The sequence below is a fragment of the Lathamus discolor genome, chromosome 1, assembly GCF_037157495.1.
Source record: "Lathamus discolor isolate bLatDis1 chromosome 1, bLatDis1.hap1, whole genome shotgun sequence".
NCBI lineage: Eukaryota > Metazoa > Chordata > Aves > Psittaciformes > Psittacidae > Lathamus > Lathamus discolor.
In genome coordinates, this window is record NC_088884.1 from 41,292,196 (window position 1) to 41,420,136 (window position 127,941).

General features: G+C 40.0%; 1 protein-coding gene across 6 annotated transcripts; it reads right to left on the bottom strand.

Moving 5' to 3' along the window:
* Nucleotides 1-7,570: 7,570 nt before the first annotated feature.
* On the bottom strand, nucleotides 7,571-114,313 carry KCNC2 (potassium voltage-gated channel subfamily C member 2). Of its 6 annotated transcripts, XM_065665035.1 has the most exons (5): nucleotides 113,591-114,313; nucleotides 17,031-17,961; nucleotides 16,572-16,703; nucleotides 14,490-14,657; nucleotides 10,442-10,578 (listed from the first exon to the last, which is right to left on the bottom strand). In XM_065665035.1, the coding sequence occupies exons 1-5, from the start codon at nucleotides 114,230-114,232 to the stop codon at nucleotides 10,442-10,444; spliced, it is 2,010 nt and encodes a 669-aa protein (XP_065521107.1). In that variant the 5' UTR covers nucleotides 114,233-114,313. The 6 variants fall into 6 exon arrangements, with proteins under 6 accessions (XP_065521109.1, XP_065521107.1, XP_065521111.1 ...); XM_065665037.1 differs by lacking the exons at nucleotides 10,442-10,578; nucleotides 16,572-16,703 and adding an exon at nucleotides 7,571-8,593; XM_065665039.1 differs by lacking the exon at nucleotides 16,572-16,703 and having other exon boundaries at nucleotides 14,490-14,608; nucleotides 17,036-17,961.
* Nucleotides 114,314-127,941: the final 13,628 nt, after the last annotated feature.

The window sequence follows — 127,941 nt, forward strand, 5'->3', positions numbered from 1 at the left end:
CAAAATCAAGAAAAACAAGTGGTGAAAAAAAAGAAAAAAGAATTCTCACCACCAGCCAACTGATGCCCAGTCAGTCCCCAAGCAACAGCAGCCCTGATGAGCTCCCCCTGCCTCCTGTAAGATTTTGCTGCTAAATATGATGGCATATCATGTTATATGGTGGTCTGGGACATCCCTTTTGCCCACTGGGGTCAGCTGTCCCAGCTGTGTCCCATGCCAGGTTCTAGTGCATCCCCAGCCTGCCTGCTGGTAGGGTTGTGTAAAAGGAAGACAAGCACCATTCAGCAATAGCAAAAACATGGGTGCATTATCAACACTGTTTTGTTCTCAGATCTAAAAAGTATCCCATCCAAGCTGCTATGAAGAAAATTAACTCTGTCCCAGCCAAAACCAGTACAATCCCTTGTGCAAAATGTGTAATAACAACTGCATCTCTAGGGGTCTAGAATACATGCTTAGCCCACAGAGATATTTAACAAACTTTGCCTTATGCCTCACTACATTGTTTTGGGCTGGTTGCCGTGACGAATGTACTTTGGTGTCACCTTCACAGTAACTGCACTACATAGAGCATCAGGGAAGGAAGAAATAACCCCATTAGGACCAGAAATGCATCATTTTCCAGCTACTGGGGATACATGTGAGACAAGATAGGGCCAGAAAGAGAGGACCTCGTGGCTGCAGTGACGCCCAGGAGAGAAGGATCTGGCCACTGAGACTGATTTGGGATATCCTGTCTCTAGCCATCATAGCATGGTCCACATCCAACAGATCTCTTGGTTATTGGTGCAGGCAGGCCAGTGCATGGACACGCAGGCCCGCCTCACAGGAGAAAACACGTTCCTCATTAAATCCTGAGGACAAGAGGACACAGATACATGCTACAGAAGCATCAAGGCTCTCACACAACACTGCTTCATGAGCAGACAACACTCCAGCTGACTCACCAAAACCTCTGTCAGGAACTGTGCGGTGTATTGTGCAATGGTGTTACACTTACCCCACATACAGCTGCTGGGTCCCAAACAAGACAGCTGGCTGCAGGGGTGAAATCAGATTCAGGACCCCAAAGGGTGTTGGCAATGTGGTTGGCAATGCAGGTGTAACACCAGAGCTGTGCTCATGGAAGCCCATCCCTGTCCACACTGCTCAGTAGGCTGGGATGGGCTTTTTTACAAAGGCAGGGAATTAAATCATAGTGCCAGCCATAGAGAGATGCTGGCACCTATCAGAAATGCATGCTGAAACCTTTATGGGGAGTCAGACAGCTGCACCCCCTTCCTTTAGCTTAGACATGGTAGCAACAGCCCCACTGAGGCAAAACCAGCCCCCCAAATCACCCCAAGGGCCTGCTGTGAGCTACAGACCATTAATCCGGAACATCTCTCTTGCTAAGTGCATGTTTGCTTGCCCTCCCAGTTGTTACAAAACACCTCACCTGAAAGCAAATAACAGAGTTTGTCTAGTATTTTTAAATAGATGCACACACCAGTTACTGCCTGCAAATTCAAACACAGGTAAGGGAAACAGGCTTCCCAGTAATAAGGGTAGTAGAAGTCTAGAAATTATGCCCTATTTGAAGGGTACTGAGGACTATGAACAAAACTTACTGATGAACAGCATTTATCTACAACTAGAATATATATTTTTTTTCTTGAAGTAAATTCTTATAGTTACCTTCAAGAGATGTTTATTTCCTGACATGAATTTAGCTAATGCACCTGTTTTCATGGTATTTATCTTCAGGTTTGAAGGAAATTTGGCATTACAGTGAGCCTTAGAAAAGCACAGAAAGAATCATGTCAGTATTTGTGATTCTTTTTGATAAATTATGATATATTCAGCACTCCAGTCATGCTGCTCAGTACTGACTGGTAAATCAATAGAGTTCAGTGAGTATGTGGTTGGAAAATCTGATTTCTGAATTTAGTGTCTAAGCAATCATCTCTACCCGTATTTTGGCACGACCCTCAGCACTGTTTGAGTGGTTCCAAAATTTAATGCTCTTGACTGTGGTGGCCATACAAAAGGAACTGCACGGAATTGCAAATTCATCCCAAGCTGGGCTGGACCCAACTGCATAAGGCAACATCTCCAACAAGTTTTAGCCAGCTTCAGAAGGAGACTCAGCCCTGTGCTCTTTTACCCTTGTGATTAAGGTACAATTTCACTTACCTTTTTTTTCCCCTTTGCAGCAGCTCTCATGCAGGCTACAGCTGCACTGTCATGAGGAGCTGGACAAAGGAGGCACGCGGGCAAGTCCTGAATACAGAATGGGCAGAGTTGAGGCCAGGAAAGTTGCAGAAGGCAGAGAGCAGTGAAGACACATGCAAAGAAAACAAAGGAATAATCTACACAGTAGGTTCAGGAGACTTCAGAAGGTGAAAACAAGCAAACAGGTAACACGAACTCTGCTTAAAGCTTCTCAGATAGCCAAATGCTCTTCCAAGAAGTGTGTCTGAGGTGCACCCGCAGCTCACATGGTAGGATGGCTCAGTCAGACGTGTACTTCTTGCTACAAAAGAAAGAGAGAAGCAAGCTTCTGACCCAGTGTGGGGACATGTCAGGCTCACGTACACCTGAGCACCAGCCACCTCCTGCGCGGGATCTGATTGCACACTTCCTTCTTCTTCTGAGAACACAAGCACTGAAAAAGAAACTCTTTCTGGAGCAAGGAAGGGAAAATGTTCATGAGGAAGCCATGGCCCTCAAAGCACCGGGAGAGGCAGACACTGGAGTAGGGACACGCTGCCTCAGTGCTGAGCCTCTGGGTCTGTGCCACGATGGAGGCAGATCAGGCTAGTTTTTCTGACAACAGGCACTTTCAGAGATCAGTTTGACCCATGCTGAAAGAGGTAGCTAAGATATGGATAAAAGCTTGATCCATCTTCTTTAGCTCTGGAGAAACACAAGCAGCTTACCTGAGGTAGGCACCAGGCATGTATGGGACAGAGGTGCTGGTGCACACCCCGCCGGTGAGTTGGGTGGGAAGTGACAATTGCCTTCTCATCCCCGCAACCAGGAGAAGGAGGCTGTACCTTCCAGCTGCAGCATAAAGCCCTGGGCACTCACAAAGGCTCTTCTGCATCCTCCACAGCCGGTGGAGGATGGAGAAAAAGGGCACAGATAAAAGCTGCAGCTGCATATCTTTATGGGTACTCGTACACAAACCAAAATTTGCGACCACTGCAACAAACTGCATTATTATTATTGTTATATTATTACTACTATTATTATTATTTCAGCTGAAATACATTTGAAAACTAAGATGCTGGTGATAAATGTCCTGGAAATGTTCATGACATAAACCAAATTTCCATGACATAAACCAGTTTTTACTTCCCAAGACTTGGGAACCTCGAAAAATCTTGTCCTTGCTTAAGTAAGCTAAGGACAGGTTTGCCATTCATTTCAGTGATGCCATTTCACACTATGAACTTGTTCAGATAATGTCCTGTCCTGAGATATCTCTTCAATAATTACACCTGCACTTATTAAGTTTGTGCATAAATTCTTCTCTGAACTCAGTCCTAGAGCTGCTAAACTCTATAATTACTCCATTAGTTATATATTTAAGCAAATTAATCAAGCTAAAAAGCAGTAAGTAAATAAATTTTGTTGCTGAGATTTACAACCAGAACTAAGGAGTTTCACAGCTGGAAAAGTTACAGTCAATGTCAAGATACTGACATAGGGAAATCTGCATATTTTTATTTCTGGTCGCAGTTATATACAGCAGATTCCATAAGAGCTGGAGAAAACCATGTCCTTCAGTACCCTCCTTTCCAGTGTTTTAGTTCAGTAGAAACCTCATTTTTCATTCTGGCAAAATGCAGAAAGTACTTCTAGACAATAGCATTGTTTTAAGACTTTCAGAGAGCCAAACAGTGCATTATATCAACACTCATAGGCATGCAGAAAATAAGATTTTCATAAACCCTTGGTGCTTTATTTAGCCACAAAGCAAGGACATGCATGTAAGGAACTGCAAATCTATTCTATATTTAGCATCAGCCTAACAGGATAACGTGGCTATGGTTTCCTATTGTCAGATAAACAGAGTTTTGCACTGTTTCACTGCAAAGGCCAAGCTCCTTAAATAAGTTTGATCTTGCTGGTTTTGCAAATAAGCTGTCTTAAGGTCAAGGGAAACAACTTCCACTTTTTTCTTTTGGTAGTTCATTATTTTATGCAGGTCTAATACTGCTCTGAGGAAGCCAACACAAATTAGGCTGCTTTCCCTGTTTTAAAGAATGGGTGCTTGTACCATTCTGCAAGACAAAGATGGATTGCAGCCATCTATTACAGCCTCAGTATTTCCCAAGCAATATCCGTTTCATATTACAATTCATGTTTACAGGACTCACAACCATTCTATAGAGAAAACATTTAACTTAAAATAGTTCTCTCTGACTTGCCCTAGCAACTAATCTCCAAATCCCACTTGAGGAGAAAACTGAGAGCTTCATGTGATATTAAAATGCAGCAACACTCTAACCAGATGCAGAGTATAAAATGAACATATCCTGAAGTTTTGGTATAGCCTAGCTGTGACCCTGCTCTTAAACTGATCTCTGGTCTTCCACCGGCAAATAATACAGGAGATGTTACACTAAATGCATGACATTTTTATGCAAAATTTTCAAAGAGAGTCCACCTCCAATTTCATCTTTTTAAATATCCTCGAATATTGCCATCTGTGAATGTGAAGCTGTGAAAGTATGAATCTGAAATCTGTCAGCTGCGCACCAACATACTCATGAGAAAAAAATGCAAGGCTGAGTTTTGGTGATGAGGTTGCAGAAGGTGGTGAAAGCCAGAAGGCAATAAGAAGCCACATGTAGGCTCAGGGTACTTCCGAAGGCAGCACCGCAGAGCACTGATGCATCTGGCTGGAGCTCACCCCTCATTCCTGCAGAGCCAGCATGTGACAGATCTCCATCTCTGGGGCTGGGAATCAGACACTTCTGCAATTCAACATATCCCAGAGATAATCAGTGAAGCAGGAGGGAAGTGCTGATAATGGCACACCAGCTAGGTAACTAACACAGAACACTAACATCTCATCATTTGCTCATGAGCCAACTCTACTTTAAAATCACCATTAAATAACCCATCTCTTTAAAAATTAAATAAATAACAAGTATTTCCAGGGGGAAATAATGTATTGTAAAAATATTAATATTACCGATAACTTTATCCTCATAGAAACATTTGGGGGTTTTGTAATTTCTTCTTACTCAGTATTCAAAGGCTCTATTATGGAATCATTCAAGCCACTGCTTGTAATACAGCATATTAATATATTAATTTTCTCTTTCTAGTAGCAGTTTTCCATTCCAATTTCCTTTATTTGACTTCTGCATGATTTATTCTGATGATAAAATGCCCTCCTCTTTCATATAGTTAATTCATTCATGACTTTTAAAATTCATATCATCACATTAAATATGTTGGCAAGTTTGCTCATGTCAGATTGGTCCCTTCCCCCTCTAGCTGTCAGTAACCCATTTGAACAGAGGCTTCCTTAAATTTCCTTCCCTTTCAACAGGGTTAATTTAATCCAGACCTTTGGTAAGAGAACTTTTAGGAACAATAATCTTTTCACACATGAAAAGCTCCTTGACACACAGTATTATGCTAATTGTCATTAGCTGCATGCTTCTTAGCAATTCTGGTGCCAGTTTACAGTACATACCTGTAACACTTGTAGTACAGTGCCTCAAAATTTTCTGGAACAGCAAAGTTTTCTCAGTGCTGAATGAGGCTCCGGAAGGACAACAACTGCGTTCAAAGCCCAAAGGTCCCATAATCTGCTCTCTCCACAATACATCACAGCTTCTGATCTCTGCACCAACCCTGCTGTTGCACTAGTTTATCCTTCAGAAAGATGCTCATCTTTGACACTTTGACTTTAAAACTTTAATGGGTGTACAAGCAACAGTCTTTTCGGTAAATTGTCTTAATGGATGCATTGCTTCTAAATTCACTGCTTATTTATCTAGTTTTGACTTCTAACCTTCAAGTCTTATACAAGGATTATATAAGGTTTTGGACTCTTAAAGCAGCCCAGAAATGTCTACAACCACCCTTTGGTGAGTATTTGGTTCTGAAAATAACTACACTCACACAGCACCTTCCTGCTTGACCCAGAACTCTTCCTCCAGATGTAGTTTTGCTTCTGCAGGGCCAAAGTCCTGTGGGGGCTCAGACAGATCTCTGCATAAACACATTGCATTGTGAGGATGTCCTTTACCTACTTATTTTTAAAGGATGGCCAAAAGAGGAAATGAATGTAAATGTGCTGCCCAACCTTCACATAGTGAAGTCTAGGTTCAAAGCCTTCCTCAGTCTGAGAAAGTTAAACCTTGGTGGCCTACCCTTCCTGAAAATGCATTTTCACTCCAACTTGGGCTGAAAATGGGGAAGGAGAGGGCTAGTCTTTGACAGCTGGTGGTTAAACCACCTCTTCCTCCTAGAACAGTCAAATTTGGGTTGTAGCTCCAAGACACATGTATAGTTAACTAACTCACCATCAGTTTGTCCTCCAGATGTGTTTTAAAAGAAAGCATTTAAACATGGGCTTGGTTCTCTATGGGAAAAATAAGTAGCTGCAACCAGGATATTCTGGACTCAAGGTTAACACTCTGTGTCAGTGGAGGTCTACCCAGGCTCTAGCTCCTTACCATCCTGAGGCAGTAGAACATGTCAGACACCATCAGATACCATCCATGTTTTCTACAGTCTTGCCCAACAAAAAGTACCACCTTGTCTGCCTCCCATCTGGGGCTCCTCACCATCCCCATGCAGCACTGAGGAAAGCCAGACAACTCTCACCTGTGTGACTGGAGTTGGCGGTGTGCCTTCTCACTATACGTCTTCTTCATGTAGGTACTGCTCACAGGTCACAGTATAGACAACTTCTAACCTTTGGGCAAAATCAGCACATTAAGCTTTTGTGGCATGTTACTATAATACATTTTCAAAACCTGAACATCTCTTGATCCGGTTTTCTGGAATCTTTCTTACATTTCTCTACATTCCAGCACCTCTTCCAAAATACTGTGGTAACAGCCTCTCAGATCATGTGTACAGCTGTACTAGCTTCCTTACTCCTGTCAGACACTCTGCTCAGTTATTAAGGGATTTCACTAATTGCCCCAAATACAGTACTGGATTAGGAGTTTTAGGCAGCCATTTATCACCTCCTTTTTAGGTTGACTTCACACTGGGATGCAATAAAACTTCAATGAGTATGATAACAGCTAGCCAAATTACAACTTCCACACAAGGTGTGGGGTCATTAACAGGAAGGATGATTTTAAATTGTTTTAGTAGCCAGCTCATGCTAGTTTTTAATTAGCTCCTTATGCACCCCAGGAAACTGGTTTGAGAATTGGGATGGCCAGTGGCACGCAGGGGACCGATACAGCTAAAGAAAGAGCATGAGCCACTTCAGAAGATATGTTCCAAGTTCCTCCCCAGGTCTTTTGCCTTTTATTCTCCAATTCAGGTATTACATTTCCACTGGTTTCCACCAGGATTGTGCATGCACCTTGACATGTTCACAGAAGTTCCACGATACAGAGTTTCACAACTGGGACAGGTCCCTACAATCGGGACACCAGGGTGACATAAACAGATTCTGGAGAATTTCCCACTGAATGGGGTGGAGAGAACATAATTAACCACATCGTAGCACTACAATGCCTCATAATAAACATAGAATAGACTAGATCCATTTATCACAAAAATCACAGAAAATAACTGATCAAAGAATATCTCTTGTATGTAAAATATACATTTGTAAGATATCATTTTAATACACCTTTTATACTTATTGATGTTGGGTTTGCAACACTGAATTTGAAGGGGAAAAAAAAAAAAAAAAACCCAAAATAGACTTGCTGCCAGACTTTTATTTCTCATAATACTTATAGTTTGAGGTAACAATGAAAGACTGTTTGCTGTGAACAAAGTCAGTGATGTTTGTCTGCAGTCACATTTCTGTTATCAAAGTGAAAAGTAAACTTAAAGACTCGGCATGTACACTAGAATTCATACAAATATAGGTCATGGCAAACTGAGGACTTATGCAAACCTATTTTGCTCATATTTGTGACCACTGCAAAATATACCATTATTATGACAGAAGTCAAGACAGATGTACTTTACATCACTATCATTATTAAGAGTGTGTCTTTGTACGATCCACAGCACAGCTTACTGCAGGAACCAGGAAGTGGGAACAGGGGTGTGGGTCTTTGCATGGAGCCTTAGCAATGATGACTTGAATTCAGCTTTCCTTGATATAGATAAAAACTGATATTCCATGCACACACGTTTTATTTACAGCTGACTCATCAACAGTGACTAGTCACCCCTTCCTCTGGCAGCAGTAATTACAAGCAGTCTTTAATCTTCTTTAACAGCTCTACTTCTCATGTAAGTCTCAGTGATCTCCTCAAGGCGCAAGCTGTTTATCAGGGCCCATTCAGCAGCAGCAGTCTCTTTCCAGTACAGTCCTTGGTATGGCTAAATTCCATTGTCCCTTTTTCAGCAGTCAAAAATCCATGATAAATTCTGTACAACACTGTAGTTAATATAACAGCAGCACCAGATATTGTATTAATTCTTTTGCTAAAAGCTGTTTGCAATTATCTCTCTATTGACAGTATTTTACCAAAACTATATCAATGTACATCTCTAAATATCAGAAATGTATACTTTGATAAATACATTATTGTACAATAATTCTGACATGCAGGTCATGCTATTGGGCTAGGCTATATACAGAAGAACATGTTATATGCTCAACAATAAGTTATATTTCTTTCCCTGACAAAAAATAAAACATGACAATCAGGTACTATTCAACAATCTCAAGGATCTCTTAAGATTGTGGTTGTTATGGTCTTTACCATATAGTTCTAACACTATAGTTCAGGGTATTTTTTCCTCACCAGCCCAGAACATCAAATCTGCCATTGCATTGGTCCTGTTGCATAAACAGAGGTTAATATTGAATGAAAAAGCCACTAGAGGAGATACAGTTTCAAAACTGTAACAAATGCTGGTTGCTAGAAGGAAGACTGATGCAATAGGCAACTGGTCAGTACTGTAAAGCCGCTACTAAATCCCACTGGAAAAATCTTCAGAGTGCTCACAAGAGTTAGTCTAGACAATGCTAACTTGCACTTGAAAAATATATATATTTGTGTCTATACACATAAGTATAGTCCATGTGAAAAAAAAAATTAAAAAAAAAAAAAAAAAGAGAAAAGGAGAAAAATGTCCTTAGTTAACCTTAAAAGATGGGGGCATTTTAACAGTATCTCTGTGCTTTATGGAGACAGATGGAAAATACAGTAGACAGGTTGCAAAACAGACAGACAAACAACATACAGGACAAAGCACCTCAAAAAAGACTGACTGAAGAAATTTTTGAAGCTCATGAGCCAGAGGTATAAGTCTGGTCAAAAATCTGACTCGAGAACTATTCCCCTCTTACAGCAGTACAAAACAGCCCCCAATAGTCTTCTCAATTTTACTTGGCACTCAGCCTCTGAAAAGGTTGAAGAACCCTGGAGCAGAGAAATTACTACAGTACCAAGCAGCACTTGCTAGCTTAAAATTGCAAGTCTGGATGGCGTTTACCTTTCTTGCATGTTTTGTGCCTTCCCCAAGCCATTAAGAAAGAGATCTGGCTTCTGCTTGCGTGTAACCAGTAATGACAACCTCTTTGCAGTTATCTGTGTGCAAACAACCGGAGACATTCAGAACTCTGATACAGCAATCCAGTACCGAAGTAAGTTAATCACAAAATAAAGCCATTTATAAACAAGTAGATTGTTAAAAAATAAAGGAAAAGGTTAAACAAAGAAAAACAATCCCACATGCAGACCAGTTTATCAGTGCTTTCATTTCAGCAGGATGGTACAACGTGAGAACACACATCCAGAGCCCTCTGTGGTCTCCACAGTCAGCAACACTGCTTGTCAGGTGATGGAGACAGGATGGTCCATGCAAATGAGCAGACCCTTCACAGCAGACATCTTCAGAATGGATTAGAGTCACAAGAAATGGAAGTTCGATGGAGTGACTGATAATTAGTTGGAAGCACATTATTTTAAGTAATTATCCCTGAAAATATGCTTATTTATTGAATATACTGGCCAACAGCATCCACTAACTGTCCTTTTATTGCCACAGTAAAGCAGGACCATGTAGTAGATAAAAGAAGAATCACTACCTTGGGTAATCTTTAAAAGCCAAGATAAAAATCTTCAGCTACCCAAGTGGCATTTCTTACTACTGACAGTTATTACCATGCAGAAGTTATACCATATTTGTGGAGCCTGTGGTTAATGCTACATTTATTTCCACTATGTGGTAAACAGTATTTGAATTTATACTATGTAGCCGATTGACGCCATCTGCTTTACAAGATGGAAGGGATGGGAGACCGAGAGCGCCTTAGAGGACAAGGTGAGCTGTAGGGTGATGTTACTGGAGACAGTCGCAGAGCATTGCCTGTCAAGCCAGCTATGCTGTTTAAGCTTCGAGATTTTTCATAGCCTTGTATGAGAAAATGCACAGACATCAGTTGAATTCAGCCAAAAAAATAGACAAGACAAACAATACAATGTAATGTAGTCCAAGGAGCTATCTCAGGGAATCTGCCTGCAAAAGAACTCAATGCTGAGATGCATTACTATCAAAAGATAATAATAAATGAAATTGTTTACAAATTGATGCAGCTATTCTTTCCCAGAAAATTCAACAGACTGCTGCACAAGAGGTCTGACCTGCTCTCCCACACCCCATCTTGCACTCAATGTTGCTCTGTTGGCTTCAGCAGGGCTGCATAGAGTGCAGGGTAAAGGATCCCAGCAGCGTTATTGGATGAGCTATCTATCTGGCTATGCGTAATCAAAGCCCCATTAAGACAGACTAAAAAAATTGTTAGAATTATATAATCTCTGCTAAACTCAATTCCTAATAAAGGATATTTTTTCTTCAAAAATAAAGAAAACAAGCCCCAGACAAACTGTATACAGTATGTGTAAATCACTTCTGCAGAGGATTGAATGATAATATGCAAAAGAAGCTCCATCCTCCGAAATATTAACCCTAAGACTTTGTGTCTAATACTAATGTATAATAAAATAGCATATTAAAGTATAATAAGATAGCAGAGTCTGAAATATTTGTAAATGACTCCTGACTGGCAAATTTAAACCACTATATTTGTGCTCCTTCTCCAACCGACTCAAATGAAATAAATGTTATTAGCCCACATAGGTAAGTAGTAAATAATTACGCATCAAATGAGGCAACCACATAATGCTTCACAATTTGGAGAGAACATTGCACTTGCAGAGATTTCTGTTCAAATACACTGTGAGCTCTAGCTATCTACTTTTTGCTGCATATAGATTGTTTTTACCTCATAAATGCTATTCTGTAAAATGACAGAAAAGCATTGCTATTCACTGCATCACTATCTTCATACTCAAGGATCTTTAACAGCACCTGAATAAACCCACTTATGAAGAAAAGGTTCAGTCCATCAGTCTGGAGGGAGATACCAACAAGGAAATACAATGAAGATGGAGCTGGACAGGACCTCACTACTCAAGTACATGGATACTGCTTCACTGTAAGCATAAGTCCCATTGATTTCAATGGCACTACCTATTTGCTTGAAGACAAGTACACATCTAAGCATTTGTCAGTTTAAGACATTCAGGAATAAAATGCTTCCAGTGAAATACTAAGACTTTTCCCACAGAAACTCTAAAATGCCAATGACAATACAGCTCAACATCACACTGGACATTACCAGGCAGAGAGTTGTTAGCAGCTCCAAAACAAAAATCATATTTTATGTTCTTCCCTAATGAGAATTAACATATTTCTTATGTAATGAGAATTGCATACTGCAAAACTATACTTTAAGCAAATGTATAACCTCATGTCTGGTAAAACGTTGTGCAGTGCTCTCTCCAGATTGCAAGGGCAGGCTAGACTGTGATGCTTCACACGCTTCTGATACATTTCAAAAACAGCCTCCAGTTTCTGAGTTTCTATCAGCATTTACACAGATTAGAATCATGTTCGAAAGGGGAACTGAGGGGAAGCACAATGCTAGTGTATACATTTAACCTCCCCTGTAAACATAAAGCTTATAAAAATAAAACAGGTAGACTTTCATTACACAGAAAGTAGGAAAGTATGTTTTAAAAATATTTTTCCTTCAACTTTTCTAACGATAAAAGCAAAGAACTGATACAGGAAGGTGGTAAAGATGACCAGGAACTCCTAAAAAATAAAAACCAGATACACAAGATGAATAGAGGCATGATTCCAAATTGGTACTTTCCAGGTATTTTGGTGGGCTTTGAATCAGCTCCAAATCAGTGTCATCTTAGAGATGGATATAAGGTGCAAATGCAAAAAAGCTTAAAATAAATTATAATTGAACACAACCAAGAAGCAAAAAAGGAATCAAATGAAGGGGAGAAATAAGATGAAAAGCAGTAGACTTGATGTGTGAATTAAATTCAAGTATTCAAAATCATTTGGATGTTGCTTGAAGATGGTTTCTTCTCATGAGCTAACCTTTTAACTCTGTATAAAACAAACTTGAAAGCCAGCGGCTAAAACATTTCAGCCTAGACTAAGGTTATCATCGGAGCCACCAAAGCCAGTCAAAAAGCATATTTCTCATTGAGAAACTGTCAGTTCTGAACTCAAGCCCTATTTTTCCAGTAAAAGTTACGAAAAATTTTCTCTTGAATCTAGATTTTGAAATTAAAATGTTCAGGTGATCCCAGTCTAAAATATGTTTTATTGTTATATAATAAATTATTATTATTATATATGATTGTTACATGTTACATGGTTTTATTGTTATATATTATGTTCCATTTCTTTAGTAGCTGATGGGTAACTTATTATTTCTGATCTGTGCTGTAACATATTATTTCTGATCTGTTATTTCTGATCAGAAACAGTAGATCTGTTTATGATCTACTGCCAAGTGAACAGCACTCAAAACATTCATACTAGTATTCCTAAAAGAAGTCAAGAACCTTACCTTGCAAGATGCCATGGCAATCCGCCTAATGCAGGTGTTCCTGACCTCCTCAAAGACTGGACTCTTACCATTAGAGATATTTTAAATAATCCTAGTTGTTTAGACTACAGTGTAAGACCTACACGCAGTGTAAAGCATCCAAAATCTGTGCAAAAACATGTTTACCACAAAGTCCCATTTAATCTCAGCATTAAATATGGGAATATGTAAACCACAGGAGCATAGAGGCAATCATACTCTTTAGAAATACCATACACATTAGACTCTGGCTGCATGTCTAATTCACAGGCTTAACCTACTGAGCTCATGCTTTTGAAATGTGAAAAGTGCATTTGCAGAATAATACAAGAGAATTTGTCTAGGGTCTATGGCTGGGTGGGACAGCTATGTTTGCTGAACATAAAGCATGGTTAAAAAAAGCAGGGGGACAGGATGGGGAGACAGCAGAAAAATCTCAGCCAGAAGTATTCGTCCAGGGCCACACGGCTACTCTACATGAACCCTGAGGTGAATGACTGCACATAAGCACTCGGGAATGTGAAACTTGTCAGAATGATGCAATTTGCAAAGAAACCAAAGCAATTTTTACCTAAGGAAACTGCAACACTTTTACTGGCACTGCTGATTTTGGGGCTATGCTCTGAGGTTATTAGGTTTGTAGCCACACCATCAGTCACATGGGTGATACATACGAAAACAGAAGGTTTTGCAAACTCTGCCTGGGGAACCCAATCCTACTGAACAGTGAGTAATGAGAATTGAAGAGGCTGAATAACTAGAAAGGCATTTTTAGCACCTTGCAAGATCAAACATTGTTTACTGTAGTTGAATTCTGGCAGCGGTCGACAGTTACCTCTTAGCATCAGTATTACAAAGAGGAAACATTTTGTGGCACTACAAACTCAAACTCTTCTTTGAACAAATCTAAACAGCATCTTATTATATGTTTGTTGTGTTCAGAACAAAAACGTTGCCTACTTCTGACATTTCAACCTTTCAAGTGTAATTTATTCAGCTATATTTTTAATGAGTTATTAAGTGCAGACCAAAATTAATAAATAATTATTTTTTATTTTATCGTGACAAATGGTATTGAGTGATGAGTGGTTGAATGAGCAAGGTCTGAATTGCAGGCTTTTCCATTAAAGATAACAGACAAATGAAGACAAATGAAATGAGGGTCCAACATCAAGCACATTTTGTGAGACTAAAGGAGATGAGTGTTTCTAAAAGGAAAGCAGGAAAAAATTACTAGGAATAAAGAAAAAAGATACATTGTGAGCACAATCTTTCCTTTTAGAGCATTGTGCACATCATTTTACTCTGATTGCTTTTCACAAGCACATTGCTGAGTAACCTTTTATGATCTAATGAAAGAAGTTCATACCTTTCCTGATCCCTCCATCAGTAGCACACGTGTAATCACCTGTGGTCAGTAGGAAACATGTTCCCCCTCTTCTGTTTTTGTCTCTTGTACTAGAGCGTCTGATGGGAGGGAGCCTTTCACCAGGTGAGAGTGGTTGCTCACTTCCTGCACTGTCTTCACCTGATAACACTGGTTAAAGCACCATGCCCATTTACAGACAATAATGAATGAGGAAATGAGACATCACAAAGAGCTTATGCTGAATGCTGGATATTCCCATCACTCAAAAAATAGTTATAAGGTAAATCATTAGAAGAAAACAAGATTGCAATTCACCATTAATCAGTACAAAATGGCAAAAAGTATATTTTCTATTCAAGAACAATGATCTTTTGACTTCCCTGTTCTTTTAAAGCTCATATAAAGTTATATTAAACTAACATGGAATAAGAAATAATCTAATCAAGGCTCAGTTGGTTGCCTATTATGTACTGCAACTTTTCAGGGTACAGTCAGACTTGGATATTTCAAACAAGTATTTACTATATTGGCTATCAATTTTTGCTAAACAAGAGGTCATGTTAGTAATTTTTGCTTAAAATATGTTGCTTATTATAGCTTAAAAGACAACCCCTCCCCAGGAGGGTTAAATTTTCAACATTTGGCACTAAAACCTGTTTAATAACACACTTAGTTTTCATTTCTATACTTCTCGCACTGCTTGTCATCATAAGCACCCAACGTTAAATGCTGTCTTTGGTCTGTAGTTTATTTTGTCAAACAGTAAACTCTTACCTCTCCTGATTTGGCACTCCCAAAGGACTGTCTTTAAAAATGGTCTACTATTTCAGATTCAGGCCACACTTCAATAAAAAATTCTCTGCTCAGAACAGCACATAACAGATAATGGCATGTCATTGACTTTAGCTTTAGCTTTGCATTTAAACCTGAGCAAGTGTTTTTCTGAACTGGTAATGCAAAGGGCTATATTCAGCCTTGAAGTTTTGCACAGAATTCCTAGTGACGCTAATAGCTTTACCAGAAATAAAGCTACAGTGCATGATGTGAATGGTGGCACTACGGAAGAGAAAGTTAGCACTTTAAAATGGCTCCTTTTTGCATATCTCCTTCCTCTCTAACTTCAAGGATTATAACACCTTGTAAATAAAGCTGCAGACACACAAAAGTGTCTCTTTGCTCTAATCATACTGAGCCTTCTCCATGCCGGAATACCTTCAGTGGGACCTGACGGCATGAAAAAGCTGTTATTATTAACACTTTGAAGATATCTGAAAGTGTGTATCACTCAAAGCGCTGTAAAACTAACTATATTCCACCCACAGTGTGAGTCCTTTCAGGAGTTTCCATCCTCCTAAATGTATTTAGGATGCTCAAAAAGCTTTGTTAACTTTGCATACACTCACTTGGAGACTGAAACCCAGCTTCTTTGAACATAAATGCTATTCAGTACCAGAGCAACAGACCAAAGATGGATATTGTTCAAAGACTGATTTTCCAGACTCTATACTTTTTAAAAACTAAATTTCTATTACTGAATGACACCAGACAGGGGTTATGCTCTATTATTCTTTAGTAGCTTTCCAACATTAGTCTACTGACTGGTATGTGAGCTTTGTAATCAGATTGTGCTTGGTTTAAGAATAAATACATTCAAAACCAAACAAAAAATCCTTGCTGCTAAAAAATTTGTTTCAGATATACTGAGAGACAAAATTAATTTGAAGAGATATGGAATACGGGGGCAGAAGCTATCATTTGATATGCATTTTTATAATTACGTGATTAGCACAAAATACTCCTTATCCATCATTTGGAACTCTAACAAATAAGATACAATAGATCATAAACATCAAAACTAATAATGATGATGTTGCTAGGGGCGGTCATTTTCATTTTTCTTGACAAACTTTACATCAGCTGTACTATTATCATTCAATTAATAGTAAATATCATGCAATGTGTCATCTAATACAGACGAAGGAGGTTCGTCTAGCCAGGGAAGCGGAATGCCAAATGGAAAGAAAGCTAGAAATATAATTTCTTCTTATTTCCTTTGAGTGCTGGGCTTTTGATGTAAAGCACCTGCTCCTTTTAAATGACTGCTTCTTTGTAGGATCTTGCTTAACAGGCCACGATGTGGCACGGGCAAAGCTGACACAAGAGACAGACACTGAGGCAAAACACCATGGAGTCCAACAGGGTGGGACACGGTGGCTGCTCAAATAGTCACAGTCATGCAGAAAAAACAAGAAACATCCATATGACGCAACAAACAACGGGCAAAAAAAAAGGTTGATATCATCAGCAGGAAAGCATTCTCAACAGAGCAAGCAAAACTGTATAGACCAGCTACATAGAGGTTTGGGAACATCACTATACCTATTTTATCCTCTATGAGACTGACACACGCAAACACTGGAGGGGAGAAGGGTGGGAGCTACGTCTTCTCCTGGCAGAAAGACTAGCTGCTTTCTGACCCCTACCAAACATACTGGTCTATAAAGTGTTTTCAGAGGACATGCATTTCCAGTGGGGTCCTACCTGATGATCTGTTGTGCTCCATCAGCTGGTTGTCCTTGCCCAGGCAGATGTCACCCTGTGTGCTATTGCAGGCCATGTTCAAGTCTGTCTTGCAGAAGGTGGGCGAGCTGGCTTGAGGAGCAGGAGGGATGTGCTTCTTCCGCTTCCTTGGCAGTTTCTGCTTTGCCATGGCCAAGGAGTAGTACATCCCAAAATTGTTAACTATCACAGGCACCGGCATGGCTATGGTGAGCACCCCCGCCAGAGCACACAGGGCTCCCACCAGCATGCCTGACCAAGTCCGTGGATACATATCCCCATATCCCAGTGTGGTCATGGTGACCACAGCCCACCAGAAGCCAATAGGGATATTCTTGAACTGTGTGTGCTCACTCGCTGACGGGTCATTAGGCTGGGCTCCCACCCTCTCTGCGTAGTAGATCATGGTGGCAAATATCAAAACACCAAGAGCCAGGAATATTATCAGCAGCAAAAATTCATTGGTGCTGGCTCGCAGAGTGTGCCCCAGCACCCTGAGGCCCACAAAGTGCCGGGTGAGCTTGAAGATTCGAAGAATCCTCACGAACCTTACCACCCTGAGGAAACCAAGCACGTCCTTAGCAGCTTTGGAGGAGAGCCCACTCAGGCCTACTTCTAGGTAGAAGGGCAAGATGGCCACAAAGTCAATGATATTCAGGAGGTTTTTGACGAATTCAAGTTTGTTGGGGGAAAAAATAACACGTACTAAAAATTCAAATGTAAACCATACCACACAGACTCCTTCCACATACGTCAGGGCAGGATCTGTCTCGATTTCATACTGTAGCACAGTTTCTGTCCCATTGGTGACCAGCTCAGTTTTGTTTATAATAGTATTGAAAGCCTCATGTGTTTCCAGGCAAAAGGTTGTGATTGAAACTAAGATGAAGAATAAAGAGGCAAAGGCGATGAACTGAAACGAAAAGAGGGAAGAGACATGAGAACCACACAGCTCTTCTCATTAATACTAACAGAGTCAGTGATTATTATAAATCAGTGCATCTTTTACTGATTCATCCCCAAGTGATTCAATTCATATGAATAAAACTTTGCATCTAGGCCAGTGGAGAGCAGCAGGCAGTTCTCATATATAATCTTGGAGCACGAAAAGTCTTGGTGATTCATAAAGTGGAAACAAATTCTTTAATCTGTACTAATTCCATTCAATTGTCAAGGTGCCTTAAAAACAGCCCCCATAGACACCAACCACAGCAAGATTTAAGGCTGTCCACCGCTCACATAGCGGAAAATATGGTTGTCCCTAATGGCCTTGAGGTTATAGTTCAGAAATTCACACCTGGCCTGAAGGGTATCTCAGAGGGTCCTAGGGACTGATCCAAACATCATGCTTCCTTTGGGTTTTCAATGAATCACAAGTGCAGGAAGTTTACTGTGTTACAGGCAGAGTTGGTTGCACAGGCTGTTATGTTCACAGTCATCCACTGCTCGTACTCTTAAGCAGGCCTATCAGTAAACCTAGAAGAACCTCTCTTATTGCAGTGCCAGAGCTCTTTGCCAGTGTGTAAGGATCCACAATCCTGCTATCAAAGTTACAAAGCCAGGACAATCTGAACAAACTGGGAAATACAAATTCAGTTCTATAGAGGCCCGTGAATAGATAAAATACAGTTAAATAACCTGGAGACAGTCCTCACACAGGATTGTTAAGGACTTAAAATCATTTACAGTCTGATCTTCAACTCAGTCATTACAGTCATGCATTGAAGAAAAGAGAATGTCCAGGACAGGATCTCATAAAAATTAACATTGAGACAAACAGCTGGGGGTAATAAACATTCTTATACTCAGTAAAACTTGTCAAATTAACAGGTGCTTTGAGGGCAGTTTTTCCTTTGCTACAATGGTCAACTTCTTTTAAGTGACAATACATTATCACTGTATTAGCATTACAATAGCAATGGTGTGGTACATGAATAGATGATATGTTTAAATCCCTCCCTGAGCAAGGATTTATAACATGTTATCAATGTGTTTATTACTCTGGATTTTCAGCTTAATAGACATCTTATAGCCAGTATTGTTATGGAAAAAACTCTGAAGACTTGAAGATTTTAGAAGGTGTTAGGGGTCCAAAGAGAAAAAAAGATGACTAAATAGGTTTTTGAAAATATCTAGTGTCTATGTACTTCCTCATATTATCTAGCAGCTCAAAATTTTACCATTGCATAAAGAAAAACCCACATGGCAGGAAATTACTAACTCTTTTGGCTTTGGGTTTTTGCAGTTTTAAACTTTTACTTGCTAGTAAAACAAAAACATATGATAGGAATAGCAGAGGTTGAGGCAGGCTCTTCATCCTTTTTAATATTGTTTATTATAGCCAATAAACTTAATGTGTTTTATGCTTCCCTTAATAATACTTAAATATCACTCAGGGTATCACTCTCTTAATCGATTAATTCCCAGCCTTAAACTAAGTACCTTAAAGAAGCCAAGCTAGTAGAAAAAGGTATCATATTCCCTACTACCACCCTAATGGAAAGAGAAGCTTATAGTATGGGTTCTGGTGTTACTGGCAAGAGAAAACATGGCAGCAGGATGCTGGCATGTTACCACACCAAAATCTTAAATCTCAATGAAAAATTCTAGTTACGAGGCAGACAGAACAGCACCCATAAGCAAGAATGGCTCTATTAATGTTACTCTAACCCAGGCTGCAACACTGAGGCAAAACTGATTTGGTGTACATAGGTATCAGTCACCGAATTCAGCACTCAGATTTAGTATTATCTGCCACAGGAGTTCATTTGGGCTGGTGCGATACTGAATGGTTGCATTTTTCTAACACAGACTATTAGCTCAACAACAAAATGTTGTCTCTACAACAGTAGAGAGAATTGCTTTTATTCCGAGGAACAAGTTTAAATTTGCAATGCAGGCCTGGCAAATTTATTACATTTGGACTCACAAGATATATTTATCAAAAACCCCCATATACCTACCTATATCAGAGATTTGCAGTTTGTTTATGGCTTCCTTTCCACAATCAATGAAACACAGTATTACACCAGGCCCCTCCATCACAAATGCTCTAAATCTGTTATCTTTCAGAAAGGACTGACTCAGGGACTGAACTGAACACTTATCATCCAGTCTGAACTTCTCCTCACAAGTCTAGAAAACAATCTGACATTGTCTGGCTGATTTTTACCGGCCAGGCTTTTCTGCCTTTGCACTAACTTCAAAACTGATGCACATTCACAGCTCATTTGCTCCTGGCACCTGACACCAACATACATGAAAAACCCTCAGTCTTGTGTGAAACAACTAGAGTCAGCAAATACAACCAGATTTATATAACCCAAGTGAATTAATCTCAGCAGATCTCTGCAAAACCTCTCCATAACACAGGTAGAGAATTTACCAGACTCTAAGCAACTGGTGGGCTAAGAATGACCCTTGGGAGACTCCTTGAGCATCCTCCAGCATCTTTCTACACAGTGCAGGAAGGAAAAAACAAATAAATCTGTGGAGGTTAAAAATCACTAAAGCTAAATAGCTTGCAATCTGAGTGGGAACTTTTAAAAGATAAAATATTGGGCAGCCTCTTTAACAGTAACACTTTGGCGATTTCAAATTGTGAATATTGTTAGCCTGAAAAGCACAGAGAATTACAGTAAACCTTGCCAAACTAAAATTTACCAACAACTCAGATATAATAAGGGTTAATTGTGCATTCAACCATGCACTGAATCTAATAGGATGTAAATAACTGGCACCTGCTTCCGGGCTGTATTTCAAAAAAAGAGTCCATTCTGGTTCAGATCCTTTCTAAAAAAAATGCCAAATATCAAGGGATTAACTACAGATAGAACTGCCTGACAAGCTATTTATTACTGTTTTGCTCAACATTGATGCTGTGAAAGGCCACAGTGCACTTGGCAAAGCAGATCAAAATTTTTACCTAAATTCAACAGCGCTTTTATTATCCCTAAAGGAAAAAGACAGTCATTTCCAAAATCTGCTGAGTATCCCACTTTGTTATCCTAAAGGCAATCATCTTTCAGAGGTTAGAACAAAGACAAAAAAAAACCCTGTTAATCTGGTCACAGATTTCTTGATAGTTCTGCAATTTCCATTCATAGCAATGTAAAGCAATGAGATGCATACATTTGACCATGCACAGAATAGCGCATACTTCATTGGTTTTGAGCAAAGGCACGCACACAGAAAAATTTATCTTTTGTTGCCTTTTGCTTTAAACTGTAAACTCCTTGGATCAGAACATCCTGGACAGAATTTGCACAGGACCTAACACGATGAAACCGCATACACAAGACAGTGTTATCACAGTAGTCAGAGGGTTCAGAGAACACGCAGGAAGAAAATGCAGTGGTCAATGCAAGAAGGAATATTTTATCAAAGAAAATTGCTTAGAGACGTACTTTAACAAAGATACTTCCTTAGTATTATATTACATAACACCAGGCAATGTGTTGAAAAGACTCTACCATATTTTTCATTAAGACTTGTAATGACAGAAATTAAATGAAGTCATGTGCTAGCCTCACTTTATGCTTTCCGTCTGCTTCATCCTAATTGCATCTTCTCTCATTTTGAGGGTAATGAGCCTTTAAGAACACATCCGGTTTTGTTCATGTGGGCAAGCACCACATTTCAGATAAGTCAATTCAGATCCAAACTCACAGACTTGTCAGCTGGATGTGACCAATCAACTTCTATTCCTCAGTCTTGTTAATGTCCACAATATGTGGGGTACCACACACAAGTTTCTGGGGATTTTGGTTTGGTTTGGTTTTATGAAGCATCCTAATCTAAAAGGACTTAGCCTGATCACCATTTTGGAAAAGTCACAGCAATGAGACCATTTGCTGTTCGAAGCAACATTTCACTGTGAGAAGTTCTGAAAACTTCGGTTTTGATTAGTTACAACACAAATTCAGCCTTAGTATACATTCAAGTAGCTTCACTGACACCCTTTTCTAAACTAAAGATTGTGGCCCAAGCACATCTTGAAATTATCTGGAAAAAAAGTTGAAGAAAAATTTCCAAATAAGATCCAAATAATCACAGTCCTTCTCTCATTTCTTAAAAGTTTGATATTTTTTTAAAATACTTGTTTCATGTTTGTTTCAACAGATGAGAAAAATGATCTTTCTTCATTTAGGTTCTTCTTTTTTTTCCCCTGAGGGACAACACTTTTCTAAGTGAGAGAATGGTTGTACAGACACTCCAGGGCCACCAAATCAGCCTTTTTCAAAATTGAAATTAATACAAATGACATTAATAAAAAGCCATATCTGGTTTTGCCAGAAGTGAGCGGTTAAAAGTTTCAGAAATGTTCAGTATGTAATACAGAGCATGCAGAACATTTCTCTTTAAGTAGTTAAAACTCTCAGTAGGTTACTGATTCTCTTTTTCCACATTTTGACGGCAGTGTACACCCAGTTTTGTCCATGTGTATCGGCATCACATTTCAGACAACGCTGGTACAGATTCCAGCTGCCAGCTTCTCTAGTTGATGGGATCATCAGCCAAACTCTGTTGCTGAGTCCTACTAATGTTCACAGTAAGTGGATTAATCATCTACAACTTGATTTTTAATGAAGCACATAAATCTAAAGTGAGCATCAAATGCCTCCATATAACTTGTTGGAAGTAAAAAACTTTATGATTACTATTTGAATTCAGTGTCCCACTGGGAACAGAGCTGCTCAGAGTTGAAGGTAATTTCAAAAATGACAACAAATTCTTGGATTGCAAATTGAGCAGTCTGTGGAGTATCACAACTTCTGCGCATCCAGTGTCCTGCTTTGACTTTCACATACCTCCTAAACGGCCTTGAAGAAATTAAGGTCACTTTAAGAATCGTGGCTGCGAATGACCTGACAACAGTCTTGTAAGCCATGTCTGTGTTTCACAGTAGGAAAAGGCACCTGGTCAAGAGTACACTGTGGCTCACTTCTAACCCGCATCCAAGTTTCTTTTCCAATGCAAACCCAAATAAAATGGCAACAGAGCTAGAAACTGATCTTCACACTCAGGTGTGTTATTCATAAAATCAAACTAATATTACTCCATATTCAAGCTATGTTTTGTATGTCCATCCTGCACCCTTAAAAGAGGCTATATCTACATATTATTTAGTATTCAAAGATGGACAGGTTATAGTCAGTGAAACACTTAATGCACAGGTAATTGTTGGTAGTCAGTCACCCTTATTTCTTGTTTCATAGTTAACTTTTGAATATAATCTCTCACAATATTTAAGTACTTTCCCAGAAAGAGTCTGCATCACATCGGGATACAATTGGTTGTGGGGTTGGATCTCAACACCTCCTCCTTAAACTCTCCACACTGTGTATATTTTCTAATGTGAGTATTCAATAGCAGCTTTTATGGTTGTGTCAGTTCATTTGTGTTTCGTTCCAGGACTTAGAAGGCTTGCCCTTGACACGCTTGACTACAGAAAAAGGAAAGTACTGAATATTTAATAAGCCCTTGGAAATACAACATTTAATATTCTCTAATGCAGGTACAGAATTGCCTTTGAAGAAAAAAGGTGACAACGCTGCTTTAAATAAGTATCTTCACAGGCACACTACTAGACTTGATACATGCATGTTGCTGGAATTTAAAACAATTAAAAAAAAACAATAATCCTCCCCATCATAGTACTGACGAAAAAGACCGTCACAGAAAAGAAACTGCATTTTATTTCCTAAAGAAACCAGCTTTGATGAGCTTGCTCATGACTAAAACCAGAATCCTGCTTTTGTTACTAAAGATAAACGTTTATTGAACACCTTAGCTTTTCCTGACCAAAACAAGAATGGGGGAGTTTCCACAGCTGAGTTCTTTGCTTTCCCACCAGACCATTCATGCTAATGACAACACTCAAAATGGAGTAACTTTTCCTTTGAATAACAAAATACTCAAAAGGCAGGCAGCTTTTTTTTAAAACATCATACTAATTTTGTAAAATAAAAAAAATATGTCTATACTGTGGAGATTTAAAAATTATTTCCAGTGACGTCTGTTCACATCTGTCAGTTTAAGCCTCTTCTTTTCATAGTTCAGAGTATGACACAAGCCATTTGAAAAAAGTAACTGATTCAGTTTCTTCCTTCTACTAACCCTCTGACCACAAGAAGGAAGCTAATCCATGCATTAAGCTCATCTAATCTCATTGACTACAAAAATTTAGTCAGAGATATTCATTATAAAGCTGTATTTTGCAAATTTTTCTCCATATGTACCCTAAGAATATACTCTTTCTTAGCATAGACTGCTATAAGTGGCTATACTGAAATTAAATATTCTCATCATAAATTTTATGATCTGATATTGACATTTTTATTTTTTTTTCTCTCAAGGTTCAGAAAAGAAAAGGCTTTGTCCCTGTAAATCTTTCATGTATTTGTCCCTTAATATTCTCCGCAAGCCTTTTTTACTCTTCCAGGAATTCAAACCCCAGTTACTTTGTGAAATCCCCCTAGTCCTGTAAGAGTAAGACACAGTCAAACGGGGAACAAAGCCAACATCGCATACTGTTTCCAATCAGTCACAACTAACTTGTGATGCAGATTTTTTTAATCTAGTTTTATAGCTATTTAGTCATATAAAACCAAAGTCTTAAAAAGAGAAATCCCATAAAAATTCCAATAAATTTGAAGGATTTGGGTATTCAATGAAAATACGACTCAACTATGGATGTTACTTAAGCAGAAAAAGAAACTGCATTTGTAAAGTAAATGGCATGCTTCACTCTCATGAGTACAACTAACATTGGAATGAAATCACAGAATTATATACCACTTCCAGCTTTAAAAAGAGTTGTCTGTGGGTTTAGATTTGACAGATTGTTCTCATTTCTGATTTTAACACGATAGATTTTTTCCCTCTCTTTATCTTTCATCTGGATAACAGGAACCTGCTAAAATCATAATGTGATTTTAGAATGAGCTCTTGTGATGACCTTAACTGCATAATTTAATTTTCTGTGGGATGAAATTTAAATATTAATGCTCATTTTACCCAAACCCAACATCTCACCAAAGCGATCATTAGTCTCTTCACAACTCTATTACTCAAAGTTCCTGGTCTTCCTTAGCTATAAGCTCTCCTTGGAAAATTAACATTTTACACACACATACACACAAAAAAAAAGGAAAAGCTGCATATGTTTTTATGGTGTGATGCATTTTCAGTGCATTGCATTTGGGTATACTGAGTAAGATACCAAATACCATGAGCATCTACTAACCAAACTACTGGCATTTAAAATACAAACTCAAGGCAAATATATTCTCAGTTTGCCTCATCAGTCATAAATCATAATCTCTCACATTATCACTCTCCAAAGATTAAGGAATGGATATAGACACAGCATTTTAAATAAATCTTCAAGGGAAAACCAAAAACATGATACATGAAGTATCAGGCACTAAATCCAATTTAATGTCTCTCAGAATTTATAACTCATCCTCCTTCTGCGGGCTAAGGCAGAATGTCAGCATTAAACTGGCTTTTAAATGTCTGCATAAAGATTCAACAGCCCAACTTTAGCATCCTAATTGGGAAACTCTGGCTATTATGGTATCTCAACCAACATCAAGCCACAGTTGGTAGAGTTCTTGCCAATATTTTCATTTTCATCCTATGAAAGGTAAGTCTACTTTTTTCAAATCCCCAGCACAGTTCTTCCTCAATTGTACTCTCTCCTGCTAACATTGTCTGGCTTTCAATTTAACACTTAACATTCTGCTACTATAATTCTACGCATAGTCATATTTGAATGAAAAAATCCATATATCAATATACTTTTACTGATACACTGTTTAAGAAGAGCCTGTAAGTAAAAACTATTCATAGATTCATAGTGCAGGAGTATTTACAGATCAGACTGGCTACCATCTGCATGCAGTAGTGGGAACACAAATATTCTTATGCTTGCTCATTCTTTTCTCATTTATTACAATACTACGAAGCAGTTGTCTTTCATTACGAGCTGGAGCACAAACTAAAAGGCTATGAATGCCTCTTTTCATACGCAGAAATTCAGGTTCACAATTAAGACACTCTAACTCAGCTGTCAGGTAAATCAGCAGTCTGACACCAGTTTGACCCAGATACATACCTACATCTGACTCAACAAATCTTACATCTACATTTTAAAGCAGTTCATAAAGAAAACCAGTTACAAATTACGCTGTATTTTAATTGCATTTGTGATGTATATTTTCCCAAAGGATTCAAAACTGATTTACCAACTTCCCAATATAGACATGTTCTGCTGCTCAGCATGGAAAACTTTTTCTCTTCTGAACAACTAGAAAGAAGAGGTGACAACGCGCTTCAGTGGGGGGGGGTGTGCACACTTCATGCAGTAGGAGTCCCCAGGACAGACCTGACCTGCTGTCCAGGACATTCTCTTGTATGCCACCCCTGGCTGCCTCACACCCAAGAAAATTACTTATTTCCTAAATGACCAGTACTGTTTCCCACCAGACAAATCAAGCCCATCTCACTTTGTTGTCCCATTGAGCAGCCAAGCCAAACGTGGCATGGGGACACAGAACATATTTAACAGTCTGGTCTACCCTCCTGAAGACTCAGCAGAACTGCTTGAAAAGCAATTATGCTGCCTCCAGAAGCTTCCTTTTCCCATCCACTTGAATTTATCAAGCTTGTTTCACTTGCGATCTTTCCAAGCTGTAACTATTGCAGCAGTATTATAGGTTTTACAGCCAGCTGTGCTGATTTTTTTTAACTAGACTTGGCATTTATATTCTAACAATCCTTTTATTTTTTTAAAGGCATCACCAAAACTCACTTTGACCTTGCCTTACTGAAAAGGTCTGCATGGTTACGTGACCTGATAAGCAAAGCACTGCCACTCATTCATTAAACATTGCTATCAATCAGACAGGCAAAATATTTCTAGCAGCTGCAAAAATGCAATGGATGTTCTTCCTAGAGTAAAGGCAAATGTGAGAAAAAGAGAAATTCTCAGTCCATATTCTGGGTCTGGTATCAGACATTCAGAGGCTTCTTATTACTAAAAGAGCATCTTCCAAAATAAGCTAAAATTCTCCAAAGGGCTGGAGATGGCAGATTTTTAAGGTCCCTAATTTACATGCTGAGTTGAATTAGCCTCTCGGTATGCTTTGTTTCCCTTCCCTAGACTAGCTGCTCTTCACACGATTTCAGCAGAGATTAGGCTCTGGGACCTGGCAACTTAAAATACTGTATAGGCAGCATCTTTCTTTATGTGATTGATTTATCATGAAAAGGTTTCATTTGGCTCAATGGGTCAAAACTGGAAAGAAAATATTCAGTATAATACTATTTATTATTAATAGACTTTCACACCCATGCAGACAAATGGAGAAAAGAGAGAAATTCTTAAGAAGACAAATTCATGAAAATTCTATTATAATGTAGTTTGCCTAGTACATAAATCTCATGTCCATTAAAATTACAGAAACATTTTCAGCCCTATCATCTCTGTCTCACTTAAGCACTCAGGCTCATTTATGGCTATTTTTTCTCTCACTCAAAACAAGCCTGATGGCCTAACTCAAAATTATGCTTGGGTGAATTTAGAAAACTTTTAAGATTTTGAAGCTCGACAGCCATTAAGATTTGTAATAGAGCCCATCTTCACTTTCACCAGAGAAGCTTCATAACCAAACCATATAACATTTGTCATCCCAAATTTAATCAAAACATACTAGAATTATGTACAAGTTTTCCAGACCTGTGTCTTTCCTGTACAACATAATAAGACTTCTACTGCAACTGCTGGAATAGGAATTGCTGAACTACTCCTAAAAAATTGAAGGCACAGAGTCATTTCCAAGACACTCAAAAGTGTATGTTGGGCCTTTAAACAGCTTATTACCAGGCCTCTTTTGACTTAAAGCTCTTTCTTCCTTATATTTACACTAATTAAGGAGTATTGATTGAATTTTTCATACGTACACCACAGATGATGGTGGTGGTGTAGGTGTTCACTACCTGCAGCCTAATGAATAGGCTACCAAGACTATGACATTACCTAAATCTTAGCTGGTTGATATGCAAGCCTTAATAATGAACTTCCAATGCAGCAGGTTTTGTGGAGTAATCTAAGTTGAATAAAGGCAAATTATGAATCCAGAAACTGCATCCTATGGCTTCTTATGAGAACTGTCACAGCTGCAATCCCGTAGATAAAACTCCTCTGCCATTTGCACTAGCAAAGTCTCAAGCTCCCTAGTTCTGACATGAAAAACCTCTAGGGAGTACAGATTTTTTCCCCATGTGTCCATAGTTTTGTCTTCTCTGCATTTTAGACTCTATTGTGCCCCTGCCCTGCCATTGTCTCTTCCCTGTCCCTCACTCCCTCTTTCAACCAGCAGCTCTACTCTCAGGTTTACCACTAGATCCCAGACTTCCCTTCTCTCTTCTCAGAAACTTCTTACTTTATTTCTATATCCATGTCCTGTATCTCAAATCACTCCTTATTTTCATATGCAGCTTGCTCTCCAGAGCTGATGCACCTCAACCTCCGCACCTCAACCTCCATCTGAGTCTTCCTCCAGCCTCAGCTTTCACTTCACATGCTACCCTGGCTCTCTGTCCCAGGCTGTTTGCTCAGCCAACCCTCTTCTCCTAGTCCTAATCTCTGTATCTTTCTACCTCTCTTCATGTTTCTGGAGGATCTTCAAGCCCTTCTTCTCTGACATAAATCACAACCACCTTCTTGCTTCCCATCTCCCAGAGCAACTTCATCTTCCTTCTGCTCCAGCACTGATACCATACCATGGTCTCCTGGCTCAGTGACTCTCAGATACCTTTTCTGCTCCCATTCACAGCCTCATCGGGATCTTTATGCCAGTGTGCTCCCCCTGTGTGGTTTATGTGAATTTCATATTTGAATTTGAAGAGCACGTTTCCGTAAACTCATCTGCTTTTTCCAAATGATCTAATGAAAGATATTATTTCTTCCTCCAAACCTGGCCTTATTTTCAGGCTGAAGACTTCCTCCCCCACGAGCTAGATTTCAGGAAAGTAGAAGGGAGCGTAGAATAAATGCTGACCTTAATTAAACAAATCTACTATCTAATAAAATTAGAACAGTTCCTCTTCAGAAGATTTATGCCTTTCTATAGTTAAATCACTGGATGGTCTATAAAATAAAAGCAGTATCTCAGCTTTAAGTTTCTCCTAGGCCAGACAAGAGTGTGTCCTCGGAATCCCTCCACGATCTCACAGGAGCCTCTTAAAAGTCTCCTAAGATTTAAAAAAATCATAATGTTTGAGATACCTAAACTGATCAACTGCGTACCCAAACACTGGTACAGCTGAAAGAGTGATGCACCTGGAGAAGAGTTTGAGGTCAGATGGGTGTTTTTATGAGAGGGGGAATGGTAAGGCTGTAAGCTCCTGTGTGTGATGTATGTGAATATGTTTCAAGCTCACAACAGAATCACATAGATCAAAGCTAAATTTAGAGACAGTGAATTATTCATTGAAACAGTAGTCAGCTAGGCTCAGCTGGACTCTCAGGAACTGAGCACATCACCCCAGACAACACTGTTTTTTCAGATCTATCTTTTGGCTCCATGGTGCAAAAGAATTGCATTGGTCAACCAGTTGCCCAGAATCTTGTTGAAGGTTTTCCTAAAGATAGGTAGGTAAAGAACTATATGTAGCTTACTTCCAGATTTTAATTCATTAAAACTCCATTTACCCCTGTCTCCAATGATGCAGAAGTGATGGTTCAGTTGAACTGAGAAAGGCAATGTAAGAAAGAGAAAAGCCACCAGTACGACAGTTATTAGACTACTCAGACAACTGTGACATTCAGATTTCATTTCTGTCCTGTTCAAAGCAGACACTTGAACTGAGATGAAAGATAGTTCAAGTCCCTCCTCTAGATTCTCGAAGAAGCAGGTTTAAGCATATGAAAAAGATTACACAAGTTTAAAAGAGGGATTATATGACACTGGGCCTGAGATAACAGAGAATTGGACTCGGAGACCCAAAAGGCTCCTCCAGCCCTCTGTCCCCATGAATATTTCCAAATCCAATTTACACAGTTATTTAATACATAGATTATGTTCTAAGCTATTGCCATTGCAAGCATTAGCATTGAAGACACATACAGCACCATTTCAAAAGTATTTCTATTACTTTAATACCATCTGCATTGCCAACATTATTTAGCTTAAACATTCTCTTAGAGATTTACCACCAGTTTGCCCTAGGGACTGACACTAATCCTTATACTCGGGGCTGGAATAATTAGCACAATGACAAATACCAGCGCTGTTGTATACAGACCACCATCCTGCTGAAGATTTCTCTATCCAAGGGCTTGTTATTGGTGAGAGGAACCTGCTAGCAGCAGAGGGGAAATATTTGGGACTTGCCTTGTGAAAACTGAGGAATGAATTTCTGTGTCAAACCTGCCAATTGACCACAGCATATATTTCTTCAGAACCAGGTGCTGAGATGGACAAAAGAATTCATCCCAATGTGTCAGGCTTCAGAAGCACCCTTCCCAACCTGTCGGGGAAAGCTACTGTCTGTCTGCTGCACTTTTGCTTTTTATAACAACTCTGGTCTCTTTTAGAGGTATAACAGCTATTCAGAAAATAAATATCCTTATCTTTTTTCTTGTAAGCCTTAACCCCATTTTTTTTATCTACATTAATAGCTTACTTATGAAAAATCAGTAGTAGAATATACAAAGTGGACCCATTCCCAGAACTTTTTGATTGAATTCCTCACACAAAGGAGCGTGGGAGGAAATATAAACTTAATATAAACATTTAGATGTCCTAGAAGGCTAAAATTCACCTGCAGTAAAGCATCAAGGAATATCAATACTTATCATTTCTGCATCAAAGTCAATATGCCATTGAATTGGCTGGCGCAGTTCTTCCTCCATCCAAGTAGGATTTTGGGCTATCTGAAGGAAAATAACAGTGTTGTCACTGTTGAAATATGCGTATGACGTACCAACAGAGGTCAGCTGCTGGTGGTTTTTACAAAGTAAACCAAAAATTAGCAGGATGCTAGTGGCAACTGTGTTCTTTACAGCCTCCTAATTCCTAACAAAAACACTGTTACACACAAATGATTCTTAACTGAAGACTCTCTGTCTCTTAAGATGTTCAGAATTACAATAACTGCAATAAAACATCACCCTTTATTCAAATAGGGGCTGTGTGCTGTGTCATTTGTTGGGATTTTTTGGGGGGGGGGGCTGTTGACTGAAGCTATGATGAGAGATGGTTCTCACTAAAATAGTCTAATAGTCTACAGTTATTACTTATTATTACTTGCAGTGCGCAGGATTACTTGCCAAGCAACAGCAGAGATGCATTAAGAGAATGCAGACAAATCTGGAAGAGTGGGGGAAACATAAGCAAACTTAAGTGCAACAGAGGGCTCTTTCTGGTTTGCAGCACATGGCAGAGAGAGGTCTTCTTTCTACTCTATTTTAGCAATGAAATACTGCTTCTTCCTTTAGTAAAGGATATGCAACAATGCAAATGTTATGGCAGCTATTCAGGTATTTCCCCTGCCCTCAAAAAAAAAAAAAAAAAAATCATTCATGAGTAAGGTTTACCATGTATGTTATATTCACAATTATGTTTGTGATATATTCCATATTCAGGTCAAACACAAATCACGTCTACATCATGATGTCTGGCCTGCGGTTTTATAGCAGGCAGCTTTGGTGCATGTCTCTCAGTGCAATTATGAGTTTGGCTATTAGGAAGAGGTACAACTGACAGGTGCCAGATGAGGGTGATTCAGGACTTGCATGTGACGAGGGTTTCAGATAAGACTTGCAGGAGGCACCAAGGCTGAAAGCAGCATGCCCACTCAACAAATGGAAGACTATTGCTACAAACGGGATTTTTAGCATTGCAAGACATTTGCCTCGTCATAAATAAAGTCATCTTATTTCACAACAACAGCAGTGACTACTGTCTGCAAATACAGTCCCCCTCTTCTCTAGAGGAAAACAATGAAAAGAAACGTTACTTGCTACATTAAAATTAATAACAATCTTACCTGTATGGAATACTTTTCATCCACCCAGCTCAAGTACTCCAGAATGATCCGTGATACCATATGTACTGTGTGGGCTGAGATTTTGGATCCCAGGAGTTTCTAGTGCTTCCTGATCCTGAGTTCAATTCCATCTCACAATGGCAAGGGCAGGCAGACACCAGGCCACAGCACTGCTCCTGATGTTCCAGCGCCAAATAGCAGGCAGTACCAACTCCAGCAAATTTGAACATTACTGGGAGCATTTTGAAAGGTAGCATAGTGCATGGCATTTAGGGTCTTACACTGACAATTTCTTGTGTGGAGAAGAAGCTCCTGTCTCAGGCCATATGACAGATGCCCTTCAAATCTACACATATATGAATAACACTTTTCTAATAATATCTCCCTTTATGCTGAATGTGAACATGGATATGTTGCCCTATTTATCCAAGACAGTCTTAATACATGAATATGGCACTTATGTCTTTTAAAACTTTCCGTGGCAATGGATTTTCCAACAACACTGAAAACTGTCAAACGTCTTCCTCCCATAAGCCTCAATACATTTTTGGGTGGGAGGACATAAAGAGGCGTTATGCAACCTCTGGAAATAATCCAGTTTGAAAAAAAACATAATGTCTGGTGAACTCTCTTAGCTCTAGCACGTCATTTGTATGCTGCTACTTTAACTTCTAAAATTATGCAATGCAAGAGGTGAAAAGCTGCATTTATTCACAGAAAAACTGTTCATGAAATCTTCATTGGGAATTCCAGTCTCTCCAAGACAGACTTTAATTTCTGCTCTTTCCTGCCTCCCTCCCACAAAAGAGGTTTCCCAACAAAACAGCAGCCAGTAGCTGGGATTAGGATGCTTACAGCAGAAATGAAAGACCATGTTAAAGTCTCTGCTGAGTCAATGCATACCTCAGACTACAGCCCTGGACTGTAGAGTCTACTGTTCCTTGCCTTCCAAAGGACTATGCGACAGACTTCAACACCCCCCAAAATTTCATGAAACAAACCTTTTGTTTTCTATTTAGCTATAATCATGATTCTACCCTGTTTCTCAGTGGGTAAGATTTCCTAATTGCAACACCCCAACATTATCTCTCTTTCTATTCCTCTCCATCTCTTCTTTCTATATCAAGCCCCACCTGAAGTGACAGACAGGCAGACAATGCACCAGGCTTTTCAAACCCTGCTGGGAAATGCACTTGAAAGAAAAGTATCAAAACCATCCAGAACCACACACAAAATATAATGGCATGCAATTAATTAACCTGTCAAGAGAGAAGCAGACATTATTGTTCTGATGAGCTTTTTCGATTGTGGGTTGCTTTCTCTTGCCAGGTGCAGCTGCAGCGATAGCAGGGGGGAAGCTCACAAAAATACTATACTGCCAGCCCAGAACAAAAACTGGCCTTCAGACAAACAGCCTGGCCATGCGCTCACTGAATACAGGATCTTCTCTCCACAAGAAATCAAGCACAGAGCAATACAAAGCAAGGATGGGGGTTTATTTTCCATTTTGCACAGCTGGCGCCAATCATATTTCTATTAATAAAAAAAAAGAAAGGAAAAAAAGAGTGGCTGGAGCTCAAGCAGAACCAAATATATGGAGTTTTTCAGGCTCAATCCTGTGAAATACTGAGCACCTCCTGCAGTGGGAACACTGGGCAGAGGGAGAGATAAGCAGAACACAGGAGTGGTCTGGTGTGCGCTATTTGTCTGGGCTCCCTGTATGAAACATACGCCTGTGGGATCTGACAAAGCTCCTTAGCATTATGGAAAATAAAAACTGTAGAGATCTCAGTTTTTACACACTGTCTCAGCTAACACTCTTGGGCTTTTATAGCTATTTCTGTATGGGATTTATAGCAAACTTTATGTTAGTGCTTCCAGTGCTCATGCCTTCCTGTCATAGCTTTCTGGAATTCTTTTCACTTGATTAATGTTTCATCTACTGTTTCTTTGATTATATAATGTCCTAGAGCAGCTCTTTCAGTTACCCACACTGCCAGTTATTAAAGAAAAATATTAAAAAAAAGCTTTCTTCTTTTGGCCCAATCTTTAAAAATTTTCTGGGATTCAGAAAGTTCTCTGTATTATATAGGGTTATATCACTACCAAGATTAAGGGGGCTTGTTAAAGAGTTACCATTACACAAGTGTCCTTATTCTGGGGCCTGTCTTTTTGTAAGTTCATTATAGTTTATTCATAAGGTAAATGAGTTTGAAATGCATAGGATGACCTGTCAGGTACAGGCAATTGCAGTGCCAGGGTGGTAGGTTTGCTGAAAGAAAAAAAAAAAGGAATAATTAATAATTTTCCTTTTTTTTTTTTTTTCTTCAGATTTCAGCCATGAAATTTCAGCTGAATCTCAACAGAGGAATAGATTATAGCCTAGGAACTCTAAAATCTAGGTTCAGAAATTATGGATAGCAAGAAGCTGTGAAGGAAGAAATACTGTTTCTCTTAGAAGGCTACCAATATGGAACAGGTTTCAAGAGTAATTTTGTGAAAAACAGGGTTCTGGACATTCATGCTCCCAACTGAAGTATGTTTCAGGCCAGCTGAAATGGAGTTTTGCTCACTGAGTGTAGATGTAAATTTAAAAGGTAAAGTAAGTTTTAATCTCCATGTCACTTGGAGAGAGTTCATTAAGCATTTCAACTACTAGCTTGCTTTCAAGTGATATAATGTTTCAGATATGAAGTAATGAGCAACAGTGTGAAAAATCCAAGTTTTTGGCTTCATATACATTGACAGTTAATTTCAAACGTATGAAAAATTATGCTGGATATAACCAGAAAAAATACTCAAATGTCAATTATTAAGTCCCTTTTTATCTACCATTGGCTAATGGTCCTGTCCTGGGTTCAGCAGTAGCAGTTATTTTTCTCCTTCTTGGTAGCTAGTACAGTGCTGTGTTTTGATCTTTTGGCCTGGTAACAGTGTTGATAACACCGATGATTTTAGTTGCTGCTCAAATGTTTGGTCTGACCAAGGACCTTCTGAGCCTCACGCTCTACCAGGGAGGAGAGGAAGCTGGGAGGAAACAGAGACAGGACACCTGACCCAGACTAGACAAAGAGGTATTCCATACCACAGCATGTCATGCCCAGGATGTAACAGGGAGGTACCCGGAAGGGTTAGGGGACTGCAGGGTTGGATGAGGTATCAGTCGGTGCTCGGCTGGGGGGAGTGGGGCGAGTTATTGGTCGGCTGGTGTTGAGGTGTTGTATTCTTTCCTCTTGTTATTTCCCTTATCATTATTATTATTGGTGGTATCAGCAGTGATTTGTGTTATACCTTAGTTACTAAACTGTTCTTATCTCAACCCGTGGGAGTTGCATTCTTTTCGATTCTCCTCTCCGTCCCTCCAGAGCAGGGGAGGGCAAGAAGTGGAGGGAGTGAGTGAACGAGCTTTGTGGTTTGGGTTTAAACCATGACAGTTCTTTTTGGCGCCCAACGTGGGGTACGAAGGGTTGAGATAAAGACAGAGATGATGTCGTGGTTTAAACCAATCCACACAGGTCGTCCACTCACCCCGCCCCCCCCGCCCCCGACCCTCCCCACTCCCAGAGGGATGGGGAGGAGAATCAGGAGAATGTAACTCCCACGGGTTGAGATAAGAACAGCCCAGTAACTAAGGTATAACACAAATCACTGCTGCTACCGCCAATGATAATAGTGATAAGAGAAAATAACAAGAGAATACGATACCACCGCCGAACGAGTTCAACCCCCCCGAAGAGAGAGAGCCCGTGCCCTTCCGGGTAACTCCCAGTTACCTCTCCGGGCATGACGTGCTGTGGTATGGAATACCTCTTTGGCTAGCTTGGGTCAGGTGTCCTGTCTCTGCTTCCTCCCGGCCTCCCTCGTCCCCAGCAGAGCATGAGACTCACAAAGTCCTTGGCCAGAATAAACATTGCTTAACAACAATTAAAAACAATCGGTGTTATCAGCTCTCTGCCCAGGCTGGAAGTCAAAACACAGAGCTTGCACCAGTTACTAAGAAGGAGCAAAACGGCTCCTGGTAAACCCAGGACAGATGATCAGATTAATAGTCGTCACAATGCTGATTTATTGGCTCTCAAAGTTGTTTCTCTTGATCTCACAGTTTCAGAATGTAGTACATTACTTAGGGCTGGTATTTGCGGTGTTAGTGTTTATCAGATGGGGGGCTTGGGCTAAGGTTCTTGTCTCACTGTACTTTATGGCAATGACTAGGTGAACGAGCTTTGTGGTTTGGGTTTAAACCATGACAGGTCCAAATATCCTTATGCTAGAAGCAGAGGAGGAAGAAAGCTGGGAGGGTTTTTGTGCACTCATAGACCTGTGCCTATCCCAGAAGGGCTGACTGCTGGCATACTACATTAATCATTGTCACAAATCCATGACCACATCGGATAACCAGAGGAAAAAAATAGAAGGTCATTACCTGTACTGCTTGAGTTAAAGTATTTTTCTTATTTTATTTTACTCATCTGATAATAGACATATGTGAAAACATTACTATATTTGTTCTCTTAAGTTCTCTGTTATTGACATATGCAAACTGCAAGAGGCTAAAAAGGCCACAGTGTGACGTTGCCATAACTTGTTCGGCACAAGGTTCTTGCACTTGTCAAGGAAAGATAACCCTAACAATTCTGCGATTCTGTGATATAGCGTAGGTGGAAAATTCCCTTTATGAAAGCAAAATGAGACAAAATTCTATGTAAATAGAGACAGATACTAAAACACTTAGGGATTTTGGTTTTGGCTGCAGAAATGACAATGCATAAATTTGGCTCATGCAAGATATGGTCATATAAGATTTACACGTATCAACAGATGCACACAGATTTCAGAAGCAGCCCATTTGAAAATTTAAGACCATGAAAGATATTACAGAAGCAGTTAGGCAAGCCACATGCAAGAGTAGAAGAACATTTATCAGCCAAGTGTGCATTTACAAGCCACACTAAGGAGACAGTAGGCCATTAGATAAAGAATTAGTGGTACACATGCACCCATTTGTGTGATAGAGCAGTAACAGCCCACACAAGCAAATAGATCTTTCCCTCATCTCATTCAGATCCAGGCTGCCTGCGATACTAGCTGGTATCAGTGACACTCTTCCAAAAATATATGCTGATTCAGGCTTCTACTCCTTTAGTAGCTGATCACCACCATAGAAGACTTGATTATGAATGCAGCTGCACTGGTGTAATAACAGTGTGACTTAGTATGACGCAATGGAGTTTCATGCTGTCAGACCAGAAATAAATCTAATGTCATAGAACAGGGGAAATGAGAGAGTAGGCCAAAAAAAGTAACCCAGCCTAGCAATGTCAGACCATCTAAGATGGTGACTGTGCAATTCTTTTGAAGTCAGAGCGATGACACAGGGGTTTCGATGGGGCATGTGCTTAAGAATCTTGCTGACCCACAAATAAACATATCAACACATCAGTTTTGGTAATGTGATGCTGACTCTGTCCCTACTCTGTGTGTGTAAGCTCACTCAATGTGCGCAGACTGCTGCTGTATTGTTCTGCACCTACGAGGTATAGTAAATTTATAGAAAAGCAGCAAAACCAACTCTGAAATCCACTGTTACATGATCCAAGATACAGCTTGTGACGGGGAGCTTAAGATCTTCCTTTTATTCAAAGTAAATCTGGAAAGGCTCATGTAATTCAGAAGCACCTAACAAGTGCATTCAGTGCAGGCTTATAAGCTATGCAGACATGCAGTGAGATTCTATGAATCATTAATTAATATTCTCTTACACCCTTACCTCAGAAGTAAGATTAAAACGAAGTTCAAAATGGTGACAGGGCATGTGATAAAGCTCCATTCCTCCCAAGTCCCTGCTAAATTTCTCCACAAAGCTATTAGCATGACAAAAGTGTTTACTAAACTAAATCTGGATGATATATATGTATCCGGTAATTGGAAGCTAGTCACATACCAAACCAGCCAAAATGAAGGTACTCAGTTGTCACTGTAAACCAGGTACATGTGGACAGGTTGGTGTAACAGGGAAGGTTGGTAAAATAAAACTCAACCAGCTCTCCCCAAGGCACTTCTAAGACTATGACACTGCCCTTTTTGTTTACCATCAGCTGGAATGACTTAAAGGAGACAATAACAACAGTTGTTGCTATTTCTGATCTTTCATAAAAGGGACTCTTAATTTCTAAAAACAGTACTAATAATTAGTATAGTACAAATAATGCAGCTGAGTACAAGAAAAAAATAAACATGGCCTCATTCAACCTCCGGTCATGTTCTTATCTCAGATGCAACCTAAGTCGATGAAATGCCAGCAGAAATGTTTTGAATTACTGGCGTTCATCTGATTAGAAGCTTCGTTTTGATCTTCAGCATGAATTTACACTAAACCTCAGGCAAGATTTGAAAGCTGCTTATCGCATGTGTGCTAACTAGCTCACGGAGGAGAGAGGAGAAATTCCCAGGGTAAGAGGGACAGGACTGCTCACATACTTAATACAGAAAAATAAAACAGTTCTCAATTCAGTGTCCTATTAACTTTTCTCTTTTTTACTAGGTCATAAGCTTGCTTCCGCCATGCAGTACTGAAGGAGCACTTCTTCAGAACTTCCTGTTTCTCCAATACATATAAATTGGACAATGGGTCTAAGGCACCGTGAAGCACAGGAATAAAATTTCTGAAGCTCTTTCTGGACTGGTGTGTAAGCGTTCTTGTGTGTGTTTGTACATCCTGTGCAGTTCTTTCATTGTTTACATTTTCAGCCCACATTGTTAAGGAGAAAGAGAAGATATAATAACCCATTCCATGTTTTGACTACTGTAACAGATTTACCCTCAGTCATTGAAATAGGAAATAAATCCTGGGCTTCAAAAGTTTATATATTTTCTCAACTTGGCATACTGAGAAAGAAGTAAAGAAGGAGGAAGCACCCATAAGGACTTTCAAAAGCAACATTAGATACTGGAATGAAACATTAAAATGGGATTCAAGTCTACCTGAGGAAACACATCTACAAGTGGGAGCTGCAGTGCAGCTTTAAATGAGCTATTCTTAGCACAGCAGTGTAGAAATGCACCACAAGTAAGTATAATGAATTTTCTTACAGCTGACCTTCAGTCCAGTAGTTATTCACGTTGTTTCCCCTGCGCGAAGCATCCTGATTTCTCAAGCAGACAGCCTAGTTGGGATAAAATGGGGCATGGGCAGAACATTTACTCTCATCATCAGTACCTACTTGACATAATAGCCATTCACACACATTTTGGCAGTCACCCATGCCACAGTCAAAAATAAGTTTTCTGTAAACATCTACCACTTCCCACAGGAAGACTAGCATGGGACGTGCAGTTTAAACTCAGACCGCTAATGATACATACATCAGATCAGAGGCTTGTACCACTGCATAGACATGTCCACAGGTGGCGAGTTAATAGTGAAAATTTGTGAGGAAGGAGCTTATCACAATTACCATAGTGGAAAATATTAAATGAAACAAGTGTTTCCTTCTGCCAGTGCAATAGCTTTGGGAATTGTTCTCATACACTTAGCAACAAAGGACAGAAAGAAAGAGCTGCTGTTTAGAAGACAGAATCCCTTCCTGGCAAATATACAGAGCTGAAAAAAGTGCCATTGCTACTGTCTCCTCTGCAACTTCCACAGTATGCTAGTTCCTCTATTTAGGATACTTTAGAGTACCTTCAAAGGGAGATCATATTTTCACACTAGGAACAATTAAAAAATACATCATCTTATCTTAACCTGACCGTGCCATACGCAATTTGTTTCCTTTCCTAATGAAAAGGTAAACAAATATGACAAATATTTAATCTTGCCAATATGTGGTTGGTTTCTCATAGCAACAACAGCCGTGCCATTGTCAACAACGGGACACTTACTTGAGTTACTGCGAGCCTGGACTAATTCCACTGAATATAACAGTCCTACATCTGTCCTCCACTGTAGCTGTTCTGCCAGTGCCAGCTGGAAAGGCTTGCTTATGGTGGGTCTGTAAGCCAACGGTCAACAAACAGCAATCCCTCCCACCTCCCCTGGCTCATCTCCCTTGGATGCATCTTCTACAGGGATGCAGGAACAAGTGGTGCTAAACACAGATATGTGACCTCCAGAAACAGCTCTGCAACAGGAGGGAACAGAAACCCAAGCTGGCTCAGCAAATTCAGAAGTTAGTCCAAACTCAAAGTGGTGTGTCAGGTGCAGCATCCCACCCAGCATCATCTCACTTGTGATATTAAATCTTTTATCTTGTAGACTATACTGCATTCTCCCTTCTGGCAATCAGTCATGCAAAGTCCCTGATTTCATTCTGCAGATGCTCATGCCATTTATCAGTGAACCAATTTTCTGTGCATGACCTTCTCCCTAATATCGAGCTGGCTTTGGTCAACCCCCCAATTAAAGATTCTTCCTTCATCAGTAAACTGTTTATATACCACTTTTTCAGCATAATACCATATCGGTCAAGATGCCAGCAGTCACTAAAAGCAGGTTTCATGCTCCATATTAGGTAGCTATTTGTTTCTCAAGCTGCCTATAAATTTCACAGCTCAACTAATAATGCATGAAAGCAGCTAAATGTGAGGAAAATTATAACAAACTGAACTACAATAGCTTTTTATTGCAGCTTATGTTGCCAGTGTCTGGAATTCTGGAAATATTACCAATCAAATCATTATTATTGCAAATAACTGCACATAACACAGTGAATTATTCCCTCTTAATATTTGACTGCAAAAGAAATTGTCTCGACAAATTATCTGGAGCATTCCAGAAGACAAGGGTTTAATCACAAATCAATCAGCATATATACATTTTGGATTTAATAATAAGGAACTGTCAGCGCAGGTAGGAAATTTCCTAAATTAGATTTTATAATAGTTACTAGCCTGTTAGAAGAAAATGAAATATGATCCTAAAAATCCCTGTAACCAATTGACTACATGTGTCAACTTGCCTTGAAAGATTAACTTAATTATGTAGAAAGGGAAAAACAGAGCTGGTAGGATTGGCAGGATTTAAAACTCTTTGATGTATGTTTCTTAAATGCTGAGATAGGGCAATTGAAACTATATATAATAATATGAAAATGTGCTTTGAAATGCTCTGAAAAATGTACAGTGCTACATAGCTGCTATTACAATTACTGTGCCTAAAATGTGCATGCACACATCATCTTTGAATGAGAAGTGTTATGAAATCCTTGACTAGGCTGGAAGTTACCTCAAAGGGGTCTTATTAAAGGGTGTTTTCTTACATCTTGTAAGTTACTGTTATAGTAGGAGTAATAAAACTCAAGGTTAGTGGGAAATAAGCTTGTGCTGAAAATCAAGCATTCATTTTTCTGAATTTGCACTTACGCATTTTCTACTTGGCTAATAACATTCACTTTTGGGTTCCCAGGTTCATAAGACCAAATTCAGAGGTCTTAGACAGCACATATGACTTACAGTTCCCAAACCCACCAAAACTATGAGCTGAAGGAGCCTCCTCATGTGCCACCAGAGCTTGGAGGTGCCCAAAATTACCAACTGACTCCTTATTGTATCTTTACGGTTTTCTGGGCTCCAAGAGACGCACATATCATCTTTACCCAGAACAGCCCCATTTGGGAAACTTTAAGGGTTCTGTTCTGTTTAAGCTGACTGAGAACCAAGAAAATAGACACTCTATCATATTTATAGTGTGCCCTCATAGGATTCCTACCTTCTAGCCCATTTTTATAGTCAACAAAAAGAGTCAAGCAATTTGAAGCCATCACTCATCTGACCCATAAATATGTCTCCTTTAGAACTGAATCACAGGACATGAAAGTGGGCATTTGCTTCTGCTGATTATGAAAGGAGACCCGCATGACTGAACATCTGGGTGGACACCAACATTTCAGCACATGCCTCACATTATCATATCTAATGCACTCAGGATACTAATATCATTGAAGCAACTTGTGAAAGCTTCATACACAGAGTAGCTTTCTTAAGACAGTATATTTGATAGTGACAGCAGTCCTGGTTAGATCTGTTAGGTTTCAGTTACCCTGATTTTGACGAGAGGGGAAGTACAGATGTAAAATTCACACCACGTGAGGAAAATCTGAAACATTGAATATGAGATTTTACCTTGGAGAGAAAATTCAATAGTTTTGAATGTTTACAGCATTCTAAAATTTTACTTAAAAAAAAAAAAAAAAAGACTTAAATTGAGGAGATTATTTTCACCCCTCAAATATTTCATTATGACTAGACTGCACCACATTCTTTAGATGCCCTTGAATGTCCATCAAAACTTTTTTACTTTCAAATCAGAATGTTTGTCTCAGACCCTGAAGCACAACAGAATACTTTCTGCTTGTTGCATCTCAGGCCATTTGTAGCTGTAAAATTATGCCAAAAGAAAGAATTCTGCTAAATCAGGCGTTAAAGGGAATTGTCTTAAAAGGGCAGGTTTTAATTTTTGTTTCCCAATGTATTGTTAAAGCCAGATCAGAAGATTTTTTTATCAAAAGACTAACATTGCAGTTTTATCAGGTCATGAAACAAATGTGCCATCTTAATTTGACCTTCAGATACATTCTGTTCGGTTGAATGACTGGCCGCTCACTCCTTTCTGTTTAAACCACACATACACAACCTGGGGTAGAAAAACTATCAGTGAATAGAAAGAATAAAAATGAACTTCTATACTGCAGTGACAAAGCACTGTAATGAAAAAAAACTCTTATTTTAATACAAATTAAGAAATCTCTTCCTCCAAAGAAATAGTACAAAGAAAAGCTTAAGACAAAAACATCTCTGATATAATTTGATTTAAAGAGTGTTTATAACCCCAGGGACCAGTGACATTTCCTGTTACACCAGCACAATTTTATTTAATGGAGGCAATCTTGAATTTGCTTGCTACTGTTCAAGCCAGACATCGTGATTTCAAGAATATGAGTTCTGAAGTCTCCCCAGAGACTTACCAACAAGACTGGCTTTTCAGGGAACAACCCCCCCATTGGAAACTCAGAAGGTATCTTAATGTGCACACTCACATATGAAGCCTTTCAGAAAACCTCAGGGCTGAGTGAGATCTTCAGAGGAACAACACACTGTCAAGAGCAAGAGTGACTGCAACATAACCTTTCTTGTTGGGCCACAGGGTGTTTTTACAAGCATTAGCAAATCACCACAGCACACCTCTTCATATTTGCCTGTTTTAAAAGATTAAGAAGCTGACACTCAATGTGGGCAAATGAGTTTACCTACAGGAGGAGGTCAGAGTGATGGTTTTCCCCCTTTCCCACGCTGTGGCTCCACAGCTAGATGTAGTATCCTCACACATTTCAGAAGAACATCTATTACTAACACTGCCATCACGATTTCTCATTTACCCAAACCCAGTTTAATCTGCTTACTTCCCACATCAAGTACTGATTACTAAACTACGAACAAAGGGTAATCCTCCCCTGTGTTCCCCAGGTATGATGCTACTGAATTCAAAGATAAGGAACACCACACCATAAAATTACTTTCATGAATTAAAAAAAATTCAAACCCACTCTCTTTTCAAAGAGCTTCTTCATGTTTTCCTCTATCATAGCAATGCTTTGAAAATATACAGTGCTACCTAGCTGCTATTACAATTGCTGTATGTAAAATCAAGCTATCTGGGTTGTCACAGGAAAACTCATTTAGTGAAAAACATAAATCACAATATTTTAGTCCTATGAAAATCACATCATTAAATGTTTTTATTAACTGATTTCACAAAATACATACACATACTGTGATTCACAGAAGCCAAATAAGGCAGTACATTAATAGTCTCCTTCATAATATTTTATAAATAAGTCAATAATAATATTCATAATCAACCTCTTATTTCCTAAATGTGCTACCACTGCTACATTTTCCTAATCTAGATATACTGTACTGTGACGTATTTTGCATCACTTTTTTCAGTTAAGTAGGCCTCCATATGGGTCTAACAATGGCAAAATACCCCAGATGAATGGAAAAGTGTCATCTCTTTAATACGCCCACAACGGATGGATGATTATTGTGTCACTTGGTGAATTCTTTGTATGTAAGAAATAGCAGAATGGTATAAACTAACATTGAGTGGATTTACAACCATGGGGTGGAGGCATTATATGAAATATTGTCCCTATGGAGTGAAAAAAACTTTTTCAAATTGCTGACCTTCAGAATTGCTGGTAACCACATCTATTTATACCTCCAGCTTTACAGCATATGAAAGAGAACTTTGACTTGTTGCCTGGCACATGCATCTTTAGACCCCAAATTCTCTTTTTTGTTCTGGAACAAATGAAAGAAAATAACAATAATGTAAGTTCAAAAGAGGCAAACATTGCATTGTAGATAGCTCTTTAAATCTTCAAAGCTAAAAAAACTATTCTATGATTCTATTATCAGGAATTACAAACTAGAAGCATTTAAAAAATGAAATTCAATTTAAAATTGTTTATTTGTGCCAGCTTGAAAGGCATTAGTTAACTTCATTCTCTAATATTTAAATATTAAAAAGGATCTGTGCTACTTTCTCTTTTTACATCCTCATCCCACATACACAGACTGCATCTTTCTATGGAGTTACCAATGCAAGACAAAGCAAAGCAAAGCCAAAGAGAAATACAATAAATACTAATTGCCTTGAAAGGAAAATCAAAGCAAAATTCAGTACCTGATTAACTCCTTTCCCTGTTGCTTCAGAAGTTAAGAGAACACCATGGAAGAAGGCACTCTGTTTTCTTTAATTCAGCCAGTAAGCTTTCCAAGGGGAAATTCAGTTGCTTTACTCCCCTTGTCCTTCATTCCTGAACATTATGTATCAAGGTTAAAAACCAGCCTTGACAGGCAAGTGTACATGTGGGTTAAACTGCTCTGGCTTTCATTTCTTGCTTTTCACAGGGCAAATGGAGATTAATTATCTATATCTTTAATGGTGTTAAAATGCGCTTAGAAATGCTACCTGAAAAATCAGGCAGAAGATAGCAGCAAGAATGCTTCTGTTCAGTGTTTTTTCTTTTGCAATGTAAAAATGCTTCCTGTAGAGAACTAGAAGTGACTTCATTCTGGGGGCATATTTCTGTAGTGGTGCAACACTGCTTGGTTTGACTTCAAAATTTGCTTTCAGATATTAAAAAGTTCTTAAGCTCGGTAGCAGGAATTTTCATTTTAATTTAAAGTAAAAATTCCCATACATTTATTGTAAGTTCATGAAATTTATTTCTCTTTCTAGGGAGACTATGTATATGAAACAATTGTATAGGAAACAATTTTCTTTACCTTCCTTGTACATATTGTCCCCATCTGCTTACACATATTTAATAGCAACCAATAGACATTAGAAGGCCAGGTACCTTCCTTTCTGCAGAACAGAAAATATGCAAAACATGTTCTTGCCCTTTGAGATGCTGCACACCAAAAAGGCTTTCTGAGCATGCTAAATGAACTAGGAAGATCAGAAACGTTCAGCTCAAATTTGCCATGAAGAGCGACATTTGCTACACCCCTTGATATCCTAGCCTCACCTTCCACCAGGTTTTGCAGGGTTGAAGGTGGAATTTCTGACTGACTACCAACCAGCAAGGAGCCAATGGAAAGAAAGGAATCCATTAAGCCTTTTATACTCATTGTGTAATTGTAAAACCCTTGTATCATCTACCATCATTCAGTAAGAGGGCTGAGGAGTCTCTGTACTTCACAGCTATGAGATGAACAAGAGAAAGCCCTCCCTGAACCTTCTCAGTTCTTTTCACCTCTACAAGTCAAAATGGCAGACCTATTTGTTGTCACACAGGCTAATTCTCCTTACCTTCAAGCATCTCCTTCTTAAAATACAGGGGCAGGAGGGGAAAAGCTTTTCCTCACATTCAGCAAATCCCTGTTTTTTTTATAGAGTCCTCTCATGAAACATGTTCTCCTTGCAGGTCTTCTCAATGAAACAGGGATGGTTGGTAGATTGGGGAACCACAAAGATTAAAATAAGCTCAAATAAGCCAGGAACAAAGAAAAATGCAGCAAAAGGGGCACTGTCATGGAGCAGGAGCATCTAACTAGCAGCACAAGGTGGCCATGAGTAACTGTTATTTGGGCGCTTCATGTGATGAGTAGTCTGCAGGCATGGGCACTGAAAACCATGTCCCATGAAATGAGTACACACTTCAGCCCATAAGAACACCTACATGAATGCCCATGAAGTGCTGGCCCTCAGAGTACATTACTACAGTTGAGTAAGATGATTCATCAGTAAGGTTTATACTCCACGGTGAGTGCTTCAGAGCATAGACGTGACATGGGCATGGTACCACGGCACTAACCAAGAGCCCTTACACAAGAGACCACAGGGATAGGGAGGATACCATCCTGTGAACATTCATGTCAGTAAAGGAACTGAAGATGTTAGATGGCTAACATAAATGAAAGAAAAAATTAAAAAGGAGGCAGGGAAACATTTCTGCCATTGACTATCAAGGTTGCATACAAGATAGCATTTAGAGAGCTTCAAATGACAACAGATGGTGTTTACACGATTTCAATCCTCCTTGACTCTTTTATGGATACATCACATACATATTGCTCCATTTGCCATATAAACAAAGAATAAAGGAAGAAGTTTAAATACTTGCTTTGTGGTTTTTTTGTTATTGAAATGTTTGCTTTTTATAATTTCATACTTCAGTTGACTCACTATGATACTCATGAAATAATAAAAACATGAAGTAATGAGTTATGCAAAACATACATTTCTGCAATGGTCCCTTAAGATACATGCCTGGAGCTAGACATGAACTAAAATCACCTTTCTGTTTAGAAGGCTTTGGCAGAATTATATTTAAAGCTGAGTAATTGTTTGCTAGTGCATTGACACACACAAAACCACAAGGGTTAAAATGGTAGTGGTATGTCTCTGTTCTTTCCAAATTCTGTAACATGTATTTGAAGTTACAAGTATATATGCCATCCTATACTAAACAATTTCAAATTACTATGTGTATATAGACATGTGTACATGCATGCTTCACGTTTCCAATAAAACTTTTTACATATGTTCTGGTATAATAATATTTGCAATCCTAAAAATGTTTTCTTTTGTATATGAAAGAATTTTCTTTCTCTGCCTCCACTTTATTAGGACAGATCCCACAGGTAAAAGAAGAGAAAGCAAAGACAGAAGAAAAAATGCTGCTGGCTGATTCGAAGTTACCAAAGAATACCGAGCAGGATGGATCCGTAATTTCACCTACTAGGGAGTTCCTATGTACTCTCCGCAACACATACAGTCAAACACAGTTTTCCTTCGTAGCAGCCGGCATCATAACATATCAAAAGGTCTGATAATTGAAATTGATTATGGGGAAGAGACAGGAAACGGCAGAGTTTTCTTCACCTCCTTCTGACAATGTGGGAAAAGCTGAATCTGTGGGCTCTATACTGTGCTTCCAGCAGGGAAGGGCGTATTCACCATACCCTCACCTTGGACAGCAGCTCAAAGCCATGGTTTATTTTTAAACACTTTAATAATAGAAGGCTGAAATAACCTTCTGAGGACTGAATGGGTCGGGTTCAGCGTGCACATCTGACAGCATGATAACTAACACTGCCTGCACAGCTAGTAACAGTCAGAGATACTTTGAAGTAAACTTTATTGAAGTACACCAGCCAAGCGCGAGGTGCCTTTTGAACGCCGCGACCCCTCAGGCTGCAGCTTCTCACTCCTGCTCTGCCCAAAGCAGCGGCTCAGTGAGCAGGCTCTGAGGCAGCTAAAGCCGAAGCACCGTGACTATTAATTGTGGATAGAAAAAGCCATTACAAGTGTCAGGGGAAGAGGAAAATCTCTGAAGTCTCAGGCTAAAGGAGAAACACAGAACAGCTTTAACTCACATTATTTCCTCTCATAAAGCACAGAGAACAGGCACCACTGAATGTAAAATGAGTAACTGCAAGAAACAAAATCCAGTTCACACTCATACCATTGATAAAAACTTGGTTTGCTCAAAATACATGTACCTACATATTCAGTGAGCATAGGAAGGATTGCTAAAACAAAATCCGTATTTAAATCTGCAAAGAAGGGCAATTCAGACTTAGGGCTCCTCTGAACCTGTCATTATATAAGCCACTTTAACACCAGTCAACTTCCAGCCAGTTCCCCCTGTAGAGAAAGGAGCACTATTAAGGAATGACTCTCTCCACTTACTACATACGGTTCCTCAGAAGGCTATCCTCTGCATTTGGCTGTGGTTTCATGAGAAGCACTGTCATTCTGACTTAAATTTTCCCAGCTCCCATGCTCTTAAGTCATCCATTTCCAAGTCCAACACGCAGCACAGCTACACAAAGCTTTGTGGCAAAACAGCAAAGGGAACAACGTGGGAGGGGAGATGACGGGTTGGTGACAAAGCACAACTTAATACAGGCCAGTATCACATATATGACTTTGTCTGATAAAACCTTAGCTGTGTCTGGCTAATTAAATGGCTTTATTTAGGTAATGAAATCTCTCTTCTCCCACCCCACACCTTAGTGATTTGCAGTTGCAAATAACACAGCAACCTGAGGGCAAACAGAAGTGCTGCATTGGGAACCTGCCCCTCTTTCACTGCAGTTAACCCCACAATGGCTTTCCACAGCAATGCACATCCTGAAACACTCAGTGGACAACAGAAAACTGAACAGCTATATTCCAATAATATTCACTAGAACAATCATATCTGCCACAGAATGGTTAGTACTCCTTTTGCAAAATATCAAGCATGTTATATCTCCTTGAGTGACAGGGATGCTAAACGCTGTCTTTGCCCTTATAACAAGCATCTACAGTTAGTGAGAAATAATAATTGTCAAAAGGAGTATGATAGAAGAGGGTTCATGAGCAAACAAACATAACCAGACTCACCAGGAGTGACAAACATAACCAGGACTAACCAGATATGATTGTGATCAGGAGTCACAGAGGTCTTAGTACTGATTTAATACAGTGAAAGCATCATCTTGTCAGGCTCTAAGCAGAAGAGATCAAAGCTACAAACAAAATTTCTCTCAAAACTGCACAGGACACCACATGGCTATTTACAAAAGACAGTTATCTTTCCCGGTGCTCCATGCAACACATCCTTCCTTAGGTCTAGATGTGGGGAGATAATGAGTACTCACACAGCTCCTTTGGGATTCAGTGTTAGCTGCCAGCACTCATCGCATTCAAACTGAAGGCCTTCAAATTGGAAATGGACAGCTAAAGCTGCAGCTTTATCATTTTACTTCACACCACTTCCAGCATCTAAGGATCACCTTTAGAAGTTGTTGACTCCCCTTAGCTGTATAACTGGAGATGGGACAGAACAAAGAAAGATTCTGTTTTTCCTTGCTAATTAAACACAGTAAGGGCTTAATTTCCATCAAAACAACTTTTCATTGATGAATAAAGAGGGAATATTTAAACACAAAACCAATTCAACTCGAACAGCTTATTCCAGCAATGGAAAGTGACAGCATATGCACACATATAATCACATGGGAAATAATAATAGTACGTCCCAGTGCACTGCATAGCATAAGAAAGCCAACTGCCCAAGGGATATGTCAAGAATGATTTATTTGTGTACAGGGCTCTCTTTCCATGTGTCACTGCCTGATTTCTGCGATGGACTCACCGAAACCTTACCTTATCTCTTGTCATTTGAAAAGAACTTAAATAGTCCTTTAAAAGAAATACAGAATCTTTCTCAGAGGTTGAAAAATTAGAGGAAGCTGTTTAAAAGTACTTTTTCTTCTAACTTACCTTCACAGACACACAAGCAGATAACATGCTTCCATTCTACTAAAAATACCACTATTTTGATTTGAAAAACACATCACTAATTCAGAAACTGTCCAATGGCTTTTCTTGTCTCTTCCCACTCTGCCTCAACATTGTCCAACTATTGCAATGTGATTGTTTTGTTTCTGTATATCCATTATATTATTTCAAACCAGACAGATGTATAGGTAATGTATGCATAGATGGTAGTCACAAAGTTACTATCTTCTCCTCACAAGGCTACTTCTTGTTATCTTCTCTTACCACTTTGTTACCCACATCCTCCACTACAACTTCCCCGGACAGTTTAAAGGAATCAATATCTACTGGATAAGGAACTGAAAAGTAGACAATACAAATGACTAGCGGTATCACCTGTCTTTCCCTGTAAGAATTGCCTCTGGAAGAGGGTGACTAATCAGACCCTTGCCATAGATTTAGCACTATCTGCAGTATGAGCTTTATCCAATGCACAGGAGCAAGCTGAGTATGAAAGAGAGCTGCCTTATCCAATGGTCTGATACGTGAGTGAATATTGTGCTTCCAAATCTCCAGTAGTATTAACACTCAAGGAACCAGAATTCCTCCAAAGGTAAAGAGAGTGCTCCTGAAAAGGATCCTAACTGTTCCCATTACTGCTGGACTTCAACAGTTAGTCCATCCTCCCTTTTATCTTCCTCTGTTTTACCTGCCACCAAAGCCCTTAATGATACAGTCCTGTTTTTCATGCTATTTCGAGACAAACAAATTTTTACAACATACAAGTTCTTACAAGATTTCCAGGTGACTTTTGGAGATCAGTGAGCTTTACCTTTGGCATGGTAAGGCTTTAGGAAAATTAACAAAAACACTTTGAAGCAAGACTTCCTATTGTATAAAAATGATGAGATGGTACACCATTATAAGACCAAGCAATGTCAGGACAAAGAGAAATGGCTTTAAACAGAAAGAGAGTAGATTTAGGTTAGACATTAGGAAGAAGTTCTTTGCTGGGAGAGTGGTGAGACACTGGAACAGGCTGCCCAGAAGAGCTGTGGCTGCCCCATCCCTGGCAGTGCTCAAGGCCAGGTTGGATGGGGCTTTGAGCAACCTGGTCTAGTGGAAGGTGCCTGTGCCGATGGCAGGAAGGTTGGAACTGGATGATCTTTAAGGTCCCCCCTAACCCAACCCATTCTGTAATTCTATGACTATGGTGAAACAGAACATTTTGCAAGAAGATGAGGTCAATCTTAATACATTCAAAGTGGGTTGTTATGAAACACATCTAACAGTAGCAGTGAATGGCATAGATGAGAAATGCATTATACAGCTTTGTTTTCACTGGTTTTCTTATAACTGTCAAAGAAATGAGGACAGAAATTACACATAAACCCATAAAATGACATAACATTGACTACATTTTGACCCAGTCAAATAATCTAAATGAATAGAAACATTCAATGCTTGATACAATACAGCTTTTTTAAACAGGATGCGTTTGGTATTCCTGTTGATGATCTGCTTTCATTGTGCCAGAAATACAAGAAAATATTGCTATTTTTTGACTGACAGCATAGAAATTGGCATCAAAGGAGTCCTTTGTCAACAGACAACAGCAAATTTGGTGAGAGAAGCTGTATTTTTAAGCATGTGTTTGAGTCAAAGGGAAGGAGCAATAGTGCTCCTCTATGAAATGGGACAGGCAGACACTTGAGAAGCTGCAGTCCAAGTGCCATAGAATCAGTGCTGCAGCACATAGCATAGATTAGCCACATGGGACCTTGAGACTTTCCTGATCCCCAGCACAGAATTTAAAGGCTTGTCCAGTAAGGGAGAAGGTGAGATGTACCAGAAAGTCTAAAGGCAGAAGAAACCCAGCAAAGCCAGAGGAAGACACTGTCATGGCATTATTCAGGGAGGTAGTGCAGAGACAGAGCTCCTTGGATGTGAAAAATACTGAAGGGTAGAGATGGGAATTCCTACATAAGCACCCACATCCAAAGTACTTCTAACATTACTTTAACAGTATATTTGACACAATATGATTAAGTAGTGACAGATTTATTTCAGCAGTAACAATTATTGCCATTCTCTACAACCTGCAGAAAAGAAACCACTGAGAAACAGTCAGGTTTACTGAGGAACTGGAGTTATGCAGGGTAGAGGATTTCATGCCTTATATGTTTTCAGTTTGCCTACAGAAAAAAATATTGCATTCATTTATCATCAGCCAATTTGCATAAAGGAGAACAAAAGCATAAACGAACATCAAACATTTTTATTTTCAAAATGTTGCGGCCACAAGCCTCTCTTGCAAATTTCATAACCTGAGTTATTTTCCACCCATATTAGATAAGCAAGACTGGGATGATTATGCATTATACAAATTACATTAGACAAACCTCTAGAACAAACTATATGTTCTGAGCTAATGCCTTTTAATCAGAGGCCTGCATCAGCAACTAGGAAAAGTCACCCAGCTGGAGATAATGACTGAGGTATGTGTCAGGAGACTCAGCCTCCAAGAGTCACCTTGCATCATGGACCGCAGAGGCTGAGCTAAAGAGGGTGGAAAAACCTATCCTGAGCCCCTCAAAAACATGTGAGCTGGTAAGGTCAGCAACAATTCATTTCTGCATGGTTTCTGATGCTCTGCAACCCCAGAGCAATCAGTCTGGTGAGCAGTTTTGCCTCCCCTTTCCATATCCTCAACCTGAAAAGGCTATCTGGAAGCCTGAAAATAACAGAGATGTATGCAGCTCTGTGAAATGTGCATATGCCACAGAGATTTTGCCACTATAAATGTGCCACAATCAGGATGCAACCAGGCATAGGTTTGCTTTATTCATAACATGAACCACATCACCCCACCATGCAAATGTGAATCTATGCTGAAAAGAGAGGTAGTTTGTGCAACTTTAGGTATGCTTAAGTCATTTCCCCTTCTTCTTGAGCTCTTTTTTGGAAGCTTGGGAGAGATACCTGCTCGTTTTTTTGACTGCAGCCAAGAAGACAATAAAGACTTGTAAACACTCATAAATACTGCAGTTATCAGTTCCTCCAAATACTGCTATAAATCGCCACCAACTCAGTATGGAAGACTTCAGAACCTATAATTCAACTATCTAACAAGAACATCAAGTTCTTTCTCTCCATAACTACTAGGACTCATTCAAATGCAAAGAAATGTAAACCTACATCATTACCTAAGTGATTTCTAGGCTTAAATTCATTGGTGTTAGGTTTTTAATATACACTGTCCTTGCATTTAAAAGAGCTTTTTATTTTCCTGATAAATATGAAATATTTCACATAAAGAAGAAAAATAAGCCTGTATGAAAGTGACATTTCTTCAGAAACAAGCAAATGTATAAAGCTCACAGCTTTAAAACCCCTTCTATTATGCAGTAAGATGGAAATTAGCACGTCACGTTAGTGATGTACATATGGAAATAAAAGAGGAAATGGCCAATTTCTAAGAAAGCACTGCTAACATTTTTCATATTCAGAAGAAATGAAGTAGAACTCTCCATAACATATTTAATGCACATCCTAAACATATGAAATTAAAAGATTCCTATCTTCTGCTATTAATTATGGTAGTACCAAAACCTTCAATTGCAATGACAGCAGACTTTTGCAAACACTGAAGCAACAAGTCCATGCCCTGGAGAGTTTCTAACATAATTTGAATCCATGAAATCAATAATGGCTTAATTGCTTCAAAATTTTGGGTTAAGAATATCACTATCTATTTGATGAAATCACAGAAGAAATTTCTGAATAAGCTTAGTGAAAATGCTTTTTAATTAATTCATTCTAACAACATAGCTTTGTGTATGGCTATTTCTACTTGAATCAACATAGATAGCCAACAAGCCTTAATTAGCTGCAATTTTGACAGAGCATGATCTTCAGGGACAGTGGAGTCATTTTACATTACAGCAATTAATCTGCTAAGGCCTGTAGCTGTATACTTAAAAGGTACATATTTATTATTCATGCAGAAGGAAATAGACTGCATGGATTATGTGAAAATAGAACAGTAGCACAGTAGTTAATTCTTTTTCTCTCCCTAAATAGATACATACATTAAAATTATATATGTAAGTATACATTTTATTTCATGTTCTAGATATAAATATATGCATTAGATAGAAATTATATACACATACATGCAACCATTCAGTTACTGATAAGCACAACGTTCCTTCCACTTTCAATCAGCAAACACACAGAAAACTGAGAATTTGGGTTCTCTGTGCTTGTTCTGAAAAAAACTCCTAGAACTTGTCATTGTTTAAGACCAGCTGGTAACAGCACCACACAGCCATTTGCTAACACCCTCCTTTCACACACCCCCAGGCAGGATGGGGAGGAGAATCAAAAGAATGTAAACCCTATGGGTTGAGATAAGAACAGTTTAATAACTACAGTACAATTTAATACTCATACTAAAAACTGATTGATTGATGGCTTGGCTTCACGAACGAAGATTTGGGAAGGGCTTTACCCACGCCTACTACACGCGCGGTGATGACTAAAAGGGCAACATGGGATAGGCAAATCTGGTTGGAAAAAAGGCTGCTTGCTCTTTCAGGATGTTTCTGAACAAGTCTGTCATCTCCTGGGTCAGTCTCGAGCGACCAGTGTCCTGAACAGCCTGCATGCAGGGCTGGGTCTGTGGCTTCTGACTTAGAGGCGCTCAGTCATAAGCCCACAGCTAGTAGCCTCGTGCCAGTAGCTCCTCAGCCAAGCGCACGTACCAGGGGTCTGAACTGGTGGTTCCTCTCGCACTGAGCAGGATTACTAATAATAATGATAATGGAAATAACAAGCGGATAGAATATAAAAGAACAAAGAAAACAAACAATAAAGACAAGTGATGCACAATGCAATTGCTCACCACCCCCCGACTGATACCCAGCCCGACCCGAGCAGCAATCTGGGCCCTTTGAGTAACTCCCTGCAGTTTATATACTGGGCATGACCTGCTGTGGTATGGAATACCCCTTTGGCTAGTTTGGGTCAGGTGTCCTGTCTCTGCTTCCTCTTGGCTTCCTGTGCCCCTCCTTACTGACAGAGCATGAGACTCAGAAAGTCTTTGATCGGAGTAAATATTACTTAGCAACTACTAAAAAACATCGGTGTGTTATCAGCACTGTTCCCAGACTAAAATCAAAACACAGCACTGTACCAGCTACTAGGAAGAAGAAAAATAACTGTTACAGCTGAAACCGGGACACTTGTTTACACTAACACTGGTACCATGGACACTCACCTTCCTCCCAGCTACATAAAAGTCAGCTTTCTCTACAGTCAGATCAAGCCAAAAAGACTTGCATCAAAATGATTGTGACCAGCAGGTCGAAGGAGGTGATCCTGCCCCTCTACTCTGCTCTCGTGAGCCCTCACCTGGAGTATTGTGTGCAGTTCTGGTGTCCTCAACATAAAAAGGAAGTGGAGCTGTTGGAACAAGTCCAGAGGAGGGCCACGAGGATGATCAGGGGACTGGAGCACCTCCCGCATGAAGACAGGCTGAGGAAGTTGGGGCTGTTCAGCCTGGAGAAGAGAAGGCTGCGTGAAGACCTCATAGCAGCCTTCCAGTATCCGAAAGGGGACTACAGGGATGCTGGGGAGGGACTCTTCATTAGGGACTGTAGTGACAGGACAAGGGGTAACGGGTTAAAACTTAAACAGGGGAAGTTTAGACTGGATAAAAGGAAGAAATTCTTTACTGTAAGGGTGGTGAGGCACTGGAATGGGTTGCCCAAGGAAGTTGTGAATGCTCCATCCCTGGTGGTGTTTAAGGCCAAGTTGGACGAAGCCTTGGGTGAGATGGTTTAGTGTGAGGTGTCCCTGCCCATGGCAGGGGGGTTGGAACTAGATGATCTTGAGGTCCTTTCCAACCCTAACTATTCTATGATTCTAAGTCAAGACTTCACATAGTTCTCTAGCACAGGATTTAACTAACAGGTCCTGCTAACCAGTTCCTTCCTCAGACCTTACCAATGGTCCTGGAACATGTAAACTGTTTGACACACTAAGTTGTACAAGGAAAAGCCAGGAGAAATGGGAAGCTCTGCTGGAGATGTCCCTTACGTGTGTGAAAGGTACATAAAGACAAATGTAAAAAGAAGCAAACATGAAGGAACAAACTGAAGGGACTCTAGGGGAAAAACTCATAGATAAACTCACACCCACAGAAACACTGGAAAGGACAAAGCACGATCTAGGTCCAGGGTGGTTTAATTTCATCAGCTGCAGAGGTTCTCTCTCTCCTCAAAGGAAAACACAATAAAGAAACCAGCAAACACCAGGCAATGTACCTAACAAAAGGAACTGAGGATTATATGTACAATAAGGAACCAGACGCATTAGCATTTCCTTTCTTTTTCTAGTAGATGGACCTTTTGGGGCTTGCTGTGTTCCAGAGAGGACCAGACGAACGCAACAAGAAGGGTAATTCCACAACTCTCCTCTCACCAAGTAATAAAGACAGGACCTATTTTGCCTTTTAATTTGCCCTCGGGACTTACTCTATACAGTCATGACATCTGAGTGATAGGCACTTTGGGTACTGGTACTAACATTAGCTTCCTTACTTTTATGGACTGTGTTGCTAAGAGACACTTTTACTCAAAGGTTACAACTTCTTTTCTTTCACTTTTTCAGGAATTTTCTGGGAATTCTCACTTGCCATTGGACCCATGCCACAAACTTCAGTGCTGAACCTGAACTTCTCCAAAGCCCATAAGGTAACCAGCTTTCTTCTGGAAGCTTCTCTGCTTCATGTGACTTTAAAGAAAAAAGAAAGAGATCAGTAGACATTTTAATAAAGCACTAGTTTTAAGAATTAATTTACTGAAACTTTTCACTTTATTCATTTAGCGTGACCAATGCAGGCAGGAACATATGTGGGCATTGTGAATTACGATTCAGAGTGAAATCCTCAAAATCAATAGGTAAGCATGGAGTGGTTTCCACTTCCATTTATTAGTCTGCAAATAAATAACTGAAGATCAGTTAATCTTTTCTTATGCAATACTGTAGAGGGGAAGTACACATAGGAACTCAGAGACTATTTAGTGTTGGATACACTGCATGGCTGTTTCGAAAAGAAACGGAAAATTCTTGTTGGTAGCAAATGGAAGTGCTCGTGGTCCTTTTTCCACAGCACATGTTTTAGACTGGGATGAGGGGAGGAAATTATCTGCTAATTCCTGACAGATTTTGCCTAGGGAATAGAAACATTGTCACTGAATTCAACTAATCAGGCAGTGTGTATTTTCTTAGTGATTTTTCTCCCTGCCCAATGCATAGCTGGACCCATGGAAACCTCATGTTGCTAATGCCTCCTACCAGGAACATCAACACAGCCAAAGCAGACGTTTTCATGAGCTGTGAGTAAAATAATCATTGAACTATTTTCCCAAATTGATTTTATACATTTCTGCTGCATCAATTCCTACATCTTTTCAGGCTTTCTGACTGGTACTTAGTTTTGCATTAGCACTCCACTCTGAAATGCTGATTATTTTTCAAAAGGCCTGAGACTAGAGAAGCCTGCAGAGAAAAGGACATAGATGCTAATGAATCCTCAATTAAATATTTCCTAGAAATTTGTTTTTAAGTGTTTTCTTAGGAAAAAAAAAACCAAAACTGAAATGCAAATTCTAAAGCCTGCATTCATACATTTTTAACAGGTCTTCTCAATTCAGTATCAATGTTTAGATCTTTAGATGCAATAAATCTGTGTTGTAGAAATATACACAGTCTATGGGCTTATCTGAGGGTGAACTAAACATTTGGCATGGCAGCCAGCCTCAGAAAGATTAAAATGGTTATTCACACATAACATTTACAGCTCAGTAAAATAAAATCTACAGGAGAAAGTCACAGCTTTCATGTATAGCCTAAGCCCAAGCCCAAGCCTTGAAGCAGAATCCCTGCTAAAAGTAGCATTATCCTGCCAACCCTTGTTTTCTTACTAGAAAGATTTTATAGCTAGCAGAAATCTCCAACCATTGTGTGTTTGTGCTTTAAGCTCAGATTTTCATAGGCAACCTCTCACTTCGAGTCTAACTTTAGCCAAAGGTTACCTTCCTTGTCTTCTAGTCAATCGTAGGTTTGTTACTACAAGGGTTGCAGGCAGCACTGTCCCCTGCAGCACCTATTGTCCTTACCAAGTGCAGGCAATTAGTATTTGCTTAAGGAACTTCACAAGAGCATTCAGTTGTCTCCCTTCTCAGCAGACTGCAGTTCAGCTAAATACCAGACCTCAGAAAAGTTTCATAAAAGTAAAACCTAATTAACACTTTCTTTTCAGAAGAAAAAAAACCATAATCAAGATGTTTTATAGGCTTAATAGTGTATTAAAGACAATTCTTCTCCACCTGATTAAAAGGCTGCTGAACATTAAAGCTTTCACTGAACTTGGAGATGGGATTTTTTTCTGAGCTCATGGGTCCAGAACTTTGTGTTGAATTGTCCTGAAACTGTGCTGTGGTCAAGACCCAGATATGCAAGAGTTCCCTCTCCTCCCTCCTCCAGAAGGTTTCCCTTAGAATAAGAGCCAGGCACACAAAGCCATGGGTCCAGGGAGGATGTGGCTGATGCAGGATCTCTTCAGGCAGAAATTGTTCAACCTAAACATAGCCTGAGGCACCCACCCAACTCACCAGGAAGAATTACTTAAATCTTGCCCACAGCTGTAATTTTCATACTCCCAGCCTGCAAAACCCCCTTTTTCCTCTGCAGCAGTAATTTCAGATTCTCCACAATCCTAATGTTTATAGATTTCAAGGTAACTTCTTGTTCTCATCAAGCTAAAACAAAAAACCTGCTGAAAGACTCCTGATACATGAAAAGGCACTAAAAAGGATTTTGGTAGGTTTGTACAGTACCTAGAACTGCAGTAACACTGCAGTTACCGTAGCAGCACTCACACAGAATCACAGAATCCCAAGGGTTGGAAGGGACCTAAAAAGATCATCTAGTCCAACCGTTTGTAATGTTGTACAATGCTCCCATTTTTATGGGAACAATGCAGTTACAAGAGGAGAAGAGACAGCAAATAAATTGTGCTAAAGATGAAGGGAAGTGCCTGAAGAGAGGGTTAGCAGAAGAGAGGGTTAGCAGAGGAGGGAATGACTAGCAGACAACTAGTGTGGAGAAAATCCAGCTGAGAAGCATCTGGAAAAAGCCTATTTGTGCAGGTAGGGTTCATTTTTAAAGATCAAAGTCTACACCTCAGGTGGAAAAAAAGTCAAGTTCTTCCAGCAGAAGAGTCATGCATACACCTTCTAGCTTGGATAGGTCTGCAGGTATGCTGGGGGACAGGATGGATTTGGGTCAAATATCCTGAAATACCACAAGTGAGCTCAAATCAGAGTAAAAGTAAGAAAGCAGATATACTAGGTTTATATTTTTCACAGTATAAATCCAGGTAGGGCTAATATATCCCCTTTGCTGTTTGAATATAGATCTGGTTGAGCATAATACAGGAAAAAAATCAAGAAGTTGGAACAAATAATACAGGAAAAAAATTCAAGGAGTTGGGACAAACACTAATACTTTTGCCAAACATCATTCTTAACCAGGGATGCCTTCAGGAAAGCAATATGCTGGATGAGGAACCAAGAGTAGAACTACTCTTCTATAGCCTATGGAGAGAGATGGGTATCTCAGAGTGATCTATCTTATTCTATGGTAACTGTTTTCACTGATTACAGTGAGAGTGCAGACACCAGCCAAATGCAGACAAATAGTATTTACATGAATTAAGCTATGCAGAAAGAATGGTATACCCACTGACCATTTCCACCACCTATTATTCTAAATCTGTACTACCCTGTCACTCACATATTGCTGGCCGGGATCAGCATTTCAACAGGCTAAGGACTGAGTAACATATCTCGGTGACCTGCATGCAGAATGCTAGACAATTTATACCACTCTAGGAAGCAGTTCTGCATGGTCCCAAAACAAAAGCCATGTAAAATGAGAAATTAGGAATTAAAAAATCTGCATGAGAAATTTCAGCTTTTCATAATTACATTTCTAACCCTTGCAAATGTGCACCATCATCATCATCAGAACCCACTACCACTATCATGAAGAGATTTAAAAGAGGTTGATGCATGTGATATTGCAATGAACATACCTGCCTCTGCACAATAAACAAGTGCAGAGCTTCAACAATACCTCCTGGAAGTTGCAGTGTGATTAGAACATGAAATATCCAAAGGTCTTAAGGACAAAGCTTATTTTCTGGGAATATATTATCATGTTCTGGCAATCATGTTTAAAATGAGTAAGGTTATTTCATCTACCTGATTATATGTTGTTTTCCGCTCAAGTACAGACTCTAATTTCATGCTTAGCCTATGGGTTAAGCACAACTAAACCAGGTCCTGTATGAGACTCCACTGGCACCCTACTCAATGTGAGCAAAGGACATTCTCAGGCAAGTTCTTTCTGAAAGGTCTCATGGCTTTCAGAAGTACCACAAAAATGCAGAATGCATTTCAATTTATTTCCTAAGATGAATCTTCTCCTTGGAGAACCCAGGAGACCTGGTAACTCCCACTAGAAGCCAAGCTGCTGGAACTTTCAACAAGCTGTACAAATCCTGTTTCACCATGAAGTTAACAGAAACACAGTGAAATCACTGGTTCTCCAGCACAGCCAATTACCCTGTTTACTGAGCTAGGGTTATAGTGTTATTCAATCCACTAAGAACAAAAAGGGGGAAAGATAATTGAAAGTCCAGTTGTATTTCAAGCTCAGTGTGAATCTGTTATTATAGTTCTGGACGAGTAGGCAAAAGATGTTTTGCAACCCTAACACAAATTGCTAAAAATAATCCTACTTCATAAGAAATTTTTGCATTCTATTTCCAAGAGCTGCCTCTCTTAATTTTTATATTTAAACAGTTGGGGGGGGGGGGGAGGGGAAGGAAGCAAAAAAACAAACAAAAAAACCCCAAACAAACAAAAAAAACTTTATAAGGAGGCTGAAAATCTTCCCCTGATGGATTTCTTCCAAATTTCTCTGTGGCTGTAGGCAACTAGCCTATGAGTTTAGATTATCATGCAGTTAACTTTCCATGTACATTCACACTACGTGGTGCACACAGTGTTTCAAATCTTTCTGCCTGGATAGTCTTCTACAGTTTTATGCAGCACAACATAAAATCCATGTGATTTTACCTACCACCATTTTTAATGACAGGGTCTCTACAAAGCATTTTAATTTACATGATTTTCCCCTTAAATGATTGTTTTCAAAAGCAATTTATTATAACCATATATTACTAGCTAGTAGAAACTGTTCTAGTCAGACAAAATCCTTTATGCGCAAATAATACTTGTTTTTCTTTCAAAAAAAAGCTTTTCAAATTCCCAGTTGGAAAAGCCGACTTGAAGCTCACTTATTTTGATTTTTTCTCTAAATCAAATATCCATAATTTTCAAGTCACTACTAAACAGGACAGAAATAAACATTTTTAAAGCAAAGGTTTAGTTAATTGAAATTATTCTAGTACAAATTTGTAAGACATTTCCCCCTTTTTCACTGTTAGCTTTAAAGACCTAAGAAGAAAGCAAATCATCTACTCCAATTTTTTTTTACGTAACTGAAACAAACATCCACAGTTCTAAGAGCTGAATGAACAGAGACAATGAAATATTGTTCATTTGTTTAGCCTGAATACTGCACAAACCACCATCTCCAGCCTGTTACTTACACTGTGAATTTTTGTTTGATTCTGCCTTAGGTGCACTGAGCTACTTAGTTCTGATAAAACAGCTTTTTGCGTCCATTAAATAATTGCTTTATCTGACCAGTACACTGAATTAGCTTCTGAAGTTGCAATGCAAAAATTGTAAAAACAACAAGCAAAGTGTGTCAGACATTAACAAAACAAAATGTAGAGAAGTCTCAGATACACTTAAATTTTTTTAGGAATGCCTTGTGAAAGATTCAGATTACTGACTCAGCCTCCTAGAACTGACATTCAAAATCACACCTTTTGTTGTATACAAATAAAAAAGATTGGCACAATCCAACCTGCTTATCACCATGAGGCTGGCCTAATTCACTGTACTGATTCACTCCTATATATTGTAAGGGATATAGAGTCGTGGAATCATAGAATAGCTAGGGTTGGGAAGGACCTTAAGATCATCTAGTTCCAACCCCCCTGCCATGGGCAGGGACACCTCACACTAAACCATCTCACCCAAGGCTTCGTCCAACTTGGCCTTGAACACCACCAGGGATGGAGCATTCACAACTTCCTTGGGCAACCCATTCCAGTGCCTCACCACCCTAACAGGAAAGAATTTCCTCCTTATATCCAATCTAAACATCCCATTTAATGTTCCCCCATTACCCCTTGTCCTGTCACTACAGTCCCTAATGAAAAGTCCCTCCCCAGCATCCCTATAGGCCCCCTTCAGGTACTGGAAGGCTGCTATGAGGTCTCCACGCAGCCTTCTCCTCTCCAGGCTGAACAGCCCCAACTTTCTCAGCCTGTCTTCATACGGGAGGTGCTCCAGTCCCCTGATCATCCTCGTGGCCCTCCTCTGGACTTGTTCCAACAGTTCCATGTCCTTTTTATGTTGAGGACACCAGAACTGCACACAATACTCCAGGTGAGGTCTCACGAGAGCAGAATAGAGGGGCAGGATCACCTCCTTCGACCTGCTGGTCATGCTCCTTTTGATGCAGCCCAGGATACGGTTGGCTTTCTGGGCTGCAAGCGCACACTGAAGCCGGCTCATGTTCATTTTCTCATCGAGCAGCACCCCCAAGTCCTTCTCCACAGGGCTGCTCTGAATCTCTTCTCTGCCCAACCTGTAGCTGTGCCTGGGATTGCTCCAACCCAGGTACAGGACTTAACCACTTGGCATGGTTAAACTTCATGAGGTTGGCATCAGCCCACCTCACAAGCGTGTCAAGGTCCCTCTGGATGGCATCCCTTCCCTCCAGCATATCAACTGGACCACACAGCTTGGTGTCATCGGCAAACTTGCTGAGGGCGCACTCAATCCCACTGTCCATGTCACCGACAAAGATGTTGAACAAGAGCGGTCCCAACACCGATCCCTGAGGGACACCACTCGCTACTTTACTGGTCACCAGCTGGACATCGAGCCACTGACCACAACTCTTTGTGTGCAGCCATCCAGCCAGTTTTTTATCAACCGAGTGGTCCATCCATCAAATTGATGTCTCTCCAATTTAGAGACAAGGATGTCATGTGGGACAGTGTCAAACGCTTTGCACAAGTCCAGGTAGATGACATCAACTGCTCTACCCCTGTGCATGAGTTCCGTAGCCCCATCATAGAAGGCCACCAAACTGGTCAGGCAGGATTTCCCCTTAGTGAAGCCATGCTAGCTGTCACCAAGCACCTTGTTGTTTTTCATGTGCCTTAGCATGCCTTCCAGCAGAATCTGCTCCAAGATTTTACCAGGCACAGAGGTGAGACTGACTGCTCTGTAATTCCCCGGGTCTTCCATTTTCCCCTTCTTGAAAATGGGGGTTATATTTCCCTTTTTCCAGTCGTCGGGAACTTCACCTGACTGCCATGATTTTTCAAATACGATGGCCAGTGGCTGAGCAACTTCATTCGCCAGCTCCCTCAGGACCCGCATGTGGAATTCATCAGGACCCATGGACTTGTGCATGTTCAGATTCTTAAGATGATCTCAAACCAGATCCTCTCCTACAGTGGGCCCAAGGTCTTCATTCTCACAGTCCCTGTGTCTGCCTTCCAAGACTTGGGTGGTGCGATCAGAGCCTTTGCCAGTGAAGACCGAGGCAAAGAAGTCATTCAGAACCTCAGCCTTCTCCAAACCCAGGGTAGCGAGTTCTCCTGATAGCTTCTGGAGAGGTCCCACATTGTCCCTAGTCTGTCTTTTATTCACTACATACCTATAGAATCCCTTCCTGATATCTTTCATGTCTCTAGCCAAGTTTAACTCTAACTGGGCCTTACCTTTCCTAACCTGGTCCCTAGCTTCCCAGACAACATCCCTGTACTCTTCCCAGGCCACCTGCCCTTGCTCCCACCTTTTATAAGCCTCTTTTTTCCTTTGAATTTTCCTCAGCAGCTCCTTATCCATCCAAGGAGGTCTCCTGGCCCTCCTGCTGCACTTCCTTCTAGTTGGGATGCAGCACTCCTGAGCTTGTAGCAGGTGATCCTTGAATATCAACCAATAGTCTTGGGCCCCCCTGCCCTCCAGGGCTATATCCCATGGAACCTTACTAAGCAGGCTCCTGAAGAGGCCAAAGTCTGCTCTTTTGAAGCCCAGGGCAGTGAGCTTGCTGCACGCTCTTCTCACTGTCCTGAGGATCTCGAATTCGATCATCTCATGATCGCTGCATCCAAGGCTTCCCTGAAGCGTCACATTCCCAACCAGCCCTTCCCTGTTGGTGAGCACGAGGTCAAGCATGGCACCTCTCCTTGTCGGCCCCTCTATTACTTGCAGAAGGAAGTTGTCTTCCACACAATCGAGGAACCTCCTGGATTGCTTGTGCCCGGCCGTACCGTCCCTCCAACAGGTATCAGGGTGGCTGAAGTCTACCATGAGGACAAGGGCCTGCGAGCGCAAGGCTGTTCTTATCTGTCTGTAGAGCGCTTCATCCGCAGAGATATCTTGATGAGGAGGTCTATGATTCTACAATTCTGCGATTAAGTTAGGGATAAAATTTTCAAATGTACAGTATTTGTCTAACTCAATAAAAGCTTATTTAATTAGAAGGTTAATCATGATACTGTCAATATTTTTTCTTAGATGAAGGAACTGATTTGGCTTCAGGTATTTCTCACTGTTTGTTCCCTTGGAGGTTACTCATGGCAAAGACAGTCTCTTCCTACTGGCTGATTTTTGACCAGGAAAATATACACAGCATTTTATTTTCTTTTCACTAAGGCAATAAAACTTCAGAGACACTTTAGTAAGTAACATGCATCTCATTAATTCATTATTCCATTACTTTTAGCTGTTTGTTTCATTTGCACAGACTGTCTCTTAAATATTTCACCATGGGACAATAAATGTTCTAATCCAGAGTAAATAAAACCTAGCAGAATGCTCAGTCTTAATGGGATGGGTATTTTAAAACATGAAGTTGTTTTTCAATAGAAAAATTGTTTTATTGAAGACAGTTCTGTTGAAGAATAGTTACTTTCCACCTTGCAGAATAATGTGAAAGCAATCAATTAAACCAAATGTGAAATTTCAAACCCAAACACTTTGTTACATCTATCTCAACCAAACTGCCTCCAAAGAACTTCAGTTCCCTCTTCCCCCAAACAAGAGGACCTCTGGAGAACTTCAAAAACATTTCCTAAATCAGATAGGTAAAATGGCCAGGAACGGACAGACTATGCATCAAAAACCTGTGCAAGTTAGTTGAAAATCAAGGGTTTCCCAAGAAGCTTTTTGAGGTCAATTAACCAGGATTTCCAGAATTTGCTTTATTTGGAAGCCTATGCTCATTTCTTTTCTTTAGATGAGAATGTCTGAGAATTATTGTTGTTCCATATTCCTTGTAAAAATGCAAAATTATTTCAGAGCTGGAATAAACTCAAGAGAGACTATCAATGGCCTCTGCTGTATGACTTGAAAATTAGATTAATTTCTAGCTCTTCCACCATTTTTTTATAAGTCATCACTCTGATACACAAGACACTCAAGAGTATACTTTATGGCTTAGGTAAAAAACTAATTAGTATGGTAATCAAGTTAATTTAAGTAAGTTAAATTATCATATTGAAATACATTGCAGTTGTTTCCACCTGACATATCCAAAGCACTCTAAACATTTTGCAGCCTTAAATTAGCTCAGCTTTCCTGTACATCTTTATCATGCTGTTTTACAGACATGGAAACAAAGACATGCAAAATGGTTAAATGATTTCCTATAGCTTCTGCCAGAGCTGGAAATAAAGACCATGCCTGACCCTTAATTCTTTGCTTTAATTATGAACCATTTCCTTTTTCCTCTAAAATAGTTTTTTTTTAAATTCTGGCATTTTCAAAATGTTCTGCCTTATCTCTTATTCACTGTTACATTCCAGTTCACCACTAGCTTCAGCATTTCTCTGTTTTGGGAGACAGGAAAAAAACAACACAATTACTTGATGAAAAAAAAAATGGACTTGAAAGTGCTGTAGTCTCATCAAAACCTGACAATTCAGTGATAAGGGCATTGGAAGTAAATTGTCTCAGTCTGCAGGGGAAAAGAATAGTTCATGAACATAAATTCAAGTATTCTAATATAGCGTGTATTCAAAGAATTGACATTACTGAATGTCTTTACTAACTGGTTAGCCAGCAATAGCTAGTTCTGGAGGCAATTACTACGTGGTAAATCTATCAAATTTCACCTGCCATTTATGCCCAAAACCTATCCGGTCACTATAAATTTTTTTAGACTGTTTCACCTTATCATAAAACCCTTTACAATATTAATTTATTGCTCTTCACTATACATCAAGCACTGTGCAAGACATGTAAATGCCCAAAAGCACCTATTTGAAGCCATCGCATTGAAACTACCAGACTCTATATGGATAAAGGCAGTGCAGCACATACCCTTTTTCTGAGGTCACATTTAATAATGGATTAATTTTTAATTTTTGTTTTGGTTTGGTTTGGTTTTGTTAGAGAAAAGAGAGCTGACTCTCCAAATCTAGCACACTTCTACCTGTGGATTGACAGTACTGAAACAAAAGTGAAACTAAGTTTGGTCTGTGTATTAAATGAGGCTGGGTGTTTTCACTAAACCCACAGAAAACTGATTGTTACTACTATCTAATAACAACAATAATAACAATAGAAAGGCTTAATTGAAGCTTTGCTAAAGCCTTAGACAAGATAAAGGGCATATTACATCAGCCATCGCAGGACATCGCTGCTGTAACCACTATGCGTATCTCAGCCTCCATAACACAAAGAAAAAAGTTATTCTCATGAACTTAAACCTATAATCCTGATTATTGTGTCTTCACCTCACTTCATACACTCCAGACAGGGCTTAAACTATGCCAGCTTTAAACCCATATGTGACTCCATCCCTACTTGGCTCTATGTTTGTAAGAAAAAATGTGTTTCTTCTCTGTCTAGAAATAAAACCTTTTTAATAGATTACATTTAAATATTGGCAGACAGGGTACTGTTTACATGTAATTTTTCTTTCAGCTACGGCAGCATGTAAAAATGCTACCCATAGACCAATACACTGGTAAATTATGTACATTTCAGAACAAAGGCTTGCTTTAATAGACTCGAGAAATCTTTAACAGACAAGGTCATGGTCAAAAAAAAAAGACGTGGATTGTAAAGGCAAAGCAGCAGCAATAAACCAAAGAGCTTCCATTTCTATTTGGCTAAAAAGCTCAATACCAATAAATGTTATTTAAGAACTTCAGTTATACTTACATCATCACATCTCTTAACTGCTAAAAGGAATGCCCTGAAGAAACTAAACTGATTGAGTAATTATATGCACTGTAATGAACAAGCAGAAGAGGGGAGGTGAATTTGCGTGGGCTGCTTGAACTTTTGAATGCCCTGACTTTTGAAGTGTGCAAGCCTCATGACTTTCTTCCACAATCACACGCAGCAGTAAATCTGAGCATCCCACTAGGCTTTGTGCATCCCTTTGAAGCCTTACAGACCTTCTTTATGCATGGTGCTATTAATAGTTATCTCCAAATGATCTTAGAAATATCAGTGCATCCCCAACACTTGAAAGTGAAAAGAAGTTATCTGCTGCTATGCATAGGCTTTTCTACAAAAAACCTGTTGAGCTACTACTAAGTCTGTTTTACAGATCAAGATGATGACAAGAGCTCACCCTCTATATGAGCTTGTTAAGAATTGCCAGCCAGGTACGTGGTCAGCCTTCCACCTCTGCACCCATACTGGGGAAGGTCTCCCTGAAAAGCATCTTTGAAAACATTCTTGAAAGACGGGATTAAAGCTGAAGCAAGGAGTAGATTTGTTAGGAAAGTGTTCCTCACTTTATGTGTTTAGCTATGAAGTATTTTGTGGTAGTTTTGCCATCTTAGCTTTGCTAACAAAAAAATAAAATAAAATAAAAGAGAAAAGTTTGCCACAGGAAAAAAAAAGTTGTTTCTCTATTTTACCTGTACTACTTTACAATCTACCAGGAATTTTCACAGTCAGAAGCTCATAGTCTCTTTGGGGATTCAAGAGACAGCAGAAAGCCACACTTCTCACCTGGAAGGGTTTTAGCTCAGCCTACATGGCTTGTATCAAAGGTTTTGACACTCAGTAAAAGATAGCACTTACCTGCTTAGACAGCTTTTACTAGTCACTTTGAAGAGGGTTTCATACCTTTAGTTATATGTTTTCCATAGTTGGGAACCCTGACCCTACACCAACAAAGGACACTGAAAATAGCATTAATTACTCTTCGTGTCTAAAAATAACCACCTCTTAATTACTACTACAAAATTCACACCTGCTAAAGAAAAGCTAGATTCTGCAAAGATTTATATTTGCATCTTTGCAACTATTGTGTCTTTTCTGTGTGCATGCATGAAATTCGTTATATTTCATGCACATAATTGCTGAGTCTCATTTAAGCATAAACTTTTAAAATACAATTCCTCTTTGCTAGGGAAAGAGATCTGCTTGATAAACATCCCCTTCTGTGCACTGTAAATTAGTTTAGTACACACTGGTATGGAGCGATTTTGACAAAACTATAACTGAAAAAAGGGATTTGTAATGAAAAATAACAAGTGATATAACTGCAGGTTACTGATTCTCACTGTGTTCAGGGAAACTGAACTGATCCTCTGTGTTCAGATAAACTATCATCTTTGCTGGTAAATGAAAAGAAGGCATTAAAAAAGGCTGCAGTAAGAATAGACTGATAAAAATTGAGTCATTGTCGACGATAGCGAAGGGAAGAGCTAATTATGGAACATGTCTGGATCAATTTTCAAATCTTCTATATTTCAGCTTGCTTTTTTTTTTCTAATTGAAACATATATATTGCTGGGTTTAAGAGAAGCATCGAGAAGCTGTGAAAATGAGAACCTACATGAAACTGACTTACTGGAATGGAATCACAAAGGAAAGTAAGAAGACAGCAACTCTTCAAGTATTCCCATACTGGCAAACTGAACAAAAATGTAATGTCTGATCTCATGACTTTTCCAGCTCAGTAGTACATGTCATGGCTGAGATGTGAGGAAATGAGAGCACAAATGCTCATATTAAGTATTTTGGGGTTGTTTTTTTTTCCTTTGTTTTTTTTCTCCCTTCAAATTTCCAAATCTGGAAGATCTCCAGATTACAGGATCACAGATGTGAAGCAAGAAATTGAAAACTAGTCAGTTGTATCTGTGGTGTTTTTTTTCCTTTCTGTTTGTTCTCTTTCCACTTTTACTCCTGCAAAAATAAATCATTAATCATTACAGAACATCATATATATTAATGTCAAAATCCAAACTCCAATTTTCTGGCTCTTGAGAGGAAAGGACAGAATGCCACCATATACGAACATCCATCCAAATAGCATACACGGAGTTTGACGCAAAATAGCAGTTTAAAGTCAGTTTCCAAGTAACTTTGTGCAATAGTTCACAGAAGTTGGAATATACGGAGCAGAAACAGTCTATTTTCTGTCTCAGATTTAAGTACAAATTCTCTTCACAAACTGTCCATTAAAGATTTTAAATATGATGAATTATCTCAACGCTATTTTCAATATGCCATGCACAGCTGAAGAGAAGGGATTTGAATAAAATGTCTGTCTCAGCTTTAATTGCAGTGTCATTTCCTCAAAGCTGTAATAAGGTTCATTTCCGCAAAGCAGTTTTCCATTTTCCCCTTGCTTATTTTATCTCAGCAGTAAACGCACGATTAAAAATTTCTTAAAATCAGACCAAATGTGCCATGTTACAGAAAGATGTGACAAACCCTATGCATCAGTTCACAGGTGAAAATTAAGAGGGAAAAGAAGAAAAAAACACAAAAGAAGAAGCTGCTCCATTGTAAGTACTGGAACAGAATAAACAATATTGGTTCATTTGAAATACTGGAAAAGTACTGGAAATATAATTTTTACTAACTGTAAATGTGACAATCACTCGGAATGAAGGTACTCGCATATTTGGCATATGTGGACAGCTGACTGCATTAGCAGACCACAAACTGTTTGTACATCTATTTCCACTGTTTCTTCCATCTTTTCATCCTGAATCCCTTGTGAACAGAAAGTGAAAAAGGCTTTGAACAGGCTAGAAATACTTTGGACACTTTATGAAGATCTTACAAAGTCTGAATCATCATGCACGTGTTTTGGCTGAAGGTTCTCCATGAAGCAGGAGTGTTTTATAATGTGTGCCAAGCAGGGAGAACCACTAGGAGTCTGGCTCTTTTGTAGTTTGGTTCTTTTGTCATGTCAAGGTAAGACGATGACACCCCTTGAAACAAACTGAATTTGAGATTGAGCATGAACTTAAGCCCCAAGCTAGCACAACTAATGAGACTGAAAAGCGCAGGCATTACAGTATAGCCATAACAGCCATAGACTACTTAAAAATGTATCGCCCCCAGTATGATGGTGTAAACCTGCTAGTGTCAGTCAAGACACCAACAGACAAAAATACAGGTGTTTTTTATGCCTGAAGCTGATTTCTTGAGTTTGGAAATGTGTAAAAGCAGTTTGCAGAAAGTATAGCGAAAGAAAATACAGCTATAGCTGACTTTTATCCTGCCTGCTATTGAAGGCAAAAGTTGGAAAAAAGTCAATTTTCTAGGTGGATTAAGAAGAACCAGAAGAAAGGCTTGGCAGCAAAACAAATAATGCAGGAGTGAACAGGAAAGATGTCTTGTTAAAAACAGAGAGAAGGTTAAGGAGAAGTCCAGACTTCATGAACTATCTGTAGCTGTTTGCTGCTGTGTGGAACAGAACTGACTAGAGTGTAGAGGCTGGAAGTGCTGTGTGCTGATACTGAGAACTACCTGATTGCATGCACCGAAATGAAACATTCATTCAGTTCTGCTCCAGAGGGCCAACTCTAGAGACCCTGCACTGCTGAATTTGTACTTCGAAACTCCTTAATGCAAAATCTGCAGTCCTAGGAATGAACTGCAATGAAAACCATTTTTAATTCTCATATGTTGAGTATTTGATGAATTTAAGCTAAAAACACTCAAAAAAAAATATGGTTTCTTGTACCACATCATCATGAACTGTTTAAGTAAATGTTATTCTACTTCATAAAATTGAAAAGTTAATTTTTTCCTAAAGTACAGTGCGGCACAACAAGTAATAAACATCAGAAAGCTGCATGAAACCTTACTGCCTAATTTATTACTCCAGGGAAAAAGCTCTCACCCAACAAATACTTTTTAATGGCTGGTTATTTTCTATTTATATTTAAGTTTTGACAAAACGCGCTAATCACATTTTAAAGGGCCTGTGATCAAGGGAAGGATGTGTTATATTGCATCACTGTCAATGAGGAGAGGTAAACCTCTAGAGTACACAAAATTTAGCCCTTGCTTGTCTCCTGCGCTGTTCATGCACTGTGCTGCAGCACCACTGAGGCAGTATCATTGTTCTGTGTTGACTCTCTGGTTTACAGGACGTGTGGAAATCTATTCTTTTTTAAACAGAAGTTTCACGAATTCTTTTGTTATTAAGATGCACAATCTACCAATAATTCTGACTGAAAATTTTGAACATTACAGCAACATAAAGCCTGTGAACAAAACAAATCCCTTTTGCTGTAGGAGCTGTCTCATTTGGAAGTAATTACAGTATTAGCGTATACTGCCCAATGTGGAATATTACCCTCCTGGGTTTAGACTAGTGCTAAGTTGGCTGTAACATAAAAATAAGGAGATAAACTTGCAAAAAAAGCATCTGAACAGCAAAGAGCTTAGAATCATGAAATCATTTAGGTTGGAAAATACCTTTAATCTCAAGTCCAACCATTAACCTAGCACTGCCAAGTCTACCACTAAACCATGTCCCTCAGTGCCACATCTACATATCTTAAATACCTCCAGGGATGCTGACTCAACCACTTCCCTGGACAGCCTGTTCCAGTGCTTGGCAACACTTCTGGTGAAGAAATCTTTCCCAATATCCAATCCCACCCTCCCCTCAACTATGGTGCAACTCTGAGAACATTTCCTCTCGTCCTATTGCTTGTTACTTGGGAAGAGACTGACAGTCACATCACTACAACCTCCTTTCAGGCAGCTGTAGAGAGTGATAAGGTCCCCCGTGAGCCTCCTTTTCTCCAGACTAAACACCCCCAGTTCCCTCAGCCACCCCTCATCACACTTGTGCTCCAGACCCTTCACCAGTTTCATTGCCCTTCTCTGAACCCGCTCCAGCACCTCTTTCTCGCTGTCAGAGGCCCAGAACTGAACGCAGTATTTGATGTGCAGCCTCACCAATGCTGAGTACAGGGGGACAATCACTTCCTTAGTCCTGCTGGACATGCTATTTCTAATACAGGCCACGATACTGTTGGCCTTCTTGGCCACGTGGGCACAATGTTCAGCTGACTGTTGACCAACACTCCCAAGTCCATTTCCACCGAGCAGCTTTCCAGCCACTTCTCCCCAAGCCTGTGGCACTGCACAGGGTTGTTGTGGCCCAAGTGCAGGACCCAGCACTGAGCCCTGCAGAACCTCATACAACTGGACACAGCCCATCGATCAAACTGACCAGATCCCTCTGCAGGTGGGGGGATTTGGTGTCACCTAATTGGTGTCAGCTGCAAACTTACTGAGGGTGCACGCATTCCCCTCATCCAGATCACTGATAAAGATGTTAAACTGATTGGAACCAGCCTTGAAACTGAGCTCTGGCGAACACCACTTGTGACTGGATGCCAACTGTATTTAAGTCAATCACCACCACTCTTTGGGTCCAGCCATGCAGCCAGTTTTTACTAGAATTTTCTCAAACATAATCTCTTACTAACTGGACAAAAATATAGTATCTTCAGAGAAATGTTTCTAAACTATGCTATACTGCAAAGCAGAGAATGGTTCTCTTGTCCTGATTCAGATTAATCATTACTTTTTTCCTTCTATTTTGGCCACAGAAGTCTTTCATTACTTATTTTCAACCCTGTCGTTTGCAGAATTTTAGAGCTGCATTGCTGGAAAAGAACAACCAGGTAGTTCAACTTTCCTTCCAAATATAGCACTGCTGTTCACAGTGAACATCCTATAAACGCCACCATGGTCAGTAGCAATGTTTGAAGCAATTTACATCAGCAGCTTAGTCCCTCACTGCTGAATATTTATTTGGGAGCACAGTTCCAGAAACAAGGCACGCACATCACCCAGGAACACAGACTGTTTTTGAAAGCCAGTCACTGCAACAAATATAGAAGGAAGAAGTTGAGTCCATAACCAGGCAATCTTTCCAGCCCCACTGCAGCTCAGTCCAGCCTAATGGTTGATATTCAGCAGAGGTCTTCTGCTTTTTATTCGGATGGTGCCCATTTCTGACAGATGGCAGTTTACATAATGGTGACAAATGTGAGTAAGCAGCTGTCATCAGTACTCATCATTTATGCATCATGCAGTATCGGTAGTCAAACACTCCCCTTTCAAAGGGAAAAAAATTGAATTATTCAAACCACCAAAATCAACCCCTAAAATCACTGTCCCTGGCAAGAAAGAAAAAACAGCACGAGGAAACAGTAATCACTACAAAGCAGTGAGTGGAAAGTTAAGGAAGAGATATCCTTGACCATTCTGGAAGCCACCAGAGTGGCTCAGTATTATCACTCTGCCCAAGGTACTTGCTACTTGTCCTCTCCTACAGCTTATCAGTTCCATAAGAAGAAGAAAAAAAAATAATGCATAAGTGTTCTTATTTCATTTTAGAGCAAAGGTTTTCATCTTAGCTCTAAATACCTTCCTAAAGCATACTGGAATATCTGAATGACAAATGAATAAATAATTCTTCCTTGTGGCTAGTACCCTTTAGTCATAATAACCTCCATTCTGGTGATAACACACAGGTAGATGCAACATCGCCTATGATGTCTGCAGGAAAAGGGACCTGCCTTTGAACTTAGCAGAGGAGGAAACTGTCACTCAGGTTTCCATTTAACAGCCATATTTCAATGTTTGTTACAGCCCTGCAATTCCACTGAGGTCAGTGCACTGGCACTCGTGTATATAAAGGCATATTTTAGGCTCATCTCTTTAGTATTTTGACCCTCCCACACCAAGAAGAGGAGCTATAAAATTATTTAACTGATAAGCATAAATCTGCTAATAGGTACTATTCTTATTTCTCTTTACATATTGGTTCTTTTTAGTAAGTCACCTACATGGCTGCAAACTCTTCATACTTACAATAAAACTCAAAGTAATTTAAAAGATTAATTCTCCCACCTTAATTACTGCCTTTTTCTACACTACTACTAGATATCCTGTAATACAGTTTCTTGTACTTTTGGGCTAGTATTATGAAACAGGGCTAGTGCGGTATCTTTCAAAACCAAACTGGAAGTTGACTTTTTAAAGAATCTTTCATCAAAGATTGTCTAGCTATAAAAAAGTAAGATGATGAGCCCATCTCTGGTGTTTGAATAATGTAAATAAAGTTGGGCAATGGCTAAATAATACACCTGTCACCTGCTCATTCCTATCTTTTACAGTTCATTCCCTTTAAATCAAAAGAGAGTCACTGGAGCTTTAGATTCTGCCTCTCAGAAAACAAAAAATGGAATTTCAACAAACAACCATTCCAAACCAGATCAGGTTCTGATTAAATGCTGTCTGCAAAATTTAAAGTGGTTCCAATACACTTCATGTATTTCCCTCATTTTCAGCTTTCATCATCCATTAGCATGCAGTATGAAACTCTAATTATCCCTGTATTTCTCTACAAATAGTTGTTTCTATCATCAAATTCCATGAAAAAGTGCACTCTTTTAGATGAGAAAAAAAGTGGTTTGACCTAAATTGATAGCCATTCTTTTTTTGTTGTTCAAAACCTGATCTGATTCCAGATGGCAGATTTTCCAGCTGAAAACCACAATGGAGAACAGGTGTACTTGAAAGCACAGTTAGTGAATTGAAGCAATTGTAGTCCATCTACACAGCTACACACTGTGTAGTGTATCCAGCCCACCCACATAGCCATTAGCTCATTTGCCCATTAAAATGCAGGAACTTAATAAACTATAATTTTGCATAATTCATAAGCAAATAAATTCCATCTGTTTTACCTTCAGAGTCAGTGTTGATTAGGGGGCACGAATGTACTGAAGTAATACTCAGTGGTACTCTACTGATACTAACATATGCTGAGAGAAAAGCCTACAGGCTTCAAAGATTTGCAATAGCTTCAAGCTTACACGCATAAAGAAAAGTGATAGGGATTTGCAAAACTGAAGGAGGGCTCGGGGCGTTCCAGCACATCTGCAATGCTGCACCACAACATTTCATCCTCACGACCACCCTTGCAAGGAGGGTATGCACACAAAATCGAAAAACAAAAAAGGAAGAGTGCAAATGGGAATATGCGGTAACTTCGTATCTTTGTAAGTGCAATGCTCATCTTTATTGATAGATCTGCAAAGCAGAAGTTTCTTCAAGAGATGTAAACCCAGACCCATTTGTACAGTCTTCTTTTTAAGTCATGTGCATTGGAAGGGCAGCAGGCTCAATGTGCTTCCTGCTCACAATAGCTTTCAACAATGTAGTATCTCAAGAGGTTGTGACAAAATCTTCTCTTCTCCAGCTGCTGTATGTGTAAACATACACGTTTTATTACACACAAGTCACAAACTATCCTGAACTTTTCTTAAGGATACAGTACATAGTGTTTCTAATCCTCTGTTTCAAATGAGGAACAATTGATAGATATTGTACATTTTTTGTGTTTTGGTTTATCACTTTTTCTGATTTACAAGGATAACACACTTGGAATACTACTGTACATTTCAGGATTTACAGAAATAAAACACAGACCTATAACAAATCTTCATCTGGTGTGAAATATCTCTTCCACCGGTTTTTGTCCCCTTCCACCAGAACTGCTCAGGTGCTCTTGGCTGTCCTACTGCACTGCATACTCCTCCAAGAGACCATTTTGGAATCTGATTACCAGTTACTAGCATTTCAATTTTTTAAGAATGACAGTTATTCAGTTTCTGGCCCTTTACAGACAATCTCCTTGCCACCTCAGAACTACAGCTGCAGAATGGTTGCCTGGTTTCAGCATCTGTACTAAATAAATGTTGGCAGCTGCTGAAGGCTTTCCTTTCTGCTGCCTCCAACTACAACGCATACATATTATTTCTTCTGTTCTAGATACCATGCATGTAATATGACATCTGGGGAACTTGTACTGGCATGTTCAGTTAACTTTCCTGACATCTTGCCACAGAAAAGAGAACTCTCTGATTAACATAGAAAAATGAGAGTGAGATGTAAGCTAAGCAGATTTCTGACGGAAGGGGAAGGAAGGGAAAGAGAGAGGAAAAAGGGAAAGGGAAGAGGAAGAGGGAAGGAGGAAGGGGGAAGGGGAAGAAAGGAAAAAACACTTTTAACTGTATTGTAATAATTTGAACAGCTGCCTGTCAAAAAGCAGCAAAAGAAATTCCAGCATGATGACAAAATAATTGCCCAGACAAAAACAATCATGCATTCCCCTAACACAGCTGTAGACTTGAAGGAAAATCTGTACGTCAGCAATTTTTACCAGCCTAAGGCTTGCCTCCTCCAGATCAAACAATGTGATCCATCACAACAGTGCGCTCTGTACCACAGGCAGAAAGAATCTGCATAATTAAATTCACAGTGACTGTCTTCAACCTGTACCATCTCTTTCTGTTTCTCATATGAGCAAGGGCTTACACAGCCAAAGCCTTGCATATTTCTTCCGTCTATGCCTTCTGATCTAAGAAAAGGTATTATTTCTACCTGTAAATCATACTTCTCTTCAACCTCTACTCTAGCAGAACTACAACACCCTGACTACCAGAACTAGGACAAACACCTCATATAGGATGGCTGGTTTGTCTTCAGCTAGTTGCTCTGTCAAAAAGCCCATTTGCCAACATCCCAGGTTTCTGCTTCTATCCTCAGTTCAGAAGGTTACAGAACATTACAGCTTCCAGCAGCAGGAAGGGTCCAAACTGTATTTTCATTCTGACATTCAGCATTACAATTTCAGAGCCCCCTTTCTTTCCCCACTACATAAACTGCTCCAAGACTAAAGAAACAGTCATGATCTGCTGCTTAGCTCAGTTCTTCACAAAGGGAAACTCCAGCTGATGAGGTCTGCCCTCAGCAATGAGTACTACTAAGTTGATGGGAATAATTTTAGAAGGTTTGTGGGAGATGAAAGGCTGATTCACCCATATGAAAACAACATCCAAAAAAAGGAATAGGCAAAATAAAAAATGTAGGTCTTGTATGTTTGCGACATGGTTACTTTTCATCTCAGAGAATAAAATATTCATGAACTTTTCAACAGTAGCTGCCTGCTGCTCATGAAAAACTGTTAAATATGTAGTAGGATGATATGCTGTGTGAGCTTTATACATTTAGACATTCAATTTTTTATATGATGCTTTTAGGATTTTCGTGTATTTCACAGTTTCCTGCACCTCAGTTCCTTGCCAATGCCTCTCACAAAAGGCATTATATCACATGGAAAACAGGCAAAGAAGGTTGGAGAATTTTCTTTTTTTCCAAGTCAGGCAGAAACACTGCTAAATAAAAAAAAAAAAAGAATTCATATTAGACAGCAGAGCAAAATGCAACTGAAGAAAGCATCTCTTTAAAAGAGAACAGACACTGAAAAGTAAAAAATAAAGACCATGGGAGGAATTTCAAGGTGAGAGGAAAAGTCTGGCAACACTCTGGTTTGCAAAACTTACAGAATGAAATAACTTCATCTTACTGCTGATGAGAATTTCAATTGTATATGGAATACAGAAGAAAACCGTCCTCCTCACTTTATTATCTATAGCTATCCACACATAAAAGCCCACAGTAAATTCTTTCGATAAAAAGGTTATCCTATCAAGGTCCAGACTCATCTCTGCTCCAATGAAGGACCAGCCTTAAGACCATTCCCAAGACATTTGCATGTACAAGTATGCAAACTCAGGTCAGATCACAGCACACTTCTTTTTCAGCCCAAGAGCTACTCTGATGCTGTCTCCTATACCTCTAGTAGTGTGAAAGATGTCAAGTTCCAGGACTTTTATACTTGGAAGTTAGACTGTATGATAAGTAATAGACAATATTCCAAACATTCTGAAGGTGGTATCTTTATTTCTAAACACAGCCTGGACCAGTGCTCCATTCAGAAGAGTTTGAAGCAGGGTTTCATGTCTTATGAAAGACAAAACCTGTTTCTATGATAAACACTCCCAGAGCTCACAGACAATTGACAGATACCACCTGGGTAAACAATTCCTTTGCTGATGTACATGAAAGAGCAATCATTAATCAACTCTTCATAAGAGCTGCAGCCTATGTAGTGGCAACAGAAGTTCAAAATTTCTCATTAAACACAGAAATCCGTTAAAATGTTTGAACAAAAGCCCTTTTGAGTGAGAATGTGCAATATTTGTGCACTACCTCAGCACAAAGTAAATCTGCAAGTGTTTAAAAAGAGATAAATATTAAATCAATTTCATTTATAGAAATTTACCTTTATTGAGAGATCTACCTCAGGACTAAAAACATTTTATTGAGAGATACATTTAATGTGTGACCAGAATGTAGCTAATGAAACAACTTTTGAAACAGATGCATGTTGGGTTTATATTTTGTTTTCTTTAAATGTAAGATTTAAGGTAAAGGCTTCATCTTTTAAAGTTGTTACTGCCTGATAAATACACTGGCATAAAAAGGTAAAATATAAAAGGAAAGATGCAAATATTCCACACTGATCGAAAAAAGTACCATTTGTATAATCTTTGTAGACATTGCCTACATGTGAAATTTGCTTTTTTAATAACTGAAAAGAATGAGATCTTTTTCTATTCAGTAATTTTCAAAAAACAATTTGCATAAAGCAATATTCTGTATTACATACTCCACTCATAAGGAAGTATATAAAAAATGTTAATTAGGTCATAGAAATCAAACACTCAGAAGCATAAAATGCCAGGCTCACTTGCTCAGCCCCTATTTACAGGAACAGAACATGTTACCAGCATCATCAAGCCTAATCCCTCATAGGCCAAGTAGGCAAGTATGACTATTGCAGGCATTCTCCTCTCAGCACGTACACACATGTATATACAGTCCTGATCAGGCACAAGGCAGTATATCTTGAAACATAAGGGAAGCTTTCTATTTGCTTCTGGTACCCTTAGGAGCCATTTGCCATAATCCCAAATCTTGACAAAGAGGCATCATCAATCAGCAGGCAGTTTAAAGGACCAGGTTTTCAGGATGAGCAGTCAAGACTGATTATAATCCAATGCAGTCCAATCCAATCCAACCCATGATACCTAACCATACATTCTGCAGCTGCTGAAGAGAGGGGATTTTTACTTCCTCAAAGAACTGTAATTAACCTCCACAGGCAAAGCCTGCAGATTCCTTGCAGGACAACAACTGCAGACCGATGTCCTATTGCCTTAACTCTTAGTCCAAGTGCATGTGCTCTCCTCAAGGAATAATCACCTCAAGGAATAATCACCTCAAGGCACGTTATGTCCCACTAGGGCAGCAAAAAAGTATTTATACAAAGGCTTATGCCCCTACACAAATCTGCAGGCTTAAATTGAGCAGATAAATTCCATAACACTGGAAACTAATCTTCTACCTAATACTCCTTTTTCCTCTTTAAGTAATAATCAAGCCATGATTTCTACTTACCTAAACAGAACTACATTAATTTTATTCAAATGCAGTTGGAGCCATTTCATGAATAAATATTTTTCTTTTAGCAGAGAACATGGACAGGCCAAATCAGCAAACCTGGTGTTTAAATGTCTTCATGACAGAACTGTTTATTTTCCACAGAACTGGACTCAAATTTGACATTTAGTACATCTGAAACTAAGGCTGCTGCTCTTAACCCAAGAACTCAGAGGAGAAAAGCCCTCACAGCAGCCTTTTATCCTTTCACCTACTACAAAGCCTTCCAGAAGGGAGATGATGATGGGAAGGCCGGGGCCACTAGCTGGGGTGAGGCAGCAACATGGCAATCTGTGGAAAGCATGCAAACTTTGAAGCCAAGCCAAAGCCAATCTTCCTCAAGAGCTTTCTGTTAATTAAAATCAAATCTTGTTGCTAACATACCTTGTCAATCACATTTTAGAGCAGAAAGAATGTGTTCACAGTGCAGTTACATCTTGAAAACCATGACTTATAACAGCAGCGCTGGCACATCCTGAAGTGGTTGAGGCCACAAGTAGCACTGTGATAGCTAGATGAGCTTTCAAGCACTGTTTCAGTAGTTTGGGAACAGTAGTGGAGAGTAATGGTAGAGTTAAACAATGCCACACAAAAGAAGCTGCCTAGACAACATATGGTTTTCTGAAGGTCACAGAAAACGCCAAACACAAGACATGAAGAGACATGAGCTTTGGCAACAGCCACTTGCAGTCTCAAAGCCCAGCCTGCTTCAAATGATTACAGTTTTCTACACGAAGGAGAAATGTCTTAGCACTGAAAAAACAATGAGCACAAACACTTACTAACCCAAGCGGGACTTCTATTGCTACTGCACTGTACTCATAGTTCACAGAGATTTATTGAAACATTTTCCACTGCAAAACTGGAGATGTCACATGCTTTGCTCACAGAGTAGGAAATTATGAACCCATGAAGGCTACGTAAGTTTTAAGAGAGAAAAATGGTCTCGCCCTTTGGCATGGCAGGCAAGGTTAACAAGATTCTTCCCCATGTGTGTGTGAAGTAAACATCTGGACTTTTTCTGTTCTGTGTTGTATTTCTTCCTTGCCGAAAATTAAAATACCCCACTCTACCACTGGCTGAATACTAAAACCAGCTGCTTGCCTTGTACCTTTTTAACAGTAAATTCACCTGTAAACGACAATCCAATCATTTAGACCCTCAATAACAAGGTCACATCCTGTGCTATCCATTTTGTCTGCCAACAGATGTGACGCTGCAAGAGTAAAATGGTTTTATAAATGCATATTAATTTTATTCACTAAGCTTAAGACTTTTTCTAACAGAGAGCAGAAGACAATATGTGCAGCAAGAAAGTGCTGTTTCCTCTGAAACATAAATTTACCTTTCTTCCAGTATAGTCAGTTTGTTTCTTTTTTAATCAAATGAGCGATAATTTATTTTAAATACCAAAAACTCATCAAAATGCAACACTAATAAACCACACCAAATGGAATACTAAGAATACCATTTTCCCATATGGTCTTAGAAAAATCTAGAGGATCCGTATCTTAATGCTTTAAGCCTCTCCATACAAATAACTGGACGCAGGTATGTCATGATAATTCAAGCTTCAACCATTCTGTGATTCTACTGGAATTTCTTGGGTCCACCAATGACCTAATATTATTTTATCTTTGTATGTGTCAGCACCACAGCAATTCTTCTAGCCTAAATATTGAATCCAATAAACTAGCCTTTTGACTTGATTCTTACTTAGAAGCAAATTCATGCTCTTGACTAGGCCAGAACTATAAATAGGGCTGTGTTACATGAGGGAAATGAAATGTGGCTTAGACTCCTAAATATAAGTTAGGAGGACAAAAATAATGGTATGGGAAAAGACTTACTGTATCACCGAATTATATAAGAAACTCTCAAGATAAGAAAAAGCATGAAATGAAAATCCCAATCAGGTCTAGGAAATACTTCTGTCAGTTGCGACAGGACATTTTCACATTTAACAGAAACTTGATACTAAACCTAGAATTGTTCACAGTCCTATAAACAAGACTACATTTTAGTTTCTATCCCACATCAAAGTAATTTATAAAGCTTCCCAGATATGCCCAGCAGAATCTCATGCCAAATTCTTTAAGCAACTGCCTCTCATGCACTTTATTTTGGTGTAATGTAAAATAATAATTTCCCTTTCCCTCACAAAATTAAAATATTCTCCCAAGCCAATTTTCCACTGAATAGTCAAAAGAAGCAAATACTTTTCAATGTCTGATCCCCAAGCAGAAATCTAAGGATGTGAATAGTTATTAAAAGTAAATCAATGGAATTTCTGCACACAAAACTGAGTCGTGATACTGAGAAAAAAAAAAAAACAAACAAAAAAACCCTGAAATAAAACAAGAAGTAATAATAGCTTTCTGATGTATCCAGTAAAGAAAAAAAGTGAGCTTCTATTGCGGTATAAATGAGAGTTGCTCTACTGAACTACATCAGTACTCATTAAACCCGGTTTACAACACATTACAAGATGGGTGATATATTCGACTACTGACATCTGTCAAATAGGAATCACAAAGCAGTTTAATTAGTTGAAACATTATTGGCATGCAATACAATTTGGCACGCAATACAATTTGGCACATAGTTTTTCTCCTTTGAAAACTGCAGCTCTGAACCATGGAGAACTTCAGCAATAAGAAGCCAGAGTATCATTTAATTCTTCTTTTGTAATAGAGGAAGTCTCATGTGACAGCAATTTTATTCATTGCATGTAGGATAAAGACAATCAGTAGATAGTTCACTTAACTCCCAAACGGGATGCAACTGGATCCACATTCTCACTCCTCAAATGTTTCCTTTTCAAACCTTTCAGCGTTTCAAAAAGCAAACTTGTTCGCAGTATGCACATCTGATCCAGGGTTAAAAAATACAACTACCACAAATCATAAAGCCATGTTGCATTCAGAATACAAGCAAATAAAACATGTGAATCATGTGACCCCTCCTGCAATTTCACTAGCGATGGTCTTCTTTTGGTACGATTCATATGTCTAATTTTAAAAGGCGTATCAGGAAGCACAAACCATTCACCTCTCCATCAACAGGAGGCATTCAGTACCCCTCTGTTTGCACCTAATCACACTACTTGCCTGTTAATGGAAATTTAACAAGCTCCAGGCTTGAAGACAGCAATTACCATCACAAATCCACAAAGGGTTTCTCCTACTCTCACCCATTTCAATACTCCCATTGGATTCAACCCATCAGATGTTCTTAGTTTACCTCATCAACCTCTGTGTCATTCCATCTGTGTCCTGAGACACTTGGCACTCCATGCTTAACATTTCCACAAGGAAAAAGGCTCTGTGCCATTGATCAAATACATAATTTCACAGCAACTTGTGTTTCTGCCTCTCTGTGTTCCAGTGGCACTCCATCTGCTACTTAAAAAAAGAAGAAAAAAAAAAATCATTTGGAAAACCTTAAATGCCTGATCTGTTATGGTGGAGGTTTAATTAGACCTAAAACTAATTTGGAAGTGCCAGCAATATCTTTTCTGAAGAGCATTTAGGTATACTCCATTTAATAATAACATGACATGAAGTAAGTAATGAAATTATGACCGTAGGAGTGAAAATTGTTTCACAAGAAAGACTATTATTCACACTGAATACCACATGTTTAAGTGATTGGCACTGCATTAATAATTATAGTAGTTATCACTCTCCATTGAAGAGAAAATATATTCACGTTACTAGCTCTATTATAGAAAAAAAAAAAGAAGACAGATTTAACTAACGTTATTGCTGAGCTGGTGCAGTCATTTGCCAAATTTTATTCCTATTCCTAGTAGAAAATTTGTTTTGAAGTCACTGAAAATCTGGGTAGGAAAACTGCTATTCATACAAACACACTTTATTGATAGAAAGCCAAACAGATATAAACACAGAGTGAATTAAAAAAAAATGCATGTTTGCAATTCTCTTTGGGTTTTTTTCACCTTATTCTATCTGCCCCAAATACAACAGATGTAAAAAACAATTAAAAGCTTATTCTAGTTTCCATTGTTTTATGACAAGTAGAGTTTCTAAGTAGGAATTTGGACATTAAAAAAAGAAAAATGATGTTTCAATTTCTGTTTTCTATCACAAATAGAAATATTAGATAATATAATAATATAATTATTATAATAAATTATTATATTATATACTATTATAATATATTATTATAATAATATAATAATAGATAAGCTAGAAGTGCCTTTACCTTGGCAGACTTCTTCAGATAACCATTTCCCATGATGACCACCCTGGTTTCCCTCTGATTGGATGATCTCTCTGGTCATTCTCCTACTTGCCCATTACGCTGGTATTCTTTAAATAGTTGCACTGCCAGTAGGTCACAATCAAAACAATGGCTATGTTGGATACATGCTGAAATTACATATAGAGCAAAACACCACCTCTACTATCAAAACCAAATATATATATATATATATTTATACAAATACATATATATCGTCTAAAAGCTATTGCACACATAGCAATTATTCATAACATTAACATAGCAGTTATTAAAAATCAAAACCAGATTCTTCCAAAAAGAGAGTTAGTTCATCATCATCATACTAAAAATGCAATGAAGCAGATTCAGTCTATCACACCTAACAAATCTGTCTGGAACTACTTGATATTCCTGGGATGGACAGAAGGGAGAGCACAGGTGCTACATTTTGCCCTTTCAACCACACACGCACATTTTCTAACTAACCTTTGTGTCTTTCCTCACCACAGGTGCTGCCTCCACTGAAAAAATGTGCCTTAACATAGAACAGAAGTATGAGGTTCATTTTGCCCTAAGAATATCCATTATGGATATTCTGGAGAGACAGTTCAAAAGGTCCTTGTGTGGGTCACTCCTTACATCCCTCACTACTGTACACTCAGATTCAGTGGCCAGATTTATCTAGCCAATTAGTAATTTGTAAGGCAGAGGAATCAGCAAAGAAAGGAGGACGAAGACCATGTTTCAAAGCCCTAGGCAGAAGACCACAAACTGAAGGATCGCATTGAAGCCAAGGTATCCTTTTCTGCATAGCTGCCAGAATAATCCCATCACTGCTAAAACTCTGGGCTGATTTGAGAAATCAGCATCTCCAGTCATATTTGGTATATACAAATACCAGGCTTGGTATTTTCAGGAGGGGTTTGCCCCCTTTTTGATTCATATGCTGTTTTGATCATTCAAAGAACTTTTTAACCTCATATATTTAAGATACGCACTTTCATTACTTTAGCGTTTCTTTCTCCTTTTAGTAGCATTGCTGGAAGGAAATTGTTCTGTGACATTGTGAGTGCCAGAGAAACACTGCTGTATCTCTCAGATGAAAAACTTCCAGCAGCATCAGGAACTTAGCACCCATGGTAAAACATATGCTGTAGACAGTTAACCTTGACAGTCCTGTGCGCAGAAGTATTAATAACAAAACTAGTCTACGCTGTGGGCATATGTGCCTGCTTACATTCCTGTACAAAAGGCCTTCACCTCAAACTCTGTCCATCTTCATTATCACGTCAACAAGATTGCTGAACTGAGTTAACTCATACTTCAACTCATAGTACAATGATGGAGAAACAGCACTGAGCATAGTGTGCAGGAGGACTACAAAAAAAAAAAAAGTATCAATGCCAGAACAAAATTTTGATCACAGAATCATAGAATGGTTTGGGTTGGACCTTGATGATCATCCAGTTCCAACCCCTGTGCCATGGGCACGGACACCTTCCACTAGACCAGGCTGCTCAAAGCCTCATCCAGCCTGGCCTTGAACACTGCCAGGGATGGGGCAGCCACAGCTTCTCTGGGCACCCTGTGCCAGCGCCTCCCCACCCTCACAGTAAAGAATTTTTTCCTAGTGTCTAATCTAAATCTGCCCTCTACCAGCTTAAAGCCATTCCCCGAGACCCCTCTTTTCCAGGCTGAATCTGCCCAACTCTCTCAGTCTGTTTTCATATGGGAGGTGCTCCAGCCTCTTGATCATCTTCGTGGCCCTCCTCTGGACTCACTCCAACAGTTCCACATCCCTCTCATTTCGGGGGCCCCAAAGCTGAATGCAGTACTCCAGATGGGGTCTCAAGGAGGGAAGAAACCCCTCCCTTGGCCTGCTGGTCAGACTTTGGTGCAGCCACCACACAGTTGGCTTTCTGGGCTGCAAGCGCACACTGCTGGATCACGTTGAGCTTCTCACCAACCAACACCCCCAAGTCCTTCTCCTCAGGGCTGCAGATAATTAAGGAGGGGTTTTTTTGATGGCTATTTCTTCACACAACTCACCTGTTGTTTCATAATTATGCAAAAGAGCTCCTAGTGCACCTACAGGGAACATGGACAGCAGCAGTATGCTCTTGTACAAGGCGGACAGCAAGTTCTTCTCAAAAACTTACTTTCCTGCACCAGTAAGTACTGGGAAAGAACAGTTCTGGTCTAAATTTCTGACTAGTTTATAACCTTTTCATCTTGGTGGGCAATTGCTATTTAACTGAAATAGGATTTCTCCTGCTTTGAGTTTTCAAAATAAAACAGTCATTTAAACCTTGTAAATGGGATTGGGACCATTTAGCTTCATCAGCAAAGCCAAGTCAAAACTGAGCACTGTGCCAAAGACTTCATATTACATGCAGAGAGAGAGCATGTAGGACATAGCTCCCAATTCTCCCATGAATGGGAAAGTCTCTCTCTACACACAAGTAGGTCTACAATATTCTCCAGAAGAGAAGACTCATGCAGGTCTTCTCACCTGCCAAGTGGGACTCAAGAGCAGAACCTCACATCACTGACATTAGGTAACTCATCCCCATGGGGCAGCTGACATTCACAGGGACAGGGACAAGCCTACACACTTGTACAACAGCTCAGTAACACCCAGACAACATTTACACAAGCAACTTACTCGCAGTGTAAAGAAGATGCTTCACAGCAGAAATTACAGTATATAAGAAGAAATTTTGAGTAGACATTACAAATAACAGAGCAAAAGCAACTGATTTCCTTTGCAGAGACACATTTTGAAGTGCTTTTGGTTTTCTTTCAGAAGTGAGTCTCAGGATGATACTTCTTTCTCCCTTTAACAGAAGTCCTTCCCTTGTTGGCATGCAGGCATACTCCATTAACTCAGAACAGTTGCTGTTATGGAAAGTTAACCACTGTATTTCTCATGTTGAAACTTCTGTCATTCTTCTCTACTTGCTTTTTTGTTTCAATAAAATTTAAAAGTAATCTAAATTGATAATATTTATTTATACCTTGTCTACAAAGAAATTCTGTTTCATTTCAGATAGTAATTGGGCTATTTCTGTTGTAATTCACTTATTAATTCAGCAGAACAAAGCACACCTTAGTAAGTTATGCACATTAATAACAGCCTATTACCCATGTCGCCTTCTTATGAATCAATTAAGTTTAATGTCCAAACTTTAAAATGAGCAGAAGAGACATATTTCTGCATAATGAACTCTGTTAAAAAGCCAACAAATGCTCATAAAGACTCACTACCTCTATCTACACAGGCTTTTAATAGAAGATATTCATGTTTAAATAAGAAATCTCATCTTCCACATTTTTCTGAAATTTGCCTCTATTTGAATCTAAGATTTAATGAACTCATCACGACCACAGAGCATACCAGGGTTTGGTTCCTTCTTTTGCCTCCTTGCACATCTCTTGCTGAAATGCTGAGCCATGACTTCCATTGCTTCTTTCATAGGACAACTGCTATGAAATTAATGAACCTCCTTCACACAACTGCTGCCAGAGCTCACATGGCTTGGATGTACCAGCACACGTTTCAGGCAGCCTGAGCACACGACACCATCTTCTCCGACCTGAGCAGTTTGCCAGTTTTGCTTTGGGTGTTTCATCCTTTAATGCTGCTATCGTAAGACTCCTCCGGAGAGCTCTAAATTCTGCCTGTTTACTTCTTGCTTCCCCAGAAAGCCTTAAATGTCTAATCAGGGACAGGCACTTCAGCAACAAAACCAGTGGACTTCTCTGTTTGAGGAGAACACTGAAATACTAAATGTTAATACAGATCAGCCCACAATGGGCATCTTCCTATTTTTTTCAGGCAATATTTTTTCTCAACAGTGAAATATTTAAACCTATTTTATCCTTTTTTTCTAGTTTTTAATGAGTTTCCTACTGAAAATAAAATTTTTAACTAACAGCTGATAAAAAAAAAAAATATCAGCACCTTAAAAATGTTGCCCCTTCCCATTATTTCTCTTTCCCTATACAACAACAACAACAAAATTTATTAATAGTTTCTTTCTCCTCTAAGCTGCAATTTGCACAGATTTATTACTGGTCAAGTAATAAATACTACCCAGCATTTCAGCAGCTCTTCATGCATTTGAATGGACTCCTACGTATGAAACATACTACAGGAAAATATTACAGCCCTGGCTCAGAAAAGCATGTAAGTGCATTAAACAGGCACTTACCTACATAAGTACAAATATGAAAAGGCACAACATCAGAAGGGGTGACAAATTCAGAAGAAGAAACAGGTAAATGAGTATAAAATATGTGGAAGATAAAATCTGGTTGAGTTCAAGGTTTTGAAGGGTATTCCAGAACTTCTTTATTATTTTCCAGTATTTCAGAGCCTATTTTCAAATTGTGTTTCAAGTAAAACTCTTGCTACTATTTTCAATGAGAAAAGGACAGGTCACTCAATAAAGATGAAATATTTTTGGCACAAGCACACACTATAAATGTTTCTATTTTCCCTGTGCTTATTTACATACCTCAACCGCTTATTTGTAAATTAGCATGTCTTTTACATGGAGTGTAGCTACAAAGGTACAAATCTCCTCTGTAGAAGATGCTTATAAGTCTTGATTTGTGTGACAAAAATCAGGATCTGTTGTGGCCGAAAGAATAGGATCTGGCACCTCCTTAATCACTTTCAGAGTTTACTTGTAAAAATAACCCTAAAGCTTGCTTCATGACTAGAAACTGTGGAGCGAAGTCGTGACTGCAAATAAGAGGCTGCAGAGAAAAAAAATGCTCCAGGTTCCCAGTCAGCTCTTCCTGGTGGATTACTGCTCTCTATCATTACTATTGTTATACAGCACTTTAAATACAAACACAAAATAGCTTCAGTCTACATTGCCTGACTACACAATTATCTTAGCTCCCAAGACTTCTCTCATAGGAACTACTTTTGTCAGTTGGTGGTTTTAGCAGCTACACACAGTAACAACATGGAGTAAGAATGCCTGCAAAAAAAAATTTATCAGGACAACACAGAACCTTAAACTATAATCTGAGGCCACTCTCTTGTTCTGTAAGTATACATTCATGATCCACTGCCAAATACATATTTCCCAAATTTCTGTGACCAGAAATATATTCTCTCCTACATACATTTCTAGCACTTCTAAAAGTTCTTACAAAGTAGTATTACAATTAAGAACAAAACAGAAAACAAGCATGGGTGGGAATAAAGTATGGATCATCTCTCCAAGGTAACTGCTTGTTAATCTATAACTCTCCAGCCATGGAAGTGCAATTCAAACTTTAAATCCTAAAGACTATCATCTACAACTCAACAACATTTGGGAAGATGCAAGGAGATGGGAGCAAAATAAGGCTTGATGTTTCAATCTTATCTCTTCAGCTGTCTCATCATAATCTGCTCTGGCCAACCTAAAACACTGAATTGAACTCAATTAAATTTATACTAAATCTTTCCACCTCTCATATAACCCTATTACATTTTGGTATCTTTGGTATGGACACTGGAAAAGCTTACTCTTTTATTTCTAGTAGCTTATTTTAAGTCCTCTATGTCTTTCTGAATTACCCTGTTCCTTAACACAATCAACACTAAGTCCTTTAATCTTTGCCATGCACCATCACTTCTAAACTTCGACTACTTTGGTGATCTGGACTGTCTCTGTTAGTCAACATCTTTCTAACTCTGTTACATAATAAAAACAAATTCACACTTACAAGAACAGATTATTAGGAAAAAGCTACACCCACATACCTCAAAGACTTGATCAAAGTAAATCATTACCTTTCATTCAGGGACTGTAGTGACAGCACAAGGGGTAACGGGTTCAAATTTAAGACAGGGGAAGTTTAGATTAAATATAAGGAAGAAGTTCTTTACTGTGAGGGTGGTGACACACTGGAATGGGTTGCCCAGGGAAGTTGTGAGTGCTCCGCCCCTGGAAGTGTTCAAGGTTGGGTTGGACAGAGCCTTCGGTGACATGGTTTAGTATGAGGTGTCCCTGCCCATGGCAGGGGGGTTGGAACTTAGAATCATAGAATCATAGAATAGTTAGGGTTGGAAAGGACCTCAAGATCATCTAGTTCCAACCCCCCTGATGATCTTAAAGTCCTTTCCAACCCTAACTATTCTATGATTCCATCTTTCCCCAAACATGTTGTTATCAGTCAGACATTCAGAGTAGTTTAGGGATGCTTGAGAATTTGACCATGACACCCAGTGAAAAGATAATAACAAGAATTCAGGCAGCAAATAGGAGAGGTGTCCCTTTCAGGTATCACTGAAAGGGAGTAATTTGGAAATATTCATACAGCTGCTCAAGTGCAGTTAAACATACAACTTTTGTGCCTACGATGGTATTTTACAGAATAACAGCAAAACCTTAGGAATCACAACTCAAAAGTCATACAAGCTCTGTAGATTGTCTTCATAATGTTAGAATTTCACAATTTCAATTATCTTTTATGATATCAGTCTATCTGAATATTTAGTTTTAATCTTTACAAGTTAATTAACTTAGAATCATAGAATCATAGAATAGTTAGGGTTGGAAAGGACTTCAAGATCATCTAGTTCCAACCCCCCTGCCATGGGCAGGGACACCTCACACTAAACCATCCCACACAAGGCTTCATCCAACCTGGCCTTGAACAGCAACAGGGATGGAGCACTCACAACCTCCCTGGGCAACCCATTCCAGTGCCTCACCACCCTAATAGGAAAGAATTTCTTCCTTATGTCCAGTCTAAACTTCCCCTGTTTAAGTTTTAACCCGTTACCCCTTGTTCTGTCACTACAGTCCCTGACGAAGAATCCCTCCCCAGCATCCCTATAGGCCCCCTTCAGGTACTGGAAGGCTGCTATGAGGTCCCCACGCAGCCTTCTCTTCTCCAGGCTGAACAGCCCCAACTTTCTCAGCCTGTCTTCATACGAGAGGTGCTCCAGTCCCCTGATCATCCTCGTGGCCCTCCTCTGGACTTGTTCCAGCAGTTCCATGTCCTTTTTATGTTGAGGACACCAGAACTGCACACAATACTCCAGGTGAGGTCTCACAAGAGCAGAGTAGAGGGGCAGGATCACCTCCTTCGACCTGCTGGTCATGCTCCTTTTGATGCAGCCCAGGATACGGTTGGGTTTTTGGGCTGCGAGCGCACACTGCCAGCTCATGTTCATTTTCTCATCGACCAACACCCCCAAGTCCTTCTGCGCAGGGCTGCTCTGAATCTCTTCTCTGCCCAACCTGTAGCTGTGCCTGGGATTGCTCCGACCCAGGTGTAGGACCTTGCACTTGGCATGGTTGAACTTCATAAGGCTGGCATCAGCCCACCTCACTTCATTGGGTTTTTTTTAAACAATTACAGAAGTTACAGTGTTAATGACGTTGGCACTCACATGGTCAGAACAAAACAATACTTTGGATCCAGAATTAAACCTGACCTCCGCAGCAGCCAAATCTTGGAAGTCTGTATGTCCTCAGAAGTTGAAATCACAAAACATTAATTTCTCTGCTAAGTCATATCCTACAGTGGTTGCAGACACTTAAAAATGTAGAAAATCTTATTACATTTAGGAACAAGCTCAAAGACATCCATCAGTACGAGGTAACACACCACATCACCAGCCACCAGCCAATAAAGTGGCAAAATTTCTACTTCTTACAGCTTTTCTTATTTGCTGGAAACTATAATACAAGTATGAAACAAAATACATTGAAGTGGGACCATGCAGCCACACACTGCATGACCAGGCTAGAGTCCCACTGGCAAGATCTGTTGCTTTGAAATTTAAAGCAAGGTTTTTTCATATTATGACATTTCCAATGACATTTAGTCAAACAATCAATCTCTTTCTAGTGCACTATAAGACAGTTTCGTCTGAAATGGGTGAAGCTATTAACTACAGTTGAGCAAATGGAATTGACTTCCAGCTCATCGAAAAAAACAAAATAGCAGTGGGCAGCTATCCTTCAGAAGCAGTTTTTCCACACTGCTTTGTGTATTCTGGCAACATTTGGAGGGCAGTTCCTAGCCTTCAGCAGAAAGCCTGTGTATGTTCTCTAGTCTCTTTGCCACTGCTGAACACTACCTTGCAATAAACTGTCCATTCAGGCCAGTGCATACATTAGTCATCCTGATCAAAAAGTCAGCTTGGATGCATGCAAATCACAGTGTTGCCCACAGCAGTGTTGAGAAGGTAGTTTTGTGTGCAATGAAGAAGCCAAGGTGGTCTTTACAGCACCACCATGTTACCCTTCACTTAATCTCTGAATGTTTCTCTCAAATACACCCTATTAAAAGAACATCCTTCTCAATGACATTCAAAGTTACAAGAGTATTTTCACTTCCCACAGAGGGAGAATAGATATAATGCAAAGAAAGAGAAGCCCTCTTAGCACAAAAGAAAAACACAGTGGTCCCAAATGAAAGCAATTCAGAGCCCACACTGGTATCCTTGCTTTTGATTACACCAGATTGCCTGATCTATAGATACTGAATTCATCGCAAAGTTTTCAAGGAAATAAGGACATGATAAATAGCTACCCACCAGCATGTCTAGATCATGCTATGGTGCTTGGTCAACAAACTGGAGGTAGCAACAGCCCTCATTGACTAGGTGAACAGTACCACCCAGCACTACAATCTTGCACCTTAAATATACACATAAGGATGACGCTACTGCTAAATGCTGAATTTTAGTATTGCCTAATTCAGGTTGCTAACTATACAGTTTTAATACATGCCTTTTAGTGTAATTTCTGCCTTTAAAGACTTTATCATGTATGAAAGTATTTCTCATACAAGAAAGCATGGGTCTATTATCTACAACGGCAAAAAGATCTTGAGAAGATTTGAGGTTCTGTTCCCCAGGCAGACAGAGTAAATTACATAAAAGCTGCAACTGTACCTACCCCACCCAACAGAGAGGGCTGCATTCGTTTCCTCTAAATTAATAGGGGTGTATAGCAGCAGGAAGGAGATGTTTAATGAAGAGGACAGACAAAATTCAGTCCCAATACTTACTTCTCTTATCAAAAATTAAAAGAGCAAAACTAGAATTTACAATTATGGAATTTTTCCAGCTTCAAAAATAAAAAAGAAACTAAGCAGAGCTACTGTGATATTGGACAGGCACATAATGCTTTCTATTTGAACACCACCAGGTGTGTGCATACTGCAATCCAGTCAGAGGCTTCCTGCTGAGCCCCTGCTTTACCTTCCCTTTGCACAGAGACTATTTACATACCTTTTAAAATGGAAATGCGATGGCCCTCATTTTGATTGTAATTGCCATCTATTGTTTCAGGAAGAAAAACAGCTTTTAAGGTTGCTGATGCTCTGGAGTGTCTCTTATTCTATCACCAAAAAAAGACTGAAAGATAAAAATAAGGCTGAACCTGCACAAACCTCCACAGGTCCATCCAGGCTGCTGTCCATGCCAGCAACTTCAGCAGGGCTCTCACTGTCTCACATGGCTGAGGACAAACAGACTTCACCCGCTGATCCTTCTGCATGCAACCCACTGCAAAGCACACAAGCCCACTCTCTACTACAAGAGTTTCTCTGCTGATGTATTTTTACATTCTGTTCTATCAGATTTGATAATAATCATAATAATCAGGAAAAAATTCTTCACTGCAAGGGTGCTGAGGCGCGGGCACAGGGTGCCCAGAGAAGCTGTGGCTGCCCCCATCCCTGGCAGTGTTCATGGCCAAGCTGGACGGGGCTTGGAGCAACCTGGTCTAGTGGAAAGTGTCCCTGACCATGGCAGGGGTTGGAACTGGATGATTTTTGAAGTCCCTTCCAACCCAAACCATTCTGTGATTCTCAACATATCCCCACCTCACATCAATCCTCCCATGTGTCACAGCCATCCCAGCCTCTGCTCCCCTGCTTGGAAGAGTAGAAGCTGGGGTGGGCTGGGGGAAATAGAAATCACTTAATGTTGAAGTAACAGATTTAGAGGTCTGCCTCACCAGGGTTCATGGAGTCACAGCATGTCCCAAGAGCATACAATAGCTCTGTTGTGTGTTTGAGGGGCATGGCAAAAGAAGAGAAAATTCAGCACACGTGTAAAGAATGAAGAAAACATCACTTGGTGGTTACATGATATTATAAATTACAGTAAGCTATGCTGGCAGCTGTCACAGTTCTCCTCCATTAATATTAATAAGACATGCTAGAATGGAATTAAGATGGTTTTACTGACTTCCTAAAAAATACATTCAAGCTCTCTAAAACTACGCTTGACTTTGATGAGGTCGCAAACCTGACAGCAAATTGCACTGGAACTCATTACTCTCACTACTGCAGTAACAGCTAGGGAAGCCCCTAACCGATGCCAGGGCTCCTGCCACGCAATCCAAAATGTGCAAAAGTCAAATATGTGTACACATATGGAAATGACAGTCTGTGCCTATATGGAATTTACATCTGAAAGAGACCAAGGCAAGGAGTAGGAGCAGAAAAGTACTAAACACAGGCAGCGAGTGGCTCAGAAGCAAGTAGCTGAGTACGCGAGTCTTGGTTCAATCTGATTTCACTCACAATATTTTAATTTCAAGAAAAGCCTTGCATTCTGAAAGCGAGCATACATCAGATATATCAAGCATTCAGAAGCAAAACTGATAGCTCCAGGCATACAACAGTGGCTTCTTACAGTATCTCAGGAGAGTCTGAACACCTTAATACCACAAGCGGCCTATACAGAAATCACACAGAAATTGCACCTATTTAGCTAAACTGGTTTTGTAAATTGACCTATTTACATCAGAGCTTGCCTCTGGTGCATTCCATGGAAATATGGGAAAATTGGTTGGGAAGCCAAACTAAGCTAAATGAGTACTGGGCACTCTTAACTTGACACAAGCTTCCTATGCTGATTTAGGTAAACAATCTTTGGCAAACAATTTAGTTAAATTGGTGTTAACTCTGTGTTTAGTCCACAAATATGATTTACTCTTTTCACATTGCTTATTTCTCAGTAGTCCAGCTTATGTGAAAACAAATGAAGCACAATGAATTAGAGAGCACAAATGCCTATTTCAGTCACACAGATAGAAAATTTATATTTAAAACACTCAAAATGGCACTTGCTCTGTCCAAACGTATGCATTTCAGCTATTTTAAGTCATCTAGTCCTGTAAGTATTAAGAAGATAGGGAACTTAGATTCCTAATTTCAGGTGCTCTGAATTGCACCTCCTGGCTAGCTATCTGAAAAATTATGTATCACAATACTGGAGAACTTTTCAAGCAGAAACTGTATAGAGGATTCTGTAATAGGAATATAATGGCTCTGCAGATAGGATAAAAAAACAGAGGCAGTTCTCCCTGCAGTTTTAAGTTTGTAAGTCTGTGTTCAAAAAAACAATAATATTGTTTATTGTACTTATCACTGCTGAACTACCCACTAAAAGAGAAAAAAGAAAAGGGGACATGGGCTCTGGCCACACAGTCTGTGTCGCAGGCTCAGCTATCTAAGCTCATGTGATGTACCACTAGCTCTACAGATGTAAAGAACCAGACTTAAGGAATGGAGCCTTGCTAATGACTCCTCCTACAGTGGAGCAGTGGGTTACTTAAATTCAGAAAGTCCTTGAGTGGTAAGAAAAAATAAGTAGGAAAAAAATACATAATTAAAACGTGAATTAGGAAAACAAAAAATAAATGGCCAAAATAAAATTAGTCATTCCAAACATTTTAAAATTTATGACATAAAAATGATCATGATTCATATGCTTGATTTAAAAAGTTAAGATAAATCTTAGTGCAGATCTAGAACTGTCTCTGACCGTGCACATATAGGCATAGCTTTCCTTTCTATACTATTATCTATAAGGCATTCCGAAGTGAACCTCTAATGAAAGATGTCATAAAATCATCATTCACACACACCAATTTCCATATATTCGGTTGTTCCGTTTCTTCCTGTTTGTTCCAAAATAATTTAAATTTTCATAAAGTGGTCTGATTATGAACACAGACAAGGCACTTGATCAAGACTGTCTGACACTTTAATTTCCATCATTTATAATTCAGGAAAAGGGGAACCACAAATCTCCAAGCTTCATTTTCAATTTTTACTGTTCTTCCTCTCCCTGAGTCTTCATCTTAATTGAATGGATCCATAATAAGTCTCATAAACACACTAATAAAAATGTGTCCTAGAGATAGCATTCTATGTTATATCAAGTCACTTGTTCTTCTGCTCATTTTTGTCTCTTATTCTTCATATCAAACATCAGCTAATAGCACTAACAGTGCTGTCTTTAAAGACAGAAAACTGATGGCACAGGCAACAGTGAGACAGTATCCTACAAATTCAAGGAACCTTGAATACCAGGTGACTCTTCTACTCTTTTAAACAAAAAGAGTATTTTAAAGTTCTTGGAGGCTAGGAAGAACAGGTGAGCTGTAGTTCACTGTGGGGTATTGTTCTGCACAAGTTACTTTTAGGTGATAGCAGCCAGCACTGGGTTTTATTCTTTAGTGGAGAACCACAAATACAGCATCAAGAATGGCTGATGTCTTGCTCTGCAGAGAGGTAACTATAAATGATGTGCTAGAACTTTTAAAAGGCAATGTCAATTTTTTCTTACATTTCCCAGTGCAGAGATTCTTCTCTTTTAATAAATGAACAAATGAATGAATTAGAAATTTAATAAATATGCTTCCTAAGCCCAGGTAATGTCAAGAAGAAACTGTTCAATTCCTCCCCCTCCCTGCACCTTTTTTTTTCGGTCTAAATTTTCTCCTTGCTGTTGTCTGGAATACGGGAATACGAAGGCCTCTGGAGTCCCAAGATTGAGCTAATACGAATCCCTGTCTTTAGTGTCTTAAAAGCTATCTGAAGCTTTGTAGTAGAGTCCTTTTTTATAGATTTTTTTTCTTTTGGTAAATTTATATTACGGCAATAAAAACGCTTTTGTGATATGTAGTGTTTATGATTTATAATGTATTTTAACGCTGACAGCAATGAAGAAGAGGTGGCTCATTCGCTCGTTCACTTAATATACCTCCCTAATTCTGATACTGGTTAAAGAACCTGTGCTTGTAAGTCATCTAGAACTGGAAATCCTGTGTTTGGCTATAGAAGTCTTACATTATTTTCAATGGGAATTTCAGAGCGAACTGTTTATGCTATGGATTAATATTATACAAAAAAAGTTGAATCATTGTCCTTTAATACCAGTGTTCTTCCAACAACAGCCCGAAACAAAAGGTATTGAGATATAGAAAAAGCCTTGATTTGAGTATGTCAGTTCAGAATGCATAGGGGAAACCTTTTAGGATAATTTGAGGTTGTTTTATAAAAACTAATGAGCTAGAAATAAAAGAAAAAAAATACAGCTTGGCTGTATGTTACAGTGTTATTCCTGAATTTTCAATATTAAGCATTTATCCTATTAGCCTTCCCTCTTTAACATGACCTATTTTTTGCTTTCCTATGAACTGAAAGAAAAAAACAAAGCCAGTGTTCAGTTTTCTTGAAAATCACTGTATTATAATATTGATAATATTGGTACGTATAGCTGCATACTTAACTCAAAGTGCTTTGTCTAACACAGTTACACCTCAATGCCGTATATGTTACCTATTTCCAGGCATTTAACTTCAAATGTTCCTATCTAAAAAGCTAAAAATACTGCAGAACAAGTACCACACTTGATAGAGAGGTTATGCATGAGCACAATGTGAGCTACTGACTCTAGAAAGAATGAAAAGCAAATGCATATAGAAGGACCACATTCACAGAGGTACACTGAACACTTGCCATTTGGATACAGTCGCAGAGAGATTCATGGTAAACTGAGAGATTTTATACACTGCTTTTCAGAACTAAAGAAGCAAATGTATAATTATACCTAAGATGACTATGTAGCTCTGTACATATTAAGGCTTCACCCTGCCCTCCTCCTTTTCCTTGTCCTCACCAATACTTTAGTCTAATCAGCTGAAGAATTCGCAAGGACTGTGATAAATGCAAATATTTCACTTTATAAAACTGTTAACATGTATTTTTTCGTCCCAAGGCAAAAGAATAAAATATATCCAGAAGCAACTATAACGAACCCAATCTACATTTCGGAGGAAGGACAGTGCTTAATTTCCTGAGCCTTATACTCCTGGTTCAGAACCAGTTTTGCCAAATTCATAACCATGCACGACATCAGCATGGTGCTTGCACAGAAGAGAAAGCATGTGGCAGACTTATAAACAACACATTTTCTCTTGCTAAATACATCTTACTGCTTGGAAATATGATTCAATGCTTAAATAAAACTGTGTATATTGTTTCAAGATCAGACATTACTCTGTAAGGAATCACACTGAAATCCAGCCCTGTCTTCCATAGCTATTAACAGCAAACAAGAAAAGAATTTTTCAAACCTCAAAAGCCTCAGAAAAAATCCCCAAAATGCAGCCTTCTCTGATCAAGACTATTGGCAATGATCATTTCAGGTAGAAAAAGGAACTGAGCTCACTTGTTTATCCTGCATCTTATGCCAAAGCAATTAACTGAATGAAGAAATTACTCCCCTGTCCATGATCACAGCAGACTTAATACTTTTCCACTGCTGTCTTACAGAGTTAATTCAGCCAATATCATCACATGCTTCGAGCACATCCTCAAATCTTAGCCAGATATCGCTAGATACCCCCAGCAGAGAAACACAGCAGTTAAGCTATCAATGAATTTCCTGTAATAATTCGGTACAGGTTCCCTGATATGTAAAAGTAATATAATGCTGAACAGGGAAGGGAGGTTTGGGGAGGGGAAGAAGGAAAAAAAGCAATCAAACTAAGATCGTTGTTGCCTCTAGGGATCTGCAAAGGCAGATCTTCAAAACACTTCAGTGATTTTGATGGCAATACTCTTGCTCTCCATGGCTTCCACCATACAGAACAATTCAGATTTCTGATTAAGTTAGCAAAACGTTTGACGTTGTTTTGCAACAAACTGTAAAACACCTTATTCATGAAAATGCACTCACCTATATAGAGGAAGAATTCAGTCATTTCTACAGGGAAAGGAACTCTCGTACACGAGAAGCAGGACACAAAGATGGGTGTTTTTTCAGAATTAAGGAATAGGTATTACCTAGTCCTTTGGAAAAATCTCTCACCAAAATTTACAGTAACTCAATTACAGCACTGCTGTGTGCTCAGCCAATACTAATCACCTATGTAGCTGAGCACAACTAATTAGCACATTAAAAAGCAGCAAAGAATAGCAGCTAGCTTTCACTAACCAAATGCAAATACTCCTGAAATACACATTTAAGCGCTACTTTAAGCATTGTTCACACAAGGCATTTCTTTGGGATCTTGTCCTGGTTTTCCTTTTATTTTTTTTTTTAAGTCTGATAAAATATATCCCTTAGAAGTACAGCCAGCAAGCTCAACCATTCCTGCACATCTGGTGGCTAAGGCTCACCATCAATCAACACCTCAAAAGCAGCTACAGAACTCAACCAAGAATCCACGTGAGATCATCGAAAATATTTAAGTCTTTCTAATATACTGCAGATCAAATTGGTACGAGAGCCAACTGGAAAGATGGACCAATATTTCTCATTTTAAGACTCTCTACTCTGTTGTGGCAGAATTTAACTTCACAGGCGCAAAGCCAAATGTCTTTGCAAACATTCAGCAACCTATGAGAAAGATGGAGAATCACACTGTTTCCAGGCATATTAAATTCTGGAAACCTTTTATTTCAGAAATGCTAACAGTAGGTTTTGGAGGAAAAACTTTGGCAAACTACATCTGTGCCTAACCCCACCTTAATTACATCTCCTTGCAAAGCAATTTCCACTAACATGACTGAAGAGTCACTGCCTCAGTCACTTCACAAAAGGGACAATGTTTTCCTACTGAATTCAAAGTTTTCTTCTTTCCATACTGTTCAGGTGTGGGATTTATGCCTCCTTCTCTGAATACACTCTTCCAACTCTGCTCTGCAAGCAAAATTATCAATATATTGTGAGGATTTCCTCTCATACTCATTACTGTATACATGCAAATTACTAGATTCCCAGCTTACTCCCACAGTAGAGCCACTGAATTAAAAGGAAAAAAGGAAAAGAAAAAAAAAAAGAAAAAGAAAATAAAAAAAGGAACAAATAAAGGAGGAAAATAAATAAAAAGGACCATGAAATGATTATGTATGCTTAGATCTTCAGGCACAGAAACCAGCAAACAATAGCCAATCTCCTTTAAAAAGTACCAAAGCTCTCCTTTGCACCATGTTTGACAGTCACTAGCTAGTATTTCCCCTTTTTTTTATTTCAGTGCATTATTTAAGCACTGTATATTTTTTTAAGTTACATTTTCATTTTCTAAGGTAAGAGACTATCCATACCTTCCCAGATTGCAGACAGGGTGAACCACAGTGGTGTGGTGAATTACAGATGATGTTGTAGCCTAACAACAACAAAAACCCGGATCTCCAGAATTCCCTGATAGCATTTTAGTCACTGAGCCCTCTTCACCTTCCATGTCTCTCCTAGCCTGACCAAATGAGTTCATCATAACATAATCCCTACACTATTCACAGCTTTTACTGTACTACGATTTTTTTCCATCTTCTACTTAAATATGGATTTTGTGGTTTTGTGCTTCTCTTTATTCTATATTCCTCCCAAAAACAGACATATGAACTTGACTTGAACTGATCTTCCTTTTACAAAAATGACTAAAAATACATATATAAATGAATAATAAATTAGGTTGCAACACTTCAAAGATCGACACAACCAGATGAAAATGATATCCCCTTCCAGACAGCTGAAGAAGGGAAAACTGCATCCCTGAAGACATGGTTTTCTTAAAATGTCTTATAAAACAGTATAAAGAATGTATAGGTTTTTACAGTATACAATCAGTAGGGTTCTAGAACAATTCTAGATAATTTACCAGAAGAATCTGATCATTTTATAGGTTTTTCAGTCATTCTGTGTAATGCTATAAAAGCAAAACAGTTCTATATTGATATTTTTTAAATGTAATATAAAATCAATATTATTAGTTGTATCAGGATGCTTGAAATAAAGTCATAGAAAGAATAGTATCCTTGCTCACATTTTATATGTGCTTTCAATAAAATGGACACCATAGAATATTGGTTTGCTTCGGAGTAATTAAGTATTTTTTAAATGCCAATGCATGCCATAATACAGAGCTCTCAAGTGTGAAAGGATTTCCTGACAGCAGCCAAACCGCCTCCCAGTCATAAAAGTCCTTCAACTTCTGCTTGTTCTTTTATACTGTTCCTGAGCTCAAATGACTTCAGCAGTTATGCTTTCTGATGTAACAAGTGCAAATGCAAGTGTTTTCTTGGGAAAAGATGTCCTGAGCCATCAGGACTTCCAAGTGAAAAGCAACTTTACCTTGTTTAGTTTCAGTCAGTTGGGCTTGCTTCCCTGTTTGTTTTTTAAAGACTTCCTGATCCCTCAGCTAAGAGCTCTGAGCCAGCTGGCCATTTATAACAAGGTCAGACCAAAGGATGGAGATTTTTGAAAACAATTAAATCTCCACAGGTCTATGAATGTAAGGGGCCTATTTAGACAGGGAGAAATCCAAAACCTTCCTTGAGGAAAAAAAAATGTATAAAGTACGTTCAGAACCTTCTGACAGCAACAAATCTGCACTCAAATGAGACTTTCTAATGTGCCAAGTGCAGGAAAAAGTTTAATTGGCCCTTATAGTTACCCGTAAGATATATATTCACAGAAAGCAAGATTTATTTAGTTACATAACAGGGTTTTTTTCATTTTTAGTAAAATAGAATTTATAAAGAATGGAGCACTACTTCTGTCATCAAACATAATTAACAAAATCATAGAAAGTTCTGGGCTGGAAGGGACCTTAAAGATAATCCAGTTCCAATCCCCCTGCCATGGGCAGGAACATCCTCCATTAGACCAGGTTGCTCAAAGCCCTGTACAACCCAGCCTTTGAACACTGCCAGGGATGGGGCAGCCACAGCTTCTCTGGGCAACCTGTACCAGTGCCTCAGCACCCTCACAGGGAAGAGCTTCTGCCTAAAATCTAATCTAAATCTACCCTCTTTCAGTTTAAAGCCATTGCCCCTTGTCCTATCAACTACACGCCCTCGTAAAAAGTCCCTCTCCAGATTACAACATACTGTAAACCAATATAGTAACATATATGTATATCCAGTAAAATAGATTATAGCCTAATAAAGCAAGATAGACAGTCCACAAAACTCTACTTGAACTTACAGCTGGAAGCTGAATTAGACAAGAAAATATAAGCACACTGAATTAAGACATGAGATCTGGGACGCACCTTATTCATTAAAACCTTGACGGAGAAATGGGAAATAAAAAAAAACAACAAAAATCTTCTTGACTATCGTAATAACAGGATAGGAACACCAATCCATGCATTTGTTCAGAAATGTGTGTGCGTGCAAATACATATACATATATATATATACACACACACACTAAAAAAAAAAAGTTTTTTTCATCCATAATTATACCTACGGACAAAAACTCCACCTGAAGTTTGGTGTCCCTGCCCACGGCAGGGGGGTTTGAACTAGATGATCTTGAGGTCCTTTCCAACCCTAACTATTCTATGATTCTATGATTCTATGAACACTAGGACCACAAATGCTCTCCTCCCTTTTTTCAGACTCCCATTTCTCCCGTGTTTCTGCAGTGCACACAGGTGTTGCACTGTACTTGTCTGAACAGTAGAACTGCAATGAAGAATTCAGGTCATGCATTTTCCTTTACCCTCCACTACTACCAAGACTCTCCCACCCAGAGACAAGGCTGAGGTTTCCAGAGGCAGCATTTTACTGACAATATGATTAGGAAACTGTAACAATTTCCTTGGTATTTTAAAACCGCATTGCCAGTAAACAAACAAACAAAGATCTGCAGTTTGTTCATTATAATTACTAATACACACCTCCTGATCCATATTTTCAAGGAGGACACAAACAGCAGCAGCACAAGACAGGAGTTTGATAATTTTCCTCACGCTATTTTAGAAAATTAGCTATTTGTATTTGAACAAAAGCAGGCATTATTTCAAACGGGACTGCCTTCATCTCAAGAATATGTCAGGACTGCAGTGCAAGGTAGGTTGCTCTAATGAAATACAAGCTCAATGTGAACAAATCTGCACTTCCCCAGAGACTAATGGGTACATTTCTGCTACCAAATACTGAATTCAGATGTCTTTAAATTGTTGAGAATACAAAATCACTGAAATTTTTATAGGGTTTCATGTCAATAAGTGATGCATACCATCATGCCTTCCAAGAAGAGCTGCTAACATGGCTACATACGGTAGTATTAACAGTAGAGAAAGTATCTATAGTTGTCACTGTACTTCAAAGAATCATAGAATGGTTTATTTTATTCACTGCAATTCATTGATTCAGAAGCTCTGGAATAGCCAGCCACTGGCTCAGTAAGAGTGCAAGATTCTGACTGCAATGTGCTGGGGCTAATTAGATAAAATAGATATCTAATGAGGAAAGAGAGAACTACCAACTGAGAGCCTCCAGGGATAGCTTTGGGAGACACTCATGCCTGTCACCGCTCCTGGACTTAGGTGGAGACTGACTGCAAGACGGTACTTACCGACAGTAGCTGTTTACAAAATGTGTGTGATAACCTAGTTATTAGGGGAGTCACTTTGAAAAGATCAAAATGCCTTTCTCACTTTAAGGAAGTGGCAATTGCAGCAAGAAGTAGATAAACATGTAGTTCAAAGAAAACCAATGTCTTCCATCCTTAAAGCAATGAATGTCACTCAAAAAAAACCAAACAAACCAAACCATACATGCAACACAAAATGCCTCTTCTGCCAGTTTTAGGGTTTGGCTGGCTACACTGTGATAAACCAAAATAATGAAAATACATTCTTTGCTTCAGTCCATAATGGCCCATTTTTCACCAAGACGTAACTTTCCTTTTTATCAAATAATTTCTCCTTTTTCATTCCACCAGCTCATTTGTTCTGCTATTGAAGCACCAACTTAAAACATGCAATGTCTAACCAAGGAGGCCCTGGAGCTGCAACACATCAAATTCTGTTGAGCATTCACAGGTCACCGCAACATCAGCTTTGCGTGCCCGTTTCAGAGATAAATGACAAACACAACCATTTCTTCCTCCAAGCCGCACAGGTGTATCACCTAGGCAAGCAGGAAAACAATTCTGGCCTGCTGTCAGAAGCCTCAATCCTCAAATGCAAAACTCTATTCAGATAGCTTCGAATATAGCCAGTAATAAAATTTACTGGTCAAGGAATGAAGATGCCTAGTGTGTTTAAATCAATTTGTTTAGTGTAAATTATTACAAGATAATGAACAGATTATAGTTATACAGTAGAGCTGATGTTCAATACTGCAACAAAATCCTACCCAGCTTGATTTCTACCCAAAAATAAACTGTTGGTGTCACTTATTATATGCCATTTGCTATATACACTTTATTTTTTAAACCGTGAAAATATGAAACACTGTAATTATTAAGTAAAGGACTTCATTTTCCATTGTCAGGAAAAAGAAGGTTGGAACACCAGAACACATTTGTTTAGAACAGAATAGATTACTGCAGTTGGAAAGGACCTACAACAATCATCTAGTCCAACTGCCTGACCACCTAGGCTGCACAACAGTTAAAGCATGCTATTAAGGACATTGTCCAAATGCCTCTTGAACACTGACAGGCTTGGGGCATCAACCACCTCTCTTGGAAGCCTGTTCCAGTGTTTCCTTACCTGTTCTGGCAAAGAAATGAAGACTTGGGATGATATAAAAAAAAAGAAATAAATTATAAAATAAAAATCTAAGTTAACTTTTTTAGCGCCTAACAATCATTATCATGTGAAAATTAAGATACTCCTGAAACCACTCATTATAAATAATTGCCATTCATATGGGTAAAGGGCTACCAAGTGCCAGTGTAGAATATAAAATAGCTCGCTCAAAAAGTACAAAGAATTTTTGAATACCTGTGTAAAAACAAGGATTACCGAGGACTTCTCCTTTGGCATTGTATAAGAACAAAGCAAGTTTATGCCCATTCATATACTTTAAAAACATCCTTTACCTTGTTCTGTAATAATTTTTACCACTACTTCAAAGGAAAAAAAAAAAGCTTTAAAATTCCATTATAGGACAAGGGGCAATGGGTGTAAACTGGAGCATAGGAAGTTCCACGTTAACATCAGGAAGAACTTCTTTACTGTAAGAGTGACAGAGCACTGGAACAGGTTGCCCAGGGGGGTTGTGGAGTCTCCTACACTGGAGATATTCAAGGCCCGCCTGAACAAGTTCCTGTGTGATGTACTGTAGGTTACCCTGCTCTTGCAGGGGGGTTGGACTAGATGATCTTTTTAGGTCCCTTCCAACCCTTGGGATTCTGTGATTGCACAGGCTTTAATATAAAATACTAATTAATATATATTTGACTACCCTTAATCTTACGGTAGACAATATATAAAAGCCTAATATATTTTGTGAACATTTCTGATCTGAGAAATGAAGTAGGGTGAATGAAATATGATTAGAAGACATTATTATTCCCTCTACTGAAGAGACCCACCAGCAGGATGCCACTGGGTGTGGTTAAACACATTCACTCCATGCTGCGGCAGGCACCAACGCAGACCCCTTGCAGGATAGCCAGGAACTCAGCCTGTGCTCCTCATCATTGCACACATCCTCAACCTGCACACATCATTTCGCAGCACTGTTCTGCCGTCCTCTTTTTCACTCTACTGAACTTTATCTTCTCTGATGCAATTGACTGAAAAAGAATTTTCTCAGCTGTTAACTGAGTTTCAGAATTTGATTTCTCAAATCCCACCTACTACCTATCAGATCCCTAATATTACAATAGCCTTGTGCTTTCGTGCAAGCAAGCATTTCAGTGTGGTGGAAGCCATTCCTAAGGAAGAATTATTTCTCTCAGGATAAGGATTAAACAGCTAAAAAGAAGATTACTGCTATACAGCTATTACCCCACAAATTATCAAAACCAAACCCACAAACTTCAAAGGATACTTACCCTTTTTCAAAGACTAGGCACAGTAAAAAAAATGTCACTTTGTATGCTAGATAAAAAAGAAAACACTTAAGAAACTATACTTATTTCAGAAATAAGACTAGATGATACTGTGCTGTATATTTAATGCATATTAATGAACTTTACCACATCATTCAGCACTGAGGTAAGAGGCCATTCTCTGTTTACAGCATTTTGCATGAGCAAAGACCTAATATGTAAGCTCCACCTAGAAACACTAAGAAATGACAGAAGGCTGTCTGCAATAAGAAAGGGCTGATTAGATCACCATAATAGTTAACCTACTGGTAAAAAAGACCAAAACCACAGCAACAGCTCAGAATTTTCCACTTTCAGGCAGGGGGTTGAAAAAAACAACACTTGGTTAAAATACGTAATTGTATAATTTGGTTTTTAAGCTTCAAGTCACCACTTCAGTCAAAAATTCTGTAAAGCAAATCACAAATCACAAGAAACTGTATTTCATGTGATTAGATGGCATCCTATTTATAACACTACTGATTAACAGATGGAAGTGGAGTTTTTCCTTCAAAAGTGCTTTAGTCATCATAAAGCACCAACAAAGATGTTAATTAAACACATCTGTAGAACTAAAAAGAATAATACAGTGCGACTTCATGTTCATTCTCTACAGCTATTTCTACAGCATTCCTGACAATACTACCATTTAGTTAAACCATACACATGCTTTAAGTCAGGATAGGGAAGAAAATGTACAAGGTCATCACAACAACTTGAATTCCTTTTATCATGTTGATAAATATCGCCAGTGCTAAGTTTATATTAGTATAGCCACAGACATTTCCACAGCTGTATATTGTGTTCACTTTATTCCAGCGTGAAATATCCTCAAGTTTCAGCCCTTGCACCAAGAGAAAGGCTCTTTGGAAAAACAAAACATGTATGTAGAAGCAAACACAGTTCCCCTATTTGCTCTCCACCTGAAATTTTTGCACAGCCTTGTTCAGCACTGCTTTAAAATCAAATTTTTATTCCTACACAATTAGTAATTCATATAGGGAAGGATGCATGCTTGTTAAAGATGAGCATGTGCGAAGGAACTGTACCACTGTAAGAAACACAGTAATCAGGATGATAACTGATAGTCTGATATTCCAAATATTACCATATCTAGATTTTATTCTCCTAACTACTTTAGTCACAGTAAATAAACAAAGATGCAGAACTCCTTACAAGTTTCTGCACTGAATCAGTAAGCTTATATAAATCACATTGACAGAAGTGAGGTCTTAAAGGAGAGTTTAGTAAAGAAAATTAAAAAGGAACACACTATCCCCATTGGCACGAAATATAACAGCATAAACCCTTTCTTTCCAGTTGTGGCTGAAGGAAACCGTTTTCCCAAGATGAGCCAAGAGTCTGAAGCACAGGATGAGCAGGAGTCGTCTTTGGAGAAATGAAGAGCACTGGAACAGCCCTTGGAAATGAGAAGACCTTGACTCTTGCATCTTAAAATGACTGGACAGCACTTCAGAAGAGATTATTAAAATATTAAAAACTTTCATAGGGATGCCTTTTCTCTGATCCTTCTACCCCAATTGCAAGGTAACTTCATACGGAAAGAACAGGCACTTTCTGCCAGTGATCACTGAGGAAGAAAAGAACAAGTGAATTTTACACCGACTTCCCTTAAATTATCTTAAAGTTACTCCAACAAAAGAAACTAATAAAGGATTTAGGATTAGTCTGTGTTCTGAACTTCTTTGATTATGATTCAACACAAATTCATCAAAACAAGCAACAATGCTGGCTCCTTCACAGGGTATTGACTGACACATTTACCTTGAACTAAGTCCCAAGAGCTTTAACAATATAGAGACCTCAAATATACCAGTTTTCTTACATCACTTTTTTCGTATCCTGACTGCATCATGTGACAATGGCATGATAATGTGATGCCTCATCTGACGGTAGCACTGAAACCTGCACAATATTCACCAGAAGCTGAGAGCTATTCCTCCCACTACCATCGTAATCAGTTTGAAGACAAGTTCCCATCCCAAAGTAAACCATTTAAGAATTTTACCACCGTAAACAAACATGACAGCATATTGTGCATTAACTACATACAGGAAGGGCATGTGGTCTGCCAGATTCCTCAAAAGAAAAACACTTCTCACACTATTATTATCCTGGGTTGTGTATGTTAAGCTGACTTCTGTTCCCGGTTACACCAAAGCAAATTCAGCCAAAGTCCATGTAACCAAATCATTTCAGAGTTGGTGGAAGACGAGCCCGGCCATATGCACGTGCAAATATGTAACAGCATCTCTTTCTGAAATGATAGTACAGATAATCTCTGTGGCATTTATGTCAGAACCATGACAAAATGTTTTTCCCAGATGACTAAGTGACAGCGAGAAGGCTGTTTTCCATGGGAAGAGGAAGCCAAGAGCTGGCTAGTTTCCATGGAAACACTAGCAGCATCAGGCAGAACAGCTGTAGAGGAAAAGGCAGAAGTTCGGGAGGCAGAAATCTTGCTGATTTTACCTCACCAGTATGTCAGTACCATCAGAGAGCATCTACATTTAAGGTAGATCAAGCTAGTTTATGCTCAGTATGTCATGTCAAGCTACAATTTCCAATTAAGACTCCTAAAAGCCAGCAAGCCGAAGTACATTAATAAAAATTACAGTGCAAATTAGTCAGCCCATGTACACATGAAGCTACAGATTTTATGAATATCTGTAATGGTGATGCGTTACGATTTTGTCATTAGGAATAAATCTTGCTGTTTAGTCAAAAATGACAGCTCCCATAAGCTAAATGTTTCAAGCAAAATGACTGGTTTTCAGCAGTTAAATCTAATGGACTCTTTTCCCTCTTAAACATAAAGTCAGCATTTTGATCCCCAACATGGCAAACGGAATACCCTCTTGGCAGCTTCTTTATCAACCTTTACTATTTTCTTCACATGATTTTCAGACAGAAGATGTCTGCATAACTCAATTATTACACGGTAAAATCTAAAGTATACTTCCTTTCCTTGTTGAATAAAAGAGAGAGTAAAGATTTCCACTTATAAATAAAAGGGCCTTTCTATTGCTAATAGCGAACAAACTTTGCTATTCACTACTAATCTACAAACACGCATTCTGAGATGAACATATCTTCAGCACTCTGTTCACGGTAGTTCAGACCATCCCAGCAGCAGTGCTCCCACCCAAAATAAACACTGTTGCACCACAAAAAGCCAAAGCCCTAAAAATATAACCCACTGTGGTCATTCACCATTGTACGTGAGAGGTAACTAGGTACCTAGAGAGAACATAAGCTAACCACGAAATAAAGGTGTATCTTTGGTAAAAATGCTCTCCGATATAATTTCTGTAGCTTTAGCCTTTCAGGGGGATCTATAAAATCATTTTCTCCCCCTCTCTCATCACACTTGTTTCAGATGATTCTTCTTACAACCAACCCCACCAAATGTTCAAAGCGGATGTAGATGTTACAGGACACTGGAAGGAGTCTCTGACAATACAACTTCACATAAAACAGTGGATGGGAACTTTGCATCTCCATCCAGCTAACTACAACTCACCAGTCAGGTCCAGCGCCTCATGAAGCAGCGTAAGATCAGCGTTTTAATGAACACTCACAAGGTGTATCCTGACGTCTGGACTGCAAGACTTCTGTGGGTTTATTTGCATTCCAGCGAATATATTCTCACAGCAAACTTTACAAATAGTTGCGTATCAGTTTTTATCCTTCCCTTATAAACCAAGTAATTACCAAGTAATTCCCTACAGAAAAAGACTGTGCTGCAGAAGGGTTGTGTAACTTGCCTCCAGCTGCTGAAAGCAGCAAGGGTGTCGAAGGCAGCACCACTCGAGCGCCCTGGGCCACATTGACTCCTACACTGCTGAGCTACCTGACTTCACAGGTGCTGTCCCCTTATCCACGGGCAGATTTCAAGCCTTCTCAGAAGTGAAAGATATATAGCTACAAACTTTGTGAATCACGGGCTCATTTTTGAGTTGCTGCACTAAGTACATGAGTAATCCATAATCCTTAGGAAAAAAATCAATGACAAATACTAATTACTTCTTTGAACAGCATCATGTTTCAACTATTATTCAAAAGTAAAAGCCTTAAAAGCTTAATTAATTTGAGATACGACATCCGAGACTAGCACTGACATTTTAGGTCCTGCTGGGCATCTGCACACATTCTTTTAAACTCAGTGCCAAATTATGTCTCTTGTACTTTCGTACACACTATTTGTACGTATTTTTGCAATTACTAAAGCATAAGGACTTTGCACTTATGAGCCATCATGTATCATTTACTAGCAAAATTCACAGTATATATGTTTGATTCCGATAAGAACCCGTAAGTGTCTGTTTTGGAGATGTTTAAGCCAACACACAGAAAGATTTGTTTGCCCAGTGCTTCTCCTCCTATGAGAGTATCTCATGCCAGCAGCTTTCCATAGCTACCTAATAGCATTCTGTCACATAGCAGTTTATGAATGATTGCTCTATTAAGCCTGGAGTGAGTACCGCTGTACTCCTTACTTTCATTTCACAGGCTATGAAATCCAAAAATGATAAAATGAAAACAGAAATAATATTCAGATGTAACTCCTGAACTTGAGGAACAAAGGAGAGTGTTGCAGGTTTCAAAGCAATTGTATGCATGTGATTACATTTTAGATTTACAAACCCCACGTTTAGCAGAAGTCACCATCTAAATATCAAACTGCATACACTTAAAACTGAATCATTATTTTTCTTAGAATCTTAAATAAAGTAAACAAACTACTTCCACTATTTATATAACATCACTGGATGGTCTTGCTAGAATAATCTTGTGCATGCACTATCCCTGAACAGGTTGCCATGGCAACTTATATTTGAATTTCTATAAATTTCTATTTTTAGAGATCACAGTTTAGGATAAAGAAAAAAGTCACAAATATTAAGTACCATTTCATTAACAGAAAACATCCCAATTTTATCATCACCGTACTTCCCAGAAAAGGCATTGCTGAAGTTAAATCGGGCAGTAATGCTAAAAAATTAATTACCACAGTTATTAAGAAAGTTTACCAATACGCAGCCTCACGGCAACCTAAGTAGCGTATGAGTCAGTAGGTAACACTACGAGGCAAAGATTGATGCTCACAGAGTTCTGTCTGGATTTCAGTACAGCCAGGATTTCACTCAGATGTTTTTAGAGTTAGTCATCATTTCAGCTGACACAAAACAAAAGTGTATGTGCCAGAATACTCAGAAAATAACATCTCTGTTTCAGGTGTGGGAAACGTTGAATTGGCAGTAACGTCTCCGTTCCAAGTAATGTTACTATCACCTTACAGTGTTCAAGAGTGCTTACTAAGTGCATGCTAGTCCTTAAATACAAATGTACTTTAATGCTTTAAGACTTGCCAGCAATTCTCAAAGCTGTCTCCCTACCTGAAACATCAAGTACAAGGCAGCAGCCTTGAAGAAAATGAGAACACCGATTTAGACACCATTGTTACTGCTCTGACACTGCCTTACTCTGGCTGCCTGGGGTTGAAATCAGAATATAATGTTTAAAACCAGGTTTTAAGTTCTAAAAAGTTGAATACCCTATCTTCTAAGGGATGAATATTACTGTTGTGTCGCAATTTTCTATTGTAGTGTTAATTACAGCATTCATTTGGCAAACTCAAACTAACTTTATCTGAGCCACTGACAGTCCAAGATGGTCTAACACAGATGGAAAATTTGGAAAGCAAGCGCCTACAGGTTCTGTCAAAGAGTGGACTGAAGTGGACTGAAAACCCAAGTGACAGCTACAACTCCAGGGTGCAACTGCAGTCAGCATGCCTGCCTTCCTATTTCTCCTAGTAACTCCCACTTAACATTTACACCATAATCCTCAGTTCTTCATCAAAGTTAAGTGGAAAGAGTTCCTATCATAAAAGCTGCAGATGTGACACTGTCACAAAACAGGAGGTGAAAGACAACCTGCAGGGCAATCACCGCACACAAGTACTGTTTTGTCAGGTAACTGACAGCCACATTTTCTTTCGGATTCAGGCAGTGAAGATGCAAGCAATGTGGGTATGTCACTGATGAGCAAAGGTAAGAGACTCATGGTAGGTTTTTTTCCATTACCAAAAACGTATTTCAAGTATCAGCTGGAGCCATCTGTCAAGGGAAAACGCACTGGGAGCAACCTTCAAAAACAACACTGGCATTCAGCAAGTGACAGCAGTAACTATGAGGGCTTTTACTTTCTGTTTAACTTCACTAAGCGCATAGGAGGTACTAACTTTCACATAAACAGCAGCAGGGTATAGGGCACAACTCAGGAAGTCACTTAAAACCACACATGTATAGCTACATCTATGAGACTGCCAGCGAAACCAGCAGCACTGACCAGATGACACCCACCACAACCGCACTTTCTGCAGGATGAGGCTCAGCTCTGAACGCTTCGTGGGAATCCTGACAAATATGCTACCAAACACTTCTTACCATTTTATAATCAACATTCCCAGTAACAAGTTCTTTTTCTTGTACTGCAGGGAGGACTTGCTGGTGATTGCTTTTCTAGTTGTTAAATCTGAGGCACCACTGTTTCTCTCAAAGGAATCACAACTGTTTGCTCCAAAGCCCTGGGTTAGACAGCAAACTCCCATCGCCATTGACAACAGCAACTAAGAAACAGAACTAAAATCCAAATCATCAAATGAGAAAGTAGTCAGCACCAAGATCTAAAATCCCTATCTATATAATGAAAACTTAGTTCACTCATTCACTGCTGTGTACCCATGCCCTCAGTCACAGCGCCAGGCACGGTCACCCTGAGAAATCAATGGAGGAAGAGCCAGGGTGACCCCCTGTCACACTTACTTTGTCGAACTCCGATCACCTCCCAGCGCAGACAGAGTGAAGCAGGGCAAGGGCTGAGGTTGCTCTCCCGCATCACTGTCACCACCTCACCCCAAACCCGAGACCTCTGACAGCTGGGAGTGGGATGACGGCCTCCCCTGTCCCCAGACATGCCTCGATGCAGGCACTCAGCAAGGACAAAGGCACCTTGTGTGCTCATAGCCACACACAAACAGGTCCCCCAGCGCACACACCTCCGGACCCCCACTCAAGCCAAGTGGCCAAGTGCAGCTCCACCACAAGCTCCTTGGGGCATAGCTCCCACCTCACCCCGTAAGGGGAAACTGGCCCAGCAGGATCACCCTGACACTGCCTGCAGATGCAGAGCCAACAAGCACCCCTACCCTCTGGGGGCTGACACCATCCCCGTGCAGCAACCCACCAAAGCATTACCTCTGCCCCGTGTGGGGCATGCCTCCCCTTGATGCCTTACATGGCTGCCTTCTATACGGGGCCTCCGGCACCCCTCGGCCTCCCCAGCCACCCCGACAGGAGCGCCGTCCAGCAGCGCTTACCCTGGCAGCCCGTGAGGAGTAGGGGTCCTCGAAGAGTGCCCAGACGCGGGGCTGCAGCCGCCGCCAGCGCCCTCCCTTCCCCTCTCCGGCGGCCCCCACGTCCTCGATGCCCAGCCTCTTGGCGGCCAGGTCGTCGTCGTCGCCGTCGGCGGGCGGCTCGCCCGTTAGCAGGTCAGGCGCCTCGAAGATGTCGAGGGCCTCCTCAGCGTCTCGGTGCTGGCGGTAGGTCATCCAGCAGCAGGGCTCCACGTCGGTCTCGTCGATGCCCCAGAAGGCCAGCTCCTCCTCGAAAAGCGGCCCGCAGACGTCTGCGGGGCAGTGCAGCTTGCCGGTGCGGTAGTAGTTGAGCACATAGGCGAAGACCCCCGGGTGCCGGTCGAAGAAGAACTCGCTGGCGCCGCCGCTGCCCCGGGGGCTGCAGCCGGTGCCGGGCTCCGGGCAGCCGCCCGGCGGCGGCGGCGGGTTGGGGTTGGAGGGCGGCGGCGGCGGCGGGTCTTCGCCGCCCGGGGACTCGCTCTGGGACTCGCAGGCGAGCAGGGCCAGGCGGGTCCCCGGCAGGGTCTTCAGGGTGCTGCGGTAGGTCTCGTGCCGCGTGCCCCCCACGTTGAGGATCACCCTCTCGTTGTCCTCGAGCTTCCCCATCGCTCCGGGTCGGACATGACTGGGGAGGGCGCGGGAGGCGGCGGCGGGGATGGGGTCGCCGGCAGGTCCGCGGCGGACGAGCTGCTGCCTTAAACGCAAACAGAAGAGATCGAGGAGAAGCCCCCCCCAAAGCATCACCGGGGGGGGGTGGGGGGGTGGGAAAGCTATTCCCCGCCGTCACCGCCTACCCCAGCCCGCTCCATCCCCCTGATCCCCCGCCGCTCCGCACCTCCGGAGGACCCGGCCCGCCGCCGGGCAGCTCCGCACGCTCCTGCAGCGGAGGGCTCTCTGCCGCCTGCCCGCCCCGGGCAAGGCTCCGAGGCTCTCCCCTGACAGCAGCTGCCGGAATGGCAATGCCGCTTCTCCCCACCCCCTCCTCCCTCGCGGGGCTGCGAGAACCGAGCTGATGGAACAGAAAGTGTGCGGTTAATTATTTAAGGGGCATCTATCTTTTATTATCCTAACAGCCTAACCGGGGGGGGGGGGGGGGAAAGACGGATTAGAGGTCGCCTTCCCTCCCACCCCGCATTTTTGGAGAGAGGGATTGCTTTTCGGGGGGAAATACCAAGACACACACCTCCCTCCCCAGTAAGCCCGGCAGCCGGCACACCCTTGGAAAAGCTGCCTGCACGGAGCTCGGCTCCCACTTTCTCAGACAGATCAGGAAGACGAGAGTGGATGGCGGGGAAGAGCCGGCGGAGCAAGCGCCGGGGGCTTCTCCACGCTTCCCCACTTCCCCCCGCCAGTCCCGCAGTTACCTTGGCCGGAGGAGAAAACGCGGATCCCCTTCTCGGTCGGGCTCCGGTGGTGGCTGGCGGCGGACGGCGCTTCCCGGCCGCTCTCCCTGCCTCCCCGCCAGGCGAGAACTACTTGTTGGTGGGCTTTGTTCGGTTAGTTTGGGTTTTTTCCGCGTTCAGGTGGCTGCTTCACCTCCCTCCATGCTCAACTCCGAAAGGCGTAACAGCGGCTCCCGCCGCCCGCTCGGAGATGCCGCTCGTTTCATTTTAGGAGAGGGACGCAGCCCTTCCCCATCGCGGCTACGAGCGAGCATCGCCGGCCGAAAGCAGAGCCATGGGCAGCGGGCAGGGGCACCTCGGGGAGCGGTGCTGTCGTAACCCCAGTGCCCCTTTGGGAAGAGAAGCCAAATCGTCCAAAGGCACCTTATTTGGGGCTGAAGCTCCTCCCTGGGGCGGGGGTAGGGGAGTCCTCCCTGCCTACCCCTCCAGCCCCCCACTTCCAGCCCCGAGGGGCGGAGGGAGGCGACAGCGAAAACAAATACCACATTTCCCCGGGAAAGGCAGCACCACCTCCGCTGTGCTACGTGGAAATTCGGTTCACTTCAGGAAAACCAGCGCGAAGGGCTCGGGGCTGAGAGCAGCAGTTAAAAAAGCAGCGCCCAGCTACAGGTGACTGCGGAGAGGAGCTGCTCAGCCCCTCGGAGGGCGTCCTTCTCGCGGCTGGTCGGTGCGTGCAGTGCCTGCGGCGGCCAGGAGCATCCCTGCTCCAGGGGAGCCCCCGGCGCAAACCGGGGATCGGGAAAGCTCAAGGAGGAGGGATCCAACTTTTGTGTCGGGTGGGAAAAACGGTACTGCACAGTGGGTACGCTTCGTGCTTGGTGCACTTCATAGCTTGGTGGTGGAGGGCAGCGGGGGAGGTGGAAGTTGAGAGTCCCCAATAATACAGAAGGGAGCCCAGTGCTTGTGCCAAAGCCTCTGCTTCCAAGCCAACTGACTTACTTTCTACAGCCTATCTTACTGATGCCTGGTTTCAGGTGGGTTGGTCCGAGGGAAAGAAGCTTCCGACTCCAGCAAGAAGATCCACAAAAATGAGGTCTCTCTTGCCTCCTCTTAAAAAGCAAACTCTTCCTCCACACCAAGGGTGTTCCCTGGCATGAAGTAATGTGTGGGGTAACAATACCTGAAATGTCCCCCTTCCATGTCAGAGCCTTCAACTGGGTACCTGCTCAGGCACTGGGAGGGCAAAGCTCTGCTGGAAGCAACGCTCAGAGGACACTGCTCAGACCAGCTTGCTTTAACCCAGATCTGTCTGTATGTGGCATCCATGATGTAAACACAAACTCCCAAAGCAGCAGCAACTGTAAGAAATGGGTTTCAAAAGCTTTCTCCAGATGTACGTTTTGAAGTTCCTGGGAAAATAAATAAATAAAAAATGCAAAATACATCCTGCCAAAGCAGATATAATCAGTGAAAACTCCCGGGAGCCAAAATTAATATTCAATTACACAGTTGTAAATCCAGTGGAAGGGACTCCTTTTTTGCTAAACCAAAGCAATGCTGCTCATGCCATACTTGCTTTTATTTGCAGAGGGGCTTTTACTGAAAAGGGGACATAGGGAAGAAGAGGGTAGGACAAAAATGAGTGTCTGTTGTCTTCTCTCTGGCCTGTGAGAGGTTTCTGGAGAAATGCAACCTTTAAAACCTCTGCAGCATTCGTCCCTTGTGGGAAACCATGGGGTGGCAGTAGCTGCCAAAGCTCTAGACAAACTGCACCATCACAGAATAGCAGGACTTCCTTCTGAACTGTCCCTGTCTGCTCAAGGCCCACATCTGTGCTCTAGTTAGAACACAAGCACCCCCCCTTCACAAAAAAAGAACCACCACAAACAAACAAACATACAAAACCACCAAACCAAAACCACAACAAAACCAACCACAAAACTCCAGAGAACCCACCACCCCCCAAAAAATACCCCACAAGCCACCCAACAACCTAGGAAACCCAAGACTAACAAGGGTGACATCTCATAAACAAAAACCTGACAGTCACCACCATAATGCCAATGCCATGAAAAAAAAGCATGTATTATGAGTAACATTTACACTTTAGACTTCTTAAACACGTGGGGTTTTTTAACCACATGGGAAAGAAATAATGTTCCCAATTGGGAAGAAAAGCAAGGGTCTCTTCCAGAATATAATAGTCCTTCAGTCACGTCAAACTGTCTATATTCTACAGCATGTCTGTCACTAAATATAATGCTATTAATTTCTGTGTGTCACTCTTCCTTGTATTTTCAGCATGTGGCAGACTTCTCAATAAAGGTTGAAATTACATTAGACATTGACTTTCCAGACTGACATTTTCTTGAATGACAATATTCTACATAGGCAACTGTAGTAGCATTTATGAATTAATTCTCCCCGCACCCCCCCCCCCCCCCCCCAAGAGACTGACCTGAATTTTTGCACTGCTCAGTGCTTCCAATAAAAGTGGAAGTATGAAACATATGTAAGAGGGAGAAATGTGCCTCCTGAGTGAGTCTTACCATGAAATGCATTTGCAAATGGAAAACAGATCTATTTCCACATGCTCTCAAACACACTCATGTAAAAGGTAAGTGAAAACATTTCTGTAGCTCAGGATTTGGAACTTTCTCAGAGGAACTGAGTGACACCGAGCAATGCACAATCAGTTTTCCCTGCTGAAAAGGAACAGTCCTATGTTACTGTTTTAGCCGACAAAGCAATGAAATTAGATGTGAAGACCACGATCAGAAACCTAAGCCAAATGGAACGTTTTTCTAGCAGCCATCATTCTTCTTGCAGGCTTGGGTATTGCAATGCAAAGCCATTGGGTTACCAGCTGCCTAACAATGAAAGAGCAAACAGAAGAAAGGGCTTGTGGAAAAGAAAAACAAGTGTGAGCACACATGCAGCATGCCCCAGTTACAGTCATGCTCTCAATCTCCTTCTGGAGGAGCTCTGTCCCTGTTGACTAGGGGTTTCCTTGCCCAGCTACCAACTGCCTTCTTGGGGAGGATGTGAGAGGCAGAAGCCACCTTCTGCCTCTCACTTTTGTAGTGCAGCTTTTCTAGTGCAGCTGTAGTGAAGCTTTCTTAGCGCACCTCGCCGTGTCATAGTTTTCATACAATATTTTAATTGGAAAACAGACAAAAAAACCCAAACAATTTTATAATTTAAAATTATAATAGAAGACAATGCAACAGCTAAAATCATCAATTTATATCAGTTTAGTTGATGATTAACTAAATGAACTAAATATTTTAAATACCCACTGGCATTAACATTTTATTAAATCTTCTACTTGTTTCTTTGATATATTTTTCTGTTCTCCCTTATTATTTATAACCATCTCCACTATTTACAATTACACATAGCAATTCATTACAGATCTTGCAGAACATGACAGCCACATTATACTGAAGTGTACTGATGATAAGTCAGAATCCTACTCTGAAATTGAAAAAATACAAATTAATAGGTTATGTAAATGCCTGTGAAATGCAGTTGTAAGGGGCCATGGTGTAGTTAAATTGGATGAGGCTGAAAACAAAGCCAGCAGAAAGTTGTCATTACTTCTAAATTCCAAAGCTTGATTGCATCTTTAGTTAGTGCAGTTGAAATATAAGCTTGATCAACAACACAAAATCGGTGGAAAAAGGTCTTACTATAGAAAAATATCAATAAAACTAAGGCTGGGCAAGACAGAGGGAGAAAATGTGAAAGCTGACATGAAATCAGTCTGCTGTTAGTCCCCCAGTGGCAGGCGGGAGTACCTTATATGAGGCACTGCATACACACAGGGGTGCTTCACCTGCTTTCCCCCACCCCAGATCTTCAGTTCTTTGTGGAATTCTGGGGAACGTGGTATTTGTCATTGAAAAATGAAAACTGGCAAAGTTCCTTGTGTGTTACATTCATCAAAGGAGAAAAACAGCCTAGGGAAGCCAAGACTGGGAGCTCCTGAGACATGACACAGTAGAAAAAAAACAAGTGAGCGCTAATTGCATTGTCTAATTAGTAATCCACAGCATAACCAACGTTACATGGTTAAGTCATCGCCTTCCCTGGCGGTGGGGAGGGGATGGTAAAGTGAACAGTGTATGCATATATACGTGATAATAGGCTTCGGGGTTCTCTTTTCAAAACAAAGGGGTGTTGGGGAGTGTGAAGAGACATTGCCGCAGAGCTGGGACTGGCACGCTTTAACTTGTGTTACCTCCAGCCGCAGCCCCGTGTTGCACACAGACCCTGTCTCAGCTCTGAACCAAACAGTTGCACTTTCCCTCAAAATCCTTATGTTTGATTCTGCTGTAAGGTGAGATCCTGGAGCACACCAGTCTCTGTGTTCTCATCATCTTCTTGGTTCTCCAGTCCTCCCACAGGTGCTCAAAAGACTTCAAAGCAACATCCCTCTGCACAAGCTTCTGATACCACAAGCTGCTCCACTTCTTTGACCTTTCTGGGTCCAGGCAGTTCCAGCAAAGAATTTGCCACTACACTTTTAGGGCTGAGGTTGATGTGGGGCTCCTTCCACAGGGTGTCCCTCAGATCCTCCATCCCACAGAGGAACTCAAGCGTGTCCTGTTCCATGTTCTAGCTCACTCCAGAGACATCTTCCCCATCTCTTTTCTGCTCCTCTTCCAAACTCCTTCCACCTTTCCATGTTTTCCAAAGTTCTCCTTAGCGCTGGCATGTGGATGTTCAGCAACCTCCTTAGCATTGCCTCTGTGGCAAAACACGTTAGTTCAAATGCCGTCATGTTGGCTAAGCACATTGGGTGCAAACAGCAGTGTTTGGGCAGTGGGCCTGCCAGAAGGTGGCTGTGAGCTGCCCAGTGCTGGTCCCATCCAATTCCAGCCAACTGCCCTCCAGAGCCCCAGTCAGACTGGTTTGCCCACAGCGCTACAAGGACACACATATAATGCACATGGAGCTGTTCTGACCAGTCATCTCCTTCAACCAGCCTCAAACTCCCAGACCCAAAGTACCTGCTTTCACAGGAGGCAATCCGTCAGGAATTGTCACCTTCCGCTTTTGATTCCACTGTTCCTCTAAATCAGGAGTGGATCCCATAGGCCTTTTACCCAAACATCAACCATTCCAGAACCTTCTCCGAGACACTGTCTTTTTTATTCATGACCCAGGGGTGCTCTTTGGCTCCCTGCAATTACTAACACCAGAGGTATTAGCAATGCAAGATGGTGGAAAGGATTACTCACCTGTTTCTGCTTTAATTCAAGTAGCTTTGTCAGTGCTGATTCATATTTGTGGGATTCGCCTCTTCTCAAGAGGTGCAGGATATTACATGCTGCTTATAAAAGAAGGTCTTGCCTCAGGCTCTGTCCATACTTACATTTTTTAGTGCCCAGTGCTGAAATAGTTGGAATGAATTTTTGCTCCATCCTGAGTATTTGCTTCAATTCCAGTTTAAGTTCAGTAATGGGTCTTTCCCATTCATAGCTTGCAGCCGGCACATGATGCCACTTCTGAGGGACTGTCACACGCCAGCAAGGTAGTGGCTTTGTAAAGAAGACTTAACAGTGAGAACAGTGCTCGGCTCCCCAACAGGTGTTCAATCTTTAGTTCAGGAAGAATGCAAATACTGAGCTTCTTTCGGGTGCTCTATATACTTATATACTAGTCAATCACACTGAGTCCCAAGGGACAGGGAAATGAATGCCGTACCTCTAAACTAGTTACAGTTCTTGGGTACAAGCTCCTGTCATTCAAAAAGGGTAAATCTTTCCATTTGTAATCAGAAAGTGCCCAGAGATGGAAAAATAGGGAAATGTCCAAGTCGCGTATCTTCTCTTACAGCATGGCTCTCTAAGCCAGCAGAGATGACCTAGTCTCCACTGACCTTGCTTCTCCTTCCTGGCACAGGAGCACAAGCCTCATGAAAATTTTGGGAAATGCTATCCCAAACATTTCCGCATTTTCTGATCTTTATCTATAACATTCGTTTAGGCTGAAATGCTTGGGTAACGCATCAATAGCAAGAGTTTGTGTCAGCATAAAGAGGGCTTCATCTTGCTGCAAGTCTTAAGCACTCCCATAATATAAATAATCAAGAGTCACCTGGAAGATGCAGGACAAACAGCTATCTCCAGTATAGAAAAGCATGCCCTGAAAGAACTGAATCTGTCTAAACAGAAGTGCCTGATTATCTCTTTTCGCAGTCTCTTCAGAAAAGAAAGAAAAAAAACCCAAACAGACAAAAAAAAAAAAAAACCACAACACACAAAACACAACAAAAGAAAAACCTTCCAGATCTATGATACAGTTTTCTCCGAAACATCTATCATTTTAATCTAATTGGCAAAGACTGCATTAAGAAACAGCCAGTTTACAGGGGCACTGCACAAGTACCACTAAACAACTTCACAAAGAAAGCTATCTTTAATTTCTAAGTCTCTGAAGTAATCAGAGTTGGACACAATTTGATTCTAGGGGTAGGAGAGACCTTTACATTTTTATTTTGGTAAATTGTATGATCTATCATCCAGCACACCCTCTATACTACCTCAATAGATATTCAAACTGTTATTGAACAGCTAGCCTGTGTTTTGAAAAGAATAGGTACACCTGCGAAAATGTTCTGGAAGCAGTTTTATGTTTCTCTTAATGCTAGCTTTTACTGATCTTCCCCTAAAATCAGTTCAAATATGATACATAGCCCACATATGGCAGTGACTTATTTAAGAAAGTCAGCAAACCCTCCCTCACATGCCATCAAAATCAATGAAAACACTCTAAAAGGACTGCAAGGGTTTCCAGATGACTGGCATTGTTCCACCTAGTTTCTGCATTCCACCAGAGTTTAACTAGAAACCTGCCTCGTCTATTATTTTCTTCCTTTCTGTGACTAAAACTCCATTGCTTTAATTACTTTTTTTGTAAGAGACCGTAATACACATACCCCAAGAAGACAAGGGATTGCTTTAACAGGTTATCTTCTGCAGATATTTGCACTGATGTTCTTCAAGGCATCCCTGAAGCAACAGCCATATAATTGATCACTCTCTCAGTGTATAGAAGAGATTTTGTAACAGCTCATTCTCTACTATTGATTCAAAGTTTAATAATTCTGTTTTGCAATGGTTTTGTCTTCCCACTGTGAGTAGTTAGTTTACCTATCCAAAGGAAAACTCCTTGAATGCAAGTGGGAAAAGTCCCCCCCAGAGTCTCACTGACAGAGGCAGACAGACCTTAAATCAGATCTTAGCTACACAAGAAGCAAAGAGGTTACTTCATAGTGTTTGCAGTCTCATATAGTAGACCCAACGTATGCAAGCTTGATTAATCTTGACTGCCTCCATTGAGCTGCAGTCAAGTTTTTTTCTCTCCTAATTTTTTTCATGCTACTTTGCAGACGAGATTGCCCAAATCTGGACTGAGCTGTCTACTGCCATGGAAACAGAACAGTACTCTCAAGAGATAAACACCGCATCTCCTCTGCTTGTGCTTCAGCCTCGCTTGCAAAAGTTAGAGGTGCTGGCACAGATTCCTGCTATAACCTGTAAACTGGACCATTACCCTATCTGACAGGATATAGACAGATGAGAAATGCCAGATCCATCAGGGATCGCATCATCAGCACTTCCTCCTCAGAAGGCAAGGTGCCAGTGAGCCTTGAAGAGCTGTACAAGGTCATGCTGAGATACAGAAGTCTTGACAAAAACAACCTAAGTAACTCTCAGTTAGTAGCCCATCTCAGTATAAGGAAAATAATGTGAGGTTGTAAAACTGAAGGTTGGAGACCCTGCATATTTTTGAGCGAGTCAGCTTATATATCTTAAGCACAGAGTAACACCACAGTGGCCTGTTACACTTTGTAGTCAAAGAACATACTGTGTCCACACTAATCTTGTAAACATTTCTGCAGCATTTGGTACGCTTGAGAGCCTTTCCCCATTTGTTTCTGACTGCAGTGCTCTAGTTGCCGCATGCGTGCCTTAAAGGGAGAAAAAAAAAGGGCTGGTTTGGAGTAATGGTGGTAGCTGTTGCTGCAGGTGCTGCTAAGGAGCACTCTTGCTGTGCACACCACCCAGGTTGGGGAATGCAGGTACAACGCAGCCAAGAAGACACCCACCCCTGGCCACATGCCTGTCCTGTGCACACGGGGTGTAAATAGAGCTGGAGAAGAGAAGTGTCTAGACTGGAGGAAACAGGGACGTTGGCACACCAACAGTCTTATCTAAGGCCTTGTCTACCTCTTGCAGTAGGAACTTGGAAGATTCCGAGAGCATTGTTAGGTCCTGGACTGATCTGCTCTTCCAAACTACTGAAACTACCGCAGGGATCGATTTGTAACATCTGTATCCCACAGGAAGAGTGAATACCCTCCTAACTTTTGCTAGTCCTTTCAGCTATGGTGATTCCCCTAAGCCTTTACATATTCAGGAGAAAGACACATGCCTTTAAGGGTCTGGAGGATCCTGTTTTTTCTGCAGAGCAAGCAGACAGCCTAAAGCCTGTAGCAGTACAACAGAAGTGCCTAAAGCAGCTGCCTAAAGCTAAGCAGCCCACTCCTGCCAGTGACTAACAGAGACCTTGCCACAACTCCGCACGGCTGTTTCTTGCAACTGGGTTGCTGCAACACCTTCTTCGTCCCCCTACACCTTGAAAGCATGCAGGCTAAATTACCTGAGTTTTTTACCCCTCTGCAGAAGGTATTTTCACTTCACGATCAAAGTACGCAAGCTGCAGCATGGGTACAAGCTTACTGCCAGCTATAGTGGGAGCTTAGGATGCGAGTTTTGTAACCTTCACCATTCCACTTAGTAATTTGGCAGCTAGCAGGACCGGCAAAGAGACAGAAGCCAATCTGCCATTGACATAGTGAGGAGTGCTGTCTACATATGCAGAACAGCTACTGGCAAGGCATTCACGCAAGGAACTCCCATACTGCCACTTTGTTCCACTTGGGTTCTCAGCTGCTCTTTCTCAAGATGGAGGTTAACAACAAGAAGACATGCTCGAAAACAATGACAACAAAGTCTTTCCCATTATATCTTTAGTAAATGTTGACTGCCAAAATGGAAGAAGCATTCCCATATCATGTACTAATTATTTTTTCATAAAGCCAGGAAGCGCCACATGAGAGATTCAAATGACAACCTTTTTAAAGGAATGGATTCTAAAGATTTTCTATTTGGGAGTTGCCTAAACAAAGAAAATCCTCATAATATTTTAAACCCCTCCCTACTTCAAGCTCTACCTCTGCTAACCTATGCAGAGATGAAGATTTGCTCTGACTTTTCAATGATCTTTTAATTCAACAAATGATTATCATTGATATTTGATGAGCAAGAGGCAGCCCGAGATGGTCGTGTTACATTAAATGTTAGCTGCTTGCATCATTAACATAATATTCCATCTCCCATCCTCATCTCTCTTACACCTTTTCCAACTCAGACTTTACATTTTCTGAGGCAAGGATTATATCCCAGTGTAACAGCTTGCACAGGGCCCAGCTCAGCCCATGATGTAGTTTTCAGGTACTTCAAAGCTAGAAAGCGCATTAATAAAACAGTAACTGACATATGTCCCAGCTCAAAAAGTTTCAGCATCAAAAGGAGAGGTAAGTGGAAGACAAAATGCAAAAAGAGATGCTCTGAGAGCAGAGCTGCCATCTTAAGCCTACCATTAAGTTTCCCCCCACTGCTGTGACTGAAAGATTGCTACTCCTCCTCCAGAAAAGGAAGCTGTAGTTTAAAATCTAGCAGTATAAGTAATGTGAATATTACACTAATCTTGGATGGGGGGGGAAGGACCACTACTTACCAGGTTCATTTAAATTTTTTAATAAGTTTTTGGCTTAGGCTTTTAATACTCACTTTGAAAATTGCTCAGGAGGTTCCATGCGTCAGCTCACGTCCTACAGTCACCCAGCACTTCCCCTAGGCAACACCCATTCAGGAACACAGATGGGCAAGGAGGCCTGTGGTCAATTGCCTCTCCTAAGGGAAGAGTGTTGCCATGTCCTGTTGTGGCAATAGGACATTCAGCTTCACAATACAGAATTGTCTTAAGGCACTTCCAGTACCACAAAGATATGTCACCAGCCTCCACCTATGTTTTATTAGATCACTAAATTGGCATCTACCATGCCAATTTTGTTTGATGCTCCCGAACATTTTCCATTAGAATACATATTGGGAACTGGCAATTAAAATGCCAGTTAACAACATAGCAAAGCTCAGTCTAACCTGAGCATTGCTATGTTGTTATTCTCAGTTGTTTTCGTAAGTGTTAGAACCGTCATTTTCCGCCTTTAAACTGCTCATAGATATGAGTTATGAATGCACAGTCTATATTAATTGCTGCCATCAAATACTCTCCACAGCCCAAGTCAGTCTAACAACTTATCAAAAAGACTGTCTTTGAAGTAAAAGGGCAATGGAACAGTTTGAAGTCCAAGATTACTTGGAACTAATATGACTACTGTTTTTACAGGTCTTTTCATTTTAGAGAGAGAAAAATGCAAGTAAGCCAAAAAGAATACTAACAAGTAATCTTGATGTGTTCCTCCTGCCTAATGTCTAAAGCAACCTTGTGGAGTGCTCCTTCAGGGTGAAAGGCAGTTCGTAATTTTATGCATTATTCATGGTAGTTAATTCACTGGGGAGGAAGGGGAAGGCACTGCAGAAATTAATACAGTAGGAAGTTAACAAGGGGCTAAAGAAAAATCTCACCTGGTAACAGTGCTCTTTCACTACTGTTACTGAGCAAAACCTTTCAGTTCACCAGGTTAGAGACAGCCTAATTTAAGTAAAAGAAGGGGAAACAGAGCAGCAGGATGTAATAGGAGTCCTGTATCTTGGAACACTGTTGAAGAGAAGTAATGTTTGGCTTGGGAATCACCTTAAAATAACTGTAGAATGCAGGTGGTCTACCTGCACTTCTACACATCAGACGGCACCAGGGATTAGTACACATGTTAAAATCTAATAAAAATATTAATAATACAAATATTTTCCTTATCACATCAAAAGTAAGGAATGATAAAACCTAATAAATTCCTGCATACATTATATTACATTACATTTACATTTATTAATTGCATAAGAGAAAAATTACAAAGACTCTCTGAAAAGAGCTGCTGTTAAGCACCTTATATTTTGGCTCAGCTTCCATTTACTGTCCCTCCCAGTCTTAAAAAGATATAGTAAAAACCATGTCATTGTTTGAGTTTTCTATGGTTTTTATTATATGATTCCTTGCTGGTGCTGTGGATTTCACTGATACATATCTTACAAAGCACAAGTGGGAAGGAGTAATAATACTTCTAGTCTCAGGTAAGGCTGATGACAGCATATTAGCAATCTGAAAAGAAGCGTAAGCACAGAGCTCCCATGCAACTGACACTCAAGGACACATTTTCCAGCAGGAACATCTCCCCATATCTCATAGCATGGCAGAACTTCACCATTCCTCAAGTGAAATAATGCAAGAAAAAGCAGTTTTTGAGAAGAAAATATGTGGGTTGAAACTTATCGCAACCTCAGCAATACTTGGTAACATCAGCTTGTTGCCAGCAAAGCAAAGCAGAAACACACAGACAAATAAAATCTGTTAAGATAAGTACCTCACTGACAAAACCTTACAAAGTGCATTGTAGCTAGTGTAGGGCACTGCATTCAGTCCAAGAAATGCACCAACTGGAACTTAAGGGAGAATAATGAGAATGGACTGAACACGTCAAGTTAATGTAATTTTCTTGAACAGTCATATTTAGCAGACTTCACATCAAAGGAGATGTAGCAATAGTTTCCTTATGCAGTTGCATAAGGAAAGGATATGATAGCAGAAACAGTAATCCGCTTAAACTGTAACAAGAAAGATTCAGGTTAATCTGTAGGGAACTACTTCTCAAATGAAGCGCAGTGAAGCGGTAGAACAGATTATCTGGGAATATGGTGGAGTCTCCATCACAGATGAGAAGATAGTGCACGCACACTATTTTTTACAAGTGATATAGGATAATGGAGTGAAAACTTGCAAGATCTCTTCCAGACAGGTTTCTTCTGATTGTATGTTAAGGAAGAGTATTTACATTGACCTGTACTACAGGTTAGGCTTTTCTTCATGGCTGGCGCTTCAGAAGAAAGTGAAAAAAATATATTAATGAACAAAAAGCATTGAAGAGTAGCTTCCAGCTGTCCCATCTCCTGTCCTCTCCCCTACGGACTTCTGTTGCTGGATGTTACTTTATATTTTGATTTATTTCCAAAAAAGTCTTCAGTGTTATGGCTGTTACCGAAGAAGCTCATTTCCAAGAAGGATGCTCCCAAGAGAGTTTGGAGGTGTATCAAGATAAAATCGGAGGGAGAACTTAATAATCACATACTCTGAAAGAATGGTAAGGTATCAGTAAAGAAACGCAACGAATATAAAAAGTGACTATTGGCACTGACAACTGATTCCCTTCTTACTGTCTTGGTTTAAATAAACAAACTTTTCTGAGTGCTTATTTCCTTATGGTTACTTGGAGCTATGCAACAATACTGTCTAGAACATATATTTCTCAAAAGCGTATCAAACCCATGAAACTCAATATATTGTAACTTGATTTAAACGGTGTTGCTGTATCAGGAATTTCCAAAATGCTGGTTTTAAAGAGCACGGGGGGAAGTTAAATTGCAGCATTGGTTTGACCTCTGCTGCTGTTCCCTTTGGTCATGAAACACTGAGAAAGGAGAATTCAGGAATGTCTAGTGGATTAAACAACTGTAATATTCACAAATGAAACCTGTGGTTAATCACTAGCACCTGCAAGGCAAATACTACTGTCAAAAGAAATCACTTCAGGGGAATAATTTTGCCAGCATCAGTGCAGGATTTAATTCATGCCAAGACAAATCATAGGATCTCAGAGTTAGTCACAGGAGTCATTAAGTGTTCACTTACTTGAGAGAGGTTGTAAGAAAAGGGAATATTGCT

What these genes read in the sequence shown, in the direction of transcription:
- KCNC2 (XM_065665035.1), bottom strand. Translation starts at nt 114,232, where the DNA reads ATGGGGAAGCTCGAGGACAACGAGAGGGTGATCCTCAACGTGGGGGGC. An exon ending in ACTCCTCACGGGCTGCCAGG is followed by an intron (nt 17,962 to 113,590) that starts GTAAGCGCTGCT and finishes TTTTCGTTTCAG; the next exon opens with TTCATCGCCTTTGCCTCTTT. An exon ending in GGAGCACAACAGATCATCAG is followed by an intron (nt 16,704 to 17,030) that starts GTAGGACCCCAC and finishes CTATTTGAGCAG; the next exon opens with CCACCGTGTCCCACCCTGTT.